General features: G+C 42.4%; 2 protein-coding genes across 4 annotated transcripts; one reads left to right on the top strand and one right to left on the bottom strand.

Moving 5' to 3' along the window:
• Nucleotides 1-48,104: 48,104 nt before the first annotated feature.
• Nucleotides 48,105-114,529, bottom strand: LOC148030878 (uncharacterized). 3 transcript variants are annotated; one of them, XM_087684413.1, is made up of 9 exons: nucleotides 113,793-114,528; nucleotides 113,589-113,720; nucleotides 90,492-90,905; nucleotides 88,506-88,610; nucleotides 70,901-71,041; nucleotides 49,796-49,999; nucleotides 49,524-49,622; nucleotides 48,891-49,002; nucleotides 48,105-48,789 (listed from the first exon to the last, which is right to left on the bottom strand). In XM_087684413.1, the coding sequence occupies exons 1-9, from the start codon at nucleotides 114,276-114,278 to the stop codon at nucleotides 48,740-48,742; spliced, it is 1,743 nt and encodes a 580-aa protein (XP_087540539.1). In that variant the 5' UTR covers nucleotides 114,279-114,528; the 3' UTR covers nucleotides 48,105-48,739. The 3 variants fall into 3 exon arrangements, with proteins under 3 accessions (XP_087540539.1, XP_087540541.1, XP_087540540.1); XM_087684415.1 differs by lacking the exon at nucleotides 70,901-71,041 and having other exon boundaries at nucleotides 113,793-114,529; XM_087684414.1 differs by lacking the exon at nucleotides 88,506-88,610 and having other exon boundaries at nucleotides 113,793-114,529.
• On the top strand, nucleotides 75,686-77,241 carry LOC148030879 (pentatricopeptide repeat-containing protein At1g15510, chloroplastic-like). The gene is made up of 3 exons (XM_087685824.1): nucleotides 75,686-76,106; nucleotides 76,381-76,834; nucleotides 77,043-77,241. Exons 1-3 carry the CDS (start codon nucleotides 75,686-75,688, stop codon nucleotides 77,206-77,208), a joined length of 1,041 nt encoding a protein of 346 aa, XP_087541950.1. The 3' UTR covers nucleotides 77,209-77,241.
• Nucleotides 114,530-144,179: the final 29,650 nt, after the last annotated feature.

Below are 144,179 nucleotides of genomic sequence, written 5' to 3'. Positions count from 1 at the left end.
GTGTATAGAAAGGGAGTGCACCTTGTCTACAACATCAGTGTTGTTGGTCAAGGCCTTCTATGGCGGCAATATGGGTTGCATGCCCTTCACTTGGAGGTGGGGCTGGTCACCCAACTTTTAAAAGTGTGATGTGAGGAGGACCTGAGGAGCTTAGCCTGTCAAACCTGACTCTTCTCCCTGTGCTTGACTATCATTGCTTGTGTGTGTTGATATTGTTTATACATGGTGACACACAAATCAGTGTTTATTTATATACACATCTATGAATCCATGTCACATCACGAGGATAAGAACCAAGTGTAGAACTCGGGGTTGTACCGGAGCGTGGCACACGCATCCAGTATTCGTGGCAACTGACTTAACACTGGTAGATATTTTGCCACGTCGAGTAGCATGGAACCTTGACCGAGTCTACTGGCAATATGTAACTCCTCCTCGATGAGTACCTTATCAATCAAAGGGCCCTGTAGCCTAGTCCCAGTCAAGTCCGCACCCCGAATGTCAGTGGGCACTCGAAGGGAAGTTGGTGCCACGTAGGTTGGGTCTCTTTGAGACCGCCATTTGGCCAATCGCTCTTCTGAGACCGTCATGATCTGAGCCCCTAGTTCGGCCATTACAACGCGGCTTTCGCACCAACACTGCTCAAATTGACTCTGGCCTGCTGACAGTCGCTTAAGTAGCTCTATGTCTACGAGATTCGGTCGGCAGAGCACTTCATTGAACGTGACGGTTAAGCGTAGTTCGTCAGCCTCCTCGTCAGGGATGAGTCGCATCTGTTCATGCAGGAGCCTATCATAGTGCCCGTTAAGATGTTCTTGTTCTTCCCATAATAGAGGAAAGGTCAAGTAATCTCCAAGCTACTCCTTGGGGATTGTGCCCATGTCCGCAAGGACGTAGACGCGCGCGACCACTTTGAGCTTAGCCTCCAACTCAGTTAAGCATTCTGCGACGCTTCTATGTTCAACGAGGGCTTGCTCGGTTGCTATCTCATGCAAAGTTCTAAGAGTTTCCTTAGGCTTTAGCATGGCTGGGGGCTCAGGCCTAGATGAGCAAGATTGGTCCACACTAGGTTTTCTTATGCTCTTGGGGTTCTCACGTTTCTCCTAAGGTTTTGCTATTATTTCGTCATGGTTCTTCTCGGATGTGACTGGTATAGATTTGTCACCTTGTTGTGACAGTGTTGTATCCACTCTTGATTGATCAATATGAGTTCTATTGTCAGTGGATAGAGTGTTGCAAGCAACTATTGCTGGAAACGGTTGCTTTGGTTTCTCAGAACACACGGATGTGTCTGAGGTTTCACCGCTATTAGGAGAGGCATCAGTGGGTTCATTGGTGGATGGACTCGATGCTTTATTCATCAGCTCTCCAGCGCTCTTTGTCTGAGTGTTCTTGGGGTCCACAACCACCTGCAACTGTTGTTGTTTTCTATGCTTTCTCCTCTTTTTCTTGGTCAATGAAGGTGCCTCTCTCAATGACTCAGGACCCTGGGCTATATCGACCGTTGATGTGCTTGGTCGGGCCTCAGCATTTCCCTTCTCTAGTGTGTCCTTATGGGACATAGCCACGGTTTGCTGAATAGCCTTGCTCGGTTGTGAGGGCACAACTGCCGCTCTTTTTGGAGAGTCTAGCTTTTCAACCAACTCCCTTGCATTTAACTCCTCTAGCCTAGGCTTTAGGCCCTTTGAAAGTGCTGGAGTTTTCGAGGAAGTTGGTTGTGACACCTCTTCCGTATGTGAACTTCTAAGGACACGTTCCACATAGGGTATTGTCACGGCCAAGGGCTGTGACTGCTGTGATCCCTGATTGGAAGTAGTAGCAGCTAGTTTTGTGGGCTGGCTACCCTTGGTGGATTGCGGTGTCAAGTCCCTAGGGCGATTAGAAGTGGTTGTGTCTTTTGTTGGCCTTTGAGCACTCATCTGTGTAGATTGAGCATGAGTTGATTTAGTCACATTAGGTTGCTCATGCATATCCTTGGGTCGAGAGCTACAGATGGCGTCATGTCCCACCTCTTGGGCATTTGGAAACTTAGATGGAGATAGAGATTGGAATTGAGCCGTTTCCCTTGACAACCGCTGTTGTGCTTCCTGTGTCCTTTTGGAAAAAGAGGATGTAGGAGATCTAGGACTCCTAGGTGGATGTGGCACTAGCTGACTGATTTTCTCAAGGCTATTAGAGGATTGTGCCATTTGCTTTGTTGAGTGAGTAGCTTTGCCTTGAGCAGTGTTGTGCCTATGATGCTTGCTCTCCCCTTGGGAAAGCAAAGGCTCCTTGGGCACTAATGGCTTTTGTGCACGCTCAATGTTTACATATGACATCTGCTTAATAAGCATGCTAGGCTGGGGCTCTTTCCTTTGAACAGTCATGTCTGGTTTCTTGCCTTGAGACCTAGAGTTTCTCTTAGATTTCCTCCTGTGCCATGCTTTTGAGGCACTCTGGCCTTCAGCTGATGGAGGCGGTTTAGCAGGGGATTTTGGCACCCAAATCCATCGGTTGTCTGTATAATACCCTTGAGCCCGAAGCAACGCCTTGGATATCCATCGTGGCGTTGTGCTGGCTCTCCATCGACGCCTCCGTCTATAAGGCTTGGGCTTCTTTTGGGGTCTTCTACGATATTTATAAGTCCAAAGCCCGTCCTTGGCATTGTCTCTTGACCTTTTTGGTTCAAGCATGGCCTCACTCACTGGTCCTCATTGTTCGACCTGTGCTTGTATCAACTCTTCCAACAAGTCCTTGCCCTTGTTAGTAGGCTTGACTGTTATGTCAGCACCTTCCTTGCCTTTCCCTCGAGGTTTGATGAGGTCACCCTTGCTAAAGGTTGTGACTATCCTCACACCCGGTAGTGTCAGGTGTATCCTCTGTGCTACATAGTCAGCCTCACACTTGATCGCCCTTTTGAAGGGTCTTCCTAGGAGGGTTTCTTTCCTGCAGCTAGCACTTTTTGGAGGAACATGAAATAGGACAGGCAAGCTTTCCGTTTCAATTGTCGCAAGGATTTTGCACTTCCCTATGAGTGCTTGTGGGTGTCCCCCATAAGGGCTAAGAGTTGCACTAGTCGGTGTGAGCTCTGGTTGGCCAAGTTGGGTCCATGATTCATAGGTCAAGATATTAAAATCTGCTCCTTCATCAATTAGAGCATCAATAGTATGCTCGCTTTTCGCAGTGAGTTTGACCCTAAGATAAGCAGGTGGTACTATGTCTTCATCTTCCGGGTCTTGGCTTGTAAATTTAAGCCTTCTGACAGATGCCCTTGAGTTCTCGACTGCACGACCAGATGTGGATTCTCCACTGCTGTCTTGGATCGTCAGTGCAGTGCTATTCAAGGTACATCTCTCGTCAAGAGTGTCATGTCTAGTCATCTTCGCATTTGTAGCTTGCTGAAGTTGCATTCTGCTCTGACTAGACACGGTCTGAACACAATGTCTTTGTGTTCTCTTCATGTGGCCTTTTTGCCCTTGATGGCTAGATTGGCCCATTGATGTTCTAGGGTCTCTGTTTCTCTCTGTTCGGGTACGGGCTTTTGGTTGCTCTATTGCAAGTGAGACTCCATGCTGGTGCAGAGCCATTACTTCACTAGGGTTCAATTTGGAAAACTTGTCACGACGCGCGTTTTCCATCCAACCTACTCGAGGGAGGTGCGGAGGGGGCAGAGCCCCCTCTGCGGGGTCCGGGGGGGCAGTCCCCCCCGGCCCGCAGGGCCATTACGGTAGACGCCATACGAAATTTGGAGGGCCGTTTATAGCCAAATTTTGAACTACGTGCTCTAAATTTTAGCTCGTTTATGGATCTGTGATGTGCCTTCAGCTCTACGTAGCCTTAGGGGTCAATATCGGGGTTTAGATGTATCAGAATTTGTGTTCTAGCCACGTGTCCGATTCTGACAGTTTTTCGTCTGATTCTCAGTTGTCTGATTTTCAGGAGTCCGATTATCAGAATCGGACGTCCGATCTTGGGTGGGTCCAATCGGACCAGTGGTCCGATTTTTGGTTGTGTCTGATTCTATGAGTCGGATCAAAAAGTGGTCCGATTTTCAAGTGGTCCGATTCTGGCTGGTCCGATTCTGGGACTCGGACGGTCTGGTTCGATTGTGAGTGGTCCGATTATGGACTCGTCCGAGTCTTCGAGTCGGACAGATTGGTCTGAGCATCCGATTCTCAAAATCGAACGGGTTGGTCCAAGTGCCACGTGGCACGTCCAATCGGGTTGGTCCGATTCTGGGAATCGGACGGGTCCAACTCCCGAACTCGGGTGGTCCGATTCTGAGAATCCGATCGGACAGGGTGGTCTGATTCTGGTTGGTCCGGATTTTGGCTGGTCCGATTCTGGGAATCAGACGGTCCGACTCCCGAACTTGGGTGGTCCGATTCTAGGAATCGGACCACAGCGAGTTGGTTCGAGTGCGTCGGCGGCGGGCGCGATTCCCGCACGTTTGACCCCTCCTCACTGTCTGGTGCACACAATCACCACAGACTTTCTAGATCTGATCAGGGCACTTGTTGGAAAACACCAAACTCACCTGGAGCAGCAGGAATCACTGGCGCCTAGAAATCGGGGCAGCGCTTCCTCGTCCTGTGAACCAGAAGTTCTCTCTCTCTCTCTCTCTCACAAGGCAAACCAAGGAACTGAGGTCTGTCCTGGCCTCCTAGGCCTCTTAAGGTCCTTTCCCAGCACTCCAGAACCTTACAGCTAGTTTCATGTCCCTATCTTACCTAGAAACTTGAATCTGGTCCCCTGTTTTCCTGTTTTAGCCTGTTATACAGCAACAGAAAACCCTACTGTTTGCTTGTTTTTTTCTTCTTTTTCTTTGTTTTTTCCTACCCTAAATGCATCCAAATCACAAAATAAATACCTATACTACTCCATTCCACAACATAAATCTCAGAAAGCAAAAAACCTACTTGCCAAGGAGATCGAATACCATCTTCAACCCCCTCGCTTCCTACCTATCTACCTCAAGCACCGATTCAGGGGAAACCCCTTACTTTGATGCTCGATTCGAAGTGCGCAAGTGCTCAAGGCTTGAATCCGTTGGTCCCGGCAGCGGAACCAAAATGTGGGAGCTTTCACTCAACCGCCAAGACCCTCGGACCGCTTATTGTTTCAAGCGTTCCAAGCCGAGCATTAATGGCTACCTCTCACATAGCCGACGCGCCATCCATATCTACGGGTGTAGTGAGCTTACCTTGATGCCGTTCGAGTTACCTCCTCTCCCGCGCACTCCGGTAGCTCCACGATCCAAGTACAAGCTTCAAGCAAGCTCCATCCTCAAGCTCCACACTCCAAGCTCCATTGCCGCGAGCAAGACAAGAGAAGAGAAGAGAAGAGAAGAAGAGAGGAGAAGATGGAGAGCTTCTCCTCCCCGGTCCCTCACCCTCACACACTCACTCCCTCACACTCTCACACTCCCTCCCTCAAGCACAAGCTCAAGCAAGCAAGAAGAAGAAGAAGAAGAAGAAGAAGAGAGCTACTTTTGGCCACACACAAGAATGAGTTTCTCATTCACTTTTCAACTTTATATACAAAACCCTAAATCCCTTTTGGGCGGTCATCCCCTTTTCCACTTTTTACATGGCCGGCCGTAGCCTTGGCCCTTTTTCCCATTGTCCTTCTCTCTTCCTAGCTTCCTTTCCACCGCCCATCTACATTTACAACTTGCACGGGTGAGAGCCCGGTGCTCTTTTACAAGATTTCAGGGTACGCCTTTTTATTTTAAAATGCGTTTTTCCCCTTTTGCCTTTGCCTTGGACTTTTAAGGTTTCCCTTGCGCTTTTGGCCTTTTCTCCTTTTCTTTCTTCAGTCGGGCTACCTTTCTTCCGCCTTTGCCCTGCGTCTTTTCCACTTCTTTTTGCTTTCTTCGTGTTGGGGTTAACAGGAGCACTAACAACATAGTGGAGCCAACCCCCTGATGAATGACGCAATAAAGAGGCAAACGTTAGAATGAGTTCAGAGGTACATGAGAAGAGAGAAAGTAAAAATCAGAGCCGAGAACAAGCTCGCAGCAGAAGCCGCCTTTGACGCCCTTGCGGAACTCTTTACAGAAGTCCCAATGGCACATCAAGCCCTTCCTCCTCCTGCTGGAGGTCCACTTCCAAGCCAGATCCGTCCTAGAAATATTGATGACAGGCCAGCGAATGTAGTTCCATTGCCAGGTTTTAAGGGAGAGTACAATGAAGACCCCGATCTTCATGTAGCAGAGTTTATGGTAGCATGTGTGGTTAACAATGTCAGAACCCCTGAGCATTGGTTAGCAATATTTCCCGCCACTTTCAAGGGCGTGGCGTTTCAGTGGTATGAGAGACAAGCAGCAGGAACTTTTGGCACATGGGACGACCTGAAGTTGGCCTTTCTCACTAAATTCAGGCGTGAAGGTTTTGAAGAGCGGATGCGAGAGGAATTTATGAATTTGAGTCAATCCTCTGGAGAAAGAGTAGAAGCTTATGTCTCACGAATGGAATCCATCCTGAAGAGATGGACTAACCATAATCTAGATGATGGCATTCAGAAGGGGGTGTTTCTCAGAGGATTACAACCAGAAGTCCGTAAGTTTGTGGAGCTGCAAAGACCAGCCACACTGCAAGCTGCAACAGAAGGTGCAAGACTATACGATGAAGTGGAAGCTAGATTGGTGATGAATCCAGGAAGAGGAGTCCTACCTCCTCTGATGCCAGGAATGATGTACCCACCAAATGCAGTCCTAGGGACAGTCCCCTACCCCTACCAAGAGATGCCCCCAGTATCACAGTACAGTGCATCAAATCCACAGTGGCTAGAATCCATGCCTCAAATGATGGTTCAACCACAACAACAATGGTCCCAACCAATTTTCTCAATGCCAAATCAGCAGCAACAGTGGAACCCTACCAACTGGAGCCAACAGCCAATAGTTCAAACGGGAACTCTGAATCAGAATCAGAACAGAGATCCCTCTGCCCCAGCCCAACCTATTTATGCAGTGATTACAGAGACTCCTCAAAACCCTACTGCCAGTACCTCAGGAGGAGAAATCTTGAAGGATTACTTATCCAACTCAGTTGCAAATATTAAAAAGGAGTTGATGGATGTGATTACAGAGTAGCTACAGACGCTGAAAGTGAATACCGCTAGCATATCCAACGTTGCAGGAGCAGGAAGAGATGTGATGCGGTTAAATACTTGGTGTGGTAAGTGTCATCAAGTAGGTCATTTAGCCACTGAATGTACACGAAAACCAACCATCCCTAGAGCCTTCTGTTCCTACTGTTTGCGGAAGAACCATACAGAGGACATTTGCTCTCTGAAGGAGATGCATGATAGGAGAAGAAAGGAAGAAGACGCAAGATTCAACTTGCTGGAATCTAAAATGACAACACAAGATATTCGGTCCTAGAAGATTTCCATCCCAAAGTTACAGAGGAAGACAGTCTGGTGGTGGTCAGAGATCAGAAGTGGAGTGTTACAGATGTGGAGAAAAGGGACACATCTCACCAAATTGTCCAAATCCCAGAAGGTCAGTGGATTACAAGCCCTTATGCAGTCGATACAAAGGAGAAGGCCACACTGCAAAAGACTGTCCAAGTCCAGCCCCAGTGAAAAACAGTGCTACTAATAGTCCGGCCAAGGCCCAAGAGCCTACCTCCAATTTAGTGGAATTGGAAGTTACTGCCATCACACATGCAAAGAAGAAGGAACCACCTATCCAGAAAGAAAACAATCCTCCTATCAAAACAGTGACATTCGATCTTCCACCAAAAGAACATAACAGAACAGAGCCTGTCAGTGCCGTACACAGCCCTACAGTGCCACAGAGAGTTACAGAGACAGTTCCAGAGACAGGACCAGAAGTCCAGGAGATAGAAGAGGAGGAAGTGCCACAAGTGGCAGAAGAAGTTCCCATGATTCCTCTGTTGGAAGAAACAAGGAAAATGAAAATGGGTGTTGTCCCATTCCCTAACCGGTTAGAGAAGCCAGTGGATCCTATTAAGGAATATGATCTGGTCAGAGATCTAGATACCTTTAAACCAAACCTCACATTCCGACAATTATTGATGTTGTCTCTCAGTTGCCAAAAAAGGTTCAAAAGTATACTGACAAGAAGACGTGGATTAAGGATTGCTCCCTCAACAGCAACAAAGTCCAACAAAGCTCCAGAGCCTGTCAAAGAAGTGGACGTGGCTAATGCCTTTCTAGATCCGAGTACCCCAGAGACTGGTGTGTGGATAGAAAGCTGCTTCATTGCAAATGCACTAATTGATGGAGATTCATCAGTGAACATTATGACGGATGTAACAATGAAGGATCTAGGCCTGCAAGGTATGCAACCCACCCAATGGCTCATCAGACTGGCGGATCAGAGTAGAATCAAGCCTTTGGGCATTCTCCCATATGTGAAGACTACAGTGGCTAGAAAAGATTATTGGCTAACCTATCTGGTGGTGAAGCCAAACTCTTATGGTACATCCTACCCTCTGTTATTGGGCAGACGATGGCTTTTTGAAGCCAGAGCAAGGACGGATTGGTTCAAAGGAACCTTGACCTTGGGAAAAGGACCCAATAAAGTGGTGCTGAAGTTATATGGTTCTCAAAAAGGACATGGATCCACCTCCTTGGAATTATCTTCTGACTCCCCTAATGAGGCTATAGATGGAACATCAGCAGACGAAGATGCTGTCAAACAGATCCTTCCCAAGAAAACAGTGGCACGTTCCTTAACAGTGGATACTGTAAGCCAACTCCTAAAAGATGCAAAGCCATTATCAATGGGTGAATACTTCCTGCCTGAACTAGGAACGATTTCCGAAATCACTTTTGACAGTGAGATAGAAGCATGGATGTACTGCTCTCCCTGTTACATGGCCATAGCAGAGCCAGAGACAGAGGCAGAAGAGGAAACAGAGAACATGTTCTTCTCTTACAGAGCTCCCACAGAGACAGAAGCAGAGACAGAGACAGAGACATAGACAGAGACAGAGACAGAAGAAGATGAATATGATATGGATGAAGAAGGTTATGAAAGTGAACCAGAAGAATCTATCCCACCCGAAGAGGATATATATGAAGAAAAAGTTCTAGAGTATCAGAATCAGACGAGCTCATGCTATGGGACGGAATGGCGATGGTACCATTTGGTCTGGTAAATGGATCTTCTTATATGCAAAATCTTTATAAGAAATGGATTAAGAAGACTAAGCCGTCTTTCAGCAGTGGCTCTTGCTGTCCTCACCCATCCTTGACAAAGAAAGATGATGATGATGCACCGTGCCAACAAGCACCAGTCTCACAATTCCAACAAGCATCAGAGGGTCCCTATTATGTGATGTTTCTGGATGTGTCATCAGAAGATGAGTCTTCAAGCCAAGAGGTAATTAATCTTGAAACCAAACCCGAAACGGCCCTAATCCCATTTCAACATCTCAAGGAGCACCCTAAGTCTCCACCATTAGAAGAAGTTGGGTCTAGTGAGACATCCGAAGAGGACATCACTTTCTTGAAGGAGTCGGATCTGTACCCAGAAGCAGTCCGCGGGACCTTCATCCGTGAAGTAGAAGGTGAAAGGCAGTTAACCTTTGTGGATGCAGATGGCACTGAACGCCATTTGAGGGTGGGTAGCAGCCTCCCAAAAGAGGAGTTGTTAACCTTGTACAACTTGTTGAAAGAGAATTTGGACGTGTTTGTGTGGTCCTACAAAGACCTAAAGGGGATTGATCCCACAATTTGTCAGCATCATATTGACTTGGAGCCTGATGCCAAGCCAGTACGGCAACGACAGAGGCGAATGAACCCGAATTATTCCACATTGGTGAAAGCAGAGCTGCTAAAGCTTCTGGAAGCCGAGTTCATCTATCCAGTGGCAAATAGTGAATGGGTTTCACCCATCGTGGTTGCCAAGAAGAATGGCAAATTGCGAATATGTGTGGATTTCCGAAAGCTCAATTCCAAGACGAAGAAGGATCACTTTCCGATTCCTTTCACAGACCAACTGTTGGACACAATGGCAGGACATGAGATTTATTCCCTTCTGGATGGATTTAGCGGATACAACCAAGTGCAGATAGCAGAAGAGGACCAATCCAAAACAACCTTCACCACAGAATGGGGGACCTACACTTACCGAGTGATGCCATTTGGGCTCTGTAATGCCCCTGCTACTTTCCAACGAGTCATGATGACCGCATTCGAAAATCATCTGCACGACTTTATTGAGGTATATTTGGATGACTTTTGTGTCTATAGTTTGATCCGTGAACACTAGGGACATTTGGAACAATGCTTTGACCGATGCCGGGAGTATGGGATTTCCCTCAACCCCGACAAATGTATATTTTGGGTCTCTTCTGGAGTTTTGTTGGGCCACATTGTCTCTGCACAAGGGATATCAACAAACCCTGCAAAGATAGAAAAGATCACAGCTCTGACAGTACCCACCAACCTCAAACAGTTGAGGGGATTCCTAGGCCATGTGGGTTACTACAGAAGGTTCATAGCCCATTTTGCAACAAAGGCAACCTCCTTGCACAAGCTTCTGAGGAAAGATGCAGAGTTTACTTGGACGGGAGAATGTGACAAAGCCTTCACCACTCTGAAGCAGTGTCTGATTGAGGCACCCATTCTTCAACCTCCTGATTGGACGAAGGAGTTCCATGTGCATACTGATGCCTCAATTGAAGGCTTAGGCGCAGTCCTATGCCAAAAGGGCTCCTCGAAGCTGGATCAATCGATCTATTACGCAAGCTGAAAAGTCACTGATAGGGAACGGAACTACACAGTAACAGAGCTGGAGTGTTTGGCAATGGTATTTACCCTAGAAAAGTTCCGCCACTATCTCCTGTCTACCCACTTTAAATTTTATGTGGATCATGAGGCCATGTCCTTCCTGATGAACAAAGCAGATGTGAAAGGACAAATGATGAGATGGCTCCTTCTATTCCAGGAGTTCGACTTTGAGGTAATTACCAAACCTGGTCGTTCCCATGTTCTGGCTGATCATCTGTCGCGTGTCCCACAAACTGCAGACGAGGAGCAGGGTGATCCAGACCTCCCTGATGCTTCCCTATTCCTAGTAGAAACGGTAACCCCCTGGTATGCAGACATTGCCAATCTGTTGGCAACCCAACAGTACCCTCCTGGCATTTCTAGTCGGGAAAGGAAGAAGCTTATGCTAGAATCAGCCCCCTGCACCCTGCTAGGCGGTGCACTATACAAGAAAGGCAAAGATGAAGTGCTTAGAAGATGTGTTGCAGGAGATGAGATTGGGATTGTTCTGAAGGCTTGCCATGACGAGCCATGTGGAGGCCACTTTGCAGGAGAAGCTACGGCCAGGAAGGCTCTGCTAGTAGGATACTGGTGGCCTACCATCCACAAGGATGCCTATGATTACTGTAAAAGATGTGATGCTTGTCAAAGAATGGGGAAACCCACCAAGATAAGTGCCATGCCACTGCAACCTATCCTTCCCCTGAAGCCTTTTGAGAAGTGGGGCATCGACTTCGTAGGTCCGATCGATCCTCCTACCAGAAGAAAGCAAAACCGATACATCCTCGTATGTACGGATTATGTCACAAAGTGGTGTGAAGCTAAAGCCCTAAAGCGGGACGATGGTAACAGCGTGGCCCTGTTCATGTACGAGAATATCATCACCCGTTTTGCCAATCCCTTAGAGCTGGTAAGTGACAGAGGCACTCATTTCATTAATAAAGTCATGGAAGAGTTAACAGAGTTGTATAAGATCCGCCATCGCAAGTCCACTCCTTATTACCCCAAAGCCAACGGCCAAGTCGAAGTCACGAATCACATCCTCTGATCAATTCTGACAAGAACGATTGCCACACATCGTCATGATTGGGATGATCGACTTACAGAGGCCCTCTGGGCATACATAACCTCCTATAAAGCAGCAACAGGACAGACACCCTTCTAGCTGGTGTATGGTACAGAAGCTGTTTTCCCTGTTGAACTAGAATTACCCTCTTTGAGAGTGGCTATCAAAGAGCGTTTGGGGGACGATGATTCACTGCAATGCCGTCTCCTGCACTTGGAATGTTTGGACGAAACTCGCAGGATGGCTCTACAATGCATGGAAGCCACGCAAGCTCGACGCAAGGCTTACCATGACAGCTTCATCAAGCACAAGGAGTTCAAAGAAGGTGATTTGGTCCTAGCCTATGATTCACGATTTGGCAAGTTTCCTAGCAAGCTCCAACAGCGATGGATGGGCCCGTATAAGGTACTTGCTGTCAACCCTAATGGCTCTGTCCAAGTGCAGACCATTGATGCCTCTGATGATCCCTTCCTGATTAATGGATATCGCCTGAAGAAGTACTTCCCTCCTTGGGGATCCTGACAATCATGGTCACCTAATCCTTTCCCTCGTTGGCGCGGCACTGTACTTCTTATGATGCTACTTCTAATAGCCGTTCTTCCGCTACTCCTGATGAGGTGGATGCAACCCTCTGTCCCCTCAACCCTACCTTCCAGCCTTGATCTCTTATCCTCTATTTTCCACCAGCGACAGTGGCGAGGTTGGTTCTAATACATGGTCTTTCTACCATTCCCTTACTTAATTCGAGCAAAACGAAAAAAAAAACAAAAAGAAAAAAATACATATCGGTCATGGGAGAAAAGGACTTAGGTCCCTGTCATGCCGACCTATTCTTCAAGAAAAGGTGGAAACACCCTCGGGAATAGGGGAAAACAAGAAAAAAAAAAGAAAAAAAAACAAGATAAGAAAAACGAAAAAAAAACTGTTATGGGAGAAAAGGAAGAAATTCCCTGTCATAGCAGGCCTCGTTTCAAGAAAAGGTGGAACACACCCTTGGGCGAGAAGCTGGCTGTGGAAAAGGTGGCAACACCCAGCAGTCCAGAAAGTGGATTCATCAATTGATATTTCCAGGATCCAGTTCCGAAGCTGCCTCCCTTGGTACGCTGTGTCTTGGGTCTCTCTGCAGAGCATCTAACTGTCCTCTAGCAGACGACATGTCCTATTCAACACAATGTTCGATTTGATGGCTACCTCCCTGGGTACGCCTCTTCAACAACTGACGACGCGATCTTCATCGACAAACAATCGAGTGATGTGAGCTTTCATCCTAACCGGATGGGGACGTGAGTATGGGTTGCCCTCTGTAATTATCAACAGAGAGTGAGACAGAGGGTGGGGTGAGAGACCAATATTCCCTTCAAATCAAATGAGAAGTGCGAAGTGTGAATGAAGTGTTGCACGCACAGGATGGGCCTCTCAATGCACAACGCACAATTTGTTTCTGTGCACTGCACTATAAGGCTCCCTGGCCTTCCTTCTCGCACCGTATGCCGACACAGGGCGGGATGCACAGTTGCACCATCAAATGCGCACAAGGCATACAATCTTTGCACAAGTGATCGTGAGGATTACATCAATGGGTTTCAGGACATGGTTACCCTCCTGTATCTATCAAACGAGCGTGAGACAGAGGGTGGGCTGAGTGTGACTGGAGTTTCTTCAATCAATTACCGAGAGGTAAGATTGAGGGACGTTATGACACTTGGAGTCAGGTATGTTTCCGGTTTCCTATGCACCCATAGGATGGGTCTCTACCCTCATCACACGACACATCACCGTGTTCTGTACACTGCACTGTAAGGCTCCCTTGCCTTCATCCTTGCACTTATGCTAGATGGGTTGAACGCACTAATGCACCATCAACTGTGCACCCTGGCATACTTTCCCTCTGCACCATTCCCCCTTGTCGATTTCTAAACCGGGTATGCGATATGGGTTTCAATCCTTATTCCTCGAGTGATATTAGTCATGGAGCAAGTGACAGTTTTTCATTCCATTTGAGTGACTGTGAGTGGAGTGTAGTATCCCTCATCATCGATAAATTTCCTGCGATCCCTTCAACCCACTACCTCCCTGGGAGCTGCCGCGTGGTCCCTGCCATGAAGGATGCGTGCCGAGAAGATGCCTTGGTACCTCCAGTAGCCGACAACAACAGTGGATGTGCCATCGACAATCAACCTTGATCCTCAATAATATGGGCCAAGTTCTTCTAACCCTACATCCTGTTTCTCAGTGACGTTCATGTTTTAAGCGTGGGGACGTTAGTGGATGGTCTGTTGTGTGGTCCCAGGTCCCTGTTGCTCGGTTACCCCTGTCCATTAAGGTTTTAAGTGTGGGGACGCGTCCCTGCGCATCTACATTGCATACCCTTCTACATATGCCTCAACCTGCTAATGCCTCTATGCCATGACTTGCTTTTACCCTAATGGGGTCCCTTCCCAACCACTTATTCATTTTTCACCCACCCTTGGGACCCTAATTTTACTGTCCTGCCATGTGAATGCACCCTAAGTTCACCGAAGTCCAAATCCAACCTTATAGCCATGTTCCTCTCTCTGAACTGACCTTTTTTCCTTTTTACCTACCCCTGTTCCGGTGCACGGTTTTTGAGTTATTAATTTTTGAAGCATTTTATGCAAATTAGTCGGTTTTCCATGTGAACGTGCTTTTCTTGCTTCGGAACCATGATCTGACATCATAGCCCTGACAATATCTTTCTCCCTGACATTTTTCCTTTTTACTCCGAATCATTTCGATGCACGGTTTGTCCAATATTATTTTTTCAGTTTTTTAAGACTTTTTCGTGTGTCTTTTTGACATTTTTCCATGTGAACCTGCCTTGTTTGCATCGGAATTCCAATTTGATTTGATAGACGTGTCCCCCGTGCCTTCTCCCACCTTTTTCCTTTTTCTCTCACCCTATTTCGCCTTCTGAATTTTTTATTATTAATTTTTAAATGTGTTTTCGGTTGTATTTTTGGTGTTTTTTGCATGTGAACCCCTCCTACTTCAACCGGAACCACGGGTTAACATGGAAACCCTGTGCCACCCCTTCCTGCGGACATTTTTCCTTCTTACTGCATGTCATTCCGGTGAACGGTTCGTCCAATATTAATTCCGATCCCATTTTTTGGTCTGTTTTTTGGGTTTTTCCACGTGAACGCGTCTTATATCAGTCGGAACTATGTTTTGATGTGATAGGATTGTCGGTCACATCTTTTTGCACATTTTTCCTTTTTCCTACACCTCATTCCGATGCACGGATCTTCCGATATTAATTTTTAATTATGTTTTTTGACCCGTTTTTTGTGTTTTTTGCACGTGACCGTCCTTTACTCCCCCCCTCGGCGGAACCTTCGTTGCACATTTTCCCTGTCTTCCCCTTGCCGTCCTGCCCACTTTTTGTTTTTACGACATTTCAGTTTGATGTCTGGATTGGGAGTTATTAATTTTTCTTTATTTTTATCTGTTTTTACGCGCCCATCCCGCGCATGAACACGCCCGTTTTCGATTTTACTCGTCTTAACACGCCCCGGTCGCATCCGCGTGCCTCGTCCCCGCATCCCGGCGCCTTTTCAATCCCGTCACGGTAAATTTTTTTACCCCGCCCCGCGCATGCGCACGGGACGGGGGGTACGCCTCCTTTTTGGGCCCATTAACCCTAACCCTACCACCCTTTCCCCTACCCTTCCCCCCGGGCACCCCCCGTGGGCTACGCCCGTACCCTCCCATGGGCGTACCCCGCCCATTTCCACCCCCGTCCCCCTATGGGCACCCCCCATCCCATGGGTTCCCCCTACCCTTCCCCTTGGCCCCTACCCACACCCTTCCCTATCCCCCCCCATCCTTCTCTCTCCCCGACCCCTCCCCACCCCAACTGCCTCCCTCTCTCTCTCTTCCTGTTCCCTGCGCGTTTCCATCCCCTGTCCATTTCCACTTCAACCTCCATCTCCTTCTCTCCCCTCCTTCTCTTCTCCCCCCCTTCCCTCCTCTCCCGCCTGCTCACCTCCATCTTCATCTTCTCCTCCCCTCCTTCTCCCATCTGCTCCTCCCCTCCCCTCCATCTCCTTCACTCTACTCCTCTCTCCTTCCCCTCTTTCCCCTCCCTCTTCCCCGCCTCTGCATGCCCCTTCCGCCCCGTAGGCTGCCTCGTCCTCTCGACGCCTGCAGCGCCCCGCCACCCGCCGCCTCGTCGCCCGGTTGCTACAGTCGCCAGCCTTCGCCTCTGAGCGCTCCGCCCTCTGCCACGGTCGTCAGCAACCCTGCCCGCGTCGCCCTCGTCCTCGTCAGTGCCCCGCGGATGCCCGCCTCGTCCTCGCCGCCCGTGCCTGCTCGCAGACGCCCTCTGCCACGTCCTCGTCTGCGCCGACCTCCCGTTGACCTCCCGCCCGTTGACCTCCTGCCCGTTGGCCTCACACTTCCCCCCCTCACCCCCAACCTAACCCCCATTCCCCCCCAACAAACACACTTTCCCCCCCCATCCCACACAAGCCCCCATTCACCCCCCATTCAAACCCACTTTCCCCCCCACCCCACACAAACCCCCATCCCAGCCCCCCTTCCCACCATCACATTAAACCCACCCACACCCACCTAAGCCCCCCTTCCCCCCAATCACACATTCCCAACTCCTCCACCCACCTAAGCCCCCTCCCCCCCCACAGGCACACCCGCAAACAACCCCCCCTCCTAGCCCCTGTTCCCCCGCAGATAACCCACCCACGCACTATTCACACCAGCCGACCCTCCCCCCCTCCAAATGCCCCTGTCACACCCGCTGAAATCACCGACTCCAGCAGCAACCTGCAACCCCCATTTTCCGTCCATTCTCCCCCGCAAAGGGTATGTACGTACGTGGCTGATCGTGATTGCTCCTGTGCGTGTACGGGAGATCGTTAGCTGGTTGTTGACACGCAGCTGCCACGCAGCTTATTTCTGGGTATTTTCCCAGATTTTTAATTCAAACACCCGAAACCTTTACAACACTATTTTTTTAAAAAAACAAACAAAAACAATAAAAAACAAAATAAAAATTAAACAAAAACCAACCTTTAAAATTCTGAAAATTTTCCAAAAAAATCTAGAAAATTTCCTACTATTTCTACAACCAATTGCCTTTTTTTTAACCTGTCAATTTCAAGGAAAAAAATCCAAAATTTTTAAAATTCCATATTCTTTTTAAAAAAATACCCAAAATTTTGACAAAATTCATTAAAAATGCTAAAAAATTTTCCAAATTAATTTTTGAAAAACTCCTAACAATTCCATTAACATTTTTTCTTATTTTTAGCATATTTTTCTAAGCTATCACAATATTTCATTTCATACCTAAATTCTTTAAAAATACAAAAAAAAATCATAAACATCCTTTTTCATTCAAAACACCAACTAAACATCTAGAAAAAAATCCAGATATTTTTGGATTGAGGAGAGCGCATTCTTTGCATTTCCATACACCCACTACCAGGTATTTTCCTTTTTATTTGTTATTTTTTTTCAACTACCCCAAAACCCACGGTTAATATAAAAATAAAAACCAACCAAGAGAAAAAAAAACAAAAAAAACAAACAACCAAATAATTAGAATAAATGAAACCTAAACACCACCATGGCATGCGCATTCGCGCTAAACACACCATATTTTTTAATAAAAATAAACCAGTCGTTCACTTGACATGCGCTAAGTGCGCTAAAGAGGCACTTTAATATTTTTAATTAAAAATGAACCAGCCGTCACAAGAGCACGCGCTGGCAAAAAAGCGCTTCACATCACCTTAATTTGTAATCAATGAACTTGCATTTAGAGACCCAGTCTGGGTATCGAAGTCCGGGATTCGAATTAAAGCACCGCTTTCACCTAATAATTGGTAATTAAATTTTTAAGAAGGAACCGCCGTTTTCTTGCTAAGGTTTATCACTTAATAAAATTTCACCAATTTCTTAATAATTTATTCAAATTAACCTTTCATTAAATTAATTTCCCCCTCACTGCACTTAATTCCCCTTTTTAATGAACCCGGTTTCGTGGGATGGGTATGCGCAGTCTTTGGAGTTATTTCCATGGTCAAACACTAGTTTATCAAAGTTGTGGTCTTGATGTGTGTAGGTTGTTGTGATGTTTTGGTTCAGCTTCTTTGTTCCGGTTAAGGGTACGGTGTGTAGTTTTTTTTTCTTTATTGCCTGATACGGGGTTTTGGGTGTTTGTATGTTGCATAGCATGAAGCTTTCGGTCGCATATGTTTCAAGGTCATGTCGAATTTTTTCTAGGCTATGGTTTGCTTGGGGATAGTTGGTCGAGTCACGTTTTATCGTTTTGGTTGTTCTCTTATCCTTGGTTTTTTGTTTGTTGCTTTGTAGGCATTCTCCTTGATTGTCTGTGTTTGTGGTGTGTGTAACCATCTGAATGGCGCCTTCTCACGCTCCTCCCCCTATCCAGTATGTCCCACTAGTCAGTAGGGATTACTCTTCCCTACTCACTTTTGATCCTCTCACGAAGGCGGGACTCGCTGCTTTTGTAGCTACCTCCTTTCCATTGCTTCCAGAGGATCCATCGTTGTGTGATGAGTTTTTGGCCTCCTACAGCAAGAAGTCGGGACTGGTCCAGAGTATTTCTATGACTTTGACACCTCGAGGCCTAGGGAAGGCTCTGTCTCTTCCCTCCAAAGGTGAACCTTTTGTTACCACTCGTCAGCTTTTCTCTAATGAAGAGATTTTGAAGCTGTTACAAAAACAGACAAGGGAAATGCTGGATGTTAAGAAGGTGATCAACTCTTCAGGAGTTTCCTTTTCCATGATCACTGATCCTGTGTGGAAGATGGTATGTGAGTTTCTCTAGGACAGGTTTATGCCTGCCAAAACGCCATCCCAGTACTTGTCCAAAGAGCTTTTCACAGCTTCAAGGATGGTGTTGAAAGGAGTCGCTATTGATTGGAGCACTTACCTCCTCACTAAAATGGATCAACATTTCGTCAAAGTCACTAGGGGTAATGTTACCAATGTCACATATGGATCATACTTGTCTGCCTTCTTGATCTACTCAGGTTTACAGAAGAGTATGCCTCCACCTCCTCCATCGGATCCAGTACCTCCTCCTCCACCTTCAAATGAGTCAGAACCCATTAATATAGAGGATGATGATTCTCCGCCTCCCCTGGTCATACAACACAAACGCTTGAAGTAGATATAGAAGATCTCTCTTAGGACCTTTTGTTCCTACCCTTTTGTATTACCAACAAATGGCTCACCGATATGATCTATATCTTTCCCTTTGTCAAACTAATTCCACAACTATTTTACCCCTTCTTTTCCAACCTTCCTCTTTTCCTCAAATTCTCATTTTTACTTACTGTTCTTTTATTGAGGATCGAGTATTTTCCCCTTCTCCACCATGTCCTTCTCCATCCATTCATGTATCTTCCACCTTTCCTATTTATCAGTTAACACCCTTCTTAAGTGATTCTCTACAAATTTCAGCTACTCCTTCTTTAAACTTTTCTTCCTTTTATGATTTTGCCTACCCCTCACTTCATCCACTTTTCCTTATTCCACTTCCCTTTCCTAACACTTCTATATCTCAACCACCTCAGTTGGTTAGTGACTATGACGGGTTTGATCATCAGATTTCTAGAAGAAGGGGATGGAGCTCGAATGATTCCCTTACAGGACCTCAGATAAATTGGCCAGTAATTCCAGGAGAATGGACAGTTGCCAGTCAAGCTTACCAGAACTATATTCATTTTGCTCAGCAGTATTCACAGTCTGTCAATCCTTCAGTGAGATTAACTGCTCACTTTGCTTGGTACTTGGCGTATATGCATAGGCACTCTCATAATAATTCCAAGCCTATTCCAAAGTTGTGCATGAATGTCAATGTGAGCATTGATTCCCAGCAGTTGGATATATTGTATTTTCATGCCCTTTGTTTGCCTAGCAGATACCTTGTCCTGTTGGAAAGGATGTGCTGTCTTCAGTTTTTTCAGAATCCTCCCAAAACATTTGTAGATGAATCCTTGTCTATGGATCATTTCCAAAATCATCAATCTTTCAAGAGGGATCATCTTCATTGATACTTTTCCAATGTATGGTGGCTGATTTTTAATGAAAATCTCTCTTTTTGAAGGAGTCATTCAGATGGTTGTGTTGTGTGTAGTGTTTGTGTTGTGAGTTACTTTATGTAAAAAGAACGTGGTGGTTTCCTATTGGATTGGATTTCGTGCGAGCTACATTTTGAAGAATTGTGGTGATGGGGTCGTGGTTGGAGAGTTGAAGATGCTGATGCTAATGAAGAAGCCAACCTCTTATATCCTTTATAAGTTTGTTGTGATTTCTAGTTTGATAAGACGTGTTAATGTATAAAGGATTTTCCTTTCGTTGTATTTTTATATCAGATACAGGTTATAAGTTGGGGTCGTGGTTGGATGGATTCTTTTTTAAGAGATATTGAAGATCAAAGATGAGCTTTTGAATGAACTTGTATTCCCTTTTTCCTGGGTCGCGAGGACGCTTCCTTATTAAGTGTGGGGATATGTTGAGTGTTGAAATGACTTGTTTTTTGGCTGATTTTTGTTGTTTTTGAGAGCTTAATGGTTGATTTTATGAGATGATTGATTGGTTTGGAAGTGGTTTGAGAGTGTTTTGGATGATATTGATTGTGTTTTGGAAGTTCATGATATTTATTAGTGGAGATATGAGGTTTTGTGATGTTCTGAGAGGTTCTGATTGGTTCTGTATACCTTCTGTATAGCTTCTGTTTTGTTATGTTTTGCTCTGATTGTCTTCTGTAAGGAGGGATGGAGTATTGATTGATGAAGATTGAGATCTTGTGAAAGCTTATTGAATATTTTTTGAGAGTTTGGAATGGTTTGAGTATGAGTTATGTGGTTTTGATGACCTTTTGTAACCTTCTATAGGTCTTCTGTAGAGCTTCTGTCTCTGTTCTATTCTGTACTGTAACTGTTCTGTGAGACTGTTCTGTATGCTTCTGTATGTGTTCTGTTGGATGAGAGTGTAGCTTGGGAAAGTTTTCTAGCCTTGGAAAGAGGTGAATACAAGTGCAAAAGAGCTGGAAGAAGTGAAAGAAGTAGCTGCTGAAGACTCAAGTGAAGACTTGAGTGAAGTGACAGTAGTGAGCTATGAAAAGACACTGTAGTGGCTCTAGTGACTCTTCATATCAAACATACCTCTTGGGAGGGGTATCCACGATCTAAGAAGGATTATTGAGAGTGATTTTGAGAGATTGTAGTGAGGAGATGATGTATTATTGATGGAGAGAGAGAGAGAGAGAGTCAGAGATAGCCAATTCTATTGAAACAGAGTGATTGTATATGAGAGATTGAGAGAGAAGACTATGAAGATATTGAAGATGAATACTATGTAATGTATTTCCATTCAAAGATGGTGTATTCCTTTGCTTTCTTTGTTTTATTGATGGATTTTGTGAAGATATTGAAGAATATGGTTGATTCTATCAAATCCGTGGGAGATCTACATGATGATGTATGAAGATTTGTTGTGCCTGGTGTTCTTTTCTTCATTATGATCATATAAAACATAATAAACAAGCTTGTTGATGTTACAAGATAGATTTTCTTGCAAGAGAATTTCCTTTTCCTTGGTGTTCCTCTTGGGGCTCCATGAATCTCCAACCACTTTAGAGAAATTGGCATTAAGTGTGTCCATGGTGGCTCTCGTTTGACGCATTTCTAGCATCATCTTAGCATGATTTTTTGTGTTTGCTGCTATGCCTACAAGTACAACCTCTTCTCTTTCCAAGATAGCCTCATGTCTTTGATTATGTCTTGTCTCATGCCTGCATAGAGTGTTATTAAGAGCACTGAGGCTTCCAATGTCATGAGGATACTCCTTGTAATCCATTTCAGGGCTGTTCTCAATCGTTGGTTCTCGTTCATCCTTGATTTGTTGCTGAACATATTCATTGGCCTTGGTTTTTCCCTTATTCCCCCTCCCATGGTTAGGTGTAGTCTCGTTAGACCACATGTCACTGTTTTGCCCGTAACTTGAGCTAGGAAGCTCCAATTGACCTATTTTTTAATTCAAGTCAAAGCCAAGGATGCCCTCTTTGAACTGATCATAAGTATGTGCTCCTACATTTGATACAAAAATTTATGTAATAGGAAAAGTATTGTTGTACTGTGCAGTCTAGCACCATGTCTATACTTGTAGAAGGTCTGTTTTGACCAGTAAGTATCTTGTAGGGTCCAACTAGAGCTCCAAAACTGTTCAAGGCCCTTAGTAGGACATGTGGGTACTTCACAAGACTTGCATCTCAGTTATTGGGAGTAGGTATACTTCTGCAAATGCAAGTAAATTACTTACAGCACCCTATGGGAATCAAGAAAAGGGTTGCAAGGTATAAACTTGTCAATCTATGACTGAAAGGTCATCCCACATGGCATAATAGATTGCCCAATCATGCAAATTCATTGTTTGCAACCTTATTCTAGAACTGAGCATGCCATAAACATCTCTGAGCATAATTTCCCTATTCATAGGCATCTCCCATACATTCCAAGCATCGTATTCACTGCCGTTGAATGCATATGTATTCTCATGTTTGCAAATACGTCCTCAATAGTATTTTCCCATACATTTACAGCCAATAATACATCCATACATCAGCAAATACATCTCATACAGAAGTTCCAAGTCAATATCTTGGTTCTTCAAGAGAGTACCTGCACCTGCAAGCAACTTTGGGCTCCAAATCACTGGGAGGTGGGCAAAGTTCCCCCTGGGCCAGGTTGTGCACCCCTTCAGGGTCTTTGATAGCAAGGGGGGTCACCCCTCTTTTGTCTTGCCACCTCACCTGGCATCGGGCTTTTCCTCACCTGAAATATACATGGCGAACATTTATTAATTAAACACCCAGCATGAGATGCATTTGGAAGTAGGAATTGAACCTTTTCATGAAATGCATGGAATGGAAAATTGGAATTAAGGGCAGGGGCTTACCAAGTAGTGACTCACAGCTAACTTACCCTTATACAATGGATTTTTTTTTGCTCAATTCAAGTAGCTCAGTCAAGAAACAACAACTCAATTGGTTAAGGTAAGTGGAAGCAATAATCCTCAATGAGTTTCAGCATAAATTTACCCATTCCACGCAATGAAGGTGGAGCAAAATGACAGTGAAGAGTTGGACAACAAAAAAGCATCAAATTTATCTCATAATGCCTACTTGAGCTCTTGCGTTCTCTCAAGCAATTGGTTATGGCTCAGCAAGAGGATGAATTTGAGAGAATAAGAGTTCAAGAACCAACAAGTACTTTATGATGCTTGATGAAGATGGCAATCAAACAATTCAGCCTTTCTTGAGTGCTCCAAGATGCTCCATTATGCTCCAATAAGCTCCATGGTAATGGAGGGAGAAGTAGCAGCACCAAGCTGAGTGTAGGAGAGTCCTCCAAAGGAAGCAACCATGCCTCTCGACATTCAATCTTACGAGGCCATGATGCCCATTGCCTTGGACCTCCTGTTGGCTTGTCTTGCCTGAATTTTTTTCTAACTACTACTTCAGGGTGAAAACTCGATGTGATTAAATGACTTGTTGATATGAGATCCTGATAGATTCATATTCCATCTGTTCAGCACGCCCAGGTAAGGCCAAAAAAAGTGTAGTGTTGCTCATTTCATTGAATTAAATGGAGGGCTGATGGAAGTTGTGATTGAGGGCCATTGGAGGTAGCTGGATCATTAAGAGGAGGGATATATATGGTAGACTTTTCTTTCTGATCACGCAATCCGAACCGATACGCTGTCTGGTGAGATGCCGAGAGCTGACCAGCCGATGAAGGTCTTTAATAAAAGATTATGTTTCAATGGAGGCCTACCTTGACTGCAGTAGAAGCACGAAAACCTCAATTAACGATTCTGGATAAAACGGTCGATCCACAAGGGACGATGACGTAACAGTTGCAAGCATATTCATGGCTCGAGGGTAGGAGATGATCGAGCGACCATAGCTGGGAAGAAATGCAATGGCACCGGTGGTGAAAGGCAAAGGAAGGAAAGGGAGGCGGCTATGGTGGGGGAAGAGTGAAGCCTCCAGAAACCATCTTTGCAAATGGGGACAGAGCTTCTCCCTCTCTGCTAGTGAACTTCAAAAATGCCCTTGACTGCCTGTTTCGTCAAGCACCTCTAACACATTAACTCGCAGTGATGAGGTGATCAACTCGATGATGGAGACAGTCTTGTGGTAGACTCTGAAGAAGCTTCCTTATCAGGATCCGCTCGGACCAATCCACTAATTGTTCATGGCCATCAAGTGCATTCATTGCTCGAGTTTTCAAGGTTCTCCACTTCTATGTGTTGTGACTTCTCAAAGCAGGCCTGGCTACCTACATCTCTCAGGAATCTCATTAAGCAAGATGTGGTTGAGTTGAATGCCAATATTGTTCTATCAGTTAGCTCCTATCCGATTGCAGTTGTAGGGAACCCTTCTCTAACTAATGATAATGAGGAGTTGCCACTCCCAAACACTCCTTCAACAACATCAAGTGCACTTCCTTCCCCTAGGCCAACTTGCAATTCCTCGAGCTTTACCGCAAGCAAGGAAAGCATCATTAGCACACTTGCTTGAAAAACGCAAATAACAGGTTCAATTAAAGTCTCCCTATCTCTTAAAGCAAGAGCAATCTCTTCTAGTAGGAGATATTCAAAGCTGTAAGGTCACTCGTAAATTTGTAGATGGTGTACTGAAAGACACATCTAAGGATTTAAAACACATTCCAGGCATCTCCTCGTACTTCGAGCATCTTTCCAAAGGCGGAGTTATTGATTGTTAAGGACAAGGAGAAGCTCAAATTTTCCAAAAGTTAACTTTGACTTAATCCTCCTCCAAGACTGCTAGTTTGGTATACTTTCCTCCATTTTTGCCTTGAGTTTCTGAAAAGTCTTCAATGCTGCCTGTCTTCTTCTTGGAAATGTGCACTGGTTACTCCACTACTCCCTGCTATGTCTGTACTTGTATACTTGAAAGTTTCTTGGATTTGTGTGACTTAAAGGAGAGAAGTAAATGAGATATGACTAGCTGGATCAAAAACCTGAGAAGCTCTGATACCACTTGTCAAGGAGAGGACTAGGGAGAGAGAAACAGGAGAGAGAAGACTGCAGAAGAGAGAGAAGAAGAAGTGCAGAAGAGAGAGAGTGACAAGGAGAGAGACAGACAGAAAAGGAAGGAATGAAGCCATGAAAGCTGGAGAGAGAGAGAGAAGATGAAGATTTATTATTATAATTTGATGGAAAAAATGTCAAGTCCCTTACATCTTATATACCACCAGTGTATCACATATTTTTCCTCCATTATTTTATTTCCGTATTTTTCCCTATATTCTCCATCTCTTACAAATGCAGCTTAGATAATTTTGGAAAATATGTTTTCAAAAAATACAAAGGTACAAAAGTTTTAACTCAAGCAAGGGTTGAATAATTTTAAGAAAGGAAAGGTATTTGTAAATGAGTGTGTTTTAAAAGTGAAAAGCATTGAAGATGTCTTAGCAGCTATTGATGCAATACTTAATAAAGATGATTTGATTTCATCTACCTTGGATGGCCTTAATAATGAGACAACCTAGAAATATTTTGATACTTTTGTGTATGTACGAAAGTGTTTCCAATTTTTTATGAGTCGGTCTCTCTCATGATCACTAAGAGATCAATATGCAAGGTGAATCATCTAAAAGAAGTGATAAATAGGTCCAAGCATTTCACTGAAGTTCAAAAAGAGAACGTGGAAAATCCTCTTCAAGAGGCCATGGTATGGAACAGCTAGTAATAACCAATAAAACATGTTAAATCAATAGTTCCAGGTTTCAAGAGGCCATGGAAACTTTAGAGATAGGGGAAACTCTAGAGGAAGAGATAGATGGCAAAACAAAGGTTCTAGCAATTCTAGTATTGTTTGTCGTTATTGTGACAAAACAAGTCATATTGCAACCTAGTATTATTCTAAGAATGATGATATTCGTAGTGATAAATTGTAATAAGGAAACTATGCATCATCTTCACGATAAAATAAAGACAAAAATGAGCATTTTTTAATTATGCAGCATATAATGAATACTGTTACAAGAAAGGGGACACATGATGATGTATAGTATGTTGATTTGCGTGCATCTAATCATATGACTAGCTATGCTACATGGTTTGGAGAGATACATGATTTATAAAACCTAAGTTATGTACGGACGGGTGATGATTTATGCCACCTAGTGTAAATCGAAAAGTCATCTTTTTCTTTGCAAGCTAAGAAACTAATACACCCATCCAAAATGTTTTTGTCAATTTCTTTAAGTTTTTTGAAATTGTCGAGATCAGTTCTCATGTCAGATGTATTGCATGTGCCATCTATAACAAAGAATTCAGTTTCTGTTAGACCAAGAGCTACAATTTTGATTTAATACAAAAGGTTGTTTTGTGGAAGACTTTAATGATAAGTGTAAGTTGGCCACAAAAGGAAGTAGAGTCGGCCGTATGTTTACTTTAGATGTTGGAATTCCTACTATGAATGTTGTTATGTATGCTAAATGCAAAGAAGTGGTTGTAGACATTGAAATATGGCACAAGCATATTAGACACGTAAATATGACACAAACATATTAGAAACATGTACATATGCAAAGGTTGAAATTAATGCAGACTAAGGGGTTAGTTACAGGGTTGCCTACTTTTAGAGTTGCAGAATTTCATAAAGTGTGTATAGCATGTCAGTTTGGTAAGCAGGCAATACAACCTTTTCCACATGATAGAGATGTGATAAGGAATATACTTGATGTTGTACATACAAATCTTTGCAGGTCTACACAAAATATATCTCTTGGTGGCAACAAATATTTTGTCACATTCATTGATGATTGTTCAAGAAAGTCATGGGTGTATTTCATAAAGAAAAATAGTAATGTGTTTGAGCACTTCAAAACTTTCAAGGCTACAATTGAAATAGAAATAGGCTTGAAAGTAAAGTGCTTGAGGTTAGATGGAGAGGGAGAATACCTCTCTAATGAGCTCAATGACTTCTTGAGGTATCATGGGATAAAGAGACTGATTACTTTGTTGCAGATATATCCCACAGTAAAATGGGGTTGTAGAAAGGAAAATAAAGAATATTGCAAAAGTTGCACGAACATTGGCTGAAAAAATTTTGCCAAAATATTTTTGGCTTGAAGCTATTCATACTGCTATCTATATTATGAACACAACTCCCACAACTGCAGTTCATGGAATGACCCTCAAAGAATGCTTTACATACGAGAAGCTCAATGTGTCACACTTGAAAGTGTTTGGTTGTATTGCATATGTTCATGTGCCAAATGAGCTCCGAAATAAGCTTGACTTAAAGGCTTACAAATGTATTTTTATTGGATATGCTATAGAGAATAAAGAGTATCATTGTTATAATCTTGTAACAAGTGAGTCCGAAGTGAGCACGGATGTTATTTGTTATGAGATAAGCAGTTTGTATGCATCTAGTGGTGATGCATTGGATGATGATCATAATCATGATAGTTATATCCAGAAAGAAAAGCAAGAATCATAGAGCTTTAGTGGATTGAAAACATCATTTGGTACTAAATCTACAACTAGCCCTTGGTCTGGAGACTAAGATGCAGTCCCACATCTTCAGGAGCAGACGCATCTATTAGTGTTGCAAGTAAAGACAAAATGGAAGAAGAGAGTATCAAATAGTAATGATGCATCTACTAGTCATTTGGGATTTGATGGAGATTTAGTGATTCAGAGAGTTGGATGATAAGCTTGGTATTCCTTCAATCAACAAACCAAGTGTATAGAGAGCACATGGTAATGCAAAGGTTGCATTGAGTGATCCAATGGTATGCAAGTCTAGCAAGGTCAAATACCTTGTTAAAAGTTTTGGTTTTGAAGGTTATGCAACTGAAAGTGGATTTCAACTACCCTTTTTGAAGTGGAAAAGAGCCCGGGAAGCTGTAAGAAACCAAATTTTCATGAAAAATGAAATAGTTGTGTATCGATGAGCTGGAGTTTTCCTAGATGGAGTTTGATGCCAAGAACCCAAAGCAAGTCTAGGTTCATCGATCGGAGTGACCTCCCATTTAATCCCTGCAAGGTTTCACATTATGAAGCAACTACATGATCCGAGAGTTGGAAAGTGTGTGGTGCGTGCCAAGTTTATAGATTTTGATGTCACAAAGCTAGCCGTCCAGACGGATCTCGAATCTAAGCTCGTTTGTTCCCCTCCGAAAGCAAAAAATCAACTTGCCTACAAAGTGAAAACTTAAGGATTGAACTAGATATTTTAAATTTAAGCCTTAATAACTTGATTAAGGGAGCCATAAACACAAAAAAACGTTTTTGGGGAGGAGGGGATGCATTTTTTCGGTGTATCCTTTCATGGCCAAAAAATGAGTTTTTCTGATCATGGAAATTAAGAGGAATGCTTTGGGGCATGAGATCCTAAAATTTTTCACCTGTTCATCACTCCATAAATCATTGAATTTGATGCATTAAACAAAGAGATTTTTTTTAGTCTTTCTCTCTCCTCCCTCCTCTCTCCTCTTGTGGATTGTTTTTATGGATCAAGGTAAAAGAGAGGAGGATGGGCTGAGATGGACGTTTTTAAAGCAAGGATGGTGCTGTCGAAGCGAAGAAGATTGTAGATCGGGTTGTGAGAGAGTGTCAGTCACCAAGAATGACCGTCACCGGCCTCCCAACCATAAAATACATGTCTCCAAAATCGTGATTCTATGTGTAAGTAATTACTCTATTTGTTTTATGATAGATGTTTGATAGAATTGTTTGTAAATGGTTGCCTTTGATTGATAATGCTGAAATCTATCAAAAATCTTGAAAAAAAACCAAAAATTTTAGTCATATAATAATTTATATCAAAACACGTAAAACCCATAATTATGCAATTTTTATAGAAATGATAAATTTTGGGAGTTTTGTTGTGATTTTGGGGTTTATATGGATTAGAAATGAATATAAAATCAATTCTCAGTGATTCTAATCAATCCAAACCCCTAAATCAGAAATATCATATTTTTTTATCTAAATAAATGAAAAAATATTAGAAAAATGAAAACTTTTAATTTTTTGCGCTAGAAAATTAAGGAAAAATATACTTTATATTCACAAATGTATGGCATGGTTGGAGCATGAGAAATAAGCCTCAACTCAGCCTTGTGTTCATATTAAAGTTCTTTTTTTTTTGCTTTTTACAAGAAAAACACATTTAAAAACTGCTCTTTATATGTATCAACGATGCATAACCTAAACGGTAGGGGAAAAGAGGGGTTTTTATGCTGATTAGTTGTTGATAATGTTTGAAATTCTGATGTATTTGTTTGTGCATACCAGATAGGACATTTATAAATTAAGTTTAAAGGGGTCAAGCAACACGAGGATGCTTAGTGCTAACCCTTAGCAACACAGTATCACGTGTAGGCTAAAATCATTGAAAGAAATGTTTGTTGCACTTCACAATGATGATTTATAAATCATAAAATGTTTGAGCACTATGGCATTCAGAGTTGCATTGCACATATCACATGGTGTAATTCTTGGATGTATTGCAATTGTTTTCTTATACATATAACCTATGCTAAGTTGTGAGATACCTAAGCTGTAGGTTTAGATGATCGGGTTCCTTGGAAACTATTAAGTGAGGAAATATATTATCTCATGGAAAATTTTAAAATAAGAGTGGAGTTTGTGACATTTGTGCTATTTGTGTTAGTGGTGCATTGAGGGGTCAATCCCAAAGATGTAGGAGAGCTACAGTGGAGCCACAGCATTAGGCCGAGGGGTGCCTCCTTTTGTTTGTGCTAACGAGGTGGTTTTACACCGATATATGTGTAGGGACTCCCTCTGAGGCATGTGGGGAAGGCTTAATCATTGGACTACAATTTAAAACAAATGCAAAATTTACATTAGAGGTTAGGCCAGTGTGTCCCTTAGACACTCGTGGCCGCAAGGTCAAGGGGGTGTGTTCTTTGAGTATAGAGAGGCCCAGCTAGTGCTTAGAGCTAATGTCTGATAGGTGGTACATTTGTCGAGAGATGCTAAGAAGTGGCAGCTTTTGAATCTTGGCTATAAGGGACCCATTATTTTTCTCAGTTTCTAATTGGAAGCCGCCTTGAAGCGGTGGATATTCAATGTAGGTTGATTAATACTTTGGTCATCAAGCATGACGCTTAATCCAAGGAATCCCCATAACCCGAAAGATACTTTGTCCATCCTAAATGGTTTAGTGGGATCTTTGGTTAGTCATGTGGTCAACTATTTTGTCCTTTACCCGGAAAGTGACACCATGCTTGAGTTTGGTCCACTATGGGAAAGTACCCATGGAGCAACATTTGAGATTAATAGGCCATGGGAGTTAGAGAAAACATAAGAAAGCAAAAGTGAGGCTAAGAGGGCACAACCATTCACTAAGGAAGATGACTCTTTAGATGAAAAGACTGTGATAACAATGGTTAATATGCACACAATAATACATGACTCTGATCCAAGAATACATCCAATGCTAGTGCCTGACAGAGTTGGGTTCCATAGTGCAATTGCTAAGATCCCTAAAGCATCGGATAATGTCTATGTGTGTGGAAGACCATTGTTAGCAAGAAAGGTTCTATTGGGACATGTCCTAGGTTCTAGCAAAGTGGTGGTAGAAATGAGAATAGCCTTGCTAAAGTACCACTAGTCAATGATGGGGTAGATCCCCTATTGCGTCATGTTGAACTCCCTAAACCACTTTGTGAGTTGGCAGAAAGGGAAGCCCAGGGAGCTAGTGACTGTTCTACACTAATAAAGGTGGAAATGGAAGAGATTAGAGACCTTGACATGTGGATATTAAGTCAAGATGAATATGAAGATTTTGATGACCCCATCTTTATCCCAAAGAAGAGGACTAAATGTCCTTCTCCTTATAGGGATCTCCCAATGTTTCATGGGCTACTGGATGAGGATCTGACGATACACTTGAAGAATATGGTATAACTTGCCTTACAAGTGGGTTTAACGATCTACATCGGATGCTTGTGTTCTCGAGTACCCTAAAGGGAGAGATTAGGAAATGGTATTGGAGCCTCCCAAGAGGGTCAATCAAATCCTTCGAGGAGTTATGTGATAGATTTTTAGATGAATATGAAAAAAAGGAGCCCATGACTGAGGTCTTGGGACAGCTTATGCAGACTCAGCAAGAGTCGTATACCTCCGTCAAAGAGTACATGAAGCCTTTGATGACATTATGAAGCTTTGGCCAAGGAAAGTCAGTCAACTACTAGAAGATGTGCTTGGTGAACTCTTCTTTGTTAGTGGCTTGGAAATAAATATGCAATTCCAACTTAGGGTGAGAAACCATAAGTCACTGAAGGAGGCAAAGGTTCAAGCAGAAGATCATGAGAAATGTATTCAGAGATGTTGGGAGAGCTATTGGAGTTTTCCTTGCACCCTTGAAATCCATAAGGATTGGCAAGATTTGTTGAATGTTGGTCATGTTGGAGTTCCAAATGACATGTATACTAGGGAGAATCCTGGCATTAACTGTATAATGATCTTGAGGCCCACGAACCCTGGCGTCCTAGTGTAGCAAATCCCATGTTCCAAAGCCATGAGCTAGATAGAAATGGGTGTAAACCTAATAGGGGAAGCAGAGTGGTTAACAACCCGTTAGTGGTCTAAGTTTGAAACAAAATCATGTCAATGAGATGATGCCCCACAACATAGCTGATATATACTACCATGTGGAGGCTATCTCAACCATTGAGAAGGGAACCTAGGATTTACAATGGTAAAGATCCACCTAGAGTTGAATCTAGTAGGAGGATCTGCTTCAAGGGAAGTGATAGACAGCAAGTGAGCTGAGGTGGATCGGTCATCATGAAAGAATGTCAAAATAGAAGGAGTGGTGGTAGCCAATCAAGCCATGCAAAGATTAGAAAGAGATGGGTTTGGAGGCCCAAAATCTCTAAAAGTGTGGCTAGTGTGCTGGATCAAAAGCAAAGAGTTCTAGGTGGATATACTATGGTCAATTCCCAAGTGGATGAGACTAGAGGCCATAATGATATATCTAACAATGTGCACCACTCTAGAATGCATCGTTGTGATGGGCCTGGGATTGAATCCCTACCTAATTTGGGTAGTAACAATGACACATTCAAAAATCCAAATAGGAAAGGGTTAAATGAGCCAAAATCCATGGATCTCTCTAAAGGAGAGGCCTTTGGAAAGCTAGAACAACCAACTTATTTGGATGAAAAGACACTCGACCCTAAGGAGGTCATTTGTTCAGATAATAGCACACAAAGAGGAATAGCCCATACTGAGGTTATATCAGTAGGAAGGCTTGGACTTCTAGCTTTGGTTCAGCTTGGTTAGTTTGACAAGATACAATTTACATGCCAAGTAGACCATATTTGGTTACAACAAAATGATTTATGTTAGGCCAAGAGGGCCGTTTCTTTTGTGAACTATTATATCTCTTTAGGCCAAGAGGGCCATACGTCTGTTTGGTGTAGGTATGTTTAATGGTATTCTATTTCACTGATTGCATTACACAAGTTGGACAAAGTACATCGAGGGATACTTTGCTGCGCAGGAGCTGTTTATGGCCATTCCAAGTGGTATTGTCGCCTTTCCAAGTTTTTCCCTTAAGCTAATAGTGTTATATGTGTATGTGGGGGTTATTTTCTTTTCGTTTGTGGTGGGGACCAGCAACCAACGCATGAAGTCCTAAGGTTTGGTTAGGTATATTTGGCAGAGATTTGAGTAGTTTTCTACCTCTTGTTAGGACATTGTGAGGCATTAAAGACCTGTGATAGAGGGTAGTCCTTATGACCCTGTCCTCCCTGCTTACTAGGCAGATGTCCTAAGAGTCCCTACTATTGTAAGCAATTAGAGAAGCCTACCAAAATAGCAAACAAGAGTAAGTTTTGAATATATCTAAGAATAAAAATTATAGAGGTGTGTAAAAAGGTTTTTTAACCCCTCAATTAGAAAAGAAAAAAAGAAAAAGAAAATTCCTACAAGCAGTTGATTTTCGCCTTGCGGAGACCTGGTAGGTTCCTGGGGACGAGTCAAAGACCCAAGGCCAGGGCTGATGCCTTCTCTTCCTAGGGGTAGCAACTAGCCAAAAAAAAGAAGGAAGGTTGGAACGAAAATAAAAGTGAGTGAAAAAAAAAAGGATTAAGTGTCGCCTCGCAGAGCCTGGTAGGTTCTTGGGTATTGAGTGTCGATGCCATGTTCTCCTTGGGTCACTCTACACACAGCTCCCTCCTTTTTACATGCCTGAGTGTGAGGTGCCTCCTCAAACAGACCCGAAGGAGTCCTCTTAGTAGTCGATCAAAATTCATATACATGCACATCACCATCTAGTCTCCCCATGGAAAACATAGGACTTAGTTGAACATGGGAATCTTAGTTCTACTTCACAAGGGAAGTATGGACAAGTCACCCCTAATAACAATCTAACGTCCACCTAAGAAATACCACTTCGTAATCAATCAAAGGCAAGAGTGAGGTTAACACCACACTTGGTTCAAAGAGAGTGAGAGACGGGGGAGAGTGTAACTTGATTCTCCTACCCATAAGGTAAAACCTCAACTCCAACCCCCTAAAATGGTGTTAAACCTGGCAACTAATCCTATTGATATTGGGAGAGTTACAATTTAATCAGCTCTACCAAGTTACCCGACTTATCGGGTCCACCCAACCATAAGCATTCGATTGTCTCTCAGGATCGAAGCCTCCCACTTTCCTCCATTAGGTTTGCTTTAGTTTTCTAATTAGCAAAGCATACTACCACGCTATTTGGACATATAGAAAAAACAGCTTCCTTTTATTACTCAAGTAAACTAGGTTCGCTAAACTCAATCTTTAGCACATAACAAACAATTCAAAAATCAAATACTTTATTTCATAATAACAAGTAGAACCATCACTCCACAAAGTGGTATAAAACCTTATTTCTTCAAAAAGACATTGTCCAACCTAGGATAGACCTTCCAATCTCATAGAATTGGGCTACATGTGATCGAACTTTGTTTACAATCAACATGGAATTTACTGGCTCAGAGCCCCTCTAAGCTTCCATGAGCCTCAGGAGTCGTCCTACATAGCTAGGGCTCTTATCACTTAGCCATTTTCCCTCTCAGGTGCTCGAGTGATTAAAAACCAAAAACACCTACCTCCCTTAAGAGCATAGGGCCCTCACCCATAGGTGAGTTTTTCCATACTCCACAAAGTGTTTATAGGGAGTGTTTAGGGAACATTGGTTTGGGGACCCTAACGTCCCAAACCATCACAATCCACAACTCGTCTAGCTATTACAAGCATAGAATCAAAAGAGACACAACCATAAAATATCTTTAACACACTTGTCAATGTATGTGATGCATAGAATATATCCCCCTCATCAATTGTCGTGTTCTTTCCTAAAAAGAAATTGATAATACTAACATGTTTTTGTAAGTTTAAGTACATTCTAACTAATTGTAATCTATGTAATAGGCTTATCTTATGGGCTTTTCTAACATTCCTAATGTATCCCTCATTTTATTGTAAGATGCAAAAAAGCAATAACATAGAATATAAAAATTAGAAATTTGTAGAGTTAATAGCTTAAAAGTAATCATTTTCTTATGTACTAAACATGATTATGTCCATTCGGTCATCCCCATCGTGATTACGGGTTATGACCACAACCTCGATTTGTTGTGGAATAACCGGTCCTTTGGATTGAATGGATTCGAGGGTAACTTTCGCTTGCACTTTAGGAAAGCGACTACTTGCTCACATTGGGGACCTCTCTAAGCATGATCTCGCTCAACATCTCGACGTCTCTTGGGAGCCATGGAAGAAGCTTGATGGATTCGAGGAGTGCTTCCGCATAGGTGTGGAGAGAGAGAGGCTCGACTAATTGTAGCAAAGCTTTGTCAAAGAGACTTTTGCATGGGTTGTTGTTCTGACATGATGCTCTATCCATGTTTTTATAGTACTCAGGGGGGAGGGGGGACATAAAGAGAGAATGCTTGCTTTTAGCATTTTCAATGGCATCATCAATGATGTCAGAGAGGGGCTCCATTTTTCGAACATAGCGTGGAGATAAAGATAAAAATTTACAAGCACTGGCGCGTACTTTAAGAGTGAGACAAATTTAGAGTAGTATGCGTCAAGGGTGAGTCCTAGCTGTTGTAGACTTGTGGACCTATCTAAGTAGGTGGTCTATTATCAATATCTGCACGTGTTGAGCTTGCCATCTCAATAGTCCCTCTCAAGGTCTCATCTGTATCTCTGCAACTCCAAGTAAGCTTCAAAATTTTTGAAGCTTCTCTGCACCCAATGCCTTTGTGAAAATGTTAGCTATGTAATCATGTTTACTGGTATACCAAGTCGGTCTCACCTACGCGTACATTCTCTCTCATAAAGTGGTAGTGCACCTTAATGTGTTTTGCCCTAGAATGGAACACTAGGTTCCTAGCTAACTATATGTTGCTCATGTTGTCATAGTGAATGACAAATGGACCACCTTCTTGCACATCCAAAATACCCAATAACTTTTTCAGCCTTATCACCCCACATGCTACCATAATAGCATCTATGTACTTAGCCTCTATACTTCGATAAAGAAACTCTAGGTTGCTATTTGTGTTGAAAGATAGGCATGTGAACCCTATGTATACAAGGGTAGATAAGGATAGCTAGGTGTAAATGAATTGGAGGACAATGAAGCAAGGGAAAACCCTAACCCTAACTTCTCCAGAGTCTATATAAACTGCCTAAAGGTCACTCTCACAGTGGAGGAGAGTGTACTAGTTGTACTTGGGAACAACTCACTAAGCAAGATCTTCTTTTTGTACTTGAGCTCTCTCTCCCCCCCTTGTGCACACTCTCATGCTTCCACTCTAATATTTCAACATGGTATCAAAGCCAACTCTGATTCTACAAGCTTCCTTCAGTCATATCCTAACCTAAGTGCACAAGAAGATCTTTTGCCTTCTCATTTACCTTCTTCTCCACCATAGCTAGCTTGATCCCCCGACCTTGGAGAAGCTAGTGTGTGCAAAGGAGGGAATATTAGCTCTAGATATCTTATGGAGATTTCATCCCTAGCTCAGGGCACTCAAGGATGGCGCATCAAACACAAAGATTGGGCTAGGAGGAGGGCAACATTATGTTTTCTCCCAAAACTGGCATAGAATTGCAGGCGACACATCTCGGGCTACGGTGCATTCTGAGGAAGGCGCAATGTTGGAATCTACCACGGGGTTTTTTAGCCCCCTAGTGGGCCATCTCCCTCTAAGAGGGTTTGAACTAATTGCTCTCCTACTGTCGGCTGTGATCAAAACCCTAATTGTGGGTTTTCCAGTAGCCATAGCTAGGAAGCTTCAAGCTTTCCTATTTTTACTTTTTTCAATATAGCAATCATTAACAATGATTCTAATCACTGAAGCATATGCTATGAAGTGTGTTCCTGGTCTCTGAGCTGTTGCAACACTCAGGAGACATCATAAGCTCATCGAGAAGCCGACTCTCAACATTGGTCGTTAGTCAAGTATTTCACTAAGCTTGACAAGGTAAAAACCTAAACATCTCAAATGGTCTTAATCTTGAGATGAGTGCTTTTTAGCATTGAAAAGACATTTAGTGATATTGGTTGCTACTGCCTTATGATGAAAAATGAACATGGATGCAATTGAAATCTCCTCGGACTCTTCACCAAGTGTAGAAGTTATTGGTTGACCATGCACAACCAAATATTCATCCACCAAACCACAAGGTGGGGAGGAGCCAGAGGTCCAATCAAAGTTCATCTCATTGAAGCCCAAGAAGACAGTAAAACCTAAATCAAGGGTTGTTTGAAGGAAAGGATTGCCAAAATCTTACCTTGAGGTACTACATATGTATGATTTCCAACCTTTTTCATCCCTACAGTTTTAAAGTTGGTTATCATTTGTAAGGCTATCATTTTTGTCAGTTGGTTCATAATTGGCCATTTGTAAAGGACTAGACATGACCATTGCCTAGGGCAATCGGTAAGACCTTCCTATTATAGCCATGACTTATGCAGATGTTAGGCCTCAAATCTGTAAGTTTAATGGAAAAGATTTCCATCCTCGGCAAGTCCTAGTGAAGTATAAAATGATGGAACGAGGCTACTAGCCATTCATAAAGGGACCAAGGTTATTGATCCATTAACTCCCCTTGATGTAGAAGATGATGAAAGAGCTTAAGCCATCATCATGCTTCATTTGGATGAATCCCTAATTCATCATATTGACAAACTCTCCATTGCCAAGGAGAATGGGATGAGCTTGAAAAGCTCTATGGTGCTACAGGGAAGAACTCCAAGATTTTTCTAAAGATTGAATTTTTTAGCTTGGAGTATAAACAAGGAGAAGACCTAGGTAAGTTTCTTTCACATATGAAGGGGCTCATGGCATAGCTGGCCTCTATTCAACAAGCACCAATTCATGATGAAGATGCCATTGCCATCCTTCTGAAGGCTATAAAGAAGGCCTTTCAAACCCTTGTTACTATCCTTACCAATATCCCTAATCCAACTTTGGCAATCACCATCCAGTCTTGCTTAGATGAGGAGAAGAGGAGTCAAGGATCTATTTCAACAACCCACGAGCAAGTCCTGGTACATATTGCCTTCGCCAAATGCTCCTTTTGCAATAAGAAAGGACATCTTGTCAATAATTGTTGAAAAAAATATCCCAATAAAATGAAGTGTAACAAGTGTAAGAAGACAAAGCATATTACCAGTAGATGTCCTACCACTCCTAAAGTTCCAAACAAATTGGAGGCCAACTTTGTCTCCAGAACATCTGAAGATAGACTTTTCTAAATCCTCTACTTATAAGCACTCTTGTAGCCTGATTTATAAAGGCATACCATTTTGTTTAAGGGGGGGTCTTAAACACGGCTTGTAGTCCAATACTACTCTAGCATTGGGGGGGGGGGGGGGGGTGTTGAAAGATAGGCATGTGAACCCTATGTATACAAGGGTCGATAAGGGTAGCTAGGTGTAAATGAACTAGATGATAGGGGAGCATGGAAAAACCCTAACACTAACTTCTCTAGAGGCTATATAAACTACCTAAAGGTCACTCTCACAGTTGAGGAGAGTGTACTAGTTGTACTTGTGAATAACTCACTAAGCAAGATCTTCTTCTTGTACTTGAGCTCTCTCTCTCCCTCTTGTGCACACTCTCATGCTTCTACTCTGATATTTTAACAATTTGCTACTTCACATAATTATTGCTCTACCAAGGAAAAACATGAATCTGCTGGGAAGATATTCTATCAGTCCACCAACCAAATTTGCATTGGTGTATCCAAACACATGTATATCCTTACTTGCCTCATAAAAAATTCTATATTGCAAAGTGGACTTCATACACCTCAATATGCATCTAACTATATCCAAATGAGACTTTCTAAGCATCGGCATAAATTGACTGATAAGGCCGACAACATAACTCAGGTTTGGCCTTGTGATAGTCATATAAATTAGATACCCTATTGTCCTCCTGAACATAGTAGGGCCTTCGACCTTATCCCCAACATCAATACTCAACTTCACATTTTGCTCCAACGATACTGAAAGAGGCTTACATACAGTAATACCATACTTGGACAATATATGCAAGCCATACTGCCTTTGGCATAGCCATATACCATCATCATATCTAATCACCTCAACACCAAGAAAGTACCTTAGCTCACCCAATTTTTTTATCTCAAACTTCTTTCACAAAACGTCATTGACTTTAATAGTTCCACTATCATTGTTATATGTAATAATCGAATCATTCGCATAGATGACTATGATGACCAAACCTGCATGTCTCTTTCTCACATAAACTAAGTGATCAACATTAGAAATATAAAAGTCAAATTTGAGAAAATACTCTCTAATCTTGTTAGACCATGCTCTAGGTACTTGCTTTAGTCCCTATAGAGTGCATTCTTTAACTTCCACACATATGTGGGATGATCTAAATCCTCATAACTTGTTGGCTGCTCCATGTACACCTCTTCTAGCAATTCACCATGCAAGAAGGCATTCTTTTCATCCATTTGCTAAAAAATTCAACCTTTGGTTACTACCAAAGCAATCATACATCTAATAGTTGCCATCTTAGCAATTGGATTGAATATCTCTTCATAATCTATGCCATATATTTGAGCATAGCCTTTTGCAATCGGTCTAGCCTTATACCTACTAATAGAACCATCGACATTCTGCTTAATTTTATAGAACCTTTTAGAGCCAGTAGCTTTTTTACTCTTAGGAAATGGTACTAGATCCCAAGTCTTATTGGTTTCTAATGTAGCCATCTCCCCATTCATTGTTCATCCCAATGAGCATGACCAATAACATCCTCAAACCAAGTGGCCTTGATATCCTCCACCATCTTTACCATATAAGAATAATGGTGAGTTGTTGTCGGGACCTAAAACGGGCCCGACACTGGCTCTAAGGACTAGTTCCGCCTCTCTATACTCAAAGAATGCACCCTCTCAGCCTCACGGCCAAGAGTGTCTAAGGGACACACTGCCCTAACCTCTATCGTAAATTTTGCATTTGTTTTAAATTGTAGTCCAATGGTTAAGCCTTCATCACACTCCTCAGAGGGAATGCCTACACATATATCAGTGTAAAACCACCTCGAAAACACAAACAGGAGGCACCCCTCGACTGAATGTCGTGGCCCCACTGCAACTCTCCTACACCTTGGGGATTGGCCCCTCGATGTGTCACCAACACAAATAACACAAACTCCACTCTTATTTTAAAACCTTCCAGGAGATAAGATAATTCCTCACTTAACAGTTTCCCAAGGAATCCGATCGTCTAAACCTACAGCTTAGGTATCTCACAACTCAGCATAGGTCATATGTATAAGAAAACAATTGCAATGCATCCAAGAATTACACCATGTGATATGTGCAATGCAACTATGTGTGAATGCCATAGTGCTCAAACATTTTTTGATTTATAAATCAGCATTGTGAAGTGCAACAAATATTTCTTTCAATAATTTTAGCGTACACGTGATGCTGCGTTGCTAAGGGTCAGCACCGAGCATCCTTGTGCTGCTTGACCCCTTTAAACTTAATTTATAAACGTCCTATCTGGTATATGCATAAACGAATAGATCAAAATTTCAAATGTTATCAGCAACTAATCAGCATCAAAACCCCTCTTCCCCCCTACCGTTTAGGTTATGCATTGTTGATAGGTATAAAGAGCGGTTTTTTCATGTGTTTTCTTGTAAAAATTAAAAAAAAGGACTTTAACATGAAGAAAAGACTGAACTGAGGCTTATTCCTCATGCTCTAGCCATGCCATACATTTGTGAACATAAAGCATATTTTTCTTTAAATTTCTAGTGTTAAAATTACGGATTTTGTGTCTCTTGATATAAAATATTATATGACTAAATTTTTTGGTTTTCTTCAAGATTTATGATAGATTTCATCATTATCAATCAAAGGCAACCATTTACAAACAATTCTATCAAACATCTATCATAAAACAAATGGAATAATTACTTATGCATAGAATCATGGTTTTGGAGACGTGTATTTCATGGTTGAGAGGCTGCTAACGCTCATTCTTGGTCGATGACGCTCTCTCACAACGTGATCTATGATCTCCTTCACTTCGGCAGCACCATCATTCCATAAAAAATGTCCATCTTAGTCCATCCCCCTCTCTTTTACCTTGATCCATAAGAACAATCCACAAGAGGAGAGAGGAGGGAGGAGAGAGAAAGACAAAAACAGATCTCTTTGTTTAATGCATAAATTTAGTGATTTCTGGGGTGATGACAGGTGAAAAAATTTAGGATCTCGTGCCCCAAAGTATTCCTCTTGATTCCTATGATCAGAAATACTCATTTTTTGGCCATGAAAGGATGCACAAAAAAAAATGGTGCCCCCTCCTCCCCAAAAACCTTTTTTGTGTGTTTATGGCTGCCTTAATCAAGTTATTAAGGCTTAACTTTAAAATATCTAGTTCAATCTCAAGTTTTCACTCTATATGCAAGTGGATTTTTCACTTTCAGAGGGGCAAACGAGCTCAGATTTGAGATCTGTCTGGACGGCTGGCTTTGTGACATTGAAATCTATAAACATGGCACCCACTATGCACTTTCTGGCTCTTGGATAATGTAGTTGCTTCATAATGCGAAACCTTGTGGGGATTAAATGGGGGGTCAAACAGACTCCGATCGAAAAACCGAGACTTGCTTTGGGTTCCTAGCATTGAACTTCATCTAGAAAAACTCTAGCTCATTGATTTGCAACTATTTCATTTTGCATGAAAATTTGGTCTCTTACAGCCTCTCGAGCTCTTTTCTGCTTCAAAAAGGGACTTTAAAATCCGATCGCATCTAAAAGCTTCTCCTTGATGAAGTGATACTGGATCTCTATGTGCTTCATCCAGGCATGAAATACGAGATTCCGTGCGAAGGAAATACAACTCTCATTGTCGCATCGCAAAATAGTAGGACGAGTCTGGGGGCAGTCAGGTTCCTTCAATAACTACCAAAGCCACACAGTCTCACATGTAGTAGAAGACACAGCTTGATAGTTTGCCTCAGTCACATCAAAGATAGGGCTACCGTGGGCTGCTTCTTGCTACTCCAAGAGATAGCATGAGCACTTAAGGTAAAATAATAACATGTAGTAGACAGCCTTTGATCCACATCGCCAGCTCAATCTGAATCACTCCAACCTGCAAGAACAAGATTAGAAGCACATGAACCTGCTAGATAGGAAATCCCAAGGTTAGAGGTCCCCCTAAGAAACGGAAGTATTCTCTGAGTAGCTTGCCAATGCACTCATTGAGGTGCACTCATGAACCCAGTCAAGAGACCTACAACAAAACATAGATCAACCTGTGTGTTGAGGAGCCAAATCAATGAGCCAATCAAGTGACGATAGTGGGTAGCATCCGCCAAAGGAGAATTTGTGTGTGAGATAGCCTTCCAGTTTGGATCCATAGGAGTAGAAATGGACTGACAATCCTCCATCTCAAAAGTCACCAAGAGCTCATGTACATATCTTTGCTGATAGATGAAAATCCCCCTCTGACACTGATAAATCTCGTGGCCCAAAAAGAAATGAAGAAGTCCTAAATCCATCATCTCGAACTTCTGATGTAGGGCTGCCTTTGTCTCTTCAACCTTCTAGGCATGATCACTTGTAACAATCAAGTTATCAACATACAAAAAAACAACACATGACCACCCTCGAAAGTGTGCACATAAAGCTGCAGATCAGCCTTAGAGCAATGATATCCCAACTTGGCCTGGAGAAATGAATCAATCTTCTCTTTCTAAGCACACTGAGCCTGCTTCAGGCCATACAAGGCCTTCTTCAACTTGTAAACCTTCCCATATGAGGAACCAAAGCTAGAAGGCTACTCTACATAGATCTCCTCCTTCAAATCACCATTCAAGAAGGCTGACTTCACATCCAACTGAAAGACAGGCCATCTCCTATGACTAGCCAAGGCAAGAACAACACGAATAGTCGCCATGCAAGTAGTGAGGGAAAAAGTATCATGGAAATCAACACATGGGCGCTGTGCAAAAACTTTAGCAACAAGGCGAGCCTTGTGCTTATCCAAAGAGCCATTATTATGGTACTTGGTCTTGAAGACCAATTTGACACCGCCTGATGGACCTTGCTGAATGTGCGCAAGATTTTGGTCTTTGCCTTGGGGATAAAGGACGAACGTCAACTCTCACCCTACCCCCTAACAAAATCAAGGCATGATAATCCATAAGGGATAGGTCCAGCTTAATTTGACAGAAATCCATAGGAAGTCGCTAACCAACTACTCTAATATAGATTGGCTAAAAAACCTATTAAAGGGGTCATCCTAGTGGTGGTTTGAACTACCTACCTAACTTAGGATAACAAGACCAGGATCTCCTACTAGGCGAGGACTCCTATAGCCTTGTCATCATATTTTTCTTGTAACACATTTGTCTCCCAAGGTTTCCATACTTGGTGAATGTCCCCATTACTTAGTTTATTTTAATAAACAATGTGCATATACATTTCAAAAATTGATCTATGTTGAAAACAAAATGGTAAAGATTGCACATTTTTTAAACTAGCTCTAACTATGAAGATAATTGATGAAGTATTATATGCCAGTTCATGGAAGGAAGGCTTGGGAAACCGTCCCAAGACAAGCTTATTAAAACGATGTTTGTAGTATACAATAATAAAATGAACTAGCCTAGTGGATAGTCACTTGGCAGTTAAGCGCACTTGGGCGACGACACTGCCGGGATGGGTGACCTCTTGGGAAGCTTTTCCTATAAGCTAATGGGAGCTTCTCATGCATAGCCAACGGTGCCAACGAAGCCTTTGTAGCTTGTTGCCAAGTATACCAAGGTCTATGCCTTGGAGTGAGCCCGCCCAATGACATTGTGGTTTGTTGCAACTACCTATAGCTGGCATAGTTATAGTGCCAATCAATTAGTATAGTCAGTTATGCATTGTTTGACTTAGTAGGCTACTTTTCTTTATGTTTTATCTTATTTATACTTTGTGTACATTATATTGTGTGTGGAAAAAGAAGAAGAAACCAACAAGAAAATGTTTTGGCCTCCATTTGTCTTCTTGTATTCTTGAGAGAGCTTCCTCTTATGTGTATGGTGTGTGCTTAGTATAGTAGCCCAAGCAATTCCCCCCACCATGTGATTTGTGACACCTTTGTGGATGAGGTTTATGCTTAAAAGTGGTGAAAATAAATTGATATTTATTTTTGGCTCTCATTATTTTCGGTGAATCATAGTTTTCAATTTTTTTGCTCTAAGAATGGAATTTCGCAATAGGTCCTAATTTCCAATGACAACTTGCTTGAGTAGGAGGCTTAAAGACATCCGATACCAACATCTCTAAGTCAATGGATTACAACAAAGATGTGGTTCGTTCTCAGTATATTAATTGGTTGAATCATAGAAAGATAATATATAAAAAATGAATGCTTCATGATCTATCTTAGGAAATATCAATTTGTTTCAAATACTGTTGTGTAATTTATATGTGATTCACAGATCTCCCATCAAGATTTATCTCTAGATAGTGCAAGCCTTCCCTTATTTGTGCTTAGAATGTTAGCCAAGTCTTGTGGTGGTTATATCCTCCCCATAAATGCAGAATAGGTAATTATGGTTGAAAAGTAGTTTGCATGTGGGTGTTTGGCCTTGGATATGGGGTGTCAATCATTGAGGCCTTGTTAACTCCAAGTACAAAAGAGAGAAAAAAGTCCCATAAATTTTTGAACAGATTTGTAACAACTTATATTATTGTGGAGAGTCAGGCTCCTACCCATGCAAGTTGTTTTCTAGTTAAAGATTAAGACCTAGAAGCGTGAAGAAAACCCATGACCGAATCAGAAAGGCCATTAAAGGGGTATAATACCTAAGTAACATGAAGAAATGCTAACCCTGACATTCTTGTATAAAAAGGATCACAACCAATGGAAAAGGCCATTTATGTGTGTGAAAATTTTATGTACTTGCTTATTACTTTCCTCTATCTGTGTGTGTGTGTGTGTTGATGGGAGGGGGGGGGGGGGGGGGGGGGGGGGGGAGACCAAGCGAGTGAAGTAAGAAGATTAGCCCAATCAATGCTTCTACTCTATGAATTTGAATATAAGATTGTGCATACTCTGGTTAGGAACATACAATTGCAAATTTTCTAAGTAGACTTGACTTTGCATATCCTACATATAGAGTCAATGACCCTTTTTTATGGTGATTTGTTTGGAGTACAAGTACATCAATTCAACTCTCATTATGATTGAATGATCTACATTTTCCTCAATGTTGTTATGCTAGAATATCTTTATAGAGACCAAAGGAGAAGATTGGGTCAACAAAATAGAAATTTTAAGGTTATTATGGGAGTACCCTATAGAAGAGGAATTGAGCAAGTTTTGAGAAGGTGCATTCAAGAGAATGAGCTTCCCACACTTTTACATGAAGCTCATGTAGGTTTGTTAAAGGGACCCTTTATTAGTGGGATAACAGGAAGAAAGATCCTTCATGCATGTTTATGGTGGCCGAAATGCCTAAGGATTCTCATCAATATGCCAAAGAGTGTGTAATCTATATGTAAGAGGGGAAGCCGCATACAAGATAGGATGCAAATCCATTCCATGTTACCCTTAGAATCGTTGGGGCAAGGATTCTGTGGATCTCGTTAAACCAAAAGCCCATCAAAGAAAGAATAAGCGCATGATGGTTTGTACAGACTATTGTACTAAGTGGGTAGAGGCCAAAGCCTCAAAGGATAACACAACTAGTGTGGCACAATTTCTCTACTTCAATAGGAACTGTAAGGGTTACTTTTAACTCTCAGTTTGAGGGAACATATTTCACACATGTGAAGTCAAATGTTCTAAGAATTGCAAGGTCCAATATTCATCATTAGAGAGAGAAGGGCGAGTGTTTCTGTCCATTGATGATTTGAGGAAAAGTATGGTTAAAGGCAGAAAGAGAATGGCAAGCAAGACAACAAGAAACTTGGCACTCCAATTTTCTTCTTCTTACTACCATCATGTGCTACCATTGAAGCAAGTTCTTTCACCTATTGGTTCTCACTCAGACCTCTTTCTTACATCCAATCATGGCTAAAACAAGAACTCGTAAAGCCTAGAAGCTACATATAAATAGTCCACAACAACATATGCATGTTTATGAAGATGATCCAAAGTGCTCTTAAACCATCCAAGAGGATGAATCAACACCAAAATCCATTATTAAATCTTCACATGAGGCAAGTGAGCAATTCACACCAATCATGGACTCTTTTATGTATTTGGACACCTTAGATACCAACACAAGAGCATGGCTCTTGCAAATTAGGTTGCTCAATTTAGTTAAATTGCCCTAGGGTGCATGGGCAAACAATCCTCTTGCTACTATGCAACTTGAGCTCATAATTAAAGAAGATAGGAAAAATAGGTGGCAAACTCGAGTTCACACCTTCCCTTCTTTCGAATCTATTCTCTTATATGCAATGATCATATCAAGCATTGCAAGTGCACCAAAGAAGCCGTGCAAGCTGAATTTGGGGATCTTGTAGGTGCATACAATCAATACCTGCTTAGATAGATAGGCTTGCTATAAAGACAACACATATATAGATTTATAGAATGATTTTTTAGGTTTATGGAACAATTTTTGCTATACATAAAGAATGACTCTATCACCCATGAAACTCATGGAATATTGTTGTATGATGAGAATAATGTTATTCCAAATTGGGCAAGGAACTTGCATGATAGGTTGATGTAGAATATATATGTGCTACGATCCGTAGAATGCAATAGAAAAGTAGGATTGATCCGATGTTGGCAACTCTTTATACTCACTTGTTGCACGTATGGGCAAATGTACAGTGCTCATTGTGGAATGGCTCAAAGAATATTATACATAATGCTTCTAAGAAACTCAAGCAAGTTGATGGTTTAACTCTTGATGCATATATAGTGTTGGTTTAATTCTAAGAAATTCAAGCAACATGATGGTTTAATTCTTGATGCATAATGCCTACCCGCACTTTGCCGCGGATACACCTTTGGATTGTGTGGGTGATGACACTCACAAACAACTAGCTTGTTATGACATGAATCTTGGTACTCAAGCATTTGTATGGTTTATGACCAAAGTTAAAGTCCTTTGATTCGTCTACTTCAGTCAAGCAAGCTCTACTAGATTTTGAAGAATTAACCACCTTGCTCTTGCATCTAAAAGTTGTTCAGTCTTTTGGTGCACATAGATGGATTCAAAACTAGTAAGAATGCAATATTTTAAGGAGGCTAAGCCATTAGGGAGTGAAGTTCTTTTAAAAAACAAAGGGACTTAAAGTTCTTGGTTCTAGTACTAGTTCAACCTCTTTGCAAATTCCAAGCAATCAAAATCAACATGAAGCTAGTCCCAATGGTAAAATCAACAAGAAAGAAGATATTTGATCACTAGTCCCTATGGTAAAGCTCTTGGCAAGCCAAAAATACTCAATGTCGTCAAAGCATGAAGCATTGTTACTATGGAATTATTTATAATTGTATCAATCAGTGGCCTAGAAGAAAAAGTAGTGTGAAAGATACAATATAATATGGTCATTATGCTCATTTTTTAAAGTAGTGTGAAAGATACAAGATAATATGGTCATTATGCTCATTAAAAAATCCTAAAGATTAGTCAATAACATTATTTATCATCACCCACATGCAAAATGCTAAGTCCAATAGCACAACCATTGAGAAACAATGTTTTGTTGACTTTAAAGCTTCCAATCATATGACCTCACTATAAAGTTGAGGAGGTGGAGAGAATCAAGGGGTTCACCCTTGAGGCCTCTTTCAAATTTCAAGCCTTCTCCAGACAAAAATCCACATAAATAGGCCATTGTACTTATGATTAACATAATTCATTTTCATCCATTTACCATTGTTTTGTGTGTGTGTGTGTGTGTGTGTGTGTGTGTGTGTGTGTGTGTGTGTGTGTGTGATAATGTTGCAAAACTATACAAATAAAAATGCTGAAGGAAACCAAAATGTGGATTCCACATAAACTCACACCAACACAATGCAAAGCATTATCAAGCCAAATTGATAAGATAAAGGTAGCTAGGAAATCAAGCCCAAAAAAACCATCATGGCAAAGTTTAAAAAGCCTATGCATTAGTTAGTTTAGGAACATTGAACTATGTAGCAACTCTTGCAGCTATAGTATTTGGTTTCTATTTGAGTCTTTGGTACCCTGAACTAGATTGTAACTTGAATTATGTTGTTTCATTATGTGCATCTTCGAGGTGACTAAGACAATATTAATATGATTTCTCTTGCTAGATTTCGCTTAGTTTATCATTGGTTGCAAGGTCTAATTCATGTGGACGGCCTCTCTATTGAGGTAAAATGGGATTTATTTCTCTTCTACTATATCTAAAGTTCAAACCTCAAAAGGCCAAGTATTTGCTTGCTCATAATATCAATGACCTTGTTCGACTTTGTGGCATTATTTGGAGTACAAAATATGCGCAAGTTCAGTTACCCACTTGCTATAAGAGGACAAACATGGTCTTGGTTTACTACGGGATCTATGCACATTGCAAAATAAACTTTTGCCCAACAGGATTTGGACTAGGCTACCCTTGTACTCATATATGAGAAAACACAACGTTGTTAACCCTTCATATTAATGGGATATCCCCTTGCATTTGACAAGGGGGACAAAAATGTGTTAAGACCATTGTGTGCATTGTGCCTTGATTTTTATGGAAATCAATTGATTACGCTATTTGCATGTTGATAGTATTACAATCTCCTTTTTAGAGTTACATCTCACATCTCTTATTTAGGCAAGGAAAATCATAGGATTACCCATAGTAAAAATTTAGGGTCTATCTATAGCACAATGGCTATTACATTGAAGTTTTAGCAAGCCTATTTTTCTTCAACCATTTTAAAAGTGGGTTTACTTGGGAAAGTGATTCTGAAGCAAAGACACTTCAGACTACTCCATGTAGGCCAGGCAGGCCGATGTAATTGCATCACCTTTATTGAGAGTAGCATGGGATTGATGCAGGACAGTGGAACGGTGTATGCGAAAATTCTTATTTTGCTGTCTAGAGAAAAGACAGAACAGAGGCCCTTGAGATATCACAGTTGGAGCCAATCACGGCCCGTGAGTCGCTTACATGACCCACCGCTCGGAAATATGAAACAGATGTGACTGGCAGCAGCTGTGCAGAGACGAGTCTTCCACTAGAGCTCCATACTTACACTTGACTCTTGAGCCTCACAGACTACCAAGCAGTCTAATTTTGTAATCACAGAGAACCGGCAGTCAAAGAAAAATGCTGCGTCACAAGGCGATTTGTCAGTCGCTTCACATCCTTAGTGGCTTAATTGACGTCTTTTTGAAGCTTATAAAGCTGACGGATGCTCCCTGAGGCTGCTCAAAACAAAACCAATGTTTCTCATTAGCCTTGTTCTCACAGAGCTCGGGAAATGTCCACATCTGTGTTTGAGCTACATTTTGAGTTCTTGACTCACCATAAAGCCACTCTTTGAAATGCAGGCGGATGGCATGTGAGAGTTCTGCTTTTCTTGGTTCATTTGTCTGAACACTCCTCAATGCTTCTTTCAGTGTCTCAACAGACTTGATCTACCACAATCCCAAACGAGCAAAAAGTTACATCAAGTGACTCACATTGTGAACCCTTGCCAACAGTGTTCTTTTGGCGGGAAGGTAATACTCTGAATCGTTGGATCCACAGCCATACTTCATAAGAGTAGTCAAGCAAGGTAAAATGTGCAGTTATTGAACAGTCTGTAGCTAAATTAGAGTTAGATTACAGTGGCGTACTGATGGTGTACGGCTTATCTACAACCTATGTCTAGGCACGCATGCAAGAATGAGACTAAGGGCACAAATCAAATTTATATATACGCATAGTATTGATCTGGGCTTTAATCTATCTTGTAACTTCAAATGGAAACAATGTCCTTACAGTGGTCTCCTATTGTTGCTACTATATTTTTGTTGCATGTACGCTTTCATGTCATCAACTCATTTCTACCAGTTGATAATAGTCGCTTGAGGAAAATCATGGGCACATTAAAAAGCATAGAACTTGACTTCAAATTGGCATGCTTTAACACAATAATTAAAATCCTCAAGCATACCCTTTCCTGCTGAGATAGATAGTAGGGTCTTGGTAACATGAAGGGATTGCGTGTTGTTATAAGCCCACCCTGGGCATCACAATCACTCCATCTTGGTATCTGCAATAAAAATGTGAACCATTGCAATGCCATAAGATGTAACCTTCTCTAACTTTAATGCAAAAACACTTTCAATCAGGAATTCAAATATGGATCTGTTTAATGCTATGGAAAAGAACTTCAAAAGAACGTGACTTTTATAGGTCCATTAACACAGCAATATATGTACATACCACGAAGGATATGAAACGTTCTGGTGGCAAAAGTGATGGACCCTCTGCTTGAGTATCTGCAATACCAGCAGCATGCATAAATGAATCATGAGGGTCCATTGCTCCCAATGTCATTTGCATGTCCCACTTGTTCAAGTTTTGGTCAAAACCAACTTGAGTCAAATGAGCCTCTAATCCAGGATAGAACGTATTATAAGGAGCAACCTATTGAAGACAAAAAATCCAATACTCAAAGCCTCCTTAAAAGAAAGTGACGAGATTGTATTGTCATAAGAGAATCAAGTAGGGTTTACGTCCAAAAGAAGTAGAGGGCAAATACATGAACTATTGAGTTCAGGCAAAGGAGCATGGGAACACAAACATCAATGATTGATTGATTTGCACGTAAGTGCACCATACTTCCTCTTACAAAAGTTGGTGTATGTCTTAGTTGTTTATTTAATATCATCTAGATACTTACATTAAGAAAACAAAAGCAATCAAATCATTTTGCCAATGTAGAGAAAGGAGCAAAAGCAAAGTTACTGTAGAAAGAAGCAGCTTATTTCCTATACTCCTGGCTCCATACTCATGTTGTATGCATTCAAGCTTCCTTCACAAAACGGCTGCAACAAGAAGCCTAGAGGCCTCACCTGGATAATAAAGCAACTAAAAACGAAGACCCCAAGGCACATCGGACATAACCTCTCTTCACCTCTCTGCCAATTATGATATAAACTACACCCCGTCACCAATTGCATAGATTTAATTATAAATTGTTCATCATACTTTGGATAGGAACTGGGCATTGGATGTCCACGAGGATTAGTTTCTTCAGTATCTGCACAATACTCAGCAAACGCATTTGTATGTAGATTGCCTCATAGAGTAATATTGGCCACTAGTAGGCATTAGTATATCTTTCTTTTTTTTCTATCTCCTTTTGTGCTTTTCAAACAAGAGAAAAACTATTAATCGACATGGCAGAAAAATCTAAGGTAGAATTACCCTAATAAGCCTTGTATAGAACTTCAGCGATATAGTAATAAATTAAAGATAGGAAACATAAGTCTAACACAACAGTTGAGTAAAAAGTCAATCAAGTGTTCTGTAATGTCAAACCATGTGGAACTACAAGGTGTCGGAATCCCAAGTATGAAGAAATGCATCTCTCCTCATGTGCACAGAATCTCCTTAGTCTCTCCCATTTGCCACAAATTGTGTGAATACACTCCAAATCCTAGACGGTCTCTAAAGTAGGAATGTCCTATAGGTCAGACTGGGTGCCACACAACAGAGATTATGGCAAACTCCTCTCCACACCAACTGGGCGGCCTCGCATGACCAAAGACGATGCTTTGGAAGTTCCAGATGCTGCCATGGGCAATGCTTGCAAACTCCATCCTGCTGAATGTTGGCTGTAAAGGCCCTTCGCTACACTTCCCGTGTATATATTTTACTTGTACATGTGACCGCACTCTTGCGGGTGTAAATACACTGGTACACACCCAACTCAAGTCTCTACTCTCTCTGCACTCTCTACTGCTAAACACACTCCATTCTCTCTGCGCACACCACTTGGGCATTTTCGCTTTCCTTCAAACTGGTATCAGAGCTTCGGCTAAGGTGTGCGCGCTTCCCGGAGCCTGTGCGAGACATCGCCAGCGCTTCGCTCGTGAAGAAATCAGCAAGTCGTCATCTCTACTGGTCAGGCGAGAGCATGCATGAAACAGGCGACAATGCTACAGGCTCGTTTTTGCTCAGTCTGTAACCAGACAGGTCAGGCGCAGCCATTCCAGCGCAGCCATTCCAGGTCAGCACAGGTCAGGTCGTCATCTTTCCAGGTCACGTTTCTGTTCAGGACGGTCAGGCGACAGTGTTCAGGCCACGTTTTACACAGGGGACAGCTGGACAAACAGTCGCCAGGTCAGAAACAGGTCAGCGTGGACAGGCAACAGCCAAATCTGCTCAGCGACAGTCAGGCGACAGCTGACGTAGTCAGCGTGGACAGGCGGCAGTTCGTTTCTGATCAGCGTGATCAGTCGACAGGTCACGACAGTCATTTTTGCAATTTTTTGTGACTTGTCACATTAAAACAGGCCCCGGATCGCGCGCGCAAGCACAGTTCTCAGATTTGTGCAGATTTGAGCCAGAAAATTTGGGGCTTTTCCAGATTTAGTGCTGTTCATGCATAATACAAACATCTGCGTCAAAATTGCAGACATTGTGCGCGTATAAATTGGGGATTTCGCCAAATTTGGTTAAATTTTGCTCGTTTGAGTAAAATTTCTCAACATTGGACCCATAAAATTTGGGCCTTTTGCTGTATTGGTGAAATTTTGCTCAGCCAAGTCAGATTGGTTGACATTCGTGCACACTTGGACCCGGAAAATTTGGGGCTTTTGCAAAATTTTATGAAATTTTGCTGAATTTGCCCATTTTATGCTCTCGAGAACATGTATTAATGCAATTGGGGCAGATTTATTGCAGAAAATTTGGGGCTTTTCACATTAGTGATGTATTTTGAGCCGATTTGTGCTTTGATAGTGGAATTACAGCAAATTCACTGCTAAGTGGGAGAAATTTGGACTTGGGATGTATCAAATGTTATGAAAAGGCAACTTCTCTTGGTACATGTATTGCTGAATGCTCATTGTGCAGTGAAACAGTGGAACATACAGCACTCGGGTTATTGCATTTGGGCATTACGGTGATGTATTGAAGTGGGAGCTGTCTTGTATGCATATGTATCAGATTTGCTTTGTGTATATGCTGTAATCAGCCCTTTGGACTGAAATTACAGTAAAATATCTGCTTCTTGGGCACACTTTGAAGTGCAAGTTTGTGTATTTGCTGTTATATACAGCAACCTTGCTATTGGCTGATTGCATTCAGCATTCTATTGCAGAAATTTATTGCTGAAAAATGGCTGGAAATGCATCCACTGCTGACACAAAGAATCTTTTTGAGATTCGCAAATTTGATGGCAATGGCTTTGATCTTTGGAAAGATCGTATGCAAGGTATCCTTTTTTTGAAGGATTGTGAAGATGCTTTGGCAGAACAAAAACCTGCTGCTTTGTCAGATGAAGATTGGGCTAAAATGAATAAAAAGGCCATTACTTACATCAAAATGGCAGTTACTGATGATATCTTGGTTGATATCAAGGGACTCAACAGTGCATATGCAGTTTGGGAGAAACTCAAGGCTACATATGAGAATACTACTCCTGTTAATCAGGTCCATCTCATGTGAAAGTTAGTCAACTTAAAGCTTGATGAGTCTAAGCCCGCCTCAGAGCATTTGGCTGCATTTACAGGTATTTTGAGTCAGTTACAGGATGCAGGCTTGCCGGCTTTTAATCCTAAGCTAAAGGCTATCTTCTTGCTCATGACTTTGCCAGATTCATGGGAAGCATTGAGCAACAACCCCAACTTGACATTTGATGGTGTACATGGTTCTATCCTCAATGAGGAGATTAGACGCAAGTCTAGTGGGGAAAACAGTGGATCAGCCTATAATGTTAGAGGACGGACTGAAAAGAAGTCAAATGCTGCAAATAAGCATAAAAATCGCAGCAAAAGCAAAGAAAAACAACAAGATGTCACTTGCTATCAGTGTGGACGCAAAGGGCATAAAAAGCCCAATTGCAGGTACTATAAGAAGAAGCAAGAACGCAAGAAGTAGGCTAATGCAAAAGGCAAAAAGAATGAGAAGGATAGCAGCTCTACCCCTAAAGAAACAGAAAAGGCAAATATGGTATCTGGTGTTGTCATTGAGGAGATAGAAGAAGATAAAGATGCTGATTTGCTGGTTGCATCTTCAGATCCACATGCTATGACAGTGGAAGACATGTATATCACTAAAAGGGATGTGATAGATGCCTTGTTATCTGCTCATGATGGTTTGTCACAATCGTGCATGTGATATTGAAGGAGTGGGCACCATACACCTGGCTCTTCAAAATGGCCAGGAATTGATTCTTCATGATGTTAGGTATATACCTGGCATTAAGAAGAGCTTGCTTTCTGTTGGGCAGTTAGATAGCAGGGGTTACTACACTACCTTTGGTGGTGGAATGTGGAAAATACAGAAAGGATCTATGCTGGTCACTAGAGGTGGTAAAAAGGGAACTTTGTATTATCTTCATTGCAAGGCACTTCCTGGAAAGTTTGTTGCAGTTGCAGAAGTACAGTCATACATGGAGCTATGGCATAAGCGTCTTGGACACGAGCCAAAAGGGTTTGGATGCACTTTCTTCACTTGAAAGAGTTGATGTGAAAAACTCAAAGCTTGACTTTTGTGATGACTGTGTCTTTGGAAAACATGTAAAGAGTTCATACTCTCGTGGAGCCTCTAGGAAGGCATGTATCTTGGATTTAGTCCATTCCAATGTATGTACCATGCCAATAAAAACTCATAGTGGTTTCCATTATTTTGTGTCTTTTATTGATGACCACTCTAGAAAGCTATGGGTTTATTTGCTTAAGCAGAAAAGTGAGCCATTGGATGCTTTTAAAAGGTTTTATGCATTTGTTAGTAATCAAAAGGGCTTAAAACTGAAATGCATAAGAACAGATAATGGGGGAGAGTACGTATCTAAACAATTTAATAGTTTTTGTGATAAAAATGGGATTAAACGAGGGCTTACAGCCCCTTATAATCCGTCATCTAATGGTGTGGCTGAGCGAATGAATCGCACTTTATGTGAGAAGATTCGGTGCATGCTATCCATAGCTAATCTCCCGCAATTGTTTTGGGGAGAGGCACTTAAAACCGCGGTGCATATTTGCAACCGATCTCCACATCGTGCACTTGATAGTGACATCCCTGAAGAGGTTTGGTCTAGCAAACCTGCTTCATATGACCACTTAAGGGTCTTTGGCTACGAATGCTATGTACATGTGCCTGTTGATAGCAGAACCAAACTTGACATGAAATCCCTCAAAGGCATTTTCATGGGTTATGGAGATGATGGTGAAATGGGTTATAGAGTTTGGGTTCCAAGCATGAAAAAGGTGCTACGCAACCGAGATATGGTATTTAATGAATCAAAGCTGCTGAAAAATGCCACATCTAGTGATGTAGACAAAAGGAAAGTGAAATTTCAGCATGATCAGCCACTTAAACAGCCATCAGCCACTGAAAATTCAGCTCCATTTGATGCTGATTATGATAATCAGCGTGTCATTATTGAGCCAGATGCAAATGGGCAGCAAAGGGATGCTGAAAAAAAGTTTGGGCAACAAAATCAGCATGCCGAACATCAATTACAACAGCCTGAAAATTTATTACAGCAACCTGAAAATGCAGTTCAGCAGCCAAATAATGAGGTCATTGACATTCCTTTGGATGTAGATCCATTGCCTGATAACACAGATCATTGGGTGAGAAGGTCTACACGTGTCAGGAGACCCATACAGAGGTTTAATCCCTCTTTGGACTGCATTTTACTCACAGATGAGGGTGAGCCTCTTACATATAAAGAGGCATTGTCATGTGAGTTAAAGAAAAAGTGGGAGCAAGCTATGCAGGAAGAAATGAAGTCATTGTATCAGAATGATACTTGGGATTTGGTTTCATTGCCCAAAGATAGGAAAGCTATTCCTAACAAGTGGGTCTACAAAATCAAATGTGTGGATGGCAAACCAAATACAAAGCCAGGCTTGTGGCTAAGGGTTATACTCAGAAAGAGGGGATTGGCTTTCAAGAAGTCTTCTCACCTGTTGTCAAAATGACCACTCTTCGGGTATTGTTTGCTATTGTTGCATCTATGGATCTTGAACTTGATCAAATGGATGTTAGAACTGCATTCCTGCATGGTGATTTAGAAGAAGGGCTGTATATGAAACAGCCAGAGGACTTTGTTATGCCAAGAAAGGAGCATTTGGTGTGCAAGCTTAAGAGAAGCTTGTATGGTTTAAAACAAGCTCCTAGACAGTGGTATAAGAAGTTTGATGCCTTCATGCTCTCACATGGGTTTAAAAGAAGCAATGCAGATCACTGCTTATACACAAAGAAGGCTGATGATGGAAGCCTTATTATCCTTGTGCTTTATGTGGATGATATGCTTATTGTTGGTAAGCATAAGAGTCAGGTTAATGCATTGAAAAGATAGCTGAATTCAGCCTTTTCCATGAAGGACTTGGGTGCAGCTGAACATATTTTGGGCATGCGTGTGACGAGAGATAGAGAGCACAAGCTCTTATTTCTCTCACAAGAAAATTACATCAACAAAGTGCTTGATCGTTTCTCTATGACAGATGCTAAGTCACTTGGTGTTCCATTACCACCATACCTTAAGCTTAGCAAAGCTAATTGCCCAAAAGATGACATGGCAACCAACTCCATGAAGGGTGTTCCTTATGCTTCAGCTTGTGGATCACTCATGTATGCTATGGTTGCCACTAGACCTGACATTGCTCATGCAGTGGGAATTGTGAGCAGGTTTATGTCGAACCCTGGCAAAGCACATTGGGAGGCAGTGAAATGCATCTTTCGATACCTTAAGGGCACACAAAGAAAATGTATTTGCTATGGAAAGGGTACATTAGATCTGCAGGGATATTGTGATGCAGACACGGCAGGTGACTTGGATACTCGCAAGTCTACTAGTGGGTATATATTTACCTTGACTGGTGAAGCAAAAGATAGTAGCACTTTCTACCACTGAGGCTGAATATATTTCAGCCACTGAAGCTTCAAAAGAAGCTGTTTGGCTTGGTCGCTTGGTCAAGGATTTTGGGCTGCCCACCAAAACACCTGTACTTGGATGTGATAGCCAAAGTGCTATATGTCTGGCTAAGAATGCCATGTTTCATGCACGTACAAAACATATTGATGTACGGTACCACTTTATCAGACAAGTTCTGGATGATGGTCTAGTCACACTAACTAAGATCAAAACACAAGATAACCCTGCAGATGCTCTCACAAAAAATCTTGCAAAGGCTCAGCATGAGCATTGCATTCGACTAGTGGGAGTTGGTTAAAGGTTTGCTCATGATCTTTAAGTGGGAGGTTGTTGGGTGTAAAGGCCCTTCGCTACACTTCTCGTGTATATATTTTACTTGTACATGTGACCGCACTCTTGCGGGTGTAAATACACTGGTACACACCCAACTCAAGTCTCTACTCTCTCTGCACTCTCTACTGCTGAACACACTCCATTCTCTCTGCGCACACCACTTGGGCATTTTCACTTTCCTTCACTGAATCTGGGCCAACCAGCTCCCTACTGCCAGGCCCCCATGTGCAAGAAGCCAAATGAAGTAAGACACCCTCCGCAACCTCCAACTATCCCATAGCTGTCCCTAGATGGTCCGGCCAAAAGCATCCGTGATGTTGTGCTCCACCCAATCTCACTGCCCAAGGGCACCCAATCCATCTGTAAGACACCCTCCGCAACCTCTGACTATCCCATAGCCGTCCCTAAATGGTCTAGCAAAAAGCATCCATGATGTTGTGCTCCACCCAATCTCACTGTGCAAGGGCATCCAATCCATCTCCTCTTGCATCAGAACATGTCTGCCAATCCTATCTGTGTAGGCCAAGAAGCTCTGTGTTTTCTCGGTGACTGCCATGACTGCCGGCCAAAGCCACTCTCCAAGGTCCCACTCCAGCTCATCTAGAGGCCAACTCCCCCAAATCTAGAGTGCTACTCCTAAAACTCAGCCCAAGGTACATATGTGTCTAGCCGCCTACTGGTCTTCCCTTGGAGTACGATGACATGGATCATCCTCCAGGTGATGGCTGGCAAATCCTCATCCTACTGTCCTCTATCAATGACTAGCCAACCACCAACCTGAACTACAAAGAAAATGCTGGGGGAAGCACCACATCAAAGCCAGCCCGCCACTTGGAGGGGAACGCCCATCCGCAAAAACCAAGCAGCCCACGCCTCTCAAGGCTGCACAAGCTCTCTGGTGGTAGGATCTAGCCAGTTCTATGTGATCACTGCATCAGGCTCCCTCCTTGTGGCCTCGATACCCCTTTGACATCTTGTCGCCTGCTCTAGAACCTCGTGATCCGTCATCCTGTAAACATCCCACCACACACTCAGAATGCGAGCAGGGCTAGCCTTCCAGCCAGCCCACTGGATGCAAGGGTGCTCTCCTAAGTTCTAACCCGTCAGTCTTGAACCTAAGGATTCTAGACAATAGGCTGATGGTCAATTTCCTCCTGGCAAATTGGGGACTGTTGTACAAGGGCCTTCCACAAGCACTACCAAACCTGTAACCACCTGTGAAGGAAAGAGGATCTAGGTGGCACGGTCGGTGCTGTAGTGAAGATCCACCTCAAAAATGGTCTCCATTTCCCACCTAGCCAAGGTCTGCACTTCTGAAAGCCCTCCCGAAGGACTTTCCACATCTGTCCACCAGGGGTGAGCCCTTAGACCACTAGCTTGCCCAATAAGGCTAGAGTGATAATTTGAATCAATGATCCCAAAACCCCCCTTGGAGCAATGAGGGATGGTAGTCCCCCAAGCCACCTGTTGAGATATCGAGCTCCACTCGTGATACGCCAGGGTGACCGTTGTGTATTTATATCACCGACTTGTCAGTTGCAGACGCGGTTGGTACACCGCCCATGAATAATAGCTACATGATAGCTATCCTTATCTACTCTAGTTCGTGGCTCAGTTAGTATGCCACCTTAGTTAGTTGAGTTTGGTTTTGAGACCCATATATAGGGTTCTTCTATTTCTTTGTACTTGAGTTCTTTTTGGCTTACACAACTAAGAAGAGGAAAACTGTTTTCAGCCTCCACCCTTGTGTGTATTCCCCCATTGTGCAAGCAAGAAAGCTACAAGTGAGACTCCTTCCTTCTCTCCCACAATCTTGACATGGTATCAGAGCCTTGTTCGTGGTAAGGAGCTCAAGAAAGCAAGCCAAGCTCGCGGTGTTCTGGTAAGAGGAGCAGTGTTGCTTTCATTTTCTGTTTTGGGAGCAGATCTCTGCAGGTAGCATAGCCGGAAAGTGCAAGAGTGCATTGTCTCAAGTTGAGACGCCCTTCGCGGTGAAGCAAGAGGGCAGTATATGCTGCGGGCGAGGGCTTTAGCCCTCGGCGACCTTTTTTTTTTATTTGAGGCCATTTCGGGGCCTGTTTTGGAGGCGGAAGTTTTCTGCACGCACTCAAGAAAAGGCCCAGTTTTATGCTGTGCAGCCACTATTCTATAGGTCGGTGAAAAGTCACTGTAGAAATTGCATCGTATGCTTGTGCGCAAAGACATTGGGAGTTACAGAATCATCCTTGGTTCCTATTTATGCAAAATTGTCACTAGGAAGTGACTGTGTGGTCAAATACCACTTTCGCCAGTTTTGGCGAAATGCCCTTGTGAGGGTGAAGCTGTGTTTTTTGCAGTGACAGAATTTTTTGCAGTGTTCTGTAATGGCGTCTGATTCTCTTTCACAGATTGTCACTGAAAAGCTTGACAAGAACAACTTCCAAGCATGGAAGTTTAGAATGACGAATTTCCTCATGGGAAAAGGATATTGGGAATTTGTTGCAGGAAATGAAGAATAACCAGTTCTTCCTGATGTTCCCAATCAACAGCAAATGCAGGCATTTAAAGCATGGCATGAGAGAGCCAGGAAAGTTATGTACTGGCTGTCTATCAGCATTTCAGACTCTATGATTGTGCATATTCAAGATGCAAGTACGCCAAAGGAGGCATGGGATACTTTGTCAAAAATGTATAGCACAAAAACGCAAGCCAGGAAAATGCAACTCAAGCAAGAGTTGCATAATGTGCAAAGAGAAAATATGAGCATCAATGACTACCACATGAAGGTGAAGAAGATTGCAGATGCACTTGCTTCCATTGGATCGCCAGTGGAAGATGATGATTTAGTTTCTGTGACCTTGAATGGTCTAGGAAAGGATTATGCACAGTTTCGGACATCCATTTCAGTTCGTGAAAGATTTCCTGATTTTGAGGAGTTGATTGCTCTTCTAATTTCTGAGGAGCAGAGAAATGGTGGTGCATCTTCTTCAGGAGGAACTTCAAAAGAAGCTGTCTTCTACTCAAATGCTGGAAGAGGTAGAGGCAGAGGTAGAGGAGGCCGATTTGGAGGCCGTGGTAGAAATCAGAATATGCAGCAAACTCAAGAAAACCAGTCCTATGGAGGAGGACGTGGTAACTCTAGAGGCAGGGGGAGCCAAAGAGGTCGTGGTGAATGGCAAAGAGGCCAAAATACAAACAGTAATATTGAATGCTACTACTGTGGTAAAATGGGTCATATGGCTAAAGACTGCTATAAAAAGCAGAATGACATCATGAATGGAAAACTGCAACAAGGGAATTAAGCATCTTCTAGTAGACAGGGTGATGACAGAAATGAGCATTTGTTCATGGTGTAGCACATGAACAATTCTGTGACAAGTGCAGAAGAAAGCAATGATGTATGGTATGTTGACTCAGGTACATCAAACCACATGACAGGTCATGCAGAATGGATGGAGGATGCAAGGAAAATGGAAAAACCAGGATTTGTGGAGACTGGTGATGATACTGCACATCCTATTGTGCAGATTGGAAAAATTCATTTGTCTATGCAAGATGGGAAAAAAGAAATACATGTCCGATGTATTTCATGTCCCGAATATCAACAAGAATCTGGTTTCTGTTGGTCAAATGGTTGAGCAGGACTTGCAGGTCAGATTTAATCCTCATGGATGCTTTGTTGAGGATATGAAAAATAAAGATCGCTTGATAGCAAAAGGAAAGAAGAAGGGCAGAATGTTTACGTTGGATGCAGACATGTCTGAATTGAGTGCAACAATGTTTGCACATGGGACCGGTGTAGTTGCAGATATTGATATCTGGCATAAACGCATTGGTCATGTTAATGTACAGCGACTTAAATCAATGCAGGCCCAAAATATTGTTGCAGGTTTGCCAAAATTCAAGGTTGCAGAAATGCATAAGGTATGTGAAGCCTGTCAGTTTGGAAAACAGGCAAGGAAACCATTTCCTAGACATGTTCAAGAGAGTAAGAAGCCATTGGAATTAATCCACTCTGATGTGTGGACAACTAAAGCTGCATCTCTTGGAGGCTGTCATTATTTTGTCAGTTTTATTGATGACTATAGCAGAAAAGTTTGGGTGTATTTTATGAAAAAGAAAAGTGAAGTTTTTGGGCATTTCAAAACCCTTAAAGCTATGGTTGAAAAAAAAACAGGCCTGCAAATAAAATGCCTAAGGTCAGATGGAGGGGGAGAGTACCTCTCAAATGAGTTTGCAAGGTTCCTGCAGGAGCATGGCATAAAGCAGCAATATTCATGCAGTCATACCCCACAACAAAATGGAATTGCAGAAAGGAAAAACAGGCATATTGGAGAGGTATCTCGTGCCATGCTCAATGAAAAAGACTTGCCAGATTTTTATTGGGCTGAAGCAGTTGCTACAGCAGTCTACATCATGAATAGGACACCCACTGCAGCAATACATGGAATGACTCCAGAGGAGAGGTATACTGGTAGGAAACCAAATATTTCTCATTTGAAAATTTTTTGTTGCATTGCCTATGTACATGTGCTAGATGAGTTGAGATCCAAGTTGGATCCAAAAGCTGAAAAGTGCATCTTTATTGGTTACTCTCTGCAGCAAAAAGGGTATAGATGCTATAACCCGTTTATTCGTAAGTTTACAGTGAGCAGAGATGTTTTTGATGAGATGAATAGCTGGTATAAACCAGTAAATGTGATTGATGATGTAGATGCACAAAATGGTAATGCTGCACAGAATTCACAGCAGCAGTCACAAAATATTAGTGGACCTGGAGCGTCCTCTAGCAGTGGTTCACATTCTTCGCCATGGACAGGCAGATTGAGATCAGAAGAATCTTCTCAAAGTAATGCAGATAGTAGTATGCAGGCATCACGAAAAGGAAAAGAGAAGGTTGATCAGCCCATGTTTGATGTGAACGCAGGTCACTCTTATGTGGATGGTGAATCCAGTGGCTCAGAACAGAGCATTGATGATGAGTTGGGTATTCCTTCTATTGTTACACGTGGAGTAAGGAAGACCAGGGATGTTTTGAGAGCACCTGGGAGTGAACCTACTTTGCGCAGGTCTACCAGAGCTAGGTATCCTGTGGATAGGCTGAAATATGATGGATTTACAGCCATTCACTATGCATATATGGTTAAAGTGATACAGGAACCAGAACCCACTTCTTTTGAGGAAGCCATGGGAAAAGAAAAATGGGAGAAAGCCATGGATGAAGAAATGGATGCCTTGGAAGCAAATGCTACATGGGAATTGGTACCTTTGCCTAAAGGTAAAAATGCAATTGGCTGTAAGTGGGTTTATAAGGTGAAGCACAATGCAGATGGTTCTGTGAACAGATACAAGGCAAGATTAGTAGTCAAGGGGTATGCACAAACATATGGCATTGACTATGAAGAAACATTCAGTCCGATTGCAAGGATGGCAACCGTAAGAGCAGTCATTGCTATGGCTGCATCAAAGGGATGGTCTTTACATCAGATGGATGTAAAGAATGCCTTCTTGCATGGTGATTTGCAAGAAGAGGTCTATATGGAGCAGCCATCAGGTTATGTGCATGCTGTTCATCCTGAGTTTGTTTGCAGGTTGAAGAAAGCCTTGTATGGCTTGAAGCAAGCACCTAGAGCATGGTCTGACAAGATAGGACAGTATCTTGTCACTATTGGCTTTCAGATTTCCAAGGCAGATTTCTCACTTTATGTGAGAAAAACAGAGAAAGGTATTATGCTACTTGTCATTTATGTTGATGATTTGATTATGACAGGTGACAGTGATAAAGATATCCTTCATGTGAAAATGCTATTGAAGCAGAAGTTTGAGATGAAGGATTTGGGAGAGCTGCGTTATTTCTTGGGCATTGAGGTGATTAGATCACCAAGTGGGATACAGCTCTTGCAGAGGCAGCATGGATTGGACATGCTGTCCAAATATGGGATGACAGGCTGCAAGCCTATTTCAGTTCCTTTGGAGCAGAATGTGAAGCTGAGCGCAGATGCAAGTGAGCTTCTGGAAGACCCTACTATGTACAGACGCATAGTAGGAAGTTTGATTTATATGACTATTACCAGGCCAGATTTGAGCTATGCTGTTGGATTGGTAAGTCAGTTTATACAAGCTCCAAGGAAATCGCATTTGGATGCAGCTAGACGCATACTCGGGTATGTGAAGTCCACATTGCAGTATGGACTATTTTATGAGACTGGGGTCCAGATACAGCTGCATGGATACACTGATGCTGATTGGGCTGGTAGTATTTCTGATAGACGATCTACCAGTGGATATGTGTTCTCTTTTGGAAGTGCTGCAGTCACTTGGAGCAGCAAGAAACAGCCTACAGTTGCCTTTTCGAGCACAGAGGCCGAGTACAGGGGTGCAGCAACGGCTGCATGTGAGGTAGCTTGGTTGCATAAGCTACTTTATGATATGCATCAGTCTACAGATGGGCCAGTTGTCATTTATTGTGACAACATGAGTAGTATACACTTGGCAAATAACCCAGTCTATCATGCTAGAACAAAGCACATTGAGGTGCATTATCACTATGTGCGAGAGAGGGTTTTACTAGGTCTTATTGATCTAGTTTATGTCAGCACAGAGGATCAGATAGCTGACATATTCACGAAGGCATTGGGCGCAGAGAAGCTGCGCAAGTTCAGAGACTTGCTTGGTGTGTAGGAATTGGGATTGAGCTCAAGGGGGAGTGTTGAGATATCGAGCTCCACTCGTGATACGCCAGGGTGACCGTTGTGTATTTATATCACCGACTTGTCAGTTGCAGACGCGGTTGGTACACCGCCCATGAATAATAGCTACATGATAGCTATCCTTATCTACTCTAGTTCGTGGCTCAGTTAGTATGCCACCTTAGTTAGTTGAGTTTGGTTTTGAGACCCATATATAGGGTTCTTCTATTTCTTTGTACTTGAGTTCTTTTTGGCTTACACAACTAAGAAGAGGAAAACTGTTTTCAGCCTCCACCCTTGTGTGTATTCCCCCATTGTGCAAGCAAGAAAGCTACAAGTGAGACTCCTTCCTTCTCTCCCACAATCTTGACAAAGCCACCTTGGTATAGGAATCCCTAGATCCATCTGAACCAACCCAAAGGAGGTTCCACACCAGATGGTGTAGATAAACCACATATTCTGAGAAACACCAGTAGCAAGCAATGTACCAAGCTGTCACCAAGAGAACTTGGTTGACCGTTAGGTCCCTACTAGGATCCAGATGGTGTAGATAAACCACATATTCTGAGAAACACCAGTAGCAAGCAATGTACCAAGCTGTCACCAGGAGAACCTGGTTGACCGTTAGGTCCCTACTAGGATCAAGTACCAAGACGAACTATTGGGCTGCAGTAATGTCAACTCCCACTTGGAATCCAAGGTATTCGACAATCTGAACCCTATCACCCATCTGAAACCCAAGTGGATGCCCCACTCGTTGCTAGAATCTAGGCCTGTGTAAGGAAACCGACTAACTTTCACCAATTGATTTCGCACCTACAGCTATGCAAAACATCTCCGGTGCCAATCTTACTCTCTCCACCATCACCTCATCATCCTCAACATAAAGAGCCGTGTCATCAGAATACTTTGACTCCACAAACTCTCTCTCTGCTCTCGTAGGAAGCCTAAGGCCTTGCAAGCCCTTCACTCTGGAGTGAAGAAAGTAGGACATCACCTCCCAAAAGAGGAAGAAAAACCTTGACAGACGCACGTCTCCAGCCAAAACTCTACCCGTCCCTGCCCTCCGATGATCATTCTACTGGCACTTGATCTATATAATACAAATACACCTTTGATCCACTCCAAAGGAAAGCCTAGCCGTGCCATAGTACCCTCCAAGAAGTCCCAATCAACCCTATCATAAGCCTTCTCAAAGTCGAGAAGAAGCACAACCACCCATTGGCTGTTGTGATGTGCCCACTCTGTGACCTCCAAGGTGAAAACATTGTTCAAGATACTCCTAACCTAGACAAAGCATGTGTGAGTGTCATGAATGATATCTAGGAGGATGGGGTGGAGTTTGCTGCCAATCATCTCAGCCAATGCCTTATAGGGAATTGACAACAAGGTGATTAGTCACCACTTAAGACAGCTCCAACCGGTCTTTCCCTTTGGGAAGAAGATTAACTAGACCAGCTAATATGCTGCTTGGCATCCATCCTGACATGAAGAGTGAAATGCTCATAGCAAGGGTCCTTCACCTCCTCCCAGTATGTAAAGCCCTGGACAGCCCGTCCTGTCTAAGGTATTTCTGCCACTCTTATGACTGGAAAGCTTGGGGTAGCTCCTCCTTAGTGAAAGGGGAAAGGAGGGACCAACCCATCTCCCCTATGACAAGGAATGGGATCTAGCCCCAACCCTTCTATTTGCCTGGAGCCACTACATTAAAGACCACCTCCCATTGGAAGAACTGCAAGTAGAAGTTAGTGATAAGCCCCATCACATCTTGTAGGCAAGAACAAACCCTCCCATTGGAAAAACTGCATGTAGAATTTAGTGATAAGCCCCATCACCTCCTATAGGCAAGAACAAACCCTCCCATACTAGTCGCAAAGGCTGCAGATTTGATCCCCCGCGGTGTACGGCTAGTGCACCTAGAAGAATTCTCTGCACATTGTGTCCCCTTTCCGCACCCAAAAAGCAACTAGGGTGCAGAAAGAGAACTCTGATCGATTGTCCTCTAGGCATGCACAAGTCGTCCATGCCTGCATCTCCTAGGTGTGGAGGGTAGGGTTCCCAAGAGACTCCTATACCAACCTCTGAATAGCTGCTAGATCCCTCCAAAGGGCTCTCTCCTCCTCCTAAAACTGCTACCAAGCCTGGAGGGCCACCTCCTGACAAATCATGTTCAACTCCCCCAAAGCCTTTGCAACCTCCTTTGCAATCCATCCATTCTATGCCACTCCCTGGTCCATAGTTGCTTGATTTGTCTTCTCACCTCCTCATGCCCATTGGTCAAATCTGAGATACAGTAGGAATGAGGATCAAGGACTAAAGCAAGAGTATCAAGTGCGAGGAGAACTAAGGCATGATCTAATAAGGTGGTCTCGTCCAGCTGCTCCACCTACCCTCTTCAACTGCACCCCCACTCTTCTATGTAGAAACCATCCAGCCACTCCAAGAGTACACCATCCAGCTGCCTATGTCCCCAAGAGAAGTCTAGGGAACCATCACACCTAAGGAAAGCTAGGTCTCTCCAAACATCTCGAGATCCTGCTGCAAGGATAAAGACCTCTTGGGCCTTCTGCTCCTCATCCTCCATGTCTTGAAAGTCCATGCATAAGCCCTGCTAGTCCTCTAATGTTTACAAGTTGTTGAAGTTGCTGCCAACACTCCAAAAGTCTTCCATGGGCAAACCTGCCACAATCTCCAAGTAGAAACCTATGCTAGACATTAAGGATCCCAAGGGACAAGTCCCCAATGTCTAGCCTAACATATAGAACTCTCCCAACCACAATCATCCCTGGTCTTGCACACAAGCTAGCAAGCTTGGGCCAATCAAAATACACACTCCACTCATGTCATGGATGCAGATGGAGTACTCCCAATAGGTGTGTGATCTGCCCAGGAGTACCTTCCCCAACCCCTTGGCCAAGGAGGGGATAAGCTATCCTCTCGTAAAAGTAAAATGTCAATCCGTCCAACAAGTGCCGACTGCAACTCTTGTCAGACAATCATCTTCCCCGGACCTCTTGCCCCACTATAGTGAAGGTTGTTCACACTCTAGGATGCTAGGTGTAAGCTCATGGGGAAAATGTAGGGTTTTCCAAACACACACCTAGTTGGCATAATAGAAAGAAGACAATGAAGAAGGGGAGTTGTGTAACATACACTAGCACTTAGCAACAGGCTTAGAGGGAAAACTTCACTCCCCTATGGTGGTCTGAGAACAGAGGAGGGGGGTGAGGTTCACTCACTGTACCACTACAAGTGCCTCTGGATCTGGTAGTATCAAGTGCCCTCAGCAAACAACCACTCAATCACATCCAACAATAGTCACCACTACTGTGAGGCCCAAAGAAGGATAATAAGGTGTTGGAACTCTGCCCCATGCTGCCAATTACTGTCCATCATGCACCTCGACCACTACTCTTGCAATAACTCTCGACCAACCTCTCCAAGCCATTGAGAGAGATGCTTAGACACTTGGTTCCACAGGACCTCCACATGTGTCTTTGTCCAACTGCCAAAGTGGGAAGTTTGGAGGAAGAATAGAATAACTCATGTGGAAGAAGCTAGGCATGTAGGAGAAAAGTGTGGCTTGATGTCTTAGCAGAGGAGCTGGAGGCGGTGTGCGAGGAGCCGCTTGTGGAGAAAAGATACTAATGTGTGAGGCCTATCACTCCTTGAGGGTGAGGACCGAGTGTGGAAGGGAGCAAGCAAGGATAGGGGTGATAGTCAAGGTTTTGGGGGTGGTAGCTGGGGTTTTGTTTTGCACGAGGGTGTCACATTGTAGGTAGTGGTGGTTAGTGGCAGTGTGGGGGTGGACACAAGGAAGCAGAGGGTGGCGATGGAAGCAACACGGAAGGTACACCTCAACCGTCGGTCCAAGTGTCACATAGTTAGCGAATAGTATGGTGAAGTCAATGGAGACCAGCCTTGATCTTTATGAGGCATTCAATTTCTTGGATTCCCTATCTCCTTCAAAGTGGGATTCACAAGAGGATCTCTTGGTTTGCACCAATGTGGCTCTTCCATTGTGAAGCTGTTCCAACTTATCACGTACCTCAAAGGGGGATTCACAAGGGGGTTTTAGATCCGTTGCACCATTCATTGGTGGATATTCATTCCACATGGTGCGAGTTGTGGCCTTCGTCATCCTCCCAAGGTCTTCAATATCTATCTAAGCTAGAAGCATGGATGTTTGAACATGCCTTCGTATCCTGCATTCCATCTTGTCCAGCATGGAGATAGATAGTCTCCTCTCTCTCTAGGCCCAAGAATCAAGCTCCTCTTTTGATTAGAGACAAAGCTAGCAATTTCTCTTCCTCTTCTAAGGCCAAGTTTTAGGCATCTTTGGTTATCACCCTAGATACCATTATTCTCTCAAATTTCTAGCTATGGTAGAGGCGTTTTCTCACCTTTTCCACCTGATTCTTGAACTACGAGCCAATTCAAGTCTTTTCCCATTCTTCCTTTCCCAAATTGTGGTGGTAGAATTCTTTTCACTCCCATCTAAGCTACTCATGGCCTACCTCACTAAAACTCTTGCCACAAATCTATTCTTAATGGGGAATCCTATTGCCATTTTTTTAACATTGTAAATAAGGAGGGAGAAGTTTGACTCTCTCCCCTTCCGCTACTTCTTACGTTTGAGAGGAGGTGTTGAGCCACTATAATTGAAGGCATGCATCAACACAAATTATCATGTATTAACGCCTAATTTTACTCCACAAAAATAACCCCAAAGGATTTATATGTCAAAAGGGCATTTATTTTAATCAATAGCACAAATGCCCAAAAACCCCCTACATAATGATGTGTTGTGGCCATCCATCCATATCCCTCTCACTTTTCTCTCTCACTAATCATTACCATTCATTCCACTCCTCTCTGAGTTTCTCTAGCAACGCATACCCTACTTGTTCAGAACGCTAGGCTTAAAGCCTGGTTTGATAGGCACATCAAAAAATGTTCCTTTGAGAAAGGTGGCCTGGTGATTCTATATTCAATAAAAGAGAATATGCCATAAACAAAAGATCAAACTCTGAGGCCTTGGACCCCAGCACGCCTATGTAATCAGCCACCAGAGAGGCAATGTGGAGTTAAAACCTTAGATGGGTAAATTATGGGACATTTCAATGGCAGTTGCATCAAAAGAAACTATCCTGCAAGGCATTATTTGCATGAGCCACCCACGAAGGAGCCTGGTATTCCAATCAAGTACATCATGGTGACAGCACCATCTCACACTTGAGCCTGCTCACACCCCCTTGGAGGAGGTGCCTCCTTGATCAGGAGGTGGCACCCTGTTGTCTAGTGGTGCTGGCCTGCTGCCCCGCCTGCCATCTCCAATTTGGATAGTTCCACACTGCCTGGGAGGACATTGCCAGCCCTGGCGGATCACCGCCAACTGCTATCCCTCAAAGACCTTAGTAGATCATTGTCACAAAACCCCCTTGGCATATGATCCCACCATTCTCATCATTGGCAGATATAAGTCATCATCACGTGCTGCAAGAGACATCTGCCAAAACATTTTAGCTTATATTGGAGTAGATATTGCAGCACCCAATGAGAGACATTGCGATACAGGGACAATGCAACATGCATAAGCTAGATCCATACTTCAAGCGCCATCTACATCTTCTATTAAGATTTCTTTGTTCAACTTTTCTTTGCAGCCATAGGATTGTATAGTTCAATAACCTTTTATTTCACATCTTCATTGTACTCTATGATGAGCTCTCTTAAGTTATGCTATATGTTGATGTCTGCAGAGGGCCTACATATATCTCTTTCTATCTTTCTCTCATTGACGTTTAAGCCATCCAATTTAATTTTCCTTACAAGCAAATTCTAGATCCTAAGGACTAATCCCCTCCTAGTTTGGCTGGAGCTGCATGAGTAGCACCTTTGGATTGGGAGGGCCACATGGTAGATGTGCTTGATTGAGACCTTGGCAAGTGGAAATGATATTTCTCTTCAATCTCTCATAAATTCCTTAAGTTGTTTTTCACCTACAGTGCAGTGCATATGTGCATTGACATAGCAAGATGAATGGAGATGTCTTCAAGATCTTTAGCAACCTCTCAGGGTGGCAGATTTGGAAAGGTCATTGTCAAGTCATCGAACCGGAACCTAGCATTTCATTATGCTCTGCTGTCAGAGGATGTTGGGAACAACTTCGAGAGGATTATCATGACACACAAGTTAGCCTTGACTTCCTTCCATATGTAGCAGCTCTCTTCTAAAACCCTGTGTATTTTTTGATAATTTTGACGTTAGCCAATCTTTTTATCATACAATAGGTACACTGAAATACTCAAATAGTTTGAGAAATATGAATAATGATCGATGTTCCAAATGACATTTGATTTAGACAAGCTAAAAGACTGACGATGTTTAATCTGGCCACGTTACACATCAGATTGGATAGAGCTCATGATCTTTCTACCATTCGAAGAGCAAATCAAATGACAGTGTTTTTGAGACCCCAACATACACATATACACATCCCACATTCATTGAAAATCAAAATCAACCAGATGTATTGAGCATTAAGTTAGAGAGAGCAGGTCCTGAGGAATACCTACATATTATGGGATACTTAGACAATATCTTTCTCCTCTATTGGAAATTTTAAGCCAGCTCTTACATGTCATGCATAGCAAAGCTGTGTGTGAACTCTTCTTGATAGAGGTACATAGGTGCATAGAGGTTACACTATAGACGACATTCACAACTACATCCCTGACTCATCCCATAGAACAGTCATCCAGAGGTGAAGTTCTTCTCTTTTCATTTTGTATATTTTTCTGTTTATACCCAGCTACTTTAACCAAAAAACATGCATCAGCAGGAAAGCTAATAGGCAGCAAGAGAGAGAATATTTACAAAATAGTGCATACAAATATGAGAAAGAAGGATAAAATGAAACAAAGAACGAACTTCATTGTAAAGGCTTTTGAAACCCGTCCCATCCCCCCTGCGACCCTCCCCTGGCCCAAAACGGAAAGGGAAAAAGAAAGAAAGAAAGGGACCAGCATCAAGCTCCAGCAAGCAGCTACATAGGAAGAAAGAGAGAAAAAATGAATATTTATCGCACAAGACAAAAGGCAGTCAAACTAACAACTGTGCATGCCACAGATTGATTGATAAGGATTGATATCGTCCTATTCACCTTCCCAAAACAGATTACAATGCAATGGCAGTTGCAGCACTCTCTAAAATCCGAATATGCATCCACCATACATATTTTTTCTGGTTTATTACACTACAAACATTTTGCATATTAAAGGAGATGAACAAGCAGCAGCAGCACCTTAGTCTAAAGCTTGTCAATATTTTATCTCAACCTCATTACCTGTACAAAACAATAACACAACTCACAAGCAAGAATAAGATGCAACTGGGTCGGTTATTAGAAGACAAGTCTTTGACCCTTACTTGCAAACTATGATTTTCACCATAAATTAGTGGTATTTGATTTACTGCCATGTGGAACAAGCATTCCCTGCAATTTGCGATGCATATTCGCACTGTTGCAACAATCAGCTGCACCCTTTCACAATGTTCAATGCGTACAGCCTGTCATCCACATCAGCCTTCTGTATCATAGACATAATTTATCAATGAATCTCAAAATTTAAAAATTGCACGCTAATGCAACACATTCACAAGAATCGCCTTTCAAGAATTTGATTAAAGTGAAACTTTCAGGTTTAACAATGGGGAAAGGTCTTTGGCCTTGAAGTTAACTATGATCATTTGTTTGTATAAGCCATAGTGACAGTATAATCTTGATAAATGGAAACAGTTCTAAGATAAACTAGCACAAGAGGATAACCTAGGAATGGATGCGAAGAGTGCAATGGGTGAGGATTGTCCAAATTTGGGCGGCAGCTGGATGCATGTCTTGACGGCCGAGACGAGAGAAGAGGGTGGTGGCCTAATGAAAAATCCGCCCATCAAATTTGGTCCCCTCAAAAAAGTGATTGCCCCATTTTGAGATAAATCAGCCCACCCTCCGTAAATCGTCCTGCTAAATAAAGATTGGCCTATCAAAACAAATTAGCCCTTAGATCAAAAAAATTAGCCCATGAAAAAAATAAATTAGCCTAATCATTAAGAATCAGCCCAATGAAACAAAATCAGCTCATAAACATATTGGCCCTCTCTCACATTAATCGGCCTTCATATGAATAATGGGTGATTAACCCAATTGAAAAATAATCTGCCCCATCATCATTAGTTTGGTCCCTTTAGACGAGATCTTGAACATTTTGACAAAATGAAGACTTCTCACACAGCATTCAACTTTGTCAATGGATATTTGAAGGCCAACTCTTGGAGTGTTTTCACTATGGAGGCATCTTTTTCTCCATGTTTGTTCAAGAATGAAATATAAGATGGTGGCAAGCTATCTGGTTACAGAATCCATGAGGATAGAATCTAGGAAGATGACAAGCACATCAAGAAAACATCCCCATTATTTCAAGCAAGCGGGCCGCAAAGTCAACCAACATGTTTGCTTTTTACTCCACAACATGCCCCAAGAACAAAAGCTCGTAGAAGAATATAAATAGCCATGCTTGTATGCCGAACATCAGGTCCTGTTAATAACAATGAAGAATCCGTTGTAGCACCTGCCACTAATGCTCGTCAACCTGCAATTCATTTAAAATTTAAATCCTCCTAGAGCTACTATAAGCTCATCCACAGTTGAGAAAGTGCCAACAAATGATCCGAGGAACAAGCCATAATGAAGAGATTCCCTCAAGGCCAATCGGATAAGCTTTCGCGTTGCTTTCTCCCTTCCCACAGGTGGTTTCGAGCTCCACAAGGTGACAATTCGGTCCACCACCTTTCAGCATCACATGCCTCCGTTTTCTTTTCTTTGCACAAACGGATGATCATGTGGATTCAGCCTTGCTCCCATCTCGCCAAGCGTCCCTGCGATGAGCAACTTTCACGAACTCCTATGCATATTCGGTGCAAAATCTAGTGAACCCGACATGAAAGCGTCGCTTTTGATCATCAAGATGGGCAATCCACCTTCAACATCGACTGCTTCTTCCTTTTCGACCGATGAGATAAAGATTTTGTTACAAACTCTTTCTTCAACCATTATGATGTAAAATCAACATATGCAATTATCTATGCAATAGCAGCAACAGTTACATTAGCAGCAATTGGATCAACAACGGCTCTTGCATCAAGAACAAGAGCATACGCATGGTGCGACCAAGGCGATCGAGGCTGTGGTTAGTGAGTGAAAATTATTTGATGGCCTGAATGTTTCAGACTACATTAAAGCCTTTGAAAGCCAAATGCACTTCTTTGGAGTTCCGACCAATTTGAGAAATTATTTATTACGGCTTGTCACACTTGCTTTGTGGGTTAGAGTGACAGATTTGTTTGTACTATAGGACTCTAACTAGGATGCTTTCAAGAAAGCGCTCAAAGATGAATATTTTCTGAAAAATTATGGTATTGCTACGTGAAAGACATTCAAAGAGTGGGTTTATTAGCCCAACAAAGGACTCGTTGCTTTTGAATTGTTGCAGGAGTTTGAAGAGTGATACAACCAGTTGGATGCACTAGAGCAAAGAGCCTTGAACTCAGAGAAAATGGAGTTATTCTTACAGGCAGCTGATCTTGCACTTCAAGATGAGTTGGGAGAGTTGCTAGAGAACCGTACGCAGCCTATGGGATTGAAGACGAATTGACAAGACACTATCAATGCAGTTTCTACACTGACAAAGAGGTGGAGGTGAAAGGCTCGCTTGCAGAATGGGATGCACTCACCACTAGCGATGTCTTCTCCTACCACGACTTCTCCTGTTGCACCATCCACTTCTTCTCCTATTTCTCAGCCTGTGTCTATGCCTATGCCTATTCTTGTTGCGGTTATCAGCCCAATGGCTAAACTGACTGTCGAAAATAAGGTGGAGGAGATATCAAAGAACTTAAGACCTACAAATCAAGATGACTAGAATGGAGCAGCAGCTGCTTAATCCCGCTCCAGTTTCAGCCCCAACTTCTTCTACTCTTGCAAATTCTTCCAGGAATGATCATGTTCGTCGTTGCATGTGGTGTGATAGTCCAGATCATGAGCAGAAAGACTGTCAAGATTTTGAAGAGACATGAAGGCCGAAACTCGGATTGAGAGCAATGGATGAAGCAGTGGAAGATGCACTAGATGCAGTATATAAGGAAAGGTGTGTATTTGATGGTTATGATGTTAAAGGTTATCTTACATGCTATAAGGAAAGGTGTGTATTTGATGGTTATGATGTTAAAGGTTATCTTACATGCTACAAGTCAGAGATGAAACTTAGAGGTGTCCCAAATGAATGCATGATCAAAGAATTTAAACAACTAGTGATTCTGGATTTGCATGAGCAAATACATGATTTGGACAAAGTATATGAAGACAGTTGGACAGATTTTGAAGATGTTATACAACTGGGTGACTATTATTTGGAATCAGAAATAGGGAAAACTTTTGGTAATGCAGGTATTCTAGAAGAACCAGATGCAGGTGTTCTAGAAGAACCAGATGCAAGTATTCCAGAAGAACAAGAATATCAGGGTCTGTGGCAAAAGTCAAGGTATGACGAATATTGAGAGTAAATTTGTACAAATCTTAAAGCAAAGAAAGATACATGCCTTATCAAAGATGGTGATGTTGTGGAACCTCATGATGAGGACAGAGTTCGAGTTCTCTATGCACAATTGGAAAACCATGTTTTGAACAATTCTTCACAGGTCGAAGATATAAACCAAATTGAAGCTGAACAAAAATTTTCAAAGGTGATGTTTGTCACAACTACCTCCAAGAGCGGTTCCAGCGAGGATGGAGATGAAGGTGAAGACTGTCTTAAGACTAGCTCGAAGGAAAATACTATCTACATGGACTATTCTCAGGTTTTTAATTATGGTTCATATGATTGTGTTTTTACTATGGAGGATAATGTGCAATCTCTTGGTGCATTCAATGAGAAGGTTTGCTATGATAATGCTATGGAAAGGGAAATTAATGCTATTTTTATGATACATGCTAAGTCTTGTGATCCTACAGTTCATAAATATCTTATGCAGGATAGCAAGGAGGAAGAGTTTTTTACAAGTCATAATACCCCTATGTATGATATACGGGATGAGGTTTCTTTTGGTCATCATAGAGGTGATTTACAAGATTCTTTGGCAGTGAAGGAAGACATGGAACTTTTGGCTCTTCTTGATGAAACTTTAGAGGGGTTTTTCATTCTAAATGAAAAGAGGAACAATCAGTGTAAAGATAAACTAGATTTAATGCAATAGAAACAAGAGGATAATGAAGAGTTGATGCAGATGCTTCCAGAGGTTCTAAAGGATGTTTCACCTAGCACAAATGTTGTACAAGCAGTTATTCAAATTACGAGCAAGGTTATCCTATCAAATGTGCTACTTATGGATTATGTGACCTCTTACGTTAGAGGAGATGATGATGATTTGCCAATGTTTATGCCATTTATGGAGATGGATATAGATATAAACATCAATGAGGTCAAGGCACAAACAAGACTTGTTCCATTGAAGGAGGAAAGAGAATTTGGAGTCACGAGATTGTCTGATGATCAACCAGTCAAAGAAGATCTAGACATTGTGATAATCTACAAAAACATACCTACTTTGATTCGTCCATATGATCCAGGAGGAAGCTGTGATACCCTATGTCAACTTACCTACTTGTCATATTACCCAAATGATTTCCCATATGATCCTAGTGGGAACAATGCTGCAAGTGATAAACAAGTTGGCCCATCCGGAGGATGTGCAGGTTTGGAGGGGGTGGATGTCGTGATGCTACGCGTCCACCACTGTGAAGCCACTTTGGAGTGTCCTGATTCTGTCATTTTTCTTTTGTGCTTAAAAGTTGTTGGTGTTACAAAACATTTAGAGTCAGGCCATCTTTTACATGCTGAAACAATCAAACGGGGCTTGGAAAGAGAGCTTTTTGTGGCCAATACACTTGTGGACATGTGTGGTAAATGCGGATTGCTTGCGGAAGTGCGGCAAGTGTTTGATAGGATTCATATGAAAATTGAAAGTTTGTGGAATGCATTAACCACAGCATATGCTGAACATGGATTTGGTAAAGAAACATTGATGTGTTTCAAAGAAATGCAGCTCACATGATATTTTGATCATGATCTCCATGAGGAAGTATTGAGCTGTTTCGAGAAGATGGTTTCAACTGGTGTGCCTTTAGATGGTATCGTCTATAGTTGCATTTTGAAAGCTTGTGGCAATTTAGGAGACCTGGAAAGAGGACAGGATTTGCATAATGACATCACCGAGAAGGGTTTGGAAATAGATATTTCTGTAGGTAATGGTCTGATTGAGATGTATGGCAAGTTTGGCTCAATTACAGAAGCAAAGGAGACTTCTGACCGGCTATCGAAGCGAGATTTAGTCTCCTGGAGTGCACTGATTGCTGGATTTACAGAAGCAGGGATGGCTGAGGATGCACTCAGCTGCTTTGAACAGATGCAATTGAAAGAAGTGTTTCCAGATACATTTGCATTTGATAGCAGCTTGACAGCTTGCAGCAGTTTAAATTACATGACAAGGGGTATAAGCACAAAAGATTTTTTACTTGTTGCAGGTTCGAGACATGTCTTGTGGAATACGTTAATCTTTGGATATGCTGAACACCATTTACGGGAGGATGCATTAAGTCACTATGAAAAGATGTGTTCAGGGGGTGTACCACTAGATAATGCTACCTACATTTGTATATTAAAATCTTGTGGCTTCTCAAGAGGCCATTGATAAAGGTCAAGAGATATATTCTGAAACTGTCAAGAAGAACTTGGAGAGAGATTTGCCTGTTAGCACTGCTTTAGTTGATATGTTTTGTAAATGTGGCTGTCTGGCAGAATCAGAAACAGTGTTTGACAGTTTACCAGTCCACAATGTAGGCATGTGGACTGCTTTGATAGCAGGATATGCTGATCAGGGGCTTCGTGAGAAAGTGGTGGAATTATTAGGCCAGATGGCGCAGGATAGTCTCTCTCCAGATGTGATTGCTTTTGCTTGCGGCTTAAGAGCTTGTACCAGCACAGGATTTGTAGAAACAGCAAGAGAAATATATTTGGAGATTGTCAAGAAGGGATATGAACAAGAGCCATTGTTGGCTAACATGTTGATTGATATGCTAGGCAGGCTTGGCTTTCCTGCTGAAGCATGGGAAGCGTTTGAAAAACTGAAGGATCAAGATGTAGGCTCATGGAACGCTATAGTAGATGTGTGTAATGATTGTGAGGCTTACAAAGTAGCACTGGACTGCTTTGAGCACATGCAGGAACAGGGCGGAAAGGCTTGGCTCTTTTTGTGAAGTTCCAACATTTTGGATATTTTGGGAGCCAGTGCTATTCATGGAGACTCTGCTTTTTTGGAGAGGGTACTCAGGTTAGGCCGCCTCAGAAGCGGGCAGAAGGGGATCATGATGGCATCATATCTGCAGGCAGGAAGGTGTTCATGGCCAGCTGAAGGGCTGCCTAGGAACATGGGATTTTAAGAGCAAACGCTAAGGTGACAGTTGGAGCATCATTCCTTCCCACAAGACCTTCTTGATTAAGAAGAAGCAGGGCAAGAAGCAAAGGCAAAACAGGCTGATACCTCACTGGATTCGTATGAGGACTGGGAACACAATAAGGTATAATGTCAAGCGGAGACATTGGCGCAGGACCAAGCTTGGGCTGTAGATGGGGTTTATGTCGAAGCATACGCTTGAGTGCTTGGATTCTAGGCTTTTGTTGAGCATGAAGGACCGATTGATGCGAATTTGAGAAATTTTTAGTCATCTTTTGGAGATTTGTAAGGGCATCATTTCTATGTCTCAAGCGGATGTAACAAATACTGATGCTGGGCTGAAGTTTCCTCGAAAACACAAGCTATGGCTACTCACAAGTTTGTGAACCAGTCTGATATTTTGTTGCATTGAAATATTTTACAAGTTTGCACTTCCCATTGCTGAGAAGGCCTGATGTACATTTGAATACCTACTTCCATGCTTTTGAATGTCAATCTACTTAGACTTGCTGCCCTGTATTCTGAGCCTGCCACATATTGCTCACTCATATTGGCATACACAATTTGCATCAAATGTGGAGAGAGAAGTGTGGTGATATCAACCCACTTAACCATTATTTTCTTGTGGATTAACACTTGGAGTTTGGAGCGAGTATCATGGAGTGTGAGCACAACTCTTAAGATGTGTTAAGAATTTGTTCCGAGAATTGAGTAGCTGGACGAATTCAAGTTTGTGTAATCACCTTTTGTGAATCAAAAAAATCAAATCATTTTGAGTTGTTTGAGTGTTTGCTTTCTTCATGCTTGTACCGGCGCCTTCTGGCAATCGATCCGCGAGACGAGAATCCTAGATCCGTCTCACACCATTCATTATTCTTGGTATAAAGCTTTACTTCTCGAACAACATGGAAGCCTCATCTTGGTGCTAGATTTGGAGTGTAGGGGTTGTGAGTGCATAGTCGAAGTCAAGAGGTAGGTTGTTGTCTATCACCACCAAGTGCAAGGTTGCTACGGTTGCCCCTACCAACTCATGATAACATTGCAACTTGTGCCTCCAAGGTCTTTAGGTTGGCCTATGTGGACAAGAGAGATTTTTGGTGATCATTCTAGAGGGAGGCCAAGGTGTTTTTAGAAATTGGAGGGTGTGATATTGTCTCACTCTATTTGGAAAGTTTTGCACCAATAACTGTGGCTGATGATAACATCAACAACGTTCAACATAGAACCATTAAGGCCTTAATGAAGCTCTAGGAGCCTATTCGAACTGCTCACAACATAAGGCCTCTAAGGCCTTACAAAGTCCTATTCGGCCGATTCCAATGCTAAAGCCTCTAAGGTCTTAGTAGAGGCCCTTTGGACTCGTCCACATGTCCGACGGCCACTGGGGCAGAAGGAGCAAATGGGGCAACAATGGGACTGTCCAGCAAGGGTGAAGGCAATCGCAGCAATCTGCTAAGGTTTCTTAGGAGGAAGACCTTGGGCGTTGGTACAATACTCCTCGTCCACATGGCTTGATCTCTAACAGTGTGTGCAAAACCTATTTTTCTTAGGGAACTGTTGCCAAATGGGCTTCCTTTTGTTTCAAAGGAAAGGGTATCACCTTTGTTTTGGCTTGCCTTCGCATCTTGTGAGTTCTTGCCACCTCAATTTTCCCTTGCGAAGAAGAGGCAACTAGACCCTCTCTGAATAAGAGAGTGTGGAGGACTTCTTGTGAAATTAATCATGCAACCTCATGTAACACAAGAACTAACACAAACTCATAGAAGATTGGCATTGGGGCAATGAGATAATGTGTTGAATAAAGTGGAAGTATTTTTCAAACAGCTTGTTTAAGAAGAATGTAACCTGATGGTCATCTGACTTTGGGAAGCTAATACTAACAAACTTAGCGAGTAACCGCTAATATTCAGCCAACTTGACTTTTGCATCATCCCCTTCCTTAATGGAAAACTCCTAAAGCTCAAAGGCAAAATTATACACCGAGTGCGATCTTGTGCCGCATGACACTCAATGAGATAACTCCAATGCTCAGATGCAAGGGGAAAATGCCCTAACTGAGAGTGGAACTCGGGAAGCTGCCCCTGTATAAGCTCAACATTGGTTGTGGCATTATAAGCTCTCTATTAATAGATGTGCTCAAGGTGAGCCAGTCCCTACATAGGCTCAACATTGGCTATGGCATTGAGGGCTCTCCATTAATGGATGTCCCCAAGGTGAGCCAAAGTCGAGGGCCCGACAGGCCCAAGACCAACTACTAGGTTCCAAAGTCCCTGAGATTTAAGCACTTGTTGCATGAAGTTCAACCAAGTGGTGAAATTCATCCTATTGAAATGAGTCTTATTTGTTAAGGCATTCTTGGCCATAGCAACAATAGTACTAGTGTTGTAAGAAGAATAATGTGGTTGGGAGGGATAGGGTGGGTAGGGAGGAGCGGAGTACACTTAGGAATTGATCCTAGAGTGCCCACCATGCATGCGAGAAGTGTGCACACAGTGGACCCAAATATGGGAATGGACTAACTGGGCAAGCACATGGTGACCACATGAGTAGCCCATGGAGAAGAGGGATACATGGAGTGGAAGATGGAAATCCCTACATAGGAGTGACCCATGGAGTGTGTGACAATGCACCATAAGCAAAGAATAGGAATGTTTGTGTCTTGAAGGTGGATAGATGAGCAGGTGGGTGTCCAAGAGAAGTGAGATATGTGGGTATGTGGAAGGCACAATGTTAAAGGGTGATTTTCCCTGACAATGTACCATAGTGCAAACAAGCATTGACGTACAGGTAGGTAGTATATGGTGTGGAGAAAGAAAACGTGCTAGGAGCAAAGATAGAGAATCCAACTTCGGCTGTGCTGCAGGCAAAAGTGGAGTGCAAACCAAGGTTGTGAAATGAAGAAGAGAGGAAATCGAGGTGTGGTACAAAAGAGTGTGTAGGGCAAGGTTAGACACGGAGATCGAGATAGACAGACCTTACGCGCACTGAGGGAGACAAAGAGAGTGCGAGTGAGCAGAGTAGAGAGTGAACACGTTTTTCGATACAATGACAAGAGTACCACTTTAGGTTTTAGATAGATATATGTATGAAAGTACAATGTGCTAAGGGTGTGTTCACACCCGTGCACATATAAAAGGCACGATGGCTCTTTATTCCCAACAACCTCCCACCTAAAGACAATGTGCCTTAAGAGAAGAAAAGAATCAGCTAAGTCTAAGTATGTACAAAGCTGAAATAAATATATCTATCCAACTCCCATCATCTGTCGGCAATGAGCAAGCCGCTCTGCTGGAAGACCCTTCGTGAGAAGATCTGCAGGATTATCATCTGTATGCACTTTGACAAGCTCAATGCTCTTGCTGTCAAGCACATCTCTAATGAAGTGATACTTCACATGTATGTACTTTGTCTTTCCATGAAAGACAAGATTCCGTGCTAGCATGATAGCACTCTAACTATCACAATGGAGAACAGGTAACTCTGTGATGCCAAGCTCTCCCACCAGACGTGAAAGCTATAAAGCCTCCTTGCATGCCTCAGTGGCAGCTAGTAGACAATGCAACACACTTTTGTAGCCTGGAGATCCAAAAGACCGCTCCTCCTGTGAAAGTAAACACATACCCAGAAGTGGACTTCCTGCAGTCCGCATGACCAGCATAGTCTGCATCCGTAAAGCCAACAACAGATGCCTTCTGCTTTCCAAAGCAAATACACAACTCCTTTGTGCCTTTGAGGTATCTCATAATACCTTTCATTGCATCCCAATGCTTCTTGCCAGGTGTTGCCATGTATCTGCTAACCACTCCCACTGCAAAAGCAATGTCAGGACGTGTAGCAACCATAGCATACATCAAATTGCCAACAGCTGAAGCATATGGTATCTTGGCCATTTCAGCCTTCTCATCATCAGATGTAGGGCTGTCCTCTGCACTGAGTTTCACACATGGAGTTAATGGAACCCCAATTGTTTTCCCCCCCTCCATATTGAAACGTTGCAAAACTTTGGAATATACTCCTGCTGAGATAGATAGAGTAAACCTTTAGATCTATCTCTGAGTATTCGCATGCCAAGAATATGATTTGCATCACCAAGATCCTTCATGTCAAAGCTGCCATGAAGACTTTGCTTCAATGAATCCAAGGCATGAGTATCCCTGCCAGTAATTAGCATGTCATCAACATACAAAACCAAGATAATCAGGCTGCCATCTACTGCCTTCTTGGTGTACAAGCAGTGATCCATTGGACTTCTATGAAAGCCTTGGGATTGCATGAATGTATCAAACTTATGATACCATTCTCTTGGTGCCTGTTTCAGCCCATACAAACTCCTTTTGAGTTTACATACCATTTTTTCTTTCCCTTGTTCAACAAACCCTTCAGGTTGCTGCATGTATATATCTTCATGCAGATCACCATGTAAAAACGCAATCTTTACATCCATCTGTATGAGCTCCATATCCTCAACTGCAACCAAGCCAAAAATGGTTCTCGATGTAGTCATCTTGACTACAGGAGAGAAAATCTTATCAAAGTCAATTCCATGCTCCTGCTTGAACCCTTTTGCAACCAATCTTGGTTTGTACTTGGGTGAGGAACCAGAAGTGACCTTCATTTTGTAAACCCATTTGCATGGAAGGGTTTTCTGCCCTTTAGGCAACTGCACCAAGTCCCAAGTGCCATTTTTTTCAAGAGATTCCATCTATGACAGCATGGCTTTATAACATTTCTTGTTGTCCTGTCTGTCCATTGCTTCCTTGAAACAAGACGGTTCACCACAGTCTGTCAACATGACATACTCAACCACATTAATTGCACCAGGAACAAATCTGTCAGGTTGTCTAGTAGCCCTAGACGACCTCCTAACCCAATGGTCATTGTTTACTGGCTGTCCCTGCAAATTTTCATTTTCAGCATGCTGTCCTGGCATTTCAACCTACAAATCAGCATTAACAGCTTGATGTCCTGACTGTTCCTGCACATGTAATGGCTTATTTTCATGGGCAATAGCTAGCTGATCATTTCCTGCATTTACAGGTTCATTTACAGGAGGTACTTGCGGCTGTACCACGGGCACATTTTGCTGTCCAAAAGGTATTTCTTCTCGGAATACAACCCTATGGACCTCCTCAGTCTTTTCGAGCTGTTTGTGCATGCGATCTTCCCGGAAGATAATGTCATTGCTGCGTACTATTTTCCTTTTCTCGGGATCCCACAATTTATACCCCATTTCACCCTCGTCACCATATCCTAGGAAAATGCATTTACAGGACTTTGGCTCAAGTTTGCTGTGTTTTTCTTTACGAATGTGCACAAAAGCCTCGCAGCCAAGCACTTTCAGATGAGCATATGAAGGTGGCTTGCCCGACCACGCTTCTTGAGGAACTCCCTCCCCCAAAGACCTGTTTGGTGACCGATTAATCAAGTGAATGGCTATCATAACAGCCTCTGCCCAAAAACCATGGGGTAATACACCATGAGACAGCATTGTACGGACCTTATCCTGTATGGTCCAATTCATACACTCTGCAACTCCATTTTGGGGTGGATTATGAGGGGCAGTGAGCTCCCTCTTTATCCCTTTGCTCTCACAAAATGCCTGAAAGGCTTTGGACACATATTCCCCACCATTGTCAGAGCGAAGACACTTAAGTGTCTTATCTGTCTAATTTTCAGCCAATATCAAGAATTTTTTAAACTTGTCAAGCACTTCATCCTTGCTACGAATAGGGTAAACCCATACTTTCCGTGTAGCATCATCGACAAAGGTGACAATATTTCTTTCCCCCTAAAGATAATCTTGGCATTTGGCATACATCCAAATGTACTAACTCTAGAGGAGAAGATTTCAAAGAAAGAGACTTTTTGTGAGAAGTCTGTGCATGTTTGCCATAAATACAATGATCACAGTGCTCAAAATTAGCATAACGAAAACAAGGCAAGTAACCCAAACGAGAAAGCACTTTCATTCCTTTTTAACTCGTGTGTCCCAACTAGCCATGCCACAAAGAAATACTTGGCCGCTCGGTCACGGCAACAACATGGTCACACACACTAGATACATGAAGTGGATACACGTATCACTCTTGCAACCTCTCGCAATAACCCTAGATCCCTTACACATCTTCCATTTTTCATCACCAAAGGTGGTATGAAAACCATCATCATCTAGCTGCCCTGTGCTAATCAAGCTCTTCTTGAGCCGAGATACATGTCGTACATGCTGAAGTGTAAAGACAGAGCCATGATGAAACTGTAACTGCACACTACCAATACCTACAATCTCATATGCATAGTTGTCCTCAAGATGGACAACACCATGTCGACCTCCTGTATAGACGGAAAACCACTCACGATGAGGGGTGACATGAAAGGAAGCACCTGAATCAAGAATCCAGGTATATATGTCATCTGACATCCTATGTATCTGCAAGTAGAGCATGTGCACCAAAATGTGAAGAGACAAAGAGTACATCACTCCCACTGTCACTGTCATGAGTGACTACATTCACCTCTTCAATTTTTACACGGCTCTTCTTAGGCTGACTGTCCTTCTTCTCTTTCTTGCAATCATCTGTCTTCTTGTCTTTTCCTTTCTCTTTCTTCCATTTGTAGCAGTCACGTTTAAAGTGACCCTTCTTGCCACAATGATGGCATTCAACATCTTTGCCACGTGATTTACTGCGTCCCTTGCCATCATATTTACCCTTTTGCTGTGATCTGCCCCTAGTATGCAAAGCACTGGAAGACTTACTAGATGCATTGTTCTGCCGATTCATCTCTTCCATAAGTAGAGCACTCTCTACATCAGCATACAAAAGGATCACATTAGAATTGCTCATAGCAATCTTGAATGTATCCCAACTCTCTAGTAGAGTGCAAAGCAAGAAAGTAGCCTTAAATTCCTCATCAATCATGAACTTCAAGGCAACCGACTGGCTGAAAATGGAGTTAAACTCACTCAAGTGAGTAGACATTGTTGTACCTTCTTTCATACGCAAATCCATAAACTTTTTCAGCCAATACACTTTACTTGCAACACTCTTCTGTGCATACAGTTCTTCCAGTCTAGTCCATATAGCATATGCAGAATCCAAACCTTCAATGTTGAAGAGCAAGGCATCAAAAATCGATAGCTCTATGGTTGAGCGTGCCAGCTCATTCAACTCATCCCAATCGTCCTAATCCATGTCCGCAGGCTTTGCCCCTTTAGTTTTGATCAGCTTTGCCCGCTTCTTTTGTAACAGGATATTGTAGCATTGTTTTTGCCACACTGCAAAATTATGTGCGCCTTCAAGCTTCTTTATATGCATCAAATTACTGCTATCATTGCTGCCAGCCATGGTTTTTAGCTCAAACGTGACCAAAAAAACCAGTAAATGCAGGCCCAAATTGTCACCCAAGTGACCAAGGTACAAACAAGTACCAATCAGCAATAAATGACCACGCAGAAGTACAGATTTCAGATCTGTAATTCAGTTTTCAGACGCACCAAACCAAGTGCTACAGCATTATCCAACTGATTACAGCTGTTCCAAAGGGCATGTGCATCACATTACATGAGAAATCCCAAAATTTCAGCGGCAATTTCTGTTGTACATGTACCCACGGGCATAAAATTTGACACGAATGGTCAAAAGCCCCAAAATTTTGTGCTCGAAATCGTCAAACACACATCTGTATTTCCTGTCATGCATAGAACTGTCCAATTTTGCCAAAATAAAGCAATTTCAGCAAAACCCCCAAATTTTACCAAGTGTTGATGTCCAAATTGCACGGAATTCAACCTACATGTACATAAAATGACCAAATGCTGCACAAATTTTGCCCAAATTGCAAAAGCCCCAAATTGCACGGGGTCCAATGTGCCTCAATGTCAAGAAATCGCTAAAGCCCCAAATGTCGGGGACAAAATGTCACAAATTCCTGCAATTTCTGAGACAAATATCACTTTTGCATCTTGCGCGCATGAAATCTGGACAAATCCCCAAATTTTCCAAGTTCTCCGTGCACTAATTTCAGTGAAATTGAAAGAATTTCACTGAAAATGTGAAAAGCCCCAAAATTCCCAAGCAAATGTGCACCAACTTTGCAATTTCTGAGTCAGATTGTCCAATTCTATGTTGAGATCCCCAAATTCGAGAAAAGCCCCACATTTCTAAGCCAATTTTGCACAGATCTGAAGTCTTGTGCTTACGCGCACAAAACCCAGTCAGTGGGTGAAGCAATTATCAGAAAAAAAAAGGTTGAATTTTGGGAAAGAAAAAAAATATTACGGGTCAACGGACCCATTAGCCGTGTGATGTAATGCTCGCTGGACACGGCGCCTATTCTCCGTCCGTGACTGCCGTCCCGTGACGCCTCGTCGCTGGCGTGGCTGTTTGGTGCCCGCGTGCCCTCTCGCCTGGTCGTTGTTCCCTATCGCCTATCGCGCAACTCAACTGGTCACGCAGCAGCAACCTCCTCGTTCGTCAGCGCTACAGCCCTTCGCACGCTTGGTCCACGCCTGCTGCAGTCGACTGTCACTGCCTGTAGCTTACACCTGTGACTCTCCTGCTCGCCTTTGAGCTCTCGTCACCACGCTGGTCTTCTGCCTCAGCCTAACGACCGTCTGTAGCACCTTACGCTCTGATACCAGTTTGTAGGGCAAGGTTAGGCACAGAGATCGAGGTAGACGGACCTTACGCGCAATGAGGAAGACAGAGAGAGTGCGAGTGAGCAGAGTAGAGAGTGAACACGTTTTTCGATACAATGACAAGAGTACCACTTTAGGTTTTAGATACATATATGTATGAAAGTACAATGTGCTAAGGGTGTGTTCACACCCGTGCACATATAAAAGGCACAATGGCCCTTTATTCCCAACAGAGTGTGGGATGGGAAGAATTTGAGAAGAGTGGTTTACATGCTCAAATGAAACAGAAGATGTATATATACCTGATGAAGCATGCATGCTTCAAGAGCCCCTGTATTGAAGTTTACATACTGAAAATCATCTAGATCCTACATACCAAAGAAAAAACAAGAGAGGGTTTTGATTCATATGATTCAAAGTGGTTGTACGAACTTGACACTGGGCCTAGCTGAAATGAAGAAGATGGGTCGCTACTTGTCCCAAATGTCGTATGTATTTAATGATCGGAGAGATGATCAATCTCACCAACCGGTCCGGATGTAGCAACAAAGCTAGTAGGAGGGGTGTAAGGTCATCTATACATGATACGCAAGTACTCTTCAAACTCCTCTATCATGAGACTGAAATCTGGAACGAGAGGAAAAAAAGAAGGTGGAGGTGAAGATGAAGGTGGGGTGTCATCTTCCTCGCTGAGTCCATAATGCCTCCTCAAGGCCTCCAAGGATGGAGAAGCTGGGTAAGACATTGTGGGATCTTGAGAAGATGTTTGAGATATTATGAATCACTTCTGTGTCGTTCATGTACCTTGCACAAAGCTAAGCCTCCACAAATTATATCCATGAGTTTGAAAGAACTCATTCATCCTCTAGAACCAAGACCATGGTGCTTACTTCAAATCATAAAGAGCTTTCTACAAGCAAAAGACCTTGTCTTTCCAGTCAGTAGAAGAAAATCCGAGTGACTGCTCCATATGGACTTCCTACTCCAAATAACCGTTCAGAAAAGCACTTTTGACATCCATCTAATAGATCGGCCAACCATGGTGAGCGGCTAGTACAACCAACAAATGAAATATATCAACCGCACAACAGAAGCAAAGGTCTCTTCATAGTCAATACTTTGCTTTTGTCAAACCCTTGCATGACAAGGCAAGCCTTGTACTTATCTGAAGTCCCATCAACCTTTAGCTTAGTCCCAGATATCCACTTCATCCCAATAACTTTTTTTGTGACTCGAACCATCCATCAAAGTCCAAGTCTCTTTTCAATCAATACTTTCTAGCTCCTTCTCCATGGCCTCTCACCATTGAGGATACTGAAGAGCCTCTTGTCAACTATCCAACTCAAAATGTGTTATGTAATCAACTATAAACAATGACGCAAATGAAGTCTAACGTACAAGCCGAGCAGATCTCACACAGTTATAGTTACGCATTTCTTGGATCAGATCAAAGAGTCCCATGCAATCACCATGTCACTTCCAGTAGTTTTGGGCAATCCGGTAGGCTGCCACCTGGCAAGCACATTATTTGCACAGCAATTATTACGATTATTTTGTTGTTGTGACCAATTTTTTCCACAGTCGATCACTTTTTAACCGGCCAACCTGATCATTTTTATGTATTATTTATTACCTATTTATAGGCTGGTTAGCTGAGGTCATTTTCGCTTATCTTTTCAGGTGGAGAGAGATCATCCAATGGAGATCCACTTAACAACCCTTGTACATATCTACCTTCTTCATTTCAGCGTTCATTCACTACAAATTTTCTGTGTTTTACTATCTCTTTCTTTCTCCCTCTTCTCTGTGTTCATGTCCTTTTAGTACGAACATATGCTTCCACATTCACTGCACTCTGACACATGCCTGTATAATTGAATATACAAGATGGTCATAGCTTTCTAGAGTTTCCCCATTATGTCACTTTAATGTACATGAAAGATATTGATGGTTTGCTCCTTATTATGCAACCAATCATCATCACTAATGGCCTCTTTCTACTCTTCCAAGTCTTTTTACAAAGACTTGGACCCCATATCAGAATCCATATAACTAGGCCGAGGTAACCAATTTATCAAACAACCACACTTTGATCCAAGGTACTCGGAACTAAATGTATGCATGCTTCCACACGAGTGCTCCAAGGATTGTACGATCTCTATCCAAACACACTTTGGTCCAAGGTACTCAGAACTAAATGTATGCATGCTTCCAAACAAGTGCTCCACGGATTGTACGATCTCTGTCCAACCTAGCAGCTATTGCATATTACAATGAAAATGTAGGTCTAGTAAATATGACTCCCAAATATATACAAGATCTATCATACTCAACCACATCCCCTCAAAGGATCACCTAATGCCCCACTTGGGTTACCCAAGCTTGTGTGGTGCTAAACATAATCACCTTGGTCTCCTCAAGGCCCAAAATCAGGACCAAAATTTTCCTTCTTGCCCCTCTCACAACCAAGACATTGTGCTTCTTGGCCATACAACTACCACTTGTATGGACATACACTTTTTCCTAACTAGATCTTCATGTCATGGAGCTTTGATGGCCTTTTTGTGAACTCATCTTGGCTAAAAGAAGCATAATCAACACCATATATAAAAGAAAGCAATAACACATGACTACAAATAGGCATGATATATTATAGAGGAGTCATACTTGTTTTTAGAAGTGGTTTGCTAAGGAACATGCAATAGCATCAATCATGTATCCACTAAACACAACAAAAACCTAAAATGTCAATGATGTTCAGCCCAAAACGAAGACCTCACTTAACTTCAAAAAATGCTGCTAGAGAAACAAAAGATTCTGTTAAACCAAATTGACCTTTCCTACAGCTCCAAGAACTATAATGGAGTCGGAGCATCCATAGATAGAGATATATTTTGCAGGTGCCAAGATGTATATGGCAGAATCATGGCAATTTACCACCTGCATCAGCATACAAGAGAGTAATAATATGAGAACAATTGAAACTAGTGTAGGAAAAATAGCATGATATACATAAAAGTGCATAGGAGATACTAAGAACCATGTGTGAAACAAAATGGCTGGATCATAAGAGTTGTCATTCCCATAAGGATGAGAACAGCAAGCAAAAATTTTGAAAAGTACAAGAACTTGACCTCCCCTATGATTCACTTCATGATTATCATCACAATTACAATAACCTTTTGGCCTCAATCTAGACATTTAACATAAGCTTCTCTCTGTTTTTTTTTTTGGGTAATGTGTAATTATATTAATTACAAGAGAAATAGAGGAGTCATGGCAGAGTAGCAAAGAAACGGAGGTTTATGTATATAGATAGTATTAATAGAGGCAGAGGGACTAGAACCTGTCTAATTGGGGTGCTGATACCAATATTGCTTTGTGTAGATGACATTGTGCTTATAGCAGACTCACTCCAGCGACAGAGAGACATTTGGATGCACTATTAGCTTTCTAGAGAGATAAAGACCTTAGGGAGAAACTTGAAGAAAAGCAAAGTTCTACTATTCAACACCTCAGCCGTTTGGGTGATGAGATCCAAGTATCACTATACTTTTGATGGAGAGCCAATGGAGTTTATCAGACAGTGTGCATACTTGGGAGTTACTTTCAAAAGGCCACAGTTTTCTTGGAGAGGGACATCGTAGGCTCAACTAGCAAGAGCATATGCAGCATTGGGTGCGTTGGAGAGAGAGTATGCCTAGCTCCATTTCAAAATCTCAAAAGAACCACATGCTTTGTACGACACACAATCTTTTGAGCTTTTACTTTTGCCAAACTTCTACAGGGTCTCAGTAAGTTTGACTTTGCTATGATTAAGTGAAACAGACAACTGAAGTGATACTAACCTCCGCCATCAAAGTCGTGACTGTAAATTCTGTGATTAACTGCAAACTCCATAAGTCATTACAAGCTCTACAAGTCACTGCAGACTATTTAAGTCTCAACGAGCTCTACAAGTGACTGAAACCTTTCCAATCACTCTAAACTCTGCAATACAATGCAGATCATACAAATGACTACCACCTCTGCGAACCAGTCCCACATCTTTCGCAGTTACTGACTAACTATTGGAGTTGATCTCTAGAGACCAGAGTTTGCTGCAGCAGCATATAACTAACCAAGTTAACTGCAGCTGACTACTGCACTCAAATCTGCAGAGATCTCAAGTTGCTGCACTGGAACAGAATTACTGAAGAAGTCTCTTTGCCACATATGTAAGGGATAGTGCACACAAACCCCTCTCCAAGGTTGACTGAGATGCATTTACTAGCTTGAAAACCCCATGTGCTAGCTGTCAGCCAATTAGATATTCACATGTCTGTCATTACTTTTGTATACAGCAGATCCTCTTTCTCTCAAGTTCTTGATGCAGACTCCTACTGACATATAGCTCTGGTCAAGGTCATCTTGCCATGGTCAGATGCAAGACCTGTTCACAAGCAAAGCCTTGTGGTAGACAAAAACACGTGCCTAAAGCCCAAAACTATTCACACGCACACAACCAGTTCTGTTCCACCCATGTTCTTCGTTGACATTAGCACACACATTTGCAGGATACATGCACAAAAGCAGGTAAAGGAGATAAAGAAAGTGGAGCTATATAAGTGATATCTGTGTGTTGTACAGTAAGCATTCCCTAATCAAACATCCTTAGAAACACACAAAACAAGATGACAGAGTGAAGACAGACATGAAAAGAGATGGACAAGTTGTATTTTTATTAGACATAATTGATTTTCTGTATTAAAGAATTTTATATCCAAAACAGAAGGGGACAATAAAATGAACATGGAGTAAAGAATCTAGTGCATTGCTCACCTTGACACTACCAGCATTGATGTGATGATCCTCTTTTAGAATTGAACCCTTTGTTACTCCTTCAATGAATGTCAATTTCTCACAAGAACAGCAATTATGCACAATAGGCCCAGTAGAAACAAAATTGTGCTGATTTGATAAGTAGCAAGTGCTACCGTCAACAACCATTGCAGAATCACAAAGATCAGGTCCAGTGTCTTTTTTTGAAAGACTTTCTTTAAACTGATCCAGGGCAGCACAAAAATGCTTCATTAACCAATCATGCGCTTGTTGCAGAGGGACAGAATAAGATGGCTTCTCAGCATCAGAATAGGAAAAAAAGGGGACAGCTTGGCTGAGAGGAACTGGCACAAAATCTAGGTCTCCAAAGAATATAAAGAATCCAAGGTGACTAAACTGCTCCAAAGTTAGAACCTACAGTACCATTTGGAGAATATAATACAACATCAGGACTTCAGCATACCATATTCCAAAAGACAATATCAGTAATGTTGATCAATTCTGACTAAAAACATGACTATTAGACAGCAAGAGATTAAAGCTTCACACAAAGGCAGTGCCACTTTACACAAAGATTTACTTCATAAAACACATTATAGATGAGCTTTCAAAATATGTGCAAATCTGATACCTGCCCCATTTCCAGATCGAGAAACAGAGGAGGCCAAGTACAGCAACAAGACCACATATGTTAAAATGAGCAGTTGTGCTCATTCTTATGGCATATTAACAGCCTGCATTAGTATCCCTAATATGTATCGTTCTATAATACAAGGCAAACACTTTCCTGAAACCCAAACACTTCCCTCATGCCATCATCACAAGGATTGTTTACACCCTCCAATTAGGAGAAGAACACTCTCCCAGCCTAATATGGGACAGCCAACAGCACTCTAGTTATGGCTTTCACAGGACTATACTCATGATATAATAATTGTGACCCTGGCTCTTGTTAAGATTCTCAGTGCTGAACCCATAAGATGTCTCCGTACTGTTAGCTCACTGTACTTTTGTAGCAGCTACTTGATTGATAGGCCATAATCATGCACAGGTCCACCAGATTAAAAAATAAGACCCAACTCAATCAGTTGGCCAACATAAATGCCAGTCAGTCATAAACAAACTAGTGGCCAAAAATAGGCAGCCTGCCTAGCATAAAATACAAATAGCCCACTGAAATAAATCCAGACTCACACATGAGATGACTAACACCTCTCTCAGATCACAAGTGAGATGACTAATATGCTAACACCCTCTCTTAGATCATAAGTGATCTAGTACAATACAATATACAATGATAATGACTCATCATGGTAAATAAAACAATGACCATCAAAATGGACCATGGATACCCAAGTAGTGGATGATCAAGCCCCCACCAAGGTGCCTTCAAAAGAACCTAACATTGATGTCAAGCGTACTAGCCCTGAAAACAGAAAGTAGTCACAATGGTCTCTCGTCCTATCAACAATGCCTCTACAATAGCATACATGACCATGGATTCCCCACCTTCAGCCAAAACACCAAAGTGTCCCATAATGTGAGCTCAAACTAGGAGCAATTACACAATTTTGTAGACATATTGATCAAGGTGGTCAATTGGCCGATGCTTCAGTACACCACCATTTTTGTTCCATTTACTGCATCCGTTGCATCGTCTACAACTAGTGACCCGCTATTGTTGCACTTGTGATCTATGGCTGCTGTCGGATTGCCACATCATCATACCTGCGTTGTTATTGCCATCAGCTTGCCACATTATCATACGTGAGTTTTTGTTGTTGTTAGCCTGCCATATTATCATTAGCCTATTGCATTTGCAGTTTTCTCTCTCCTTTGCTTGTCCGATACTAATCCGCCGACATCACCCTTGTTGCATTTGCTATTGTCACATATCTTGGAGGCTGCCTTGTTGCATTTTGGGATTTGATAGAAGTACAAGACACTCTCCTACTTATTACCTCTTCCTTGGTTCTCTAGACATGAGAGTTCGGGTTATAGTTTTCATTCCCTACATGGTTTCTTTGCTACATGAGAATTGTATATTCAATATTCAATCATTTATTCAAATCTTTCACTGTGTTCATTGTCTTTGAGTTATCCTAACCCTACATGTGTTTTGTTGACTTTATTCTCTGTTGTATGCTTTCATTTATGTTTCAACATTAGGGTATTTCTTCACACTCCTTTGAGGTGAACTTATCTCCTCGTCACGAACTTCTTGAACCTTGAAGATAGTTTGTTTATCCACAAACACCTTTCACTCACAAAAGTTAGAAGATGCCTCTGATTTAGACTCCAAAAAATAAGGCCATATATATTGGGAAAGTCATTAACCGTATGTTACAAAACATGGTTGAACAAGAAAAGAACAGTAAGCTATGGGGGAAAGAAGAAAAACAAGAATGAGACCATGATAGCATGAAGGAAACTTGATTGATTTAAAGGTAGCAAGTACATTGTTTTATAGCTTTCTAGCTTGAACACACTCTTTTCTCTTTGCTTATGAGATATGGTTCCCTACATGTGCTTGTAGCATATAAGGCACAAACTCTAGGTGGATGGTGCCTAGCTCAACCTACTCTCTCGTGAAGTGGAATTGGACCCCCACATGTCGCGTCCATGGTGTAATGATCGAATTATCTACAAGGGCAATGGCACTCTAGTTGTCACAGTAGACAATGGTAGGAGAGTCACATGGAAACTAAAGTACCACCAGTAAGCTCCTCAAGTGGAAAGCCTTCATGGTACCATCAAAAAGAGCCCTATACTCAGCCTCAACTATACAAGGCCGCCACCATCACTAGCCCATGAGATGGTTGTCGTGCCCAAAATAAAGAGATAGCCACCATGGAAACGCTCAATGTTAAGATCTCTTGCACAATCAGAGTCAATGTACCCTTAGAAACATAAACCAGAATCATAAGTTGGTCCATAAAAATAGCTATACCACAAATATCTCAAAAGACAAAAACATGCAATCCAATGTGACATCCTAGGTACGGTGATACTGACTAAGCAAACTAACTAAGTAAAGCTAAATCTGGCCTAGTATGGATCAACCAAAGCAATTTCCCTATCATAGATCAATAGATGTGCATATAGGTACAATTCCCAAAGACCCTTAAGTGGCAAACTACATGCCGACAATCAAAAAATGCCTCGTACAAAGTCCTCTAAGGAACAGTCGCAATCAATCACCAATTGAGAATGTACACCGAAGTGTTAAATACCTCAATCCAAAGGTGCTCATCAGGGAGCTCTACTGCGAACAATATAGAGTGTACCATGTTTATGATGGTCCGGTTCTTATGCTCTACGACTCCATTCTACAAAGGGGAGTTAGTAGAGGTAAGCTAGATTGAGATGCCATGCTTTTGTAGAAACTCAAAAAACTCGTGGGAGGTGAACTCACCCCCACTATCACTCCTCATGCATCCTGCATGATGACCAGTCTAATTATGTTCCAGTAGCACCTAAGCAAAAAATTATGTAAAGGCATCGAACTTATGCTTAAGAATGTACACCCACATGTATCTAGAATGATCATCCACAATCAAAAAGAAATATAGTGCTCCATTAAAGGTAGCGTTGGGTGTCGGCCCACAAAGATCAACATGAATCAATCTAAGAGATACCTTAGCTCTATGTGTAGACTATTGAGGCAATGGGATACAGTGTTGCTTCCCAAGTTAACAAGCTTTACAAGCATCCCATATGTTAAAATTTGCCAATTCTATGGATAGTGCCCAATGTTTTAGTCTTTAGTTCTTTTTCAGTTCTTAGTGTGAACAAAACTAAAGTTATAAGTTGTGTCACCACTCTTAGAGTTAGAGTTAGAGTCAATTAACTCTAGTTGAGTTAAAGCTAGATCTATCTTAGACCTATCTTGTACCTTTTATTCTCATTCTTTCAATTCAACAAGTACACTCTACACTTTTGCTTCAACACACTCTCATTGTTTCTCTTTTCTCTCCTCCATAGCTAGCTATCATTTTCCAACGTTTGCTAGGAAATATAATACATGTGACTGAGTACCTTACAAGTATCTAAGAATCCCTTTAACAACTTGCCAATGTATGGTCCGTGGGCTATGCATATACCTGCTCACCTGAGATATTGCATACTGAATGTCAAGGTTTGTGTTGCAAAGATAAATAAGATAGCCAACAGCCTAGCAGTAAATTGCAACATCAGACATCTCTTCACCATCATGCATAGACAGCTTTAAGCCTGGCTCCATAGGAGTGCACATAGGTTTGCAATCTTGCATATTAAACCTATGTAACAACTTATCCACATACTGTGGCTGTGACATGACGATACCTTGCTGATTTTGGGTGAATAAAATCCCCAAATAATAGTGTAGACAGCCCATATCCAACATAGCTGTGGGAGCTCTCGCTCGACCGCCAAGACCCACGGACCGCTTATTGTTTCAAGCGTTCCAAGTGAGCTCTAATGGCTACCTCTGACCTAGCCAACCTGAGGGGAGTGTCTACCTCGCCGTGCGGTGCTCTATGCTCGTGCTGGTGGAACAGGGAGTTGGGTCTAACCCTAGGTAAGCCTGAGTGATGTCCCACACTTGAGGACCCTATTCGTGCAAAGGGAGGTGCGGCGTGTATAGCTTAGGTTGACAGGTCTAACCATAGACGAGTGTTATCTCCTAAGGTATGTCCTACCCTTGGGGGTGCCCTAAGCGTGAAGTGGGGAGGCAAAAAGGGTTAGGGGTTTAGGAACGGGGCCGGCCGACCGAGGCCACCGGACGTGCCTAACTTGAGGACCCCTAGGTGCAGTGACTGTGAGCTATGTGCCGTGACTTGCGTTTGGACATGTCGCGGGCTCATTTCATTGTGAGTTGTTTGCTTTTCTTTTTTTCTTTTCTTTTTAAACCTTGCTGAGGTACAAGATTTGGGCAGTAGCTAATTGCTAGTTCTCGTAATCAAAGGTGATGGTAAGGGGGATTTCATGGAGTGACTCAAAAATTTCCAGCTCTGCATGAAACCCTTAAAGTTCAACTGGACCTGGAGAGAGGTGGTGGAGAGGAATAGGTGATTACAGCGGGTAAATTGGCTATCACTCATATCCTCAAGAATAGCGAGGCAGAAGAAAGGTAGAAGGCTGACTCGCATCATTAGGCAGGTCATCGCGCAGCTATCAATGGCGTTAGGGTCAAAAAAGAGTGGGGGGAGACCACGTTCTGCCAGGGTGGGGTCCTGCCTAAGTAAGATTTTTAATAGCCTAAGATAGTTGCATATGGTAATGAAGGCGAGATCGGGACAAGAGGAGAAGTCAACAATAAAGCGGGTCACGATGGCATCTAGGCTGTCGGAGGTGAAAGTGAGGACTTGGGCTAAGGTGGTAGTACAGGGGTTATATATGACGGGGAAGTCGTAACGGCCATGGGTGTTTGCATCAAAGTCTACTCCTACCCTACGAGGATACGCCGTGAAGGTGGGGTTGTTTCTCTCAGAAGGGAGGGTATTACAAAAAGCCATCCATGAGAACACATTGTCATCGTAGATGCGTCTCCGCCACAGTGGCTGGCACTGGTATCTGAGCACGGACCGAGGCACTTCAAAAACCTTATTTTGCCAATACTCTGAATCCTCGATGCCCCAGAGGGTGGGATTCTTCTCTCTTTCTTTCAGCCATTGTTGGCTTAGCCAACTTCCAACGTTGATCACCTCATCTACTATTTTAGGGGAAAGAACTCTGCGCAGGGCATTGGGGATGAGAAAGCTGAAGTTGAAAGGTTGTTTCTCTTTTTCTTATCTCTCCCAGACTGGGAGCTCCGCATGGAAACTGGCCGGCAAGACATTTGGGCATGGCAGAAGGGGTACAGACGACTGTGCCATAGGGTTAGCCCTCAATCTTTGTCTGGCTTCTTCTACCATTTTCCTTCTCTTCTCCCTCAAGGTGGTTTTTCTTTCCACAGATGTGTCTGTTGGCTGCCGCTGCTCTTCAGAATGGGGTGAAGGGGGTTGTGGGATCACTTCTTCTTCAAATCTGCCCATGTCAAATTGCAATTCAGCTTCACTTCCTGGGCAATCTTCCTGTTGTACCTCCTCTACAAACCCCAGAGCATCAATATCCTGGGGGGTTAGGCCGGCCAACAACAGATACCTACATTGTTCATCAAGGCTCAGCCCAACTGCAACGGGTTGGGGGGGCATGTATAACCCTGCTCGCAGAGCTCTGTGTGCTATGCTCAGCTTCTTCTTTACCACCTCCAAGGACTCCCCTTCCTCCGCGTGAGTGGCATCCATCAGGGTATTCAGGAAGACTCGTTTTGAGTATCGAAACCCACTTGGGCTGCCTCTGCTCTGCTTTCTGCTAGGACTTTCTCTTTTTCCACGAGAGCCAGGCGACGCGCCAAGGTCTTCACTCTTCGTTCATTTTGGCATGCCCACTCTTCGGCTCTCTTTTTCATATCCTCAATACCTTCTCCTTGTCTTTGTACCAGGGCCATGGATCTCTGCTCCTGGTCTTCCAATTCCCTGCTCATTCTCTCCTGCTCCTCTCTTTCAAGACTCAGCTTTTCGGTCATGGTTTCCATTTCTCTGTGGTGTTGTTCCTCTTCCTGCTTCCTTCCTTCTTCCCTTGCGGCAAATTCTTTCATGCCCCGTTCGATCCAACCTATTTTTGCTACCAGATCCTCATGTTGTATGATTAGAAACTTATACTCTCTCTGCATTCTTACTAGCTCTTGATTTTCATCTACGAGTTGTTGCCGCCAGCTTTGCTCCTTTTCATCTTTGGCATTTAGTTCTCGTTTCAAATCAAGGATTTCCTTTTGTTACATAGCCATTTGCCTCATCTTTTCGAGCTGGAAGGCTGCCACCGACTCCTTTTCCGCTTCCAACTCGGCCACCGCTATCTTTCTTTCCTCCCTTGCCTTCTCTAAATGAGAGAGCAATTCAACAACATATTCATCATAGTTTGTTGGTGGCGTCATAGTAGTAGGGATTGGGGTGGTTGAAGCTTCTATTTTTTGGCGTTTCAGATCTTGCCTAGACTCGGCATCAATGGCCAGCCTTTTCTGCCCGGTGGCCATAGTCTCCACACTCTTTTCTTATGCTAGTTCTTTATTAATGAAATATTGCATCCAGGTCACAAAACTGTTTACATCGGTGCTGGTCGGGATGCTTGGAGTAACAATGGTTGCTTCGCTGGCGGGCACCAAGAGGGACGGGATGGGATGTATGGGAGCCTTATCCTTGCCTTCGATGACCACGGGCAGCATGACTTCAGGTACATGAGCGCTTGAGCCAGGTCTGTCATCCCTGGGCAGACTTAAAGCCCCTAGGCCATCGAGTTGGCTTTGTTGTTCTATGGACCGGCGAGTTGCTTCGGCCATATCTTCCTCCTTTCTCCTCAACTCCGCCTTCTTTTCCACAACTCTTCTTTCTCTCTCTTCCTCTGTTTTCATTGATTCTTCTGCCAGCTTTTCATCTTCTTCCTTCTCCTTCTTCTTCCTCTCCGCAGCCTCTCTTAGGGATTCCCTTTTGGCTCTCTCTAGATCTTTTTCCTTCTTCCTACCCTCATTCCGTTTCTTCTTCCGAGCTGTCTTTTTAGTAGGCTTCTTTGTTTTTTTCTTCCGGATTGAGCCTCCTGATCCTCCTTCTCTGTCTCGGTTTCTGTCCTGTCGCTCAATGGCTCTTTCCCTTGGTGGGTCAGCGACCTATCTGGAGTCTCATCCGCTCCTTCGTTTCCTTGTTGGGCTTCTTTTACAGCCTCCTGGATGATGGCTGTCAGTACACTTCCATACCCGATGAAAAAGGCTTTCGAGGAAGGTTTCTTCCTCTCCATATTTTTAGAGGCTAGGGATTCTCCGCATGACTGTCAGCTACCTAAGGCTAGTGCTTTGGTTGCTTGGTCTATAGTCTTGCGCATGTAGCCGTTCCAGTCCACCTCATCCAAGGTGTGGGCTGCCACATTCTCCAACATAGGTACACTCATTCGGTGCATGAGGGAGTTATAGCGCTAGCTGGAGAAAAGTGAGTGCACCAATTTTGCCTGCATGCGGATCTCAGCATCGGGGATATCCTGTATGATGATGCCGTCATTTGTCAAAACATCCTCCCTCTTCATCTTTAGCATAGCATACACATCTCTCTTATGTTTCTTCTCCACCTTAGGCTCCAATCCCAGTGCCTTCTCCACCAAGGCCTGATTCAATGGCACCTGCACCTGTCGAGCATTGTCTCCTCTTCCCACAGTCACCGTTCCGCATTCTTGATCAGGGTTGTACATTCTCAAAAATTCCACACACTTCGTGTGGTTGGGCTCCTGCGCAAACTTCTCTAGGTACTTCAAGAGGTTACACTGTTCCACTACTCTCCTTGTGGCCTCCTCCTTGGCTACCACCTTCTCAAGGTTGTGGATGCTGTAGAATTTCAGCTAATTATAAGCACGGTTTTCTAAGCTAATGCCGTACTACGTCCTCTCCTTCGTGAAAGGAAGTCGGTGAGCGCGATCTTACTGCGACATCTTTCGTTCCTATCATGAACGATCATTTTCATTAGTGCTTCCAAAAGAGTTATTTGCCGAAAAGAAAGGCTTCGTATTTGTTGAATAAAAACATTTAAGCTCCAACATAAACTTTCCTTTCAGACTTTTCTTTATTTCAACATTTTTGTGACATTTTTCCTAAATCGTAAATTAACGTGTTTCTTTCCTTCCTGTGTTTAGATGTCGACTAAGGTTTTCATAGCAATGTGTTTTTTCTTATGTGTTTATGTGTTTGCTTGATTTTGATTGGTTTCGATTTAACTCACTCACCTTATCCCCTCCCCTTCCGAATTCGGGGAGAATCCTTCCTAGGATTGAAGGCTAGCGGGCCCACGGCATTCAGCGTACGGGTTGAGTGTTTACTTTCGCATAAGCCAAGCATAGAAGTCTGGATTGTACTCCAACTAAGCGTCGCGGCCCAGATCGAAGGGTCGGCTACCTACGTGTGTGATGTAAGTAAAGACATTTGTCAGGACGTCACCGGAATCGATACGGCTAGCAATATGTAACTTTTCTTCTGTCAAGAGGCGATCAAGGTAAGGGTGTCCTTTGATGTGCTCTTCTAAGGGTCAGTCATGAATAGTTGTTAACACCCTATACAAAGTTGGGGCGATATAAGTTGGGTCATATTCCGATCTCTTGATGGTGCGTCGCTGCTCAGCGTTGGTCATCATTTGGCATCCTTTGTATTCCCATTGCAATCAAAGAGCGTACCAGTTCCGTAAGAATAGGGATTCGGTTACAGCAAGTTGTTTCAACTCCTCGACTTCTCGGTCAGTGAGAGTAGAAAAGGCTCGCTTATCGTACGACGTAATGAGACGCTCTTTGATGGCTTGCTCTGTAAATTTCTTGGTGCAGAGCAACTTTGCACAGCTGAGTGGGATGCTTTGACGAATGCAAATTCGAGTGTGTCCCATGAACAAGGCATTGTACGAACTTCTATCGCAAAGGGCTCTTGCAACAGGTCCAAGTCCAAGTGGTCATAGCTCAAAGCCAACGACATGAATGTGGCATCTAAGCGTCTGAGGCAAGCAATGGCGTTATCCCCTGTGTCTTCGGCTAGATCTGTGACCAGTGTCAAGAATGATTTCCGCTCACAGGAGGGCCTAAGGCCTGCGGGTGGTTGAGGTTTGACAAAACTAGAGAGTTTGGCAGCAGATAGTTGCGGGCTCGGTTGTTCCTAAGATTGCAGCTGGGTCCCTTGCCCAACGGGCCGGGACAACTGGACTGCGAATGGGACACCACTACTTGCGGATACGACCTCCTGAGTCTTGGTTAAGTTGCATGGGACTGGTTCGAGAGTAGCAAGCTGAGATTTGGGCCGGTAGACCTGGTTGGTCTTCATGGGCATAATCAGTTGTAAGTCAATGGGCTTGGTGTCTCGAGGCTTCTGCAACGTTAGGCCTTGACACGTTGTATGGTTGGATATGGTTACGTGTGAGGGTGGCATTTGATCAGTGCTCTTGGCTGTTTTAGACTTAGGGATCCATATCCAGGCATTACCCTCATAATAACATTGCGCTTGCAATAGGGTCTTAGAAACCCATCACGGCTTGACCACACGTCGTTGTCTGTAGCTTTGTTTTGGCCTCCTAGGTTTTGAGGTTGTGTTGTTAGCCTTGCAAAGGCATGGCCGATTGCCTTTCAGCAACAGGCTCTGACGTTTAGGTACCCACCTTAACTAGGGTTCATGGGCATTGACCTTGGCTTCAGCAGATTGCTGGCATACAGGCTTGGGAGGGTATAACAAATTACAACCCTCCTCCTTGGACTTGGTTGAATGCGTGTCTACCGGTGGCGTTGCGGGTCTAGTGGGAGTCGCGCAACCCTTGCTAAAAGCCGCCACTATACGGACATTGCCAATGGCTAAGTGGATACGCTGCGAATCATAATCAACATTGCAATGAGCTTGCTTTTTAAAGGTTCAACCCAATAGCGATTCGGTGCCTACATTTTCAGCATTCGGCAACACATAAAATGTCATTGGTATGTTCTCACACTCAATAGAAACTGTGGCCCTGCATGTCCCTAGAAGATCATCCCCCATGTGGGCTCAGTTTGGCAATAGTGGGCTGTAGTTGTGGTTTGTCAATATGGGTCCAATGATCGTGGGTTAAGACATTGAAGTCTGCTCCCTCATCGATCAAGGCGTTGACGGTGCATGTTTACTTAGCAGTGATCGTGATGCAAAGGTAGGCAGGTTCTACGGTTTCCTTATCTTCATCGTCAATCTCGGTGATTATGGCTACCCATACTTTGACCGGCGGTTCTAACATTGGTGATTCGTGCAAAGGATGCGTGAGAGGATAATACTTCTTAATGCGACTGCCATTGAAGAAGCCTACGCCCTCGCCTTCCAAAGTCTCGAGTTCGACATTACCGGTTCGGCTGATGGCACGAACCTTGAAGGGCCCTAGATCTTTAAACTTCATTTTCTGTTTATGCCGCTTAATGGAGTACAGGAGCACTAAGTCGCCTTGTTCAAAGTCACATTGCTTGACATGCTTGTCAAACTAGCTTTCTCGCATATGAGCGCATGGGTAGCTAGAAGGCAAGTTTTCGAGAGGTGTTCGAGTATTAGACATTTCGTCCATGCTTCCTTCCCTTCCCATCGTTCGTGAAGCGCGATCCTTAGGCTAGGAACAAAGAACTCTACAGGTAGAATTGCTTCAATTCCATAGGTCAACCTAAAAGGCGTCTAGCCTATAGCCATTTTGTAGGCTGTGAGGTAAGCCCACAAGGCTGTCATCAACTTGTTATCCCAGTCACTGCGCGAAGCAGAGACTACCTTGGTCAAGACGTTTACCAAAATTTTATTGGTGGATTCCACCTGGCCATTTGCCTGAGGGTAGTATGGCGAGGATTTCCGATGGATAATTAGAAAGGTGGATAGAAGATGCGCGATCACTTCATTAATGAAGTGTGCACCCTGGTCGCTAACCAATTCGTTGGGGCAACCGAATCGTGAGATCACCTGCTCCCATAGAAACTTGGCAGTCGTTCTCCCATCATTCTTTCTTATAGCCCTTGCTTCTGCCCATTTCGTTAGATAGTCAGTGGCTACAATGATATACTTGGCTTGAAAGTATTGTGCCGCAAGACTAGTAGGTCCTACAAAGTCAATTCCCCACTTCTCGAAGGGTTGTCATGCAATTATCGGGGGGGTAAGCTCCATTTGATCCTTGCGAATCGGAACCTTCGTCCGTTGACACTCGTCACAGTGCTTAACGAACCGTGCCGCATCGCGAAAAAGCATGGGCCACCTTAGTTGAGACTGCAGCACCTTGCGGGCTGTTGTTTCTCCGCTAAAGTGTCCTCCAACGATTCCCCTGTGAGCTTCTAAGAACACCTTGTGCATCTCGTTCTCACATACACATCTGCGTAACAATCCGTTTTGCCCTAGCCTATACAGCTGACCTGCTATCAACTAATAGGGTTGGATCTTGAGGATGAGCGGTCTAAGTCGGGCTTTCTATATTGGTCATTCAAGTAGTCCATGCTCAAGCACTTGGACTATGTCGTCTGCCCAATATGGCGTCAAGTTGTCTCTCGCTAGACAGAGTAAACAAGTGCGCGTCTAGCAAATCATCTACGATGCCTCGTCCAGCAGCCTCTCCCGTGGAGATGCATGACATGTGGTCGGCCATGTAGTGTTGTTTTCCTTTTCATACAACCACGGAGAAGTCGAATTCTAAAAGCAGGAGCCATTGAGCTATGCAGCCTGTAGCACAAGGTTTGTTTACTAAATATAGCAAGGCTTGATGATCCACAAAGAAGGTGAAAGGAGTGGCTAACAAATAATGCTGAAATTTCTTCATGTCAAATACCATGGCCAAACCTTATCTTTCTGTCGTCGAGTAGTTCATCTCGGTCTCAATGAGTTGTCTGCTAGCAAAGCTCACTGAGTAGTCAAGATTGTGTTCGCCACGTTGGCATAACACTGCCCCTACAACGAATTTTGAAGCATCAATATACACGTGGAAGATAATGGTCCAATTTGGGACTCGTAAAATCGGTGCTATGGTCAGGGGTTTTTTTAGTTCCTCATATGCGTGTTAGCATTCTTCAGTCCATTCGAATATAATCAATAGTTTGCGCAAAGGTCTAGCAATCAATGCATAATTCAGCACAAACCGCCAATAATACTCCGTATGGCCTAAGAAGCATTGCACTCCCTTATAGTTGGTTGGGGGTGGAAGATCAACAACGACCCTAACTTTTGAAAAGTCTGTGGCAATGCCGTTTTTCGATACCACGTGCCCTAGGATGCATCCGTGCTTTACCCAAAACTGGCACTTTAAGGGATTCGAGAGGCGATATATGTTAGCGATTATCAGTCCCTGTCGGAGCAGGCCGCCACGTCACCAGGCCACGTGGCAGTATGGTCGGACTGACCAGTCGGTCAGCCACGTGGCAGTCCAGTCGGGCTGACCACTGACCTGCCATTCTGATCGCATTATTTCCGGCTATTTATAGCCAGCAATCAGCACATTCTTCCACAGTTCTGTTTTGCAAATTTCAGGCTGGAGATTCGTGCAGACTGCAGCGTACTTCGAGGTGAACAGCAAGTTGCATCGTCGAGGTGGAGACACACAGTCCCGCGCACTGCGCCCGTGTATATATCTGCATATCTTTGTATACAGCACACCTTATACAGCAGATCTTCATCTTCCACTGCCTTCCTCTCTTCTCTCTGTGTTCACTCTCTCTCTCAGTCTTGGTCCCATGCTTCCGCATCGCTGCACTTTGACATGGTATCAGAGCAGTGAAGAAGGGCTGACTGAGTGAAGAACCTACCTGAAGAGGAGATTCCATCGCGACACAAGGCTGCGTTTCCAGCGTTCGAGGGCGAGCGGGAGGGCTGCGCATCGGAACAAGGCTGAAGCGAGCGTGGGCGCGCGGGAAAGGAGTCCAGTTGGTGAATTTGCTGCTGTTTGCTGCTGTTTGAAGAGGAGGAAGGCTGTGTTTTCAGCTTTCAAGCGCAGGTTTTACTTTTTCATCGCCTCCGGCGGTTGAAGAAGGTTCGGGACGCGGAAGAAAGAGCCCTAGCAGGCTGCATTTACACAGTCAGAGGGGGTCACTTTTGCGTTTTTGCAGGCATTACAAGTGAAGATGTCTACAGAGATTGACTTGGAGTTCCAGACGATCATGGATCGGAAGGTGCCTGTCTTACCGGCTCTTCCCTCAGATCAAAAGCTCGATGGCGACAATTACCGCATCTGGCGCGTGATGATGTTGGCCATCCTTGAGTCTTACGATTTGGCAGAGCTTGTACAGGAGGAGATCGACCGGCCCTCGGTGAGAGATGAGTCCAAACTCTCTTTCAATGCTCGTGCGGAGTTGGCCAAGGCTCAGTCTCACTGGGACAAACTGAATGCCCGGATTCGTTCTTTTCTTTTTCTGTCTTGTACTACAGCCGTGATAGCCCACATCGAGCACTTGACGGTGGCTCGAGAGATATGGCTGGAGCTTGACCAGATGTATAACCGGATGACCCTTATGAAGCGGGTTTCTTTGGAGGTGCAGATGCGGACCTTGTCCGTGAACAAGTCTTCTTCGTTGCGGGAGCACATCAACAAGCTTAGACGGCTTCAAATGCAGGTTCAGAATGCGGGGAAGCCAATTTCCTCCGAAGACATGGCGATCACACTCTTGTCCCAATTGCCACCACGATTCGGTGCTTTCTACTCCGCCCTTATTCCTTCGGCGCGTGAGTCTACTCTTCGGTGGGAAGAGTTGGTTCCTATGGTCTTGGACCAAGAGGAACAACTGAAGGGACAGCATGCTTCCAAGTCAGAAGCTTTGACAGGTCAAGCCTCTTAGAAGAAGAGGAAGGACCAAAAGAAGAAGAAGGAGGACAACAAGTCAAAGAAGGACAAGGAAAAAGAATCCACATGCCATATTTGTGGTAAGACCGGCCATTGGAAGAAGTATTGCCCCGACAAAGACAAAAAGGACACCAAGAAGGACTCGAAGGATTCTGGAGCGGTGGCTGCACCCTCATCAACTGCGTTTCTTCATCTAGCAGTCGTTGAGAACTCTACACCGAAGGCTTCTGATGCTGCGATGACAGCTCCCCAGGCTCGAGAGTGGATCGTTGACAGTGGTGCCTCCCGGCACATGACTCCTTCATCAGTTGGTGTTGCCCAGTTGCGACCTTCGCGTGGACAGATTCTCATCGGCGATAGCTCTTCAGTGTCTATTGCAGGACGGGGTGAGATGCAGCTTATTCCAGATGGACGTGGTGGTACTCATACCTCAGAGGTCTTGCATGTGCTAGGTTTAGGGTATCATCTACTTTCGGTTCATGAGATTTGTTCACTTGGACTTTTGGTGGAGTTTGACAGTGATTTGGTGCGAGTCCTTGATCGTGGGTCACGAAAGGTTCTCTCATCAGGATATGAGGAGAGCGGCATCTACAAATTGACGTCTTCTACCGCTCTTCCTACTCTTCTTCTTGCCTCTCAGACATAGTCAGAGCTATGGCATACTCAGTTTGGTCACCTTAACTATGATTATCTTCGGAGGGCATCACGTGGACAGCTTGTTCGAGGGTTGCCGGACATAGTGGTGGGCCAGCAGCCATGCGTCTCCTGCATTCGTGGGAAGCAACATAGGGATGCGATTCCCAACAAAGCTTCGCGGCGGTCTACTTCCCCGATGGAGCTTGTATCTACGGATCTTTGTGGCCCTATGCGGAACGAGTCCTTGAAAGGGAGCTCGTACTTCATGTTGATTGTAGATGATTACAGCAGGATGACTTGGGCCTACTTCTTGGCGTTGAAGTCGGAGGCTTTCTCCCACTTCAAGGATTGGCTTCTCTTTGAGGAGAACCGATCGGGCCGGCGATTGAAGACCTTGCGATCTGACAAGGGTGGTGAATTTGTTTCTAATGAGTTTGCTCGTTTTTGTGCAGATAAAGGCAATCACCAGGAGTTTGCTAACACCAACACTCCTCAAGAAAATGGCTTTCTTGAACGGAAGAACCGAAGTGTGATCGAGATGGCGTGCATCGTGATGGAGCACCGACAGACACCTCAGTTTCTGTGGGCCGAGGCTGTGGCTACTACAGTTCACATCCTTAACCGATCCCCCACTTCGGCCGTTGATGGGATGACACCTTTTGAGGCTTACTTTGGGACTAAGCCCGATGTTTCTTATTTTAGGGTTTTTGGGTGTGATGCCTATGTTCACATTCCCAAGACTCATCGTGATAAATTTGAAGCGGCTTCCCATAGACAAGTGTTTGTTGGCTACAGCTCTCAGTCCCAAGGCTATCATTTGTATGATCCCGTCACGCGGGATGTGTACACCAGTCGAGATGTGCGGTTCGTGGAGGTTCCGGCCATAGCAGCGGGTGAGGAGCATCCCGTTCTTGGAGATCTAGGGGAGAGTTGGGCTCCTGCGACAGTTCCTTTGAAGCCAGCGTCTTTTGATTCCGATTTTGTTTCCAATACAGAGTCTACTGTTCCACTGGTCACCCCCGAGGAGTTACCATCGGTGGATATCCTAGAGTCTTCAGCTGATGGAGAGTGACGAGGAGAGGTCCGGCCTCCTCCTTGTTGGGCCCATGACACACTCCGAGATTCAGGGATCGAGGGGGCCCCTGAGGAGTGGGGACCACAGGATGGTCCGCGGCGGTCACGGAGGCACCAGGCACATTCTATGGAGCTTGTTTGCTCTAACTATTGTTTGATGACCCGTGTTATGCAGCATCGAGAGCCCACCTCCGTGAAGGAGGCTTTACAGTCCGCACCATGGAAGAAAGCTATGGAAGCCGAGTTGAAGGCTATTGAGAGGAATGGCACTTGGTATCTCGTGCCTCGCCCCTCGCATAAGAAGGTGATTGGCGTCAAATGGGTCTTCAAGACCAAGTACCTTAGCGATGGTTCTTTGGACAAGCACAAGGCTCACCTTGTTGCTAAAGGTTTTGCACAGTGCCCCGGGATTGATTGTCATGATACTTTTGCCCCCATTGCTCGTATGGCGACTATTCGAGCTGTTTTTGCCTTGGCTGGCCATAGGAGATAGCCTGTCTACCAGTTGGATGTGAAGTCGGCCTTCCTCAATGGTGATTTGAAGGAGGAGATCTATGTTGAGCAGCCTCCTGGCTTTGGATCTTCAAATGGGCAAGTCTACAGGTTAAAGAAGGCCTTGTATGGCCTCAAGCAGGCTCCACGTGCATGGAACGAGAAGATTGACTCGTTCCTTCAATCATAGTTGGGATATCGGCACTCCAAGGCCGATCCGCAGCTTTATGTACACACTTCCGAGGCTGGTTGTGTGCTTTTTGTGTTGTATGTTGATGATTTGATTGTCACAGGTGATCATGCACAGAAGGTCAAAGAGACGAAGGCAGCTTTACATCAGGCGTTCGAGATGACGGACTTGGGTCTACTCCACTTCTTCTTGGGCCATGAGATTTACCAGTCTCAGAGGGGGATTTTCATCTCTCAGCAGAGATATGTACAGGAGCTCTTGGTTTCTTTTGCGATGGAGGATTGTCGGACCATTTCTACTCCTATACTCCTATGGATCCGAACTGGAAGGCCACTTCACATTCAGATTCTCCCTTGGCGGATGCTTCCCGCTACCGTCAGTTGATTGGATCATTGATTTGGCTCCTCAACACTCGTATTGATCTTTGTTTTGCTATTGGTCTCTTGGCGGGGTTCATGAGTGAACCTCAGACGGTGCATTGGCAGGCTGCTCAAAGGATACTTCGGTATTTGAGGGGAACCTCTGACTTAAGGATTCATTACCCAGCAAGCACAGGTGGTTCAGATCTTGTACTTGCAGGTTGGAGCGACTCGGATTGGGCTGGCAATGTGGACCACAGGCGGTCTACTACAGGCTACTGTTTTACCTTGGGTGCAGGTGTTATCTCATGAAGTAGCAAGAAGCAGCCCACGGTAGCCCTTTCGTCTACTGAGGCGGAGTATCGGGCCGCGTCTTCCACCACATGTGAGGCTGTGTGGCTTCGGAGATTATTGGAGGAGCTTGGCTGCCCCCAGACTTGTCCTACTTTGCTGCAATGCGACAATGAGAGTTGCATTGCCTTGGCACGGAATCCTGTTTTCATGCCCGGACGAAGCACATAGAGATCCAGTACTACTTCATCAGGGAGAAGCTTCTGGATGAGACCATAGCTGTGGAGTATTGCAAGATGGAGGACAATCTTGCAGATTTGTTTACGAAGGCGCTTCCCCAGGCTCTCCTTCGGAGACATGCCAGATCCCTCAGGCTTCTGCCCCGTCCAGGCTCTGAGAGGGGGTGTTAGCGATTATCAGTCCCTGTCGGAGCAGGCCGCCACGTCACTAGGCCACGTGGCAGTCTGGTCGGACTGACCAGTCGGCCAGCCACGTGGCAGTCCGGTCGGACCGACCAGTCGGCTGCATTTAATGCAACAGACCTGCCATTTCTGATCGCATTATTTCTGGCTATTTATAGCCGACAGTCAGCACATTCTTCCACAGTTCTGCTTTGCAGATTTCAGGCTGGAGATTCGTGCAGACTGCAGCGTACTTCGAGGTGAACAACAGGTTGCATCGTCGAGGTGGAGACACGCAGTCCGTGCACTGCGCCCGTGTATATATCTGCATATCTTTGTATACAGCACACCTTATACAGCAGATCTTCATCTTCCACTGTCTCTTCCTCTCTCTCCTCTCTGTGTTCACTCTCTCTCTCAGTCTTGGTCCCACGCTTCCGCATCGCTACACTCTGACAATATAGGCAACACCATTCAAAGACCGCTCGGAGTCTAAGTGTTCTCTCCAGGTCGAGTGAACACACAAGTCGACTACAAAGACTTCTAACTCTTTCCTGAGCATGTCTTTAAATATAGTGCACATAAGACGTTGAAAGGTGGCTGGAGCGTTAGACCGAAGGGCATGACTATGTAGGCAAAGACACCCCACTCCGTGGCGAATACAGTCCTATGGCTATTGTCAGGATACACCTGCACCTGATTGTATCCAGAAAAGCCTTCCACAAAATTGTAGGCCTCTTTGCCCGCCACTCTCTCGAGCATGTGCTCGGTGTACGGCAATGGGAAGTTGTCCCTCTTAGTGGCAGCATTCACCTTCTTGTAATTGACGCACACCCTAATCTTTCCGTTTTTCTTCATTACAATGACTATGGGTGATACCCAGCCTGTGTGCTCAATTTCGTAGATGAATCCCGCTCTCGTCAGCTTGTCGATCTCTTCCTTGACCGCATGCGCATGTTTTGGATTCATAGGGTACAGTCGCTACTCGGCTAGCATTGCGTCTGGCGTCATGGGTATGTTATGAATCACTACACTTGGGTCTACCCCCTTGAGTTCTTCTAAGGACCAAGCGAACACGTCTATATAATCTTGTAAGAGGACAACGAGACTTGTCTCCTCTTTCTCCGTCAGGTCATCGGCAATAAAGACAGGTCGGGGTGTCTCCCTTTCCTGGGCTAGGTTCGCCTCCTTGACCTTGGCAGGTCCCTTGATGGGTTCACTTGTTTGCCCTTGACGTTTAACACCCAGCAAAATCACTACCCTATCACCCTTCTTAAACTTTATAAATCTCTTAGGGAGGTCATGCGGTTTTCGTTGTTCGTCCGCTCTTGCATCCTTAGATTGTTCTCCCCTTTCTTATTTCAAGCGTCTGCGCCTCAGATGGACGGGCAAGTCCCCCTTGGTACCTCTAGTCTTGGGATGCCTCGATATTTCTGGGTCGCTCTTTGAACTCACTTCCGACTCGGAATCAAACTCCTCCTCTTCACTGGATAAGGTAGTCTCCTCGGTGGTTGTGGCTCAAAGAATGACTCTGTTCTAAGCACTGGTGTGTTACCTAGTTAGGTTAGACTTGCTTGCTCAAGATCTATGGCTCTTATACGTTCCAACCAAGCATGGTCACAATCCACGCGCATGACCCTTTGCTCTATCCTAAAGGTGTTCTTTCTCTGTGGCCTGGAGTCTGTCTGTATACATTCTATCACTCATCCTTCGGTGTCATATTCTACGGTATCTATCTCATCCTCACTCTCATCACTAAAGAAGCAACAGTCCTTGTATTCACCATTAGAAGCATCTTCGTCTAGCCACTCATCGTCTCATAAGTTTTGGTATGTCTCATGTGTTTGATTGGGGACTAGGACCCAATTGTACCTGAGGTTTAGGTCATGCACCATGGTCCATTGCCATGTTGGTTCATTTAAGAGATCTTGGAGTGGCTTGAAGTTTGCTGCTAGATTGCCCGCTAGCTTGCTGCTCAAATACTCTAAAACCCCCTGGAGCTCCCTCCTGTTGGTTGGCACTTGGACAGTGACAGGGTTGGGTCTTTTGCGAAAGTTTCCTGCCATCATGCAGATTGGTACTGAGGATGTACCCTTGGGCTCGCCGATCATTTTAATGGCCTGTTCGTACTCCTCGTCCGAGAACGACAAGTCAATGGTAGCAAGGACAGGCATCCAATCTCGATGGTCTTCAGGACATGGGATATACTTAGTTAGGGGCCCATAGGATTCCTTGATCTCGGTATCACCCTTGAGCATAGCGGAGATGGCATTGAGGTCAACTTGTGCAGTTTTCTAGGAGTCCATTTCTACCCTTACAGCTTCTGTTCTATTGCTTAGAAAGATGAGACCATTCCCCCAATCTTCGATCACTCTTGCATTGCACATCCAGGGTCAGCCCAATAGGATATCGTAGTCCACTCCCTTCATGACTATAAAGTCAATTGAGAATTGGACTCCGGCGATTTTCAGTGGCCAGTTTTTAAGCACCTCAAATGGCTTCACTTTCATTCCGTTAGCTAATGTGACATTGAACCTAGTAGTCTCAAGAGGTAGATCGCCCCAAGTTGGAGCACTGCATAGCTCAGTACACTAACTCCCACCCCTGTGCCTACAATCCCTTTCGCTGTTGTGTCGCCTAGGGCTAAGACCAGTAAGACCGCGTGCATCTCGGTGCCTTTCCAAAAAGCATTAACATGCAAGGATTTAGGCATGGAGTGCAACGCCAAACTCGGTATTTGCGTCTCTGCATCCTGTTATTGTAGGCCTGCAGCAGCTTGCTCTTGCAACCCTTCAACCCACTGCTTCAAGTCTCGCCATAGGATCGGATGCTGCCTAAGCAGATCTCCCACGCTTAACGTCACCGAGGTGGTCACTAGAGTGGTAAGGAGGTCGTTGACTACTTGCCTTTCTCCTGTTCCGAATTGTCCCCGCCAATGGCCCTGACTGGGTTGCTTGCCCATAGAGTTAAGGCTTTGCGTAAGCAGTACTGCTTGTGACACAGTCGCATCTCTCGATTTCGATGGAGGAGATGTGAGTGGCATGCTAATGCTGGAGAGATCCTCAATCTCGTCCTTCAAGATGGGCTCTGCATCTTTCAAGTGTTCCTAAGCCTCCTTTACCCACTTCTTTATCTTCTCGATGGCCTCTAGTTGGCGCTTCAAGTTGGGGTACTCCCCTACCTTAGCACTTCCCTTTTCAACAGTCTTTGGAACTGATGTCTCTGCCTCAGCATCAGTGACTTTCTTTCCAGTAGGTAGCGTTGTGGCACTCTCAGTTTTGAGCACAACTTTAGCTTCGTGTCTCTTCTTCCTTCGCCTGTGGCTCTTGTTCCCTATCAAGGCTACGTCAAGATTGCTAGGACCCGACAGTGACATGCCGGCCTGCTTCGTTTGTGCACGGGTCATGACATGCAATGGGATAGGTGTAGCCTCTCCGTCAAGATTCTTAACACCGAACAGTCCCAATGGAACGGATGGCACGTTAGCTGAATTTGAGGATGGCTTTAGCTTTGAATAGTCAACGAAGAGATGAGTGATTCCACACTCAGGACACCTTAGGTCAATCTTGTCTCTATTTTGTTGCTCCCTTTCAAGACAGCGTGATGAGATGTGTCTCAGGTGACCGCAAATCCAACACATGATTGGATCTTGGGTCTACCCTCCTAGGCCTCTACCTCATCCCCTACCTAACGCCATCACTGGTACTGGTCGATAGTTCATAAGGACTGCGTTGCCCTCATCGTCGTGCGAGACATAAGGGTATACGTAAGGCCCTTCCTCATTTGACTCTTCCACGTAGTGGATTGGCGCGTCGCTCGATGGATGTGTCACATAGGGGCCAGGTGGTCTGGGTATTCTAGTAGGATTTATATCCATTCTAGGAACAGCCGGCTTAACATCGTTTGACGCGGGAAGGGCCAATCGGACTCCCCTTTCGAAGAATTGTTGCAGCCTATTCGCTAGGTAAGGTTGACCATACGGTTCTGAATACGGAAATCTTCTAGGCAATCTACAATGCACACTATCGTGACCAAACCTACCGCAATTAGCACAAGGTCATGACCTGGGGGCTTGACACTCAACTAGCAAGTGGTTCCCGCCATAGTACACACATTGGACATGTGGTTGCGTTGGTCGTCTTAGCATTTCTTGCATCTTGGCTATTTCCATTTTCATGTCAGCCAATTCCAGGTTGATATCCGCATCCTTTCCCTTATCTTGGGTACTTGCGCCTAAGCGCTCACTGGATGTTGAAGCTCTCTCGAAACGCAAAAACGCAAACTACGGGTGAAGGATGAAGGGTTTCTCAACAGTGGCTTCTATCCTAAGGTCGAGTTTCACCTTTTTCTTGCAAGTTTCCTTTCGACTGGAGCTCTTGAATAATCACATGTGCTTATATTTCAATCCTCTATAGGATGGACTGTGTTTCGCTCCCATGACTACTATTTACCCTTGCCACATAACTATCCTTGCTGAGGATCCCATTGTGTTTATACTTGTCATACATTTAAAAGTTACATGCAAGTGGAGCATATCTCTCTCACTTCTCTTAGGGCACCTTTTTGAGCTTGAGAGGGTGTGTTGAGCAACTAGTCATTAGATGCATTAACATTTACTTGCAGTGCATTAATTAATAATTTTGGTCTCCGTTAACATCCCCAACAAGGCTTTATTTGTGTTTCTTGGCACTTAGTGCACATGATAAGACAAATGCTCCAAAATCCCCTATAAATAGGGGAAGTTCTAGGCATTCTACATCACAAGCATTCATTAACCCCCCTATCATTCCTCTTTAGATCATTCATTCCTCAACATCCTCCACCTAAAACTCTACCATGAGACTTTTTAAACTGATTTGCACTTGTTTCTGGTGCGAAAGCATTCAACAAAGAAGACATATTCACTCTAACTTGACTCTATATTGTAGAATTATTTTCGATTTTCCATTAAAACCTTCTTTGAGTGCATATCTTAATCAAGGTGTTGGCATAGCTTTAAGGATGTGTTCTCCATCACATTATAAGTTTATAACTAATTTGCACTCGTTTTTGGTGCAAAAGCATTTGAGGAAGTCGTAAGAGTATTAATAGACAGACAAGGGTCTCTAGACATGTATACTTTGACTTAACTTTCATTTGTAGAATTATTCTCCACTTTTCATTCAATGCTTCATCAAGTACATACATTAATCAAGATGTTTAAAGATGCCTGCTCCATCCGAATACTTGTTTTTGCTAGTCAAACAGCACATAAGCACACTACTGTTTGGGATTCCAACCAGCCAACAAATTCAATGCATACCACCCTCAACCTGTGAATCGTTGTCATCAGGGTCTCCAAAGTCTGCCAAAAGAGAGAGTAGCACTTGCAGATGCTTTTGCGCGTATGCGAGCTGATGAATCTCCTCATCCACATGGAAAGGCATTGCTTTTCTGGTTTTAACCTGCACAGTAATGAAGCAGTTAAACCTGCTGAAGTCCACCACTACTTCACAGATGATGGCTTAAACTCTTACATGAAGTGGAGACAACTTGTGGGAAGAACTATCGAGTGGCCACACATCTGCAACGGCAGCAGCATCTATATGCGACCTACTAGGAGGCTTCTTGTAGTTCTGAAGGTAGAGGAACAGGACAAGGTCATCAATGCTAGCCCCCACTGTATCGATATCGGCAGGAGCAGCATGATACAGTGGATCTGTCTCTGGTACAACTGAGGCTAGGGCCTCAAACAACCCTTGTGCATGTTCATACAAGAGGCCAAGGCAAAGTGCGATGCCTGTTATGTTGATGCGGCCTGTCATTGCAACTGATCGGCCGTTGTCCTGCAGATTCTCCGCATAGCTGTGCATTTTGCGACGAAGGGCCGCCAACGAGGCTGCGCCAACCTCCGGGAAGGCGAGGTCTGGAAGAGGAACAAGGCCATGCTCGAAAGGCTCCCATCTCACGCGGAGGTGTACAGCTGATGGCATCCAGCGTTCAGGGAGACAACAATCCTTCATTTAACTCACAGTATTTCTTCATCTAGGTGCCATTGAGAGCTCACAAGTAGGCTGTCCGCAGGCCGAAGAGTTAGGCCAAATAGAACGCAGAAATTTGCATCATGAGATGCTGTTGATGAAGTGCAGAAGGAGAAAACGAAGAAGACAGTGATGATGATGGTGATGGTGGTGTGGATGAGGGGGAATCCGCTGAAAAAACGATGCAGTTTTTATTGGTTTTTAAACGAGGAACTCGCGATCTGTGAGTCGCGAACATGAAATCTTTTAATGTCAGAAAAGACCTCCTCACTTTGACAGGTTGGCGCTGCCATAATCCAAATATTGTCATTGTCCTTTGATAATAATCCAACAATATTATCATTGTACTTTTAAATCGGTGCTCCTAATTTCTTAACTTATATTGGGTGATATTAGAGCCAGGTCACATGTAGGTAAATTGGAACAAATCCGGTTCATGAAGAAAAGTCGTAGCAGGTGTGGTCGCAAGTCCTTGACTAATGCCCATTACTTTCCAAACTTGGCACAATGCATTGGGGAGCCACCAAAAATAGATGATCTAGAGTAGACTTGGGGGATTTGATTTGCTACGTGGGGATAAGTCCTTCCCTTTCCATAGTAATCTCAAAGGACTCCCAATCTCCCACTCTTTGACCATTGCAACACACAGACACGAGCGGGGGGGGGGGGATGGGAAGAGGAGGAAAAGAGGGAGAGTTTATGTTTTTGTGAGATGGTTGTAGTGTGATTTGCTAGTGGGAGAGAGTGATATAGGTGCCAACAAGAGATAGAGAGGTCAAGAACACATGCAGAGAAGTAGGGAAAAGCGCTAAGGGTGAAGGTGCTAAATGCCAACTAGAATAAACTGCGAGTTGATGCATCAACCAACCATCATTAACACAAGCCACGACCTAACTTGGTTAATGAAGTGAGGCATGACTCTTAGAGTCGGATCGCATCCGACTCTAGTGGGGAAAGATAAGCCCCCTACCCAAACAAAAATAGAGTCGCACTAAATACCTACTTTGGCCAAAAGTCTTCCTAAACTAGCTAATAGTTTTTTATCATATTATAATATTTTAATGTTGGAGGCCTCATTTGAACTCTTGAGAGTCTAAGGCTAGTGTGAGCCTTGAGGTTTGAGCTTTGAGCTCTAGTGTGAATGGACACATGTCATGTAAACTTTAAATTTTGATCATGAAAAGGCTCTTGAATTTTGGTGAAACTTGGAAGCTAGACTTCCAAAATGCCCAATGGCCAACCAAGATGCCCAAGAAAAAACTCCTCTACAAATTTGAAATGCCTAATGGCCTGCCTAAGTGAAAATTATATGCATCAATTCTAAATGTTTTTGGGGATGGATCCCAAAGGTTTCAAGCAAGAAGACCAAACTTGTTTTTGGTCTTCAAAAAGAGTGGTCTTCAAATTTCAATGTTTGCCATATAGGTTGATTGACCATGGTGATGTGGATAATGTCTACTTGGAGGACTAGTAGTTGCACCCAATGTGGGACCCATCTCACATGGATAGAGAAAGACTGGAGGAGAAGAGAGATTAATGAACCTCACCACTATGATTTTGCCGACGTGAAATGTATTTGGTTTAGAAATCAAGGTATTGCCTCCCTTAATCAAGCCTTAATCCTAGCAACAAGTACTGAATTTATCATATTACAAGTCCACGTCCCTCGTCCACACTCTCTAATGATGACAACCACCAAAACTTACGTGAGTAAATGCACATACACATGTCATGACCTCAGCTCAATTTGGAATAAGAACACATCACAATGGAATGCATTACCATATATCACTTTCCAAGTCTAGATCAAATTTCAAAAGGTAATGACATACTTGTAGTAATTGTGCAGAAGTCCATACATAAAGGTTATCTAGATGTACATGTTTTGTTAGGCATCAAGCTATGTTATTAAAAACTAACAATGATCATTGATGGCATATTAAACAACAGTAAGTTTAACAGCCTATATGACACCTTGAATGCCTTACTTACATATGCCATTGCACTTCCATGTGGCATATATCTTCGTGGCAAATGGCTTGTCTCATTGTGACCTTTTACATAAGAAGAAGAGAGCATTCATCCCAAGATGGATCTCATACTTAGATGCTTTCAACAACCAACTGAAAATAGTTATTATTAGGTCCCAATCTTCCAAGTGATCAACATCATGGCTTTCCAAATAGTTAAAACCAGATAGTTAATTTTAATCACAAAACTGATGTAGGGTGATATTTTTCATTGAAACATAAGGTGATGTATTTGTTCAAATTCCTTTCCTAATGACATTCTTTTTATATATGGAAAAACTTTTTCAAAATCAAATGAAGTTATCTTTTCACATCAATCGAGGAGACTAAGATATTATTTCAATGCAAAATTGCCATAAAATTGAGTTGATAAGCACATCTTTTCAATGACCAATCTCTTCATAGATGGTTTACATATTACATGTAGGTGGTGTCTGACAAATGGAGGCTTCAACCAAGCCTTAACATGCACATCCAAAGCCGTTTTGTGTTCTTCCTATTGAAAGGAGCTCCTATACATAACTCGTATCTCAATTGAAGCCCTCTGCACTAGCTAACATATTATATGGGTCCTTACCTTCTTGTATTCCTTCTTTATTCGCTAAATTGACTCTTCATGTTACTTGAATGAATGATTTGCCTCTCAAACCAGCAATTTTAACTGTGACAGCCTCCTGAAGGGCTTGTGGATCAATCTAAAAGTCTTTATGGCTCAACTGCAAGAATTCAATCTTGGTCAAGTTAGTTGTAAGTACTTTGTAAGTTGTAGGAGATGACAATCCATCCCATCCCTAAGGCTCAATGTTGTTGTCTTCCTCTTATTTGGAGCAATCAATGGGACAATATGTGGATGTATAAGAGTAGTGTCATGGTTAAAGGGGTGAGATCAAGGTTTTTGTCTCAAGTGGTGATTGAAGTGACAATATACCAACTCAATACAAAGGTGTGAAGCTTGATTATGCTATGGTAAGGGTAGTATAGCAACAATAGTAGTAGCAATTGCTACAATAGTAGCAACAGGTTTGTAGGAAACAATTGCAACAATTTTGGACAAATAAGGGGTAGGAGCAATAGTTGTTGCTGCAATAGTAGCAATAGTTAGCAACAATTTATTGACTTATTTAACCACTCTCATTGCTTCTCTTAGTAGTATATTGATTGTTTTGATTACTCCCATTGCTTTTCTCAATAGTATGTTGATTGTTTTGAGCTTCTCTATATGAGATTAGAGGACTTTTGTATTATCAAATGTCAACTTCTAAGATGTAGGATGGAGAAGATACATTGTTGAGCAGTCATGCTCAAGGCAAGGTTATGACATGAATTGCTAAATAGTTAGGATCAGCATCAAGGCAAGAGCATTATCTCAACAAGTTGGTCCACAACCATAGTTTGGATAAGCTAACTGGGGCTTGAATGTCAACAATGGTAAGAACTCTTTTTCTCAATCTTGGACACAAACAGAGATTGCTATTGACAAATTTTCTCAGTCTTGGACACAAATAGAGATTGCTATTGAAAATCTAGTTGAGTTAAATGCTAAAGTGATATCCCAGATCGTTCATTGGAGTACACTTCAAAGGGCTGAGCAAAAGACTATAGTAACGCCTCACAAGATTAGCGTAATGGCTGAAGCAAGTACACATTGTAATGCACATAACCCCTATGAATACCATAGCATTGTGACCATTGGTATGGGTGTGATGACCATGAGCATTATGAGAAGCAACCATTCTATTTTCCATTAGATAACTAACATGAGCATTATGGGCAACATGAGCAATGGTATGAGCTGCATGATTGCTGGCATGGGTATGAACATATTTGTAAGTAAGTGCTTCAGCCATTTCAACCATTTAAAGAGTAGTCATGTGGGTTGCCAAAGGTTACTATAGAACAAAGCCCATTTAGGGCACCTTTAGAAGAACCTGCTTTTTGGACAAGTATCCCACAAATTCAAATATTTCCTTCCTTCAATACCACGCAACAAGCCTCCAATACCATGCAACAAGAAGCTAAGTCAGGGCCTAGCATTGGTGTTGATGTAGTAAACAAGTTGGTCAAAAACATGGAAAACTTAGAGGTTAATGAAGTAAATGATGTAATGAATATTTTAGCTTACGTAATCTATGCATCAATGGCAAGATAAAGATTAATCAATTTAATGTGTGAGATGACCATGATCTCAACCCTACTTAACTATGTTTTTGTGGATAATAATTTACTGGATGGCAACAAAGACACATTTCCCTTTGATTTGAGTGGGTGAAAAGGGGCTTGAGAGAAGCTCTACGTAGGTCAAGAGCAATCTTTGGATAATTGCATATTGTCATAATGATCTTTAGATGCAAAAAGCGCAAGTTAGGAGCCCTATTTCACTAAAGTCAGCTTTCTACTAGCTCTTTATTTCGAGCTCTTATAAATTTTGAATTGCTTATAGAGAGGTACAACTTACATAACTTGAAAATACAACAAAAGAGCTTTCTATAGAGTTATTAAACACTTGGTTTGGCTCAACCTCTCAATCTCCTTCCTTACAATAATATGGAGCTTTCATACGTTTGGTGCAAGAGTGAAATATAGGGTCTCTTGTAATCACCATGTAACTCTAGTTGTCACAATATCAATTTGGTAGGCTCCTTCTACACTATCACCAAATTTGCTAAAAGCCTTCAAAACCATAAGGTCTAACATGAGGCAAAACATGTCCTTGGTATTCAACTTTAGTAAAAGAAATAGAAATTGTAGATTGCTTCTTACTAATCCATGAGATGATTCTAGATCCTAATGAGAAATAATAACCTATCAATAACTCCTAGCATATATGTCTCCCACCCAAGCTAAACATGTAGCCCATTAAAGTGCTCTCACCACCTCTACTCTATGAGATGCTATACTCCAAAGTACCTATAATGTACCCTACAATATGCTTTCCTTGCCTCCAACGGCCTTCTTTTGATTGATTATAAAACTTGCGTAAAACATTATAGCTTCACTTATTTATGGGCATGAATTAAAGCTCCCACAAGTTTTTTGATGACTCAATGTCAACCAATGTAGATGCATCTTGTTCCCAAAACTTCAAGTTAACTTTAGATGGAGTAACGATTTACATATAGTCAACCATACCAAAAGCTTTAAGTGGCTCACAAGAATATTTTTCTTTGTGGATGAAAATCTTGTTTGCTTCTCGCTAAACTTTGATCCCTAAACATAGGTGCATGTGGGAGCTTTCACTCAACCGCCAAGACCCATGGACCGCTTATTGTTCAAGCGTTCCAAGCCGAGCACTAATGGCTACTTCTCACATAGCCGACGCGCCATCCATATCTACGGGTGTAGTGAGCTTACCTCCATGCCGATCGAGTTACCTCCTCTACCGCGCACTCTGGTAGCTCCACGATCCAAGTGCAAGCTTCAAGCAAGCTCCATCCTCAAGCTCCACGCTCCATGCTCCATTGCCGCGAGCAAGACAAGAGAAGAGAAGAGAAGAGAAAAAGAGAGGAGAAGATGGAGAGCTTCTCCTCCCCGGGTCCCTCACCCTCACACACGCACTCCCTCACACTCTCACACTCCCTCTCTCAAGCACAAGCTTCAAGCAAGCAAGAACAAGAAGAAGAAGAAGAAGAAGAAGAAGAAGAAGAAGAGGAGAGCCACTTTTGGCCACACACAAGAATGAGCTTCTCATTCACTTTTCAACTTTATATACAAAACCCTAAATCCCTTTTGGGCGGTCATCCCCTTATCCCCTTTTTTTCATGGTCGGTCGTGGCCTAGGCCCTTTTTCCCATTGTCCTTCTATCTTCCTAGCTTCCTTTCCACTGCCTGTCTACATTTACAAATTGTACGGGTGAGAGCCCGGCGCTCCTTGAATTAAACCATGATGCGCTTGCGCTCTTTTACGAAAGTATTGACTTGCGCGCCTTCCTCCCTTATTTAGGACTTTCATCCTTGTGCGTCTTTGTCTTTTGTTTCACTTTGGCTTGGCCTTTATCTTCTGCTTTAGCTTTTCCGGATTTTCCACCTTTGTGCGTTTGAGGGTTAACAGTGCATAAGCCCAAGTTCTATCATCTTGAACTCACTGAAAACTACCAATCTCCTCTAACACATACAAACTAGCATCAAAATGCTTATCAACCTTTCAATTCACTCATTCCATGCCTATAGGGCTTGTTTCACTCCATATAGTGTATTTCAAAGTTTGCAAGCTTTGTGTTTAGTACCTACATCCTCAAAATGATGTGGTTGTTTCATGTATACTTCCTCCTTGAGATATCCATTTAGGAAGGTTGGCCTAACATCCATTTGCATGATCAGATACCCATGCTCTACAACAAGGGGTGGCCTTGGTATGGATATTAGGCAATCTACAGAAGTATATTTGTAATCAAAACCTTCTATTTTTAAAAATCCCTTTACTACTAGTTCTACCTTCTACTTATCCAATGCTCCATTGACCCTATATTTAGCTTTGTACACCCACTTTCTACCAATTCTTCAGATGTTTTACAAGGTCCCAAGTGTCATTACACATAATGGAGTCATATTTCACCTACATAGCTTCCATTCACTTTAGATCCTCCATAGACTCATTTCTTAAGCCCTCTTTTGCTCCTGTATCCTCTTAGATTGGCATGGCACACCCTAATCTTCTTTAGCTTCCCACTAATGGATCCCTACTATCCAAGAGTCGAGTTGCCCAATTAGGAAATTCCTTCTATTCGTCTACCTCCTTGGATTCATTATTACTTTCATGTTGAAATTCTTCATGCCTTTTAAGCATTGTAGGGGTAGGCAAACTTGTGTCGTGGTTGTGGCTAATGAGGAGCTAATGAGTAAGGATATATTGGATGTTTGAAGAAGAATATTTCTCCTCTACTTGATGTGGATTCTCAACAAATGCCATGTCTCAACTAATGATGACTTTCCTTTCAATAGTGTTGTAGAGCCATTAAGACTTTGACTCTTCACTATACTTAAGGAAAATACTTTTTTGGCTCTTTAAATCCTACTTAGCTCTTGAAGTATCTAGCACATGCACAAAACATTCACTTCCAGAAGTTTTGAAATGAGCAATTCAAGGTTTCTTACTAGTAAAGGCTTATAGAGGGGTGATTTCTTTCACATATTTGGTATAGCTGTGATTTAGGATATAGACAACAATGCTTACTACTTTAGTCCAAAACATGTATGGAATATTATTTCCTTTAAGTACGCTCCTTTCCATCTCCAATATGATGTGATTTTTGTGTCCTACTACACCATTTTGTTGAGGTGTATGTGCCATAGTAAATTGACACTTAATCCCATGATCCTTGCAATAGTCTATGAATTCATTTGAAGTGAATTTAGTCCCTCTATCAAATTCGAGTTTTTAAAGCTTTTTGCCAAATTTCTTTTCTAACAAAGCATGTAATTGTTTGAATTTTGCAAAGGCTTTGCCTTTAATCTTTAAGAAATATATCTATGTGCTCTTGCCATGGCCATCCGTTCAACATCACGAAGTAAAGGAACCACCCAGAGTTGTCATCTTCATCTTTCCATAACGATCCATATGCATGAGTTCTAATGGAGCTTATGATCTACTTGTTTCTTCTTGGATAGGGCTACCAATGCTACTTACCCATTGGGCAAATGTCACATATATGTGACAAATTTATTATTAGAGGTAAATCTACAACCAATCTAGAGTTTAACATATACATAGATGACCAAACCTCTCATGCCAAAACTTGCTTGTGTTTATTCCCACTTTTGTAGCTGTAATATGTGAATTGATACATACTTGTTTAGAATTTACTTTTAGACAACTACACCATCAACATTTGTGATTTATGCACCATTTTTAATCAAAGTTGACCTTAGTGTCACAACCAATGATTGTTGCAATAGAAAATACACTCCTCTTTATATCTAGCATATAAAACATTTTATTAGATCTATCTATTGAAAAAAGGAAAGTAAATGAGCCTTTTACAAGGCATTTTGTATCATTATCCATAGCCACCACGATGTTGCCACTACAAGAGATCTGGGAACATTTATTTTGAAAATGCATGTGTATATATATTTGGGACTTGTGTCTAGACAAATGTCAACATAAACTCCCACTTTTAACACACAAAAAATTGACAGATATTGTGATTATAAATGCTTACACAAACATGCTTACATTTATAAACAACCACTTGCACTATTTTTAGCTTTCGTTTTGTTGAATGAAAAGTAAAATTTAACAAAAAAATCTCTCACACACGAGAGAGAGAGAGAGAGAGAGAGAGAGAGAGAGAGAGAGAGAGAGAGAGAGAGAGAGAGAGAGAGAGAGAGAGAGAGAGAGAGAGAGAGAGAGAGAGAGAGAGAGAGAGAGAGAGAGAGAGAGAGAGAGAGAGAGAGAGATTCACATCTTCGTAGGCCAAAATTAGTATATGAGACAAAACCATGTACAATGCTAGTTGTCACAAAATATCAAAGTGTTGCATGCTAAAAGATTGTCGGTGATATACTGTGAAAAGAAGCTACGGTGATGTATAAAACAAAATAGTGCTCATCTACAAATACAACAGGAGGAGGATAAGGCAGTACATGTCTAGCTATGTGTGATTGAATGATATCCCTATATCTCATTCCACCCAATTAGGATTGATGGATAGATTATGGCATACATACCTGATGAAATAGTATGAGGGTAGCATCTAGACTGGACCCCCAACTTTGTCAATTGCTGCTCATGTCACTTGTGGATCTCCCTCATCTCTCTTTGATGTAGCATTTTTGTTTTGTACCCTTGTATCTGCGAGCAACATATTGCTTTGATCTCCTTGGCTCTTTGGATTGTCACCCCTCTATGTGTGGGTGTTGTGTGTGTGGTCACTATCTAGAAGAAATCAGTGATGAGCAGTGGCTGATATCCCCCTCTCGATGTAGTGCTAGCATGTAGTAGTGTGATGTGTAGAGCCTCTAAATCTTGACTAGGAGTTGACCCAAGTGGTGTTGATGTGGGGACTCCATGATTAGTTTGAGGGAGGTGTCTCCTCCAAAGAGCAGTGGGTACCTAGCTCGGATTGCACTATAGGCTCTGCATTTGTAGATGTAGTGCTCCTTGCTCTTCATCTCCTCCCGCCATAGCCTACAAATCCACTTAACATGGGCAATGTGGGCTACCCTCCCCATCTCAAGTTCCTAAGAGGATACCCTGCAATGGCTACTTGCCTCTCATGTGGCACGTATACATCTAGGTATCTAGGTCTCTCAACAATGAAGCGATCTATTGTAGTCTTCATGAAGTGGTCTTTGTAGTATGACATCTTTAGGGGAAGGGGCTGCTTGGGTGAAACCTATGTATGATGTATGTACAACTGGTAAAGGTCCTACTACATGACTGAGTTCCTTTATGTATGGGAGGAGTCAGGGTCATACTGAAAGGGGGGGTGATGGTCCATGTGAATCTCATATCCTATATGCCACTACCCGACGCGCATACCATGAAGTCTCTTGTCCTACCTCAGCTAGCTACCTAAAGGCCTCAAAGGACCTCTAGGTGCATATCATGTACTCTATTATGAAGCCAATAGTCTAAAAAGACCTCCCTTATCATGGGGGGTGCAGCAAACTTGGCTCTAATAATCCCATGTGATATTGATGGTTCATTGTAGATCATCCATGAGGGCATGATCATCTGTGGTCTCTCAATCTATGTCCATAGGTATGTAGGCAAGCCAAGGGTCTAAATAGGTGCACCATACATCATGGTTGATATGACTAGTGTGTTAAATAGCCACTTCCATGTGTGAGGCCCCTTGAAGGGTGCTTGGTGGCACTATCTCTCCATCATAGCTAATGTTGTGTATCCACGTGCAAGTTGGTCTCCAACTACATTTGCCATGGTGAATCTCTTAGCAGATGTAGCGAAAGTGAACCCAAGGTAGATATATGAGTCTCCAATCTCCACTTGTCCAGCTCCTAGGGTGAAGATTGATCTTCTTCTCAATAGGGCCAATGTGTGGAAGATCATGATCTTGTTTTTCCCAAGAGTAATCATCAATCCATGCTATGTACAAAAGTCATGAAGGGCATGGAGATGTTGTTGTACACCCTCCCATGATTCAAAGGCTAGAATAATACCATTAGCATAAAGCAAAATATAGACCAATATACCTACTTACTCCACCCCATTGCCTCCTCCTCTTGTGATGTGATCTTCTATCTCATTGATGTAGAGATTGAAGAGTGTAGGTGACAAAGGACATCCTTGCTTCACTCCAATGGTGCTGGAGACCATGTCTGAAAGTCCTCCTTGACATCTCACTCGACCCACCACTCTCTTATATAGAGCATAGATACCCTAAATCATACTCGATGGGATCTCCAATGTCTGCACGCTCTGTATCTTGTGGAATTGTATCAAAGGCTTTTCGAAAATCCACAAAGTAGAAATAGAGTCTCTTCTTCCTCATTTTTGGCTGCTCAATCATGCTCCTCAAGGTGAAGATATGGTCAAGTGTAGAGAATCCATGTTTGAAGCCTTGACTGAAGCTAGCTTGTCCCTACTACTCTCAATATCCCTCTCTTTGCATATGCATTGAGCTTTGCTTCCATCACTACTCCATATACCTTTGCCAACATGTGGTCCACCATGATGGTTCTATCGTCATGTGGATCTAGGAGATCTCCAAATTTGTGGATGGACAGGATGGTATGCATGGTCCACTCATTTGTGAAGCCTTTTCTGGGGCCCTATTGAACATAAAAGCAATGAGAAGAGCCAAAATATCAACTGCATAAATGAAATGCTCACTCTATATACTTGTGTGATCCATCAATTGTCCATGTTGCCACTCTATTGCTCTCCTCACCATATCATGTGAGAAGAAGGTGGATGTGGTGGGTTGAGGCATTGGTGTGGGTGATGAATTGGTGGCTGGTGTGGTACATTATACAATCTCTCTGCATAGGAGTGCCATGTCTCTAGGTCATTGATGGGTCTGGGGTATGTGGCTCTCGCAATTCACACCATGCTCTACCTAGATCTCTACTCATGAACAAGTGGTACATGTCCCAATAATGTACCTCATATGCCCTCATTTATACAATGATTCAAGATCCACATTTGCCTATGGGTCTCTCTCTATGTGATAGACCATAGTTCTCTCTAGATTTGGAGGTGTTTGTATAACTCTCTACATCGACCATCATGTTGGGGGTTAAAGACCACCTATGCCTAAGTACCTACCTTTACTTGTATACAAATCCATACACTTGTACAACGTAGGTGGCAGGTGCCCATCATTGTTACTTCATTCTTTTTTATTTCAATGATATTTAAATAAGAGAAGACCAGTGACATATCGTGACTATTGGAGTTACCATATCTTGTGTCTTTAGCTCTTGCTCTCTTACTCCTTCCACCATAGCTCTTGCTTCCACTCATGTGCTTCCACCTAGGGCTCATTCCTTCAATTGGTATTAAAGCTTTGGAGTATTAGGATTAGTTGATCATGCTTTGTTTGTGGCAGCCACAATTCCACATGTATCTCTTTGGCATTGTCGCCTTGGGTGTATGTCATTGAAGGGAACGAAAATGGTTACCTATTTGTAATATCTTCTGCCCCTGACTATAAGTGTTTTGAATCTTGTGATCGTTGTTTATATGGTAGATAGACACATAGTATGCACAAGAAGTATGGCATTATGTGCAGGGGTGAGCCTTTGGCTCTAGTTCATTCTGATATTCATGGACCTATGCCATGTTACTTATTAGGTGGCACAAAGTACTTTGTCACGTTCATTGATGATTACTCAGATAAGGTTTGGGCATATCCTATAAAGCAAAAATTTGATGGGGGTAAGCACTTTTGTGATAAAAAGGGCATTAAGTGTTGGGGGTAAAGGCACCTCCGCCTAGCCGCCCGTGTATTACTACACTGACAGTACCTACCACTGCACACTGTAGGTGGCGAGCGCCCATCATCATCACTTTATTCTTTATTCTTTTAGTGAGAGTTTGAATAAATGAAGGCCCGATCACACATTGTGACTATTGGAGTTCCCATTTGGTCTCTCTCTCTTTCTTGCTCTTGCTCTCCCGCCATAGCTCTTCCAAGCAAGCTTCGATCCTTCTCACCTTTCAACTGGTATCAGAGCATGGTTGCTGGAGCATTTTGAATTGGTTCTTGACTCCTTTAGCTTCCTATCAATTACCTACACTCATTGGGTCTGCTTCTTGGTAGCCATAGCCGACTCTCTTGAGCTCCCGTTACTCCCCAACTTCCCGAGTACCTACCCGGTCCATTTGGGCACCCTTAGGGCATTCCTTCAGAGAGGTATTGGAGCTCTCTTTTGTTATTTTACTTCAGTCCATAAGTTTTGTGAAGTAGGGCAGCCATGTCCTCTTGCTTCTTGTGATGCCTACTCTCTACCGGTGACTTTGCCCCTCAAGAGGGATCTCCTAGGGGTCCTTGACTACTCCCCCAACCTTTCCTTGACCTTGCTTAACCCTTCCACAGGCCCCAAATCAGTTTGGGCCACCTTGAAGACCTACAAGAAATTCATTTTTTACTTCAGCCCTCCCTTGGCACTCATTGGCAGCTTGAAAACACTTCATTTGGCACTTGGGAACACCCCCTTGATGCTTGACATTGGTGGTTATCATTGGCATTGATTTGTGGATTGATTTACCTCAGTCCAGGACTGTTTTTCATAGTCCACAAGCAACCACAAACAGTATTACATCAGCACTTTATGTTTATGATTGGTTGGCATTGACATTGGTTGCTCGGTTGGTCATGAATGCTCCCCGAATGCTAGGGGAATGTATGCCTATGATAGAGATGCTTTTGGGACTGAATTTGCTTAGCCATTGACAATTTTACATATTCCATAGGCAGTCCTTTGTCATTACACTTTATGCTCATACTACATAGTCATTTGATGTCTGATTATGCCCTGTTGGTGCCTATACACATGGGAAAGTATGCCTATGGTTGTCTATGGTTTTGAGCTTGGATTGAGCCACTGTTTGCTCAATTTTGGATGTTTATTTGCTGCTAGAATATTTAGGGCCGAAGCTCTTTTGCTTATGTTTGGATATGCATATTGCATTCGAGCTATGTCTTGGATGTATACATTGATGTAGTGACTCTCGGGGATTGACATAGAGCTTGGATTTGCTCTCGAATCATTGGTTGAGCTTGAGCTCACTTCGCATAGCATTGGGATCTTCATCTTTGATGTACTTATGACATGTACTTTGCTTATGTCATACCAGTCTTGACATGCTTGGCCTATGCCGCTACTACACGCCCGTTACATTGTTTGGAGTTGGATGCTATTGAGCCTTGCTTTGGCTTGACATTTGATGCCCGGAGCTTATGGATTGCCAGATTTATAGCTTCGATGTACTTGATGTCTATGGATGCCCTGTATGGATGCTACACGGCCTATATACTCATGAGGTCTTATTGATGCTTGATCTTGGATCTTCTAGCACTGCTGCTATCATATGCCCTTGTTGAGCTTCTTTGCTTGATATTTATGGCTTTTGTGCCAGTGGAAACATCTTGATACGCTTGACAGACATTGAGCAGGCGATTTATGCTACTTGAGCATTTCGATACTTGAGATTGGGATCTTCACTTGGATGTTGCATGGTTGATATTCTGTGGTCCTCACAGATGTACTTGGGCTTATTTGGGCTTTGCACTCCTTGAGCATACACCTCTTTGTGTCAGGTCTTGCTAGTGTTGTGTACACTTTGCCCTATTACACAGGGGTGAATTGGCTTACTGACGGATTCATTTGATATGCTTGGGTGTTTGCTCAATGTTCGTATGACTGTCACATGCTGATTTATGCCCGCTTGATGCTGGTTATGATTTGATAGTTAGTGATTGACTTGGTGCATTCATTTTGCCTACAATTTTCTCTCATTGTACCTGGCTATAATTTATTACAGCAAGTAGTTATGCATGGATTAACATGGAATTTTCATGCTAAATCATCGTGATTTTATGTACTTTTGATGGTACTTAATGGGTAGCATTATTAGCTATCAGTTTTGTGGTCATTTTGCCTTGGTTTTGGTGGTATTTTGGATGTTTACAGTAGAAAACAACAAATAGTTTTGAGCTGTTTGCAGCATTTTGGATTGCAGTATGACAGCTTCTTCCATTGACAGTGCTATCTTCAACATCATTAAGCTTGATGGTATGAATTATGCCTATTGGAAGAGCCAAGTTTGACAGGTTTTGGTGCAGAAATCTCAGATCAAGCCACTAAGGGTGTATGGCGAGTAGCTTGAAACTATGACCAAGGACGAATGGGATGAGCTTGATGAGTCATGTAAGTCCACCCTCATCTTGTCTCTCACTGAATAGGTGCATTACAATGTGGTTGAGGAAGCACAGAGTGCTTGGCAGCTTTGGGATAAAATTAAGAATCTCTATGACAAGAAAAGTCCAACAAGTCAAATGTATTGGTTGAAGCAACTTATGGACCTGCGCATGAAGGAGAATATGACAATGTTTGCTCTTTTGAGCCAGTTCCATGCTATTCTCAAGAACTTGACTTCATAGGGAATTACCTTTAATGATGAGGTTACTCCATTGTTTTTACTTGGGACTCTGAGTGAGTCATAGGATGTATTTCGCACTGCCTTATGTGCTCTTGCTACTATTTTGAACTTGCCTGATGTAGAGAGTGCTCTTCTGTAGGAAGAGATCAACCGTAAGAACTTGGATGCCTCTTGTGTGTCACATGCTTTGACTGTTAGAGGCAGAGATGGTAATGGAAAGAATGACCATGGGTATGGACGTAGCAGAGACTTGTAGAAGTCTAGGTGTAAATCATGTGGTAAGTTGCGTAGCAAGTCTCGTGGAAGAAATACTGATGTGACATGTCATCATTGCAGCAAGAAGGGTCATATATGCCCACAGTGTTATGAGTTTCACAATGAGAAGCGCAAAGAGAAGGGGAAAGACAAAGTACAGGAAAAGTCCTCCGATCGTAGCATTATGCCTGTATGCTTCTCGGTGCCTTCCCAAAAAGCATTAATGTGCAAGGATTTGGGCATGGAGTGTAACATCAAACTCGGTATTTGCATCTCCGGATCATATTCTTGTAGCTTTGCAGCTGCTTGCTCTTGTGACCCTTCAATCCACTGCTTCAAGTCATGCCATAGAATCAGATGCTAGCTAAGCAGATATCCTAGGTTTACCGTCAAATGGCTTCACTTTTATTCCGTTAGCTAATGTGACATTGAACTTAGCAATCTCGACAGGTGGGTTGCCCTAAGTTAGGAGCACTGCATGGCTCAGTACACTAACTCCCGCCCCTGTGCCTACAATCCCTTTCCTTGTTGTGTTGCCTAGGGCTAAGACTGGTTGCACTGAGACACACGCTAGCTAGGGTCTTTGTCAAGGCCTTGTAGAGTTCCTCACTATGTATTTCATTGATGAAGACTGTGAAGACCACTCTTTCGAGGGGTCATTCACTAGTTGGAATCTTCTTGAAGAGACTCTGCACATGGGTGATGCACACTCTTATGTCCTCCTTGTCTTTCTACTTGACGTTCATCAACCGGACTAGAAGGTTATTAGAGTACCCAAGCTCAGAGAATCTCTTGATGAAGAGACCCTTGAGGTTGTTAAACTCAGTTTGCTCAACATCATCGAGACTTCTGAATTAGGTCCTACCCTTATCTCCTAGGTATAGACCAAAAGCTTTGTGCGCAACATAAGATCGGTGAGGCCATTGGCCTTGCAGACCTGCTTGAATTGATCTGCGAAACTATATGGGTCATCATTTGGCTACTAGTACTTGTTTAACTGCTTAACCACGACATGGATTCTTGATTGGCTTTTAGAGCACTAGTTTACTCCTGATCTTGCGCAAGCAACGAGGTTTCCATTCTAGCGATGCTCTGCTCTGCTGAGGAGTTGTCTAGACGGTTGCTTCGTAAGAAGCTTGCTCAATGTGAGATCGCTTTCTTGAGCTCTTCCCCTCTTTGCATCAGGGCCTGTCCTATTTTTGCTTACTAGGGCTAGCACTCGCTAAATCTCGCACATTTATATGCTCTATTGCAAGCTTCTGGCTTGATGTTCCTAATTGTAGGTCACTTTGCCCTGCAAAGCTTCCTGTGCTAGTCTCCTCTCCTCTTCAAGGTCTGCTATGATGTCCTTGGACGTCCTACCATGGTGGCCGGTCCGGTCATAGATCGCCATTGGTGACTAGCTACTAGATTTCTGTCGGCGGGAAATTGCCTAAGTCAATCTCTTCACCATGTCTCCGGGTTAGTGCTTGACTTTGCCATGTTTGCGGTCTCGTGCTTCACCAGGTTGCTGATGAGATTGATCAAGTCAAGTAGATCCACTCCTCCAATGGTGTTAGTCCTTGCAGCATCTGAGACTTGGGTTGCATCCACACTAGGTCCTATACTTGGGGTTCTCGATCACCCAACTACATTTTAGGGTCTTCTTCTACCACTGGGTTCGTTTTGATCGTTAGGTCTAAGTGAGTTCCTTATTATTTACAAATAGTCCTCAATTAAACTCATTCGATGTGTGTGCGCTGCTTTCTTCCATGTACCGTGCAAAATCAGGCTTTCATATTTTCTTAAGTACACTTCAAGTGTTGGAAAAAAATGTGGGTGCGAATACAAGATGATTATTGCAGCTCTTGCACTCTTGTTTGTGTAGTTGGCCTAATAAGGTCTAAGCTCGATTCCTAGCCATTTCCTCTAGTCTCTAGGGTCTATGCTACATCGTTCAACTTGCTCAAGGTCGAATGGGGTAGACTGGTTAGCCTACAGCTCTAAGTGTGTCAAATATGTTGATATGAGTTTTGGTACTGTGCGCCTAGATATTTGGCTGCGACTTCTAGGGTTAGATTTGCATGTAAGGCTTGCGATGAATTCTCCTATTGTGGGTTGCACTCTCTATGGTCCCCTGGATGTACTAAATTTGTCAATTTTGATGTGTCAGAATTTGGTCCGATTTCAAGAATTGGAGATCCAATTTGATAGGTGTGCGATTTTGCCATGTCCAATTTCCGTGTTCGTCGTCCCGTCCAATTCTGAAAATCGAAAAGGGTGTGTCTGATCGGATAGGTTAGGCTGGTGTTCGATTTGAGTGTGTCTGATTCTAGGAATCATACATGTAGTCCAAGTGTCCAATTTTCAAAATCTAATAGGGTCAAGTCCAAGTGTTCGATCCTCAAGATCGGACGCATGGTAGTGATCTGATTATTGGGTGTCCTGGTGGTTAGTCCGATTAGCTATTTGGATGGTCCGAGTCTGAGTGGTCGATTTTGATTGGGGTCCGATTGTAGGTCATTTGATTCTAGGAATGAGATGAACCTAGGGTGTCTGAGCGTCCGATTCTAGGAATCGAATGCTTGCGGATCGCGTCCCGGCGTGTAAACCACGAGAATGAAAATTGCTCCGTGCCACTGATTTTTGGCCACACCTACAAGCAAGGTTCACCAGGATCAAAGCTTAGATGCATAGAAAGGTTTCTACACACCTGATCCAAGCTATAAACCCCTATGGCCTTCGATAGATCCACTGGAAGCACCAAGTCCTGCACAAGCTCTCAAGCTCTCTTTCTTTCTCTCTACTGTAGAACCTGAAAATGAGGCCTCTCCTTGCCTCCCAGGCTCTTAAACCCTTGTTGGACTCAATCTTAATCTACGCAATCACTCCTCGTATTATTCTAACACCTCCAAATACTTTTTTTTCCCATTCTTCTCCTTGTTTGTGCCTTGTTTGAGCCTGTTCAAGAGCAGAAACCCTAAAGCTTTTTCCTTTGATTTCTTGGTCCTAACCTACTCCAAATGCAACAAAAATAAAAAACTAAAAGCTGAAATGTTTACTCCTACTTGCCTAATAATCAAAAAACTAATATACTTGTTGCCAAGATTAAAAATCCAAAAATTCCTACCTATCTCAAGCTATGGTTTGGGGATGAAATCCTTACTACGTTGCTCGATTTGAGGCATGCAAGTGCTCAAGCTTGAATCTATTATCCTATCAACGGAACCAAAATGTAGAGGCGAGCTCACACTCAACCGCCAAGACCCACGGATCGCTTATTCTTTCAAGAATTTCAAGCTATCTCTCACCTAGCTGATGCACCTTCGATCCTACCAAGGTGTAGTGAGCTTACCTTGATGCCCAAACGAGTTGCGTCCTCCCTCAAGCGCATTGACACTGGTAGCTCCACGATTTGTGATGTGAGCTCAAGCAACCTCAAGCCTCCACCTTCAAGCTCCATCCTCCATATCCGCGCACGAGACAAGTGAAGAGAAGAGAAGAGAAGAGAAGGAGAGATGAGATGATGGAGAGCTTCTTCTCCTTGATCCCTCACCCTCACACACTTACTCCTTCACACTCTCACACTCCCTCTCTAAAGCACACACAAGCAAGCAAGAAAAGGAGAGAAGAAGAGAGAGAGAGATGAGTCCACTTTGTCACACACCAAAGAATGAGATCTTCATTCACTTTTCAACTTTATATACAAAACCCTAAATTCTTTTTGGGCGGTCATCCCCTTATCCCCTTTTTCACATAACTGGTTGTGGCCTAAGCCCTCTTTCCCATTGTCCTCCTATCTTCCTAGCTTCCTTTTTACCGCCCATCTACCTTTACAATTTGCACAGGGGGGATCCTGGCGCTCTTTTACAAAAAGTTTTAGGGGCACCTTGCATTTAAGAATGCGCTTCTTCCTTTGACTTAGCTTTTGAAGCTGCCCTTGCACTTTTGACCATTTCCCTTCTTGCTTATTTTGTTGTGTCCGATTTTCTTTTGGGCTACCTCTTTTAGGTCCTAACTTACACTTTTCCACTTTTTTTCTCTTTCTTCTTGTATTGAGGTTAACATGAGAACCATGGTTCAATACAATCTTGGTGTTGCCCTTGGGCAACATAGAGATGTCATCTAGGTTCATGAGTGATGTCTTGTCACAATCGCGTGGTGGGGAGACTTGCTTGAGTTGCTGCGTGGTGGTAAACACACACTATACACGCAAGATGAAGCTCTCTCAAGAACACAAGAAGAGAGGAGAAGGACAAAACATTTTATTACTGGTTTCTTATTCTTCTTTCACATGCAATCTAATGTACACAAAGTATAGATAAGATACAATATTAAAAAAAGTGACCTAGTAAGTCAAACAATGGATAATTGACTATACTAATTGATTAGCACTATAATTATGCTAGCTGTAGATAGATGCAACAAAAAATATATATAATAAGTGATAATTTAGTAGCTGTATAAGAGTCATAATGACCATTGATGTGCTAAGTGTAGATGTACAAATTCATCTAACCAAGTGGTCCATCATAAATATCCACAAGTATTGAGCTTGCCATCTCAACACTTCCCCTCAAGCTCAATTGTACCTCTACAACTCCAAGTAAGCTTTGAAAATTTTGAAGCTTCTTTGTATCCAATGCCTTTGTGAAAATGTTAGCTATTTGATCCTGTGTGTTGACATATACTAAGTTAATCTGTCCTAAAAGTACATTCTCTCTCACAAAGTAGCAATGCATTTCAATGTATTTTGTCATAGCATGGAACATTGGGTTCCTAGCTAACTGCATGCTACTTATGTTGTCATAGTAAATGATGATTGGACCATCTCCCTACACATCCAAATCACTTAATAACTTTTGCAACCATACAACCTCACATACTACCATAGCAGCACCTTTGTAATCATCCTTTGTACTCAATAAAATAAATGTAGATTGCTTTTTGCTGCTCCACGTAACTATTGTACTTCTAAGGGAGAATACAAGTCCATTACTAGATCTATTGTTAGACATTCTACTAGTCCAATCCAGATTTCTGTATCCAAAAACTTGTATATCCTTACCTGTCTCATGAAAAAGCTCATAATGTAAAGTGGACTTCACATAACTCAATATGCATCTAACTATATCCAAATGAGGCTTTTTAGGCATCTACATAAACTGAGTGACAAGGCCAATAGCATAGCTCATTTTTGGCCTTAGAATAGTCATGCAAATCAAACTCCCTACTATCCTCTTGAACATAGTAGAGTCTTCTATCTGATCCCCAACATCAACACTCAACTTTATATTTTTCTCCAATGGCATTGAAAGAGACTTTTATGCTATCATACCATACTTGGACAACATATCCAAGCCATATTGCCTTCAGAATAGTGATATACCATCATCACATCTGATAATCTCAATACCAAGAAAGTACCTTAGCTCACCCAAATCCTTTATCTCAAAGATCTTCAAAAGTCATTGACTTTAGCAATCCCATTATTACTATCACCTGTAATAGTCAAGTCATCCACGTAAATGATTATGATGACCAAACCTGCATATTTCTTTCTCATGTAAAGTGAATGATCAACATTAGAAACATAAAAGTCAATGTTGACAAGATATTCTCCAATCTTTTCACACCATGCTCTAGATGCTTGCTCTAGTCCATATAGTACCTTCTTTAATGTATACACATATGTGGGATGCTTTAAATCCTTGTAACCTACTAGCTACTCCATATACACCTTTTCTTACAATTCACATGCAAGAAGGTATGATTTATATCCATTTTCTATAAACTCCAACCTTTGGTTGCTGCCAAAGCAATCACATATCTAACAGTTGCCATCCTAGCAATTGGATTGAATGTCTCTTCATAATCTATGCCATATGTTTAAGCATAGCCTTTTGTAACTAGCCTAGTCTTATACTTGCTAACATAACCATCTGCATTATGCATAATTTTGTAGAGCCACTTACAACCAATAGCTTTCTTGCCCTTAGGCAATGGTACTAGATCCCAAGTCTTATTGGTCTCTAGTACATCCATCTCCTTATCCATTGTGATGTATCCTAATGAGCAACATGACTAATAGTATTCTTAAAACAAGTGGGCTCAACATCCTCAATCATCTCTACTATATAAACATAATAGTGACCCAGAAAACCTTCAAAACCAAATATTTTAATAGGATATCTAAACCTGTTAGACATGCATACCACTGTATCACTAAGACTGTGTAATTTTTTCTTTTCAGTCTGCACATAACTATCATGATCATGATCATCATCCAATGTATCACCACTAAATGCATACTCATTGCTCATCTCATTAAAAAATACTTACTCTAAACTCACCTATGACAAGGTTATAATAACAATATTCTTTCTGCTCTAAAGAGTATCCAATCAAAATATATTTTTCAACCTTTGGATCAAGCTTCTTTTGCAGCTCATATGGCAACATCTAAACATGTGTAATACAACCAAACACGTTCAAGGTGTGACACATTGGGCTTCTTGCTTGTAAACCATTCTTCAGGGGTCATTCCAGAAATTGTAGCTATGGGAGTTTTGTACATAATATAGATAGCAGCATAAATAACTTCATACAAAAAATATTTTAGCAATTCCTTTTTAGCCATCAATGCTCATGCAAGTTTTGCAATATGCCTACTTTTCCTTTCTATAACTCCATTTTGCTGCGGCGTATACCTCTAAGTAAATTAGCTCTTTATTCCATGAGACCTTAAGAATTCATTGAACTCATTAGACTCTCCCCCTCTATCTGAGTCAAGCACTTAACTTTCAAGCCTATTTGGGTTTCAATAGTAGCCTTGAAAGTTTTGAAGTGCTCAAATACATCATTGTTTTCCTTCAATAGCATCCTTGAAAGTTTTGAAGTGCTCAAACAAATCATTGTTTTCCTTCAATAGTAGCCTTGAAAGTTTTGAAGTGCTCAAACACATCATTGTTTTCCTCCATGAAATACACCCATAACATTCTTGAACAATCATCAATAAACATGACAAAATATTTGCTACCACTAAGAGATATGTTATGTCTAGGCCCTAAAATATCTACATGTACAACATCAAGTATATTCTATCTCACATCTCTATCATGCGAAAAAGGTTGTCTTGCTTAAGAAATGACATACTTTACATACTTTATGAAATTTTGCAACTCTAAAAGTAGGAGACCTTGTAACTAACCCTTTGGACTGCATTAATTTCAGCCATTACACATTTGCATATCCAATATATTTGTGCCATATTTCAATGTCTATAACCACTCCTTTGCCTTTAGCATGCATAGAAGCATTCATAATAGGAATTCCAACATCTAAAGTAAACATGCGAACAACTCTACTTTCTTTTGTGACCAACCTACATTTATCATTAAAGTCTTTCACAAAAAAATCTTTTGCATTAAATTGAACATATAGCCCTTACTCTACAACCACCCCTTTTTTCCTTTAGCATACACAGAAGCATTCATAATAGGAATTCCAACATCTAAAGTAAACATGTGGACAAATCTACTTTCTTTTGCAACCAATCTACACTTATCATTAAAGTCTTTCACAAAAACGATCTTTTACATTAAATCAAATATGTAGCCTTTAGCATACATAGAAGCATTTACAATAGGAATTACAACATCTAAAGTAAACATGTGGACAACTCTACTTTCTTTTACGACCAATCTACACTTATCATTAAAGTCTTTCACAAAATAATCTTTTGTATTAAATCGAACATGTAGACCTTGCTCTACCATCTGATCAACATACATTAAATTCTTTGTAGTGGTGGATGGCATATGTAATACATCTGGCAGATTCTTTGTTTAACTATCATGCAATGATAAGGAAACCTTTTTAATGTGTGAAATTGGGTAGCATGAATCATCACCATCTATACATTACATGGATTTTGTAAATCTTGTATCTCTCCAAACCATTTAGCATGGTTGGTCATATGATTAGATGTACCTGAATCAACATACCATACATCATTATGTGTCCTCTTTCTTGTAACATTATTCATCATATGTTGCATAATAAACAAAATGTTATTTTTGTCTTCATTCTATCATGAAGATGTATAGTTTGCTTACTTTAATTTACCATTGTGGATAGAATCTTTTTTAGTATAACACTGGGCTACAATATGACCTATTTTGCCACAATAATTACAAATAATACCATGATATCTAGAATCTCTGTTTTACCATCCACCTCGTCCTCTAGAGCTCCCTCTACCTCTAAAGTTTTCATAGCCTCCTAAAACCTGCATTTTACTAAATTACCAATTTAACATGTTTTGTTGGTAATCACAAGCACATTCCATACCATGGCCTCTTGAAGAGGATCTACCACCTCCTCTTCTTAAACTTGAGTAAAATGCTTGGAATTATTCACCACCTCTTTTAGATGATTCACCATGTATATTGATCTCTTTAGTAATCATGAGAGAGACCAACTCATTAAAACCTAAAAATTGCTTCCATACATAGAAGTGATAAACAATTTCTAGATCTTCTCATTATTAAGGCCATCCAAAGTAAATGAAACCAAATCATCATCATTAGCCATTGCAACAATAGTTTGCTAAGGTATCCACAATGCTTCTCACCTTCAAAACATACTCATTTACATATATCTTTCTTTTTCCAAGGTATTTAACTCTTGCTTGGGTTAAATCTTCCGTGCCTTTGCATTTACTAAAAACATATTCTCAAAGGTTGTTCAAGTTGCATGTGAAGTTTCTACATTTTTTATATGTCCCAATATAGTGTTATCAAAATGATTGTAGATAGCAATACATTACCTTTTTGTCTTTTGCATTATGTTCTTTCCATGTCTTTAATTCTTCTATAGTTGCAAGATTACTTAGCTTTATCTCCTTTTCTTTACTTGAAATAAACTCATAGTGGCATTTTTCAATAAAGAAATTTATCACATGAAACTTTCTAATGGATAGTTGTTATTGTCTAGCTTCTCAATGATGGGATTTCTAATATTCTCTGCCATTATCACAAAATTGGAAGGCCCTAGACTATGTGACAAAAGCGACCCTCAATTTGTTATGGGACATGAGTTTGGAACCATGTGCATCTAAAGCACCTTTCACTAGAATCAATGTGGTTGTGTGTAAATCCAAACTCTAAAATCAACCTAAGAGCATTAACCACATGATTAGTGGCATTCTAATTATTCCTAGATCTAAGGAAAAATGAATAGGATCATCATGAGCATTAGCTTTTGCATAACTTCCATACCTAAGTTAGCACAATTTATAATATCAGCCCGGGTGTTAATTACACGGCCTTGATTATCAATGGCCAATCTACATTAACTCATTTCTATAGTTTACACACTTTTTTATTACCCCTTCTCACCGTTGTTTCCATGTTGATGCACTCCTTGCCCTTACCCATTCTTAGGGAGAAAGTTAGCCACCAATTCTAGTAGGAGATGCTATCACCACTGCCTAAATGATTAGTCACCCAACCTGTAAGTGCAACGACCCCAAGCTCGTTCGTCACTCCCAGAATTGCATGGGCAATATAGTTCGTATCATGTGCGACATGGGTACACGTGGGTCCTTTTAGGAACCTCTGATTCTTTTTATAGTCAATCTGACACCAAGCAACGTTTTTTACTAATTGTTCAATAGTACATGTAATCTACAAATTATTAGCAAATAAAATTTGTGTTTGCTTCCAGAAAAATATCTCAAAACTTACAGACTCCAATTGTTAGCAAATAAAATTTGTGTTTGCTTCCAGAAAAATATCTCAAAACTTCCAGACTCCAATTTTGTAACCTATGCATCCACTTTCGATCGACATATCTAAAATTGTATTATACCCTGAAACTATTGTTCGTAATCTTGTGGATCTAAAACATGGTCTAAAACGGCCTCAAATGGCCAAAAAAACAGCAAGAAAGGCCTAAAAAACCTATTTGCAGAATATACAATGCTTTGCTTGCATACCAAATCTCACATCAATATGAGACTTTTGTATTGAGATATCGAGCTCTTCATGAGTTGGCATCCCACTACGTGCCTTAATGATGTGGCATGATATTATTCACTGGCATGTTAAGTGATCGACATGGAGATACACTAGTGATTCTATAGCTAGACTACACCCACGTAATCTATCCTTGGTTATGGCACTTTCATAGTGCCACCTCTTCTTTCCTAGCAAGTTCACACTTAGTGACTATGTGTACATATGTTGTGGTACTTTCATATTAGCCTTTTATCATATTGTAGTCATGTGAAGAAGAAGAGATAAGAAGAAGAAGATTTCAGCCCTATCTTTATATGTGCTTAAGTCTCAATTGCTTTTGTGTATGCACTCTTGGTCTCTTCACCTCTCTTCCCTCTTTTGTGTTTTCATGGTATCAAAGCCATCCCATGATTGTACTAAGCTTAATTGAAGGCTGAGGTGAAGGCATTAGAGCAGAAAGCAAGCAATGGGTAAGAAGCTCTTCCACCTTGCTCAATTTTCCTTTGGTTATAGCTACCATAGGAGACTCTTGAGGATGGCAAAGCTAGAGTCTACAATTGTAGTGAAACTTAATGTTCAGGAAGAACGGTGTTTATATTGTAGATAAGCCCTTTAGGGCTTGCTTCTTGTGATTTTTGGCATCTGAGGTCATTTTGACCTCCATTCTGGACATGCAAGTGATCCCATCACCATTTTTTGGATATACTGCAATTTTGACTATGTTTGCCAATTATAGGTGCACATGTTACACATTTCAAATCTATAAGGGTTCAAGTGTTTGTTGGGTTACAGGCACAAAAGGTATCTACATACATATTATAGATTGATGTTATTGTTGTGCAGTCAGTGTAAAAGGCTACGTGTTGTGGTGTATCTAGTATAAGCTTACTTGCATATTGTAATTTTTGTAAGGTTTTCTATTTTATCAAAATGTCCAATAACTTCAACTAGATAAAATTATCATGTATGGAAGTTCAAAATCACAAATTTCTTGAAGAGCAAATACGTTAAGAATTATATCGAAGGAGACATGGTAGTAGTACCTAAAGTTCTTGCACGAAATGCTACTGCATCTTAAGAAAGATTGGAAGACATAGAGTAAAGTCATGTATCACCTGTTAGTCATGTCATAGATAGCATGATAGACTATTTGTAGGAATCTAAGACCCTTACTATTGCATGGAAGAATTCGGCAAGGATGTTAGAAGTAAATACAAAGGTCAGAAAGTTGCAACTCAAGTCAAAGCTAAACCAAGTGAAAAGAGGGAACTTGTCCATAAATGATTATGCCTTGAAGATCAAGAGTATTGTGGAAGGTCTTGAATCTATCAGTGTAGTAGTTGATGATGATGATGTGTGCATGCATGCTTAGATGGACTTGGAGATGAATACAAGAGCTTTAAGTCATCTATGAATACGAGGGATGATATCCCTCATTTTGCAGACTTGATTTCTATGCTAATACTTCAGGAGAAGAACCTTGGCTTAGATTCCTTTTCTTCTCAAAGTAAGAACAAGTGGTCTGAACATGTGTTTTACTCTACTCGTAGAGATAGAGGTCATGGAAAAATCATTACTGACCTCATTTAGCTTTATTCCAACAACCTTCCCCCTGGTATCTTGGCTTTGCCCACAAAACTGATCATGGTGGGATGTTTGGGCCAAGCTTCGAGCACTGCCTCCTTCAAATGTCATGGTTTATTGCAATAGAAGCACCTTGGAGTCTCATTGCTCTTTCATGTGGGTACAAAGTTCCCCACTGCATTTGATTTGGCTTTCTTCATCCTATTTGGTTGATACTGCCCTTGGGCTCTTTTTGCATGACCTTGGAAGTTGCCATTATTCTAACTGTTTCTGTTCCAAAATTTTGCATTTCTTGGCCTTTGTTCAATCTCCTAAACTATTGGAATTGCTTGAATCAATGCATCCTGTAAATATCCGATGGTGTCATTGATTCAAGGTGCATATTCATGGGTGGATTTGCAAAATTTGGATACTTGCTGTATGGAACATCCATCGTAGATGCATATTTTAGAAGTATTACGAATTTGGAGTAGTAATCCTCTAGACTTAGGCTTAACTACTTTAAGTTGAAGAACTTGTTCATCTTCTGGGCTTGATATGTGGGTGGAAGGTATCTCCCACACACAGTGTCCTTAATACTGTCCCAAGTGATAGCCCTTTCACACGTTCTTTGGTCTTTGCACCATTGTTTCAACCAAAGACGGGCATCTCCTATGATTTTTAGTTTGGCGATCATTGCTTGATTTGACGGTGCAGTCCTTGCCAGCAGTGAAATAGTCTTCCATAGATTCTATCCATGTTTCTGCTTCACTTGGAATGTCCCTTCCCTTACCATCAAACTCCGGTGTCTTATATTGCTTGAGAAGAAATTTATTCTCTTGAGCTTCTGTAATATTGAGATTTGGGGTGACGTTCTGGGAAATTATGCAATTTTTTTGATCAATTTTCTCTCCAACCATATTCAAAAAATATGTTTACTTGCTTAATTTAGCTAATTAATTTAGGAAGAGAATTATCTATTACTTGGCCTTCTGATAATGATCAGGGTTTACTCTCCAAAAGAGAGTTTTAATTTTAATTAGAAAAAAAATTCAACAAACAGATAATATCTTCCCACTATTTGTAATTATCAAGGAGACAAATGGGTGGACAAAAATAATTATTTATGTCAATAGGAAGGGAATACATTAGTTCGGGAGCTCATATTATTCTTGGAAAAGGTTTTTCTACTACAATCTAGGCATGGCATTGCGATACATCCATTGCATAGTAATTAGGATTCTGGGTATGGATATCTAGAAATCCATATTTTTTGAAAAGATCAGGTAACCCATCTTTCTTGTAGTTGCAACAACTGGAGTGTCTTACAACCATGACTTGATCAACCGGTATAACCTTTGTAACCTCCTCATAAATATACTGGTTTAATTTGACTTATCGTCCTCTAGTGAACATGTTTGAGTTTACTCTAGCCTCATAAAAGAGATAAATATTGGCAATCTTAAGGGTTTCCATCTACCTTAGCCTCTTTAAATTATTCTGGAGGTAAGCAAGATGGTTTGTGTCAATGTAATAATACCCTCCACTTAACATCCATCATCTTTCGTAATGCAACAGTGAAGGATTGTATATTGATCTAATATTCGCATCATCTAGTTTCTCCAGCTGAAATTAGAGAAGTGCATTACTGACATAAACATAACTTGGAAAATCAAGAATCGTTTCCAAGGTTTGTCTTTCTGCCAAAAATCAAGAACATATAGAGAAGATTTTCACCACTTAAGGGAAACATATTTTATGTTGTAATTATAACTAGTTTTATTTACTTGCGTTGGGTTCTATATCAACGTGCACTCTAATACTAATTGTAACGTACCTGCCCGAGCTACTTCCTCGGTGATACATTCTTAGTAGCCCATCAAGAGATGTCCTAGAAAACATTGTCTAGGATTTTGATGAAAACTTTTGGAGTTTGCTAACTAGGCTTGCTTTGAGTCTACCCCGCAGTGGAAGTTCCGACCATTCCCACGAAGATCGACCTAAGTCTTTTTGGTCAAATCAACTACTAACAGTTCATTAGTGTCAGCAGTTCGAGTTTCCACCCCTTATAGAATTTGCTAGCTGGAATGGGCTTGCATTATGCTAGGTTCAAAGAGAACGAGCAGTGTGGCACTTTGATCCCTTCTACCCATGGTTCTAAAGTGATGCAAGTCATGCTTTCTGATCTCTAATGGTCTATCAAAAATGTGATTTTTATTCCTTCTCAAGAAAGCTCTCAATTCACTGAGACCATCCAACCATAGGTCTAGATCCATGATCCTCTTGTTTCCCTCAAGAGAGTATTTTTAATTACCTAATTACCTACCACCTTAGGTTCAACATATAAAAATAGCTTCTTTGAATTATCTCCTGATACAAATTCATTACATGCCTTTATTTCATGACACAAAAACAAAGTAAAGCAATCCCTTCTCAATAGTTCATTTAAGAAAAATAACTTTTACAATGTTTTTTGTTCTAGCTAGAAATGATGGCAACCCGAATGTATTATTCTCTCCAAGTTCAGTTCCTAAACTAGTATTGGAACTTTTAAGATACTATCTAGAATTCAAAGGGTACTTGGCAATTCGTAAGAACCTAAGGAGTTTATGACCAGAGCTCCCTAGTATCCTCACCTCCTCCTGTCGACTAGAGCTCCCTAACGACAAGACCTTTTGCATCATGATTGGTCTATACTCACACAAAAAAGAAAACCCCTTAGAGTAGGTTTTATTCACGCTTGCCTTGGGGAGGTCTAGCACCATTAAGAATACTACCTCGGTTGGCGTTTTGTGCTCATCGGAATACTGCCTCAATCAGTGATCTGTACCCGATCATCCATCTTTTAGCTTGATGATTTTAGGAAAGATTAGTACCTAACTTACAGTTACAAACATCTTATTTTGAATGCATTATACATAAACTTTTAACAAATTTATTTCCAAGACAAATCTTTTCTTTCCAAAAATAATAATATCAAGGCACAACTTAGCATAAGTGGCAATACCTTCCAATAGTTGTCTTGGATTTTCCCTTCCTCGGGATCTAGTTCGGACTGAATCTAAACAATAATTCTATTTTTGAGAATAACTCCCTTGGTGGACTTTTCTCAATGGAGTTTCGTGGGTCCTTGCCCACGATAAAAAAAAGATTTTGGTTAGTTTTATTACGAAAAGTATTATTTTGACAATTTCATCTCAAGGTCTTTTATATACCAAGAATTAGCATCCATGTCTATCCATCAGAGGTTTCATTAGATCAATAAAAATAAAAAATATTAAGTCTTTTAGGAACACAATACCTTCCTTGTACTCTCCTTGGTACATCTTATATAAACCAAATTACCCTTGTAATTTGCGGTTAAGAATTCATTTAAAATATTTTATACAGGAAATAAATAAAATCATATTTTATGAATGCAATTTTATATTGCCAATTCATGGGATGATGGCCTACTAGCTGCCTT

Source organism: Lygodium microphyllum, chromosome 9 (assembly GCF_053477565.2).
Source record: "Lygodium microphyllum isolate KBCC chromosome 9, Lygodium_microphyllum_v1.1.10, whole genome shotgun sequence".
In the NCBI taxonomy this organism is placed as follows: domain Eukaryota; kingdom Viridiplantae; phylum Streptophyta; class Polypodiopsida; order Schizaeales; family Lygodiaceae; genus Lygodium; species Lygodium microphyllum.
This window is presented reverse-complemented; position numbering and strand designations above follow the sequence as displayed.

Coding starts and splice junctions, on each gene's coding strand:
- LOC148030879 (XM_087685824.1), top strand. CDS start 75,686: ATGGTTTCAACTGGTGTGCCTTTAGATGGTATCGTCTATAGTTGCATT. Junction 76,107..76,380: donor AGATTTTTTACTTGTTGCAG/GTTCGAGACATG, acceptor GCTGTCTGGCAG/AATCAGAAACAGTGTTTGAC. Junction 76,835..77,042: donor GGAAAGGCTTGGCTCTTTTT/GTGAAGTTCCAA, acceptor CTAAGGTGACAG/TTGGAGCATCATTCCTTCCC.
- LOC148030878 (XM_087684413.1), bottom strand. CDS start 114,278: ATGAAGGATTGTTGTCTCCCTGAACGCTGGATGCCATCAGCTGTACAC. Junction 113,721..113,792: donor ACAAGTTGTCTCCACTTCAT/GTAAGAGTTTAA, acceptor ATTACTGTGCAG/GTTAAAACCAGAAAAGCAAT. Junction 88,611..90,491: donor TCAATGCTGGTAGTGTCAAG/GTGAGCAATGCA, acceptor ATGCTGATGCAG/GTGGTAAATTGCCATGATTC.